Source organism: Panulirus ornatus, chromosome 1 (genome assembly GCF_036320965.1).
Source record: "Panulirus ornatus isolate Po-2019 chromosome 1, ASM3632096v1, whole genome shotgun sequence".
Classification (NCBI taxonomy): domain Eukaryota; kingdom Metazoa; phylum Arthropoda; class Malacostraca; order Decapoda; family Palinuridae; genus Panulirus; species Panulirus ornatus.
Window position 1 is genome coordinate 68,032,785 of NC_092224.1, and position 129,342 is coordinate 68,162,126.

Consider the following 129,342-nt stretch of genomic DNA (forward strand, 5'->3'; position numbering starts at 1 on the left):
ACCCTTGAACACGACGATATGACCCTTGGGTATCGTTAGGGGGTCTAGCTTATTAAAGACCTGACCCCATGTCAATGGTCACACCATCATAACCAAAGGTCGCACTGTCGTGCTCCAGGGTCATTCTGTCGTGCTCAAGCATCGTAATTCTTTGTTCAAGGGTCGTACTGTCGTGCTTAGGGGTCGTGTCGTCACAATCAAAAGGTTAGGTTGCCAGTATATTAACGAGTCGTGTTACTGACATATTGCGAAGGAAGTAACATGTTATCTATATGTCTTACCACTTCACTTGTTATCTTATATTCTTATGTATTGATACAGATAATTTTTTCCACATAAACGAGAGGTTAGGAGTGGCGTAGGAGCCTCTTCTATAGGGTATGGGGCGGAAGGCTCCGGCTGGCCTGTGTCTGGGTAGAGGCAGCTTGGCTTCCATCACTCGCCACCGCTCGCGGCTGACGCTGGCTGGCGTCGATCCGCGTAATGAACTGGTCACTTAATTGCTGATAATTGGCGCGTAGGTGCTGGCCAATCTGTAATTAGTGCTTGGCTGGCGTAAGACTGCGGCAGGACGGGAGGAGAGCGTGAAATGGGTAGCAGTTTGGCCTCTGAGGCGGCAGCGTTGGGTGAGTGCTACCCGCTCTGCTGACTACAATAATCAAGTATTGAGCCTTATCATTACGCCATAACCTCGTTGTCACGATACTTATTAACTCCTAGAGAAACTCAAACAAACACTTGGTTAATCACTCGAGTTATACAACTCGTTGTGGTGTATAACTTTTGAATTACGTTCACGTTATTGTATAAACAAGTCATGAATGACACATATATTATCTCTTTCAATGAGTATTATAAGCAGTTGTCCTTGTCATAGGTTTCCCTTGTAGAAGTTGTAAGTATTATGCTTTATCAACCCCACATTCGACTGTGTGTTTACAGGCAGTTGAAATAAACTGTAAATGTTTTAAAATACTAACAAAGGTAAATAACTGTAGAAATTTATGCTGCCTCTATGTTTTCCTAGACTAGCAGTCTGCCTTCGTCTTAGAGGCAGGCATTATTATCATCTGAGGGACTGGTGACGCTTGCCAAATTCGATCATAAAGTGGCCTTAAAAAAAGAAAAAAAAATGCTACAGAAATATATATCCATGATGATGTAATGAGATCGTTTTTGAAACGTATAAAAGAAAGTCTATGGGAGAAGTTGGCAGTCACTGACGCATGACTTCAACACTCACGAGGACACAAACGCCGTTGGTTCGAACACCATTTGTCTTTCATCTTGCGTCTGCATGAACCTGAGTCGTCACAGTGATGAAATGCGCACCTCAGTTCGACGTTGAACATACCATGATTCACATTGAGTGTGATCACTCTGTGATATGGGAAACATTGTAAGACCTGCAGGATGGTCTGTAGAAGATCACTACAAGTTAGACATTTGGTTGATGGATATAAAAAATTTGTAGAATAAAGTTCAGGTAGGAATTATGAGGATAATTCTTTTTTCGGGATTTAAGTAAAGGTTTAGTGGGATTGTTTGGGATATAAGTGAAGGTTTGGTTTGACTCTTACTGAAGGTTCTATTTGATATAGGTGAAGGTTCAGTGGGACAATATGTGAAAGTCCTCTGGGATGTAAGTGGTCTGGTGGGAAGGTTCTGTGGGATATAAGTGAAGGATCGGTGGTGCGTTATACAGTGGTTTCAGTGAAACACTGAATGAAGGGTCTCACATTAACTGGATATCAGAGAGAAACTCTGACTCTCTGAAGCTTTGATAAGTTCTTGATGAATCTTTGAAAAGTTGATCTAACGGACGATGCTAAGCCTCTGGCAGGTTGGTGAGAAATCCTTTAGACTAGTTGTACAAAGCCACTGGAAATGAATTTTGAAAGCGAATGTCATAAGTGACAATAAAAGAACGAAACAAATAAAAAGAACTTGAAGCACAGTTGAAAACAGTTCCCGGAGGTCGATAACGTGTGGTCAACGGACATTCTTATACAATTATGATAAAAATACCGTAAGAGCGTATGATATAGCTATCCAGATTGTTTTCATATATGTTTGTGATTGACCATACAACAAGATATCTCCACACAGTACGTGTACCCTCACCATGGCTGTGGTTGCATGGTGAATGCATGAAGACGATGATGACATTCACTCCAGCGTTTGTTTCTGTAACAACTGTATAGATGATATCAACACATGTAAGGGTTCTGAAGAGACAAGTGACTGTGATCTCAACACTTGTTAGAGTTCTGGATAGTGCATACATGATATCAACACCTATAGAAGTTCTGGAGAGTACAGATATGGTGCTTGCTTTTTCTTCCAGTAATATCAGGAAACATTGTCCGTTGTAAGTACAACGAACTATCGCCCTCCTAACTTACCTTGCGTTACAAGAACACAAACAACTGACCAACTGACCCACGCATTACCCGTCAGAGCAACATAGTCACACACTACAACATTTCCCGAGTTACACAGCACAGTACAGAGTTCATCACGTGAAGACGGACTCTGTACTGGAGGAGACGCACTCCACCCAGCCCACCAGAAGGACGTGGTACAGCGTCCTCGTGCTGGGCCTGGTTCCTGCCTGCTGGGGACGAGCACGAGATCCCACTTTCCCATATGCGATTTTGATAGACTCTGAACAATAGACATTCAGACGAAACAATCGACCCAGGTTCTCGCTCTCCTCATATCCTCCTTCCTATCTTTGTACTCATCTCATACTTCTTCTTTCGTTTAACTGAAGCAGATATAAGGAAGATACGAGCTTGGGACAGAAGTAAGCTTTTGGAATTAATGCAGGGGATCTATAGGCATAAGAAAACGGGAACAGTCCACCGAAGAAAGAAAATGAGCAAGCCGGTGACCAAGGCCGCTCTTCTGCTCTGAATAGGTAGCCCACAGAACGCTTCGGGCCGACCACAAATGGTCGCTTAGTACTCCTTTTACTCGGTGAGAAAAGGCGCCCCCGGGACCATCCGCCGCCGCCTGGCCCCTCTTGTCTCTGAGGCCATTCTTCCCTCACCCATGACCAACTGTCTGGACTGTATGGTGGACTCCAGCTCTCAGAGATGTTTCGGAGTTGGAGATACAGAAAATAAGGGTAACACAAAGTCGGACAGGGTGAGAATGACAGGAGAAAGAGACGAGTGAGAGTGTTCAGGACCTGAGTATAGGCAAGTGGTTGGTGGTATGATCTCGGGCGGGAGAGTATATTTACCAGGACGAGATGAGGATAGTATGTAGTATGACGACGTGAAGATAGTGCACAGTAGGCCGTGCTGAGGATAGTGTGCGTGAAGATAGTACACACTAGGGCGTGCTGAGGGTAGTATGTATAAGGACGACGTGAAGATACGTAGTCTTTACTACAGCATACTGAGGATAGTATGTATTTGGAGGACGTGAAGATATGGATATGATACATAATACGTTGATATACTTGCCCATGTACACATACGTGGATACAGAATAGCTGAAATGAAACGCGCCCCAAGATCCATGTAATGTTACAACCAATTTCCTCTCACTATTAAGCCATGTTAGGATGATCTGTCTATGGGTACGTCATCCCTACTCTAGTCTGTATTATATATATATATATATATATATATATATATATATATATATATATATATATATATATATATATATATATATAGAATGTAAGTTCAAGTTAGATTATGCATAAAGCAATTTGCTTTTTGCTTTACGCTCCCCCAATGTGCACAAGCAATAATGAATGTATCAAGTCTGTCCTCACTGCTCACCTCATTTCCATTTGCAATGCTTCAGCGGCTTTATGTGACGTCAACTAAACCAACAGAGGTAAGAGATTATGAGGCACAGAGCACCTCATGTGTTGCATCTTCGTTGCACAGTTTTTTCCTATTTGCTTATAGTTCTAGTATTGTCCATTTAGACTGAAAACCTAGTGTTGAAGGGGATTCAATTAAAGGTATTGAGTGTCTAGCATGTTTATGTTGATACAAAATTGGCAGGGTATATAAATAACCCAATATCAAAAGGTTTGTGTTGAAGGTGGGTTGATATACCAGCCTCATCAGAGATGTATTTTTTGCTGATTTGGATGGGAAATACTTTTGAAAGCACACGTTTGACCTCGACGGCTATGATCACTGTTTAGTGTGTTTTACTCGTAACGTGATGGTAGTAGTAGAATCGTATTTGTAACCTCTTGCGTCATCAGATATCCGTAGTCATGCATTTGATCACAAGTCTTGATATTGTGAGAACAATGCTTAAATGTGCTTTCATGGGGCTGACCTTGATATGTTTGAAGGTACGTTGCTAACAAAGGATTGTCTTGCTATGTTTTTGTTTAAGAAAAAAAGATATGTGGACGATTACAAAAAGAAAATGAGTAATCCTATTGATTTCTGTAGGGTGTATAAATCTGATTTTGTGAGAGGAAAGGTAAAAGTTGACCATAATTACCAAAGATTGCTCGACAATTCAGTATTATCTCACATAGCTTCCGTTTTCCTCACATTTTCACAAGCAACAACTGCATTTATCCTCTTGTTTTCGGTGTATTATGCATAAAATGCCATTTTTCAACTTAAGAGAGAGATTAATGAACTCGTAACTGATAAACCACTGGTCTCGGTGCAAAAATCTCTTTGAAGCTGATGACATTGACATCTTTATGGAGACATGATAATCACACAGTTGCGTTTGTGGTAAGATATGCGAGCATGGTGTACAGTTTTGTTTCTGGAACTCCCAAGAGCAGCAGCCACTGCCAGTGTCCATCCCTCTGGTTACTGACCTACCTGACAACTGCTTACCCATTGCTCTCTCTCTCTCTCTCTCTCTCTCTCTCTCTCTCTCTCTCTCTCTCTCTCTCTCTCTCTTCTCTCTCTCTCTCTCTTGCTTCCCCCAGCTGTTCCTTCACGCACCCAACATCCCGGGAATTAATAAGTGTTTGGAGTGGCGCGGATGGCGTCATCCTTGTACTCCAGGTCAGCCAAGGCACCTCAGCCCCACTCTCACCTTGCCTCACTACCGCCACCAGTCACTTCTACAACCCCCAAGTACCCAATCCTCGCATCCTGTCTCAGCATCAGCGTTCCTTCATCCTCTCCATATCTGCCACCTGGCAACCAAGCCTTGCAGTGCACCCTCCTTCACTCCTCCATTGTAACCAGCTTCTAGCACCCAGGGTTTCCATCCTCTCTCAGCGCCCTGAGCTTTCCTCCTCAAGCCACCCAGCAGCCTCTACGCCTGATCTCAACGCTCAACCCCGCCCACCCGCACTCCACCCACTTCACCCTTGCCTTATCCTCCCTCCGGCCGTTGCCTACCCCTGCACCCTGCCTCATCAGTCCCCCCCCCCTCTCCCCTACACCAACTACCATTAGCTCCCTCCCTCGTATTCTCGCCCACTGGCCAGCGAGTGACCACCTGACCTCCGACACAAAGGTCCTTGAGGGGGCTTGACGTCAGGTTAGCCTTGTAACCACTTTTGAGGTGAAAAGAAGCCTAATTGTGGCTTCTATGGGCTCCTCCATGGCTGATTTTGTCATTTTTGTTGACTTCAAGTGGTCCTATTTTGGCCTACAAGGTAGATCTCAAAAGAGAGGAATTTTTCGATTAGCTCGGACAATGGAAATCCTGCTTAACTAAAGCAATGATAGACTCGCGAACTTTATATTAAGAAAAGCCAATATGAAAGGGATAAGGAGGGGGGGGGGGGGGGGCTATTCTCATAACCATAGCGACCACAACAGGTGAGTAGATTTACATGTTTGTAGGGGAATCACGAGCTATGTATTCTGAATGGTACCGTCATTCATAGAGAACATTCTGATTTTGTTTTTCAAGGCATTATTGAGGATTCTTTCTACGACTTTCCTCAGTGGGTTGAATTAGATTCATCGCGTATTTGCTAGCAGTCAGGTCGAACCTGAACGTAATAAGTAGGTTAGACCTGATGTGAGGAGTCTCCTGCAGCAGGCCACAGGTATGTCCCACACACTCCTTCCTTCTACCCAGTCCGCCACCCTCGCCAGAATATCCTATTATGACAAAACCAAAACATGACACACCTTGTCGAAATCCACCCTCAACCGTTCCCACTTCCCCCGCCTCCTCCTCCTCCTCCTCCTCCTCTTTCTCGCTCCCCTTCCCCCCGCCTCAACACCCACTCCCCCAAGAGACGGAAATTAGGTTACTTTTGTGCTCAAAAACCGTCACTCCTTAGCGGGCGTGAGTGAGGAGCAGGACGTACGGGGACGTGGACCCACACATTTGGGCCAGGTACCCACACATTGGGGTCGGATACTTATACACCAGGGATAGGTACCCACACTAGAGTCAGGTACCCACACACCAGAGCCAAGTACCCACACACCAGAGCCAAGTACCCACAGAACGGGGCTGGGTACCCATACATCGAGGCAGCCAGATACTCTTAGAGCAGAGCCAGGTACCCACGTATCGGGGCCAAGTACCTACACAACGGGGCCAGGTACCCATACAGCAGAGCCAGATACCCTCACGCCAGAACCAAATAACCCCCACAACAGGGCCAGTCCCACAGAACGGGGCCAAGTACCCACACACTGGAACCAACCAGGTACCTTTAAACGTTTCTTCTTCTTCTTCTTCTTCTTCTTCTTCTTCTTCTTCTTCTTCTTCTTCTTCTTCTCTTCTTCTGGTAGTGTTACCTCCTCTGATAAAACAGTTATCATATCATCCATAATCCAATCGCTCACCACATCTTTCCCTGCTGTTTTAACTTCGATTTTTTAATTCATTTGTCCAATTTTCATGTAATGATCATGTATTTCATTAGTTATCTCGTCTTTTCAGAATCGCGTATTCTGGAGGAATAACTGCTTAATAAAAACTATGCTCTCCTCATCATTGTTCCTCCCTTTATCATCCTGGCTACGTATTATAAAATTGTTAGTGACTGTATCATCTCTGGCTCTTGCAAATGTATATATCTGTAGGATTTCTAATCCTATATTTTCGTTGTTCTAATTCACATTTTCTGTTCTTTACGACTACACAGGTTGCCATAGCGTTTCCTCCTTGGTTCCAGGGTGTGGCTGCGTAACCTCTGCTCCACTAGATATAATCTATGCCATAGTTGTTGCTCTAGACGCTAGTACTGGCACAGATAACGCTATATAGGAATCTAGGTGGTATTGACCCTCACAGTTGTTACTCTAGGATACGTTCGTGTCCTACGTGTTGCTGCAGACGTTAGTACCGGCACAGATAATGCTATATGAATCTTGAGGGTATTTCTCCTCACACGTTACTTCTCCTAGATTACGTTCGTGTCCCAAGTGTTGCTCCTGATGTCTGTCGTCACACCTAATTTCCCTAGGGTGGTGTGCAAGTTGTCCGAGATGCGATGGTTGTTCTAGGTGATCTAGATCATGAGTTAAGGATCTAGATCCTGCCGTGTACCACACCTGATGCTCTCCATGTTGTATGTACGTGTCACAGCTATTCCTCTGTGTTTTGGTTTTGTTATTAGTAATGATCCATTTATGACACCGTAAAGAAGTCTTACATTTTATTTACTTACGGTAAACTCACAAGTTCACATGGGAATCATGCAATAGTCCTCCCTGTTATAGTATATTCACAAATGTATATGCTCTCCTCTTTCAGTGAACTGTAATTGTAAAATTGAAGTTTAACCCGAGAAACATTATTCAACATCTAGTGATTGTACATTACGTGTTTTGCATAACGGCACGACTTTTGTCATAACACTGAAAGGTCAGGTCAAAAGTAGGGCCATCATATCCAAGGCTCGTGCCGTCGTACTCAAGGGTCGTACCGTCGTATTCAAGGATCGTACCGTCGTACTCAAGGGTCGTACCGTCCGTGCTCAAGGGTCGTATTGTAGTGTTCAAGGGTAATACGCATTTCCCCTATGTACTCTGTCACGTATACATATAAAGTGTCTCCAATTCTCAATCAATCGCTGCCATACATCCATGTTTTCATTATGTTTTTGCAACCATAGATAATGTATGATTATTCAGAAAAAAATAGTGTAAAATTATAGGTATTTTCCTTTCAATAATTCCAGTGTACTTGATATATTGAATAACATCCTAGGAAACGCTTGATATCATCTTGGTGAACACCTGATATCCTGGCGAGGACATGATGTAACCCCAACAAACAGCTGATATCATCTTCAGTAAACACCCAGTCTTATCCTGACGAACACCTGATATCATCCCGACGGACACGTGATATCATCCTCATGAAGACTTGATATTATCCCAGCGAACAGCTGATATCTTCGGCAAAAATCCGGTATTATCCCGAAGAACATCTGATATCATCTCACTGAACACTTGGCATCATCGCGACGGACACTCGATATCATCCTGATGGACACGTGATATCATTTCATGAGCACTTGATATCATACCGACGAACACCGGATATCATCCTAATAAACGCTAGATATTTTCCCGGCAGACAACTGATATCATCCCAACAAACACCTGATATTATCCTGAAAACATCTGATATCATCCTGACGAACAGCTGATATCATTCTCAGCAAACAGCGAAGACCTGATATCACCCTAGCGAAGACCTGATATCCTACGAACCAGAGTGAACTTCCTCCGCAGAACACTGGTTAATTACATCCCATTTTCCTACAGTTTCGACATGTTTGGAAATTACTGAGCGAGCCATTGGTCCCATTATAATTTGTGCCAATTAACCCATTTCATCGAACAACAGAAGAGATCTTTTTAACCCGACCCTCTGATTGGCTAGATGGTATTTAGTCCCAGTCGCTAATTAGAGGTCATTACCTCCTCAAGCCAGTAATTTGTAACTTTGCAAAACTAACAGCCTTGTGGGCCTAGATCCAGCACTCCCAGGGACGGAGGTCATCTTGTGTGTGTGTGTGTGTGTGTGTGTGTGTATGTGTAATTAACTATTTGTACTGTGCGATGGGGAGGTGGGGGAGCTCGACGCCTGAGGGGCACCATCACGTGAACTTTCTCTGTGTCACACAGCCTTTTAAGCTTTTGTTTATTATCAGCTTTTAAAGCTTCATCACTCTCCTTATACCAGTCGTCCATTGTTGCATATTTTGTTGTTATGACTTTTGAGGACATTGTCATACTGGTTTACAAGAATGGAAGGTTATGATCAAGTCGACCCTTACTCTTCTTTCTTCCTTGATGGACGCAAACTCGGCTTCTAACCTCTCGCCATGACTCATATCTCTTATTTGTTTTACCATCTTTGCCTCCCTTCTCTGGACCTTCTCTGTCATTTACATTATGCTTCTTTTTCGCGCGGTGACCAAACATGAGAAGGATATTCTGGTTTTGGCTTACTATACACTGTGAGTAATCTGAACTCTTCTTTTCCTCGTATTTCTATTATAGTTCTTGTATTCGCCAGCAGATGATGTGTTTCTCTCGCAGTCTTCCGAAGGTGGAGTTCAAACGATAGGTTAGTTACACTGTCGACTCCCAACTCTTTCTCAGGCACCGATTCCTGCAACTCATTTTCTGTCCGATGATATTCGTACCGTCTTCATGCACTGTATCCCAGCCTGATGACTCCAAATTTACGTGAGTTCGAAGTCATTAACTATGTAAGAGGCTAACTTTGGAGTTTGTCGAGGTCCCCTTGTAAGTCGATGGAGTTTGTCGAGGCCCCCTTGTAAGTCGATGGAATCCCTGTCACTCTTTACTTTCAGCATGACTGTACATCACCCTTAAACATGTTTATGTATGAGTCCTGCCCTTCCAGCAAGTTGTTTACTTTACATAGATGTAGAAGAACAATGGTTCCTTTTGGCGCCCCAGCGGTGACTGTAAACTGTTTCGAGGTGGCTGCTCTGGCGTGCGTCCTGTGTTCCCTTCTATTGAGGCCGTTCAGGAGTCTTCAGGTGTTTTCTAGCTCCTGAATTCTTTCAATGCATTTAATTGTGGTTGACTAACTACCTATTTATAATCACCCATTTATGCAGTACGGGGAGGGAGGTCTATGCTCTTGGGGCTCCATCTCTTCAGTCCATTCCAATCATAAACTACTCTTACATTACAATGCAATTCTTTGCATCTTCACCACAAGCTTCTTACTTAATTTCATGTTTTGGCCTTTGGTTGTTGTTCGCTCATTGCATCCTTTTCAAGTCACTCCTTCCAACTTTATTGTATGAACGAGTGTTTGTGCCCAGGTGTTTTATGTGTGTGTATTTTTCTATAGGCGTGTATATGGGTGTATGTGTGTGTGTGTGTGTGTGTGTGTGTGTGTGTGTGTGTGTGTGTGTGTGTGTGTGTGTTCTTTTTCCCCTATCCTCAGAGATATATATATAAGCAGGAATAAGAGGTGCTGAGGCGTAGATGACTGCTGCATTACCAACAGGAGTCTTTCCTTAACAAAGTAGCAGTTAACAGAGAATTAGATGGGTTTGTATAGAGACATGTTGTCAGTTTGTTGATGGTCACTTCAGCCAAGGTTTTCTCCCGTGAGTTGTACGCTACGGAGAACTAGCGACCAGCCAGGCCAGCGCAAGCAGCCACGGTCACACCCACAGTCATCCTGCAGCATGTAAATAGTTGGATCCTAATCTCCTAGATGGATCGTCTACCCTCCCCCAACCCAACCTTCCCAGCCAAGCCCCTCCGCCCGTTACCCCAGGATCATCAACCTTCCACACCTCACTCCTCAAGTGCCCATCCCTCACCCTACCCCACACACACTCCTACCCTCCTCCCAAACTCCTTTTCTCTCTCACCCACAGCCTCCCAGACCCGTAGGTGTCCTAGTCTACTTTAAGGAAAAGTCTCAAAGAGTGACACGGGTGTTTCCAGCATTCTTTGATCGCTGGAAACTATCGCAAAATGAACTCTGGACGCCAGAGATGTTCAGCGATGAGGATTTCCTGTTTCGTCCGTATCTGTAACTTTGATGGATGGATTAATTTTTGTTCCTGAAGATTAATCATTCTCTCTCTCTCTCTCTCTCTCTCTCTCTCTCTCTCTCTCTCTCTCTCTCTCTCTCTCTCTCTCTCTCTCTCTCTCTCTCTCTCTCCTCACGTGCAGACACTGCCTAAAGCGCTAAATCTTACACGTACTCATAAGGTAGGCCTCTGTCACAACATACTTGTATGAGATAATTCTCCTGCACACCATCACTGTGCGACTGTGAGGTAAATTGAGCCAAGTGATGATCATGCTCCACCCCAGCAGCACAAAGGGACCGGCAGATTATGCCCCTCCCTCAAACCTCTAAGCCCCGCCCCTCGACCAATGGCCTCTCGCAGTCACACAGACGGGGTATAAATACCGGGAGGCTGGTTGATTTTTTTTCACATCCTCCTTAACTGGTCTAAGCAGTGCGCACGATCATACCACACAGCCTAAACGTTCGTGTACCTTATCAGGCATATCAGGGAGTATAACCATGGCAGTCATCTCTGGCCGTGACCCGCTGCCAGCCGTCCTCACGCCACCGTCAACGCCTACCGGTGCAACGAGCTTCTTCCACTCGCCGAGGAAGGCATCTTCCGCTACCGGTGTGTCCACCAGTAGTAGCAAAGGAGCGAATCCTCAGATGCCAGGGTTCGGTCCCCTGATGAGCCACATGCCCGGCAGTGTGCCTCTTCTCCCTCCCGTGCCCTTTGTGCCTGGTGTCGCTGATCTGGAGTCGCGCGTCTCAAGTGTTCTGGATACCTACGGAGTCTTCTCCTTCGGCGCCTTTCCCTGGGCAGCTGTGACCTCCAGTTGCGATCAGTTTAACCATCTTCTCCTGTCAACTGGTGGGAGATTAGTTCGTCCCAAGAAGCGCTACATATGTCAGTTCTGTCACCGAGAGTTCACCAAGAGCTACAATCTGATGATCCATGAACGGACCCACACGGACGAGCGGCCTTACCCCTGCGAAATCTGTGGCAAGGCCTTCAGGAGACAAGACCACCTCCGAGACCACAAGTACATCCACAGCAAAGAGAAGCCCTTCAAGTGTTCCATCTGCGACAAGGGCTTCTGCCAGGCTCGCACTTTGGCTGTGCACGAGAATGGCCACACCGAAGAGGAACGACGGAAAGCTGTGCCTCCGACGGCCGCCCCAGCAGCCACGGCAGACGTCACCAGGGGCTCACCTCTGACGACTACCACAGTCAACAAAAACGTCGAGGTGGAATCCCGGGAAGGAGTCATAGCTGCCCCGCCAGAGGCTTCTGCGCTTCAGGAAACCCCCGAGGAGAGTGCCAACGTTCACCAGCGGTCGTTCCGACGACGAAGAGGTTTTACAATCCTTGACCTGATTAGCTAGAGAAGAATAAGGTCTTCCTCCTGCCTCCAGAGACCCGGGTCGTCACCCAGCGCGATGGTATCATATCGATGCTGTCTTACAGGCTCACTGATCACTCTCAGCTTTAATACTATTGTATATAATTTGTACATACAGAGATGTATTTTCATATTTGCAGTAAAATGATACATTTCAGTCGTGTTGTTTCATTAAGTCCCTGTGAGAGTTTTGCCGGCTGTGTCACATTAAAAGATGAATATGATCATTATGGTTTGTTCAAAAAAGGACATCATGTCATTCACAAAAGAAAGATAAAATGTTGATCAAGAGAAAATAATGACGATAAAAGGAGTTCAACAAATACTTATGACCGCGTGAGATCTTAAGATATTTATACTTCATGTTTCATGCAAAAGAGAAGATAAGTATGATATGGAAACTCTCTCTCTCTCTCTCTCTCTCTCTCTCTCTCTCTCTCTCTCTCTCTCTCTCTCTCTCTCTTCGTGCTAAATACTATCCTCCTTGTTTTATATCAAAATCTCGTCTAAGTGGGCACTCGTAAGTTAGGAGGTACGTACTTCCAGTCGTCAGTATATATATATATATATATATATATATATATATATATATATATATATATATATTTATGAAACATTAGCCTTAATTGTTTCAGTGTTTCAGTAAGTTTCAAAATATCTTGTTAATACATTCGAACATTTTGACGCTACTAAATGCTCATTACATGACAACTTTAGATATATAAATGCTTTTGTCAGCAGCAAACACTATGTTTAATATAAACCAGAACGTATGATGTAACTGTTGAATGACAAGTCTCCATTTCATTCACTTTCTGTATGCTTCAACGATAGCATTCTTCAATTTTAGTCTTCCTCTAGAAAATATAAAACACGAAACTAAGTTTAGAAAGAAAAGTTTTTCGTACAGCTACGGGAAATTTCAATATTCCCTCAGGTACTGATCCTTAAAGTCTCTTGTGTGTGGGTAATGCACTCGTTTTCTTTGCCCGGTGTCCTCCGCACGGGCCACTGGTGGAGCATTGTACTGGAGCAGACTCAGGTGATTGTACCAGGGGAGACTGAGATGATTGTCTGACCTTTTGACCAAGAGATCGAACTGGAAATGGTCATTTACACCCACGCGCTCTGGATTTTTCCAATTGAACGCCTTCTGTGAGACCATAAATGCGGTTCTGTGTGACTACGAGATGAGGTCGCCGCCCCCTCAGTGCCTCATCTGCTTTGGCTCTTGAGTGTCGCTGTTTTATGAGTGAATGACTGAAAGACACGAGACTGTACCACGTATAACGTAACACATGTGATGTGTAATTAAGGAATCTTGTGTCACTCGTCCTTTGATGCATATAACAAAATGGAGAATTTATCTTTCAGGCCCTGAAGGGATAAGCAAAGATCAAGTAAGTTATTTATAAACCAGATCACCAAATAATTGAAGTGACGCTTCTCATTGAGCTCTGCTCTTGTCACATCAAAAAGTAAAGGGAACTACACTTCTTGAGAATCAAAATTTCCTTTGTATCGATCAACTAGAGGGTCATGATGATAACACATGAGGAAATATTTTTCTTTTTCATGAGCTGACACCAACGCGCCCAACGCCCCTGATACAACAAGAACATGTATTTCAGTCCTGAGGTTGGTTGGTTATCTGGACTTTTTAGGCCTGTCGAGTGTGAGAGGCATTCAGGCCGGTAACGTTAGACCACAAAACCACCAGTCGAATCATCTTCAACACCTTCTTCAAGGTGATTCTAAGACCATAAACACTCTGACGGCATAAGTGGTTCTTCTTTAAGTATAGAATTAGTGTTCTATGAGAGCATTCCAGTTAGTGCGAAATGATCTACCGTGTTGAAAAGGATCGTAATTATCCTATCGGGTTATAAAAAATGAGGCCTTGCTTTTCTGTCGCTTTTTTTAATTATTGCTCCTGGGTATCATCACATAGAACAGTTACCTGGTTACCCCATCCCTGTAGTTAGTTAACCCGTTTATCGACGGGCCTGTTGTTCTTATCTGGAGAATCAACTTGAAATCATGGAATTTATACTTTAACATTTAACCCGAATCAACTTTGGCTATTTTATTTTTTCAACGTTGGTCAGAAATCTTGTTTACAGATGGTCCTCTATGGGTCTGGGATATTCCGGGCCACGTCGCTGCTCTCCCGGTAAACAACACGGGCCTCAGATGTGATAGTTCAAGTGGAAACAGAAAAGAAAAGAAAGGCACAATAGGTAGCTCATCAGTGACCTCTGTTTGCTCCAGAAAGGGTCAAGAATGACCTTCTGGTGGGTCAAAAGGTGACCTCCGGATCCCCCCTTTGTGTTCTTTGTCATAAGATAGACTCCCCGCTTGACTGCAGGTTAATGATAACAGAAAACGTTGAAAGGGGTTACTGTGCTAGAAGACCGATGGCCGTACGTCCGCATTTTGATATTTGAGAGAGCCTCTTGTGGGAACTCGTCCGAGAAATGAAGGCTGGGGAGAGACCTAGACTCCACCAAACCAAACATATGTAGGTGTTTTGCTCATACTTCCACACCAGTAAGCAGCAAAATAATTGATGACTGTTCGAGCGATTCTCACAGTTTCCTCAATACTTAGCGATCAGATTGTGACAAATTTCCTCAAGCTTAGCACTGATATTTACTTTCATGATATATGTATGTCATCCATGAACATACTTATATCATAAAAGATGAATAACAAAAAATTAGTTATTCATGCAGCCAAATGCTGAAATTCCAAGGATTTTCTTGATTACATTTATTAATTATGATAAACATACGATATGGGAAGGATCGTGATATGACGGTAATGGTTGTACATGGGACAACAGAGCTTCATCTCCCGTAATGTGACACAGTATCAAACGTAATAGTTTACTCGGACTTACCTCTTACTCTAAGACTTTTACCGCTCACACTGGAGCCCTGCTGCACATACTGATGAACTGTTATTCATTCTGAGAGCCAACTGCTCCGAAAAGGATGTTGCTGTTCACACTGTGGTGACTACAGGAAAACCAGATACAGACACTAATGACATGTTAACTTTGTATCCCATTTGCATAACTGAGGATCTACTGTTGGCACAGGAGGCTGACTGCCCTCACTCACAGCGGAGGGGTCATAACTCTTTATCAGACTGCACACTCTGGATGTCTGCTGCTCGTAAACAATGAGGGAAGACCCTTCATGCTGCAGACTTGTGAAAATACTAAAAATATCCTGGTCAAACAAGAGACCTACTTTTAACACTGGAGACTTACTGATGGAGCTGAAGCTTGGATACTCAGGGCATAGCCTCCATCTTACGTAAAATGTTCTTGTCAAAGTCTTCGTGACGCAAGAACCAAGTTACTACCTTCAGCTTTGTTTTACACGAGTGGCTTATTGATAACACTATAGTCCTGCTGTTCACACTTAACGATTTCTGATACACTGGACCATACAGCCGATAAAGAAGGCCTCTTGTAAGTGAATGCTGGATTCTAATATCTTAAGACTGGTCTAGCTTGCTCACACTGGAACACTATAGTTAGGAATGGATATGAAAGGTTCTATCCAGACTAGTTAGTGCTTTAAGCTTTCTACTTGCACTTCTCCCATTGGTAACCTGTTGCTCACACTGAGTAACTAGTGTTCAAAGTGGAGATCTGCTACTTACAGTAAAGGGAAGGGAACAACGGACATACGTCAGAGGATCGCTGCGAAATGGGTTTGGGTTACTAAAGGACTTCAACAGGGCTGTGTTCTAGGACCATCGTTTCTTTCTGATTATGTGAATGATTTGTCAGGAAGGTTGGACTCTTTGCTGAATATGTTTGTGGATGATGCAAAGGTTATTAGGGAAGTAAAGATTGATGAGGACTGCATACACGTACAAGGGAACGTAGACAATTTCTACGGTTGTTGTAGTAAACAGTAAATTAGGATGGAACACATAAATGTATCTATCAGGAAATAATCTGTATATGAGAAGGGAAGTGGGTGGCGACATTGTCCCTAACCTCTCATCAGAACCCCACCTTAGGAGAAGTCTAAAGGACAAACTGTCAACTGGCAAATATTAGAGCTCCATTGAAGTACATGCGTGAGGAATATTCATCAACTGTTCACATCTCATATTAGTCCAAAACTAGAGTGTTTCTCAAGTTTTGTCAGAGCAGTTGAATAGACACAAAATACTGAACGGGAAAATCCAGAGTTGGGTAACGAAGATGATGGCGGGATTATGATGATTAGAGGTGAATTGCTGGAAAAGAGTAGACGCCTTGAACTTACTCGCCAGGGGTCACCTGATTAAAGCCATTAGGGTTTTAAACAAAAAAAAAGTCTGCATTTCCATGTCACTCTTCATATTCATCAGTTTAATGCAGCAGACCCTAACATACCATCATATTCCCATGACCAATACTGTGAATATATATATATATATATATATATATATATATATATATATATATATATATATATATATATATCTTTTTTTTCTTTCTTTTTCTTTTAAACTATTCGCCATTTCCCGCGTTAGCGAGGTAGCGTTAAGAACAGAGGACTGGGCCTTTGTGGAATATCCTCACCTGGCCCCCTTCTCTGATCCTCCTTTTGGAAAATTTAAAAAAAGAAAAAAAAAACGAGGGGAGGATTTCCAGCCCCCGCTCCCTCCCCTTTTAGTCGCCTTCTACGACACGCAGGGAATACGTGGGAAGTATTCTTAATCTCCTACCCCCAGGGATATATATATATATATATATATATATATATATATATATATATATATATATATATATATATATATATATATATATATTCGTGCGTGTGTAAACGTCTGAGTTGTGTGTTGCGCATCTTGTAGCTCAGGTCGTCCAAAGCCTTGACGAACTAATTCAGAGCACCAGCGGTGCTCCGAGGCTCCACTGGTAACACGAGAACTAGCAAACACATTATGTGGAAACTCTCCGTACTGTCTGAGAAGACCATCAGCTCATATTCATATGTTGAAACTGTCATTTTCTTTTTTGCAGTTTATGAGTCTCATATTCCATGTAAGGACTGGTACACCGCTCTTAGGAAATTCCTGAAACTTACAAAAGCAACCAAATTTTTCCTCATCCCCTCTATTTCATGACCTGCCTTGACCTGGGATGACCCTCTTAATTATGTGACCTCAGTCTGCACCCGTCGCCGCTCAGAGACAATGAAGTAGCCCATAAGTAACAATTAAGGGTCCCTGGTGGGTTAAGAACGAGCTTGTCTCTGGGGAAGAGAACCGCTCGACGCTTAGGAGGGATTCTGGCGCTAAAAGTCAAGATTTCTCAGATGATAATCGCGAGCCGAAGACGCGCGGCTTCCTCAGGTGATGACCGGCTGCTGCGTTGATTGATGGATACGCTGACGACCCCACCCCGCACTCCCTCTCAGGGAGTGACTGGAAGGGGGTGAAGAGAGGAGTGTCGGTTGTGCATTGTTCGGGTAGAGAGTGTTTGTATGTAAAGTGAGTGTGAGGGTTGTGATGGGGTTCAGAGAGGCTGAAGGCTGAAAGTGGATTGTGAGGGTTGGAAGTATTGTAGACTGTGGGTTATAGTATGACAGTGAAGACACACCGAGGAATATAGTGGTCATAGGAGTTGTAGTGGTTGTAGGTTGTTGGGTCGGAAGTAAGAAGGATGACAGTTGATAATTGGATTCGGGAAGATCATAGACTCGCGGTAGAATTTAGGAGTGAGGAGAGTTAAGGAGACTACGATGTTTAAGAAGGCTGTACATTACTTGTGGGTTGTGGGGTCGGGAGGGCTGTAGACTGACCGTAGGTTGTGAGATCCTGCGTGCTATAAACTGTTAGCTGATAAGGTCGAAAGGTTACAGGCAGAATAAAGTTTGTGTGAATATTGAGAGGGTTGTGGATACCATTAAGGATTATGTGAATCGGGAGAATGATAAAGTTGTGAGACTGACTGTGATAGAAGAGGTCGGAAGGGTTATAAACTCTGTGAGTTGCTAGTGATCGTAGAGGTTACAGAACAGACTCACTTTGGGACAGATGATTCAAAACGGTCGTACACTGAGTGTGGAATTTAGAGGTCATGTGGGTTGAGTGTAGGGCCAGAAAGGCTTCTATGCTGGCTATGAGTGGTAGGGATCAAGAGAACCATAGTCTGAATAATGATTGTATGGAAGTGGGAAGGTTGTATGCTGGCCACATGTGACAGGATTGCCCGTGAAGGTGAGAGAATTCTGCGCTGGTGTTTTGAGGGTTAAGGACGGCTCTAGACTGGAATTGAGCACCAAGTGATTGCAGACCAGGAGTGCATTGTGAGGACCGAGGGAACTGATGACTTACTGAAAGTCGTAGGAGATGGAAGGGTCGTCAGCTGGCTGTGAGGCTCGGAGGGCCTGTAGACTGTGGAGGGTTGTGAGGGATTTACGCCGATTATGAGGACTATAGGGAAATCTACTTTGCTCTGAGGGCCAGAGGGGTACTAGAATGGTTGTTAAGGTCGGAGATATTGCAGACTGGGTCGGGAGGATTGTGGGGTTGGCTTAGCCAATGTGGAGAGGTGTAGACTTGGTGTGTGGTTCGGAAGGGTTGTAGAGAGGCTGTGAGTTTCGAGAGATCTATCGACTTTGCGTAAAGATCAGGAATAGGCTACAGGTTGATGGGTTGTAGATTAGCCGAGAGGACTTAAAATGTTGTAGAATAATTATGAGAGTTGGGAGGTAAGGCTGAGAAGTGTTGTAGATCCGCTATGAGGAGTAGAGAATGTGGACCGATTGTGATATCGGGAAAGACTGCAGACTGGCTGTGAGGGTCAGGGTTTATGTGGACTGGCTCTGCTTGTCAAGACGGTGTGAGGAATGGAAGGATTGCAGACTGGCTGTGCGGGTTTACATAAGTGTACATTAGAAATACAGAGAAAAGGAGGCCTGATTGGCCCACGTCTGGGTTGTCTAGTAAAAAATAAAGATAAAACAGTATTTAAACTCGACAAGATAATGTAATTCCACTCAGCATTTTTTTTAAGGGTTCCTGGACTTAAAGTGGTGGTAGTTACGTGGGTCATAAACTAGTTACGAGAGCTGCTAATGTTGCAAAGTTATTGGCGAATTTAGAAAATTGTAGATTAGCTGTTGAGGTAAAGAAGATGTAGATTTGGCCGTGGTTTGTGAATCGATTATGAGGGCTGGAATGACCATAGGGTAACTGTGAAGGTCGGGCGCCTTGTAAACTGGCCACATGGGTCGCAGGAACTACAAACTGCCTACTACAAGAGGCTTGTAGTCTTACGGTGTGTTGTAAGGATCATTAGGAAGGTGTGAAGTATCCGTAGAATTATCATTATTATTATTATTATTATTATTATTATTATTATTATTATTATTATTATTATCATCATCATTATTGTTGTTGTTGTTATTACTATGATATATTTATCATTATTATTATTATTATTATTATTATTATTATTATTATTATTATTATTATTATCATTATTATTATAATTATTATTATTATTATTATTATTATTATTATTATTAGCTTTCCATGGTTTACCCCAGACGCTTCACATGCCTTGATTCAATCCACTGACAGCACGTCAACCCCTGTATACCACATCGCTCCAATTCACTCTATTCCTTGCCCTCCTTTCACCCTCCTGCATGTTCAGGCCCCGATCACACAAAATCTTTTTCACTCCATCTTTCCACCTCCAATTTGGTCTCCCTCTTCTCCTCGTTCCCTCCACCTCCGACACATATATCCTCTTGGTCAATCTTTCCTCACTCATTCTCTCCATGTGCCCAAACCATTTCAAAACACCCTCTTCTGCTCTCTCAACCACGCTCTTTTTATTTCCACACATCTCTCTTACCCTTACGTTACTTACTCGATCAAACCACCTCACACCACACATTGTCCTCAAACATCTCATTTCCAGCACATCCATCCTCCTGCGCACAACTCTATCCATAGCCCACGCCTCGCAACCATACAACATTGTTGGAACCACTATTCCTTCAAACATACCCATTTTTGCTTTCCGAGATAATGTTCTCGACTTCATTGATATTGTCATTATTATTATCATTGTTATTATTATTATCATCATTATCATTGTTATTATCATCATTATTTATTATTATTGTTTCTGTAGTTGTTGTTATTGGTGATTATCATTATTGTCGTTATTATTATTATTAATGATATTATTATTATCATTATCATTACTATCAATAGCATCAATATTTATCAGTGGGTAGTGAACTACGAAAATTTAGTTTTCTACATGATTATTCATCAAGAAGAGGTTGTGGAGGACATCATGAGGGGAAAAAATTCTTATTAACGTTAATTTAAATACAGTAGCAGCAAACACAACAGCGCTCCCACTCATCCCGCGGTTCCTCGCCGTTTTTCAAAACCAAGTTGTTCGTTGGGGAAATCTGGACAAATTTCGAGGGAAAGGAAAGAAAGTCTGGAGGAGGGTGAAGGGTTGTGACTGTCGGGTTGAAGACTTGTTCTCTTCACGTACAGCACAGAAGTGCTCGCACGCACGCACGCACACACAGGCACACGCGCTCATGCAAGCACGCGCACACACACGGAGACGCACTCACGCAGGCAACCGCACGCACATAAGCATATGTGCACAAAAACACTCGCATGCACACAAGCACACGTACGGCCGCATACATATGATCATACATACACGCAAGTGCACACACACACACACACACACAATGTGGTGTAGTAGTTAGCGTTAGTAACTATGAAAGTCAACATTGGCTCGACGAGGGCATGAGAATAATATAGACTGCTATAGACTGATACAGACTTGACACTGGCTAACATAAACTGCTGCAAACTGACATAGACTGCTTAAGACTGATACAGACTGCTATACACTGCCTAGACTGATATAGACTACCACAGACTTACATAGACTGCTATAAACTAATGCAGAGCAGATAAATACTTCAGTGACGCAAACTGAAACGTATGATGATATGTGACTGATACCACGCTCTGGTGGTGAATAAGACAATTTCAACCTATATATATATATATATATATATATATATATATATATTTTCCAAAACAAGGAGCAGAGAGGGGGACCAGGTGAGGATATTCCCTCAAAGGCCCACTCTGTTCTTAACGCTACCTCGCTAACACGGGAAATGGCGGATGGTATGGAAGAAAGATATATATATATATATATATATATATATATATATATATATATATATATATATATATATATATATATATATATATATATTGTTTAACGATCATTATGAATTATTTTTTTGCCACAGTATAGGGTGCGGTTCCCCTGAGCAAGGCCGCGCGGCCAGGCCACCACTTCACCATTCTCCCGTCTCACTACCCTACAGTTGTCCTCGACAGTCATATTTCAACTGTCCAGCAAATATGGTTAAATCACACCCTTTGGGCTCTCCGAGTCATTTGTAAATCTTAATGTATTTTTCAGTCGGAAATATGGCCGGGTGTGTTTTCAGTGTGTGAAATTAATTATATTATTATGGAAATTGAGGAGCCGTCATCCTGTTTGACTCTGCCTATAAACAAGAGGTCGCGTTTGTGGCCGGTGAAGTGATGTACGTGGCAAGACTCAGGTATATGCTTGGTAGTGTGTGTACAACGTAGATCACATACCTGTAGCATCCTAGTCAAGGGATTGCATCTGCGTCTTGACAATGTATATATTTAAATATATATATATATATATATATATATATATATATATATATATATATATATATATATATATATATATATATATATATTCTTTTGCTTTGTCGCTGTCTCCCGCGTTTGCGAGGTAGCGCAAGGAAACAGACGAAAGAAATGGTCCAACCCACCCCCATACACATGTATATACATACGTCCACACACGCAAATATACATACCTACACAGCTTTCCAGGGTTTACCCCAGACGCTTCACATGCCCTGATTCAATCCACTGACAGCACGTCAACCCCGGTATACCACATCGATCCAATTCACTCTATTCCTTGCCCTCCTTTCACCCTCCTGCATGTTCAGGCCCCGATCACACAAAATCTTTTTCACTCCATCTTTCCACCTCCAATTTGGTCTCCCACTTCTCGTTCCCTCCACCTCCGACACATATATCCTCTTGGTCAATCTTTCATATATATATATATATATATATATATATATATATATATATATATATATATATATATATATATATATTCGTACGAGTCCACGGGGAATTGAAACACGATAAGTTCCCAAGTGCACTTTCGTGTAATAATCATATTGATGTACACTCGCTACTTGTGATCTTTATATCTTTTTTTTCTTTTAAACTATTCGCCATTTCCCGCGTTAGCGAGGTAGCGCTAAGAACAGAGGACTGGGCCTTTTTTGGAATATCCTCAACTGGCCCCCTCTGTTCCTTCTTTTGGAAAATTAAAAAAAAAAAAAAAACGAGAGGGGAGGATTTCCAGCCCCCCGCTCCCTCCCCTTTTAGTCGCCTTCTACGACACGCAGGGAATACGTGGGAAGTATTCTTAATCCCCTATCCCCAGTGATATATATATATATATATATATATATATATATATATATATATATATATTCATAGTATTGTTAACCCGAACTTCAAGGCCATACCTAACAGCCCCACCAGACCTGAGCACCAGCAGTTATCATAAGCACAGGAACCTAACCCGTGGTCAATCGGTGGACGCTGCCAGCTACGGAACGAGGTTCAAATGACAGGGTTGTTGTCAATGGTTCCCCAGCCCGGGGTCATTATGGACCCGCCCTGACCACCAGGAGGGGTCATTTCCTGATATTTGTTTGACCTGGTGGACCATTAACAACTGTGCAAAACCAATAGGGGTCATGCGGGAGTGTGACGCGAAGGACACTACTCCCAACGTGTTGTCCCCACGCCAGGTCACCAGGGAGTGTGACGTGGGGACACTACTCCCAACGTGTTGTACCCACGCCAGGTCACCAGGGAGTGTGACGCGGGGACACTACTCCCAACGTGTTGTACCCACGCCAGGTCACCAGGGAGTGTGACGCGGGGACACTACTCCCAACGTGTTGTCCCCACGCCAGGTCACCAGGGAGTGTGACGTGGGGACACTACTCCCAACGTGTTGTACCCACGCCAGGTCACCAGGGAGGGTGACGTGGGGACACTACTCCCAACGTGTTGTACCCACGCCAGGTCACCAGGGAGTGTGACGCGGGGACACTACTCCCAACGTGTTGTACCCACGCCAGGTCACCAGGGAGTGTGACGCGGGGACACTACTCCCAACGTGTTGTCCCCACGCCAGGTCACCAGGGAGTGTGACGTGGGGACACTACTCCCAACGTGTTGTACCCACGCCAGGTCACCAGGGAGGGTGACGTGGGGACACTACTCCCAACGTGTTGTACCCACGCCAGGTCACCAGGGAGTGTGACGCGGGGACACTACTCCCAACGTGTTGTACCCACGCCAGGTCGTCCGTGTGACTTACGTATATAAAAGTATACATAGATGTATATCTTTATCCCTGGGGATAGGGGAGAAAGAATACTTCCCACGTATTCCCTGCGTGTCGTAGAAGGCGACTAGAAGGGGAGGGAGCGGGGGGGCTGGAAATCCTCACCTCTCGTTTTTAATTTTCCAAAAGAAGGAACAGAGAAGGGGACCAAGTGAGGATTTCCCTCAAAGACTCAGTCCTCTGTTCTTAACGCTACCTCGCTAATGCGGGAAATGGCGAATTGTATGAAATAAAGATGTATATCTGTACCTCACTGTGTTACTGTATGTATATCGTATTCTGTTCACTCTTCTCAGTTCATAATTTGTCGTCGGGTGTTCATCTTGTCAAATTGCTCTCTCGTCTTCGTCGTTCTTGTCATACAAACTTCTGTTTCACTCACATACACCACAGGCTGGCCAAACTGTCTTCAGTCATACCTCATCACACCTGCAAAAACTTACATCTTGACCCACCGAAAACTTTACTCAAAGTTTCAGGAACCTTTGAACTTTGCAACATCTCTGCCATCTGAAATGTTGACACTTGAAGCACCATGGCTAGCCAGTCCCTCACCATCTGAGTAAAACCAAGCACAGTTTCTCTCCCTTTTTTGTTAGCATCTGTCATCCACTTGTTATCTTTACACGTTCTTCTACCACTCTAAACATCGAGTTGCTCTTTCTGTGTCATCTTGACCACCGACACATCGTCACCTTCATAGAAAACATCTCTACTTTCTCTCTCTCCTCATCCCTGTCCACTCTTTACTCCTCTGCTTCTATGACCTGTCGAAATCTCCTTGAGATTTCCATTCACAAAGACCTTAAACCACCGCGGTCATATAGCGAACCCCTGAGTTAATCATTTACTTCTACATACGTCGTAATTGATAATTCCCGAAGTCACATGCATCACGGACAACGCCATCAGATAATCGAGTGTGAGGAATAACTCTGTGTAGTCTACGGCAGGTTAGTGGCAGTTGGGAGGAGGCTCATGTTGGTAGTGGCCCGGCGTGGGGACTGGTGGCAGCAGCTCCGCCCATCACCCAGGCTGGTCAGTAAGCATGAGATAAAGCCATTAACCGAGGGGCAGCAGCTCTCATTGCTTCACCGGTATAATGCCTTCTTGTTGTCTTCTCCTGTCTCAGCTGCTCCGTGCTCCTGCCTTCGGTACTTTTCTGGAAATGCACTTTTATACTCTCTCTCTCTCTCTCTCTCTCTCTCTCTCTCTCTCTCTCTCTCTCTCTCTCTCTCTCTCTCTCTCTCTCTCTCTCGATTCTTAAATTTGCCACTTTTCTGTCTTGAGTTCGTTTTGCATCATTACTAGGAACCTTTTCTTCTTCTTGCAACCCTCCCCATAACATCCATACATACAGTCAGGCTCTCTCCAGAATACACGTCATAGAGATTCCAGCCTCGGCGGAAACCATTTGCGTACGAAACCTTGACTTCGTTCGCTCAATCCCCGTGCTGGAGGCCATCATCCATCATGAGTCTGACCCGAGATCCCCAAACTCCCCCCTTGGTGAAGTGACGTTCCCGGTGATGGCTGTGGGGAGGGCTGGACCCGCTGACAGTCGGGAGCAACGCCCAGTGGGTTCCTCCAGCCTTCACCCACTGGTGATTGCTGGCATTCCTCCTCCTCCTCTACAACCTCCACCCCCTTCGAGTGCCTCCCATCCCCCGTCAAGTTATCGCCGACGTCCCGCCACGTTTATTTGATCAGTCTCAGGCAGAATTGCTCACTCGGTGATCTCACTCTGGGCGAGAGGTAGTCGACGCAGTAAAAAAGAAAAAAAAAAGAACTAAATCCAAATATACACCAGCGTCTGGTAGTGTGTTGACCCGAGGGCAAGATAGACGTGACCTCACTGACGACCCGACCCCACAGGATTACGCGGGGCGGGGTAGGACTGTGTGTAAATAAGTAAATAAATAGCAGGTTATTAGATTCAGGCAGCCATTCGACGGTGAATACATAGTTAAAGTGTTATAGATATTACAGAATTGGGAGGTCATGATAGTTGTTAGTTAGCTTATCGTAAAGGAACTCAAGATTCGAAATGAGGCTGTGGTATTACCAAGTTTTGGATAAGCACGTGAGTGAGGGACATCTAGATAAATGGTCGGGATGGCAGATATATAGGAATGTTTACAAATACAATGGTTTATATATTATGCACCGAGTTGAACATTGAATAGTGAATAGTTATAGTGTGTGTGTGTGTGTGTGGGTAGTTGTATTCACCTATAATCATACATACTACTGAGGATGCCTAAATAAAGTGACAGGTGTAATTTACTGACAATCATATATTGGCCACTATACTAATATAGTCCAGTGCAGATGCATACAAGACCATAAATAAAATCATAACCTGAGTTTCATTCAGGTTTTTGTGTTCACCAAGATATAAAACCATAAGTTCCTGTCATCTTGGCCTGAGGCGTGGTGGTGACGGGAAGACAGTAAGATGACAGCAAAGATAACAGCCACAATAAGAGCCATACGATGCAGACTGCTAACTTGAGGAAGAAAGATTACGTCAGATGCGAGTCTGTGGTACACTGATAATGTCAAAATTGGTTATGTGGCATAGCATTCACTCAGTCAGATAAGCAGGTCTGTAGACAGACATGATGACATTAAACAGACCAGATATATAACGATGATCATAAGGAAAAAAAATGAAAATTTCAGTGTGTGAGACAAAGATGTTGTTAACACAGGGAAACCCCACGTCACTTGCCTAAAGTCTCCTGAGTTATTCCGTCCATATTGATCTGTGGCGACGCCCTGACTTAGTGGCAGGTGTTACAGTTATCGCCCCTATTTACCAATAAATGTTATAGTTACCCATTATATCTTATTCAGTTTTCTTTGAAAAAATTGTATAGAAATTGGAGGATGGCCAAGGTCAAGCCTCTCTCTCTCTCAGGACTGGCCATAGAAGGAATATGTGATACAAAGCTGTTGGTAAATGTATAATGTAATCTGTACACATCTCAGTCATCTCAAACCCATATGTTATATAACTGAGGCCAGTGAACTTGCCAGAGTGATGTTAAGTAAAGTAATATAGAGAGAGATCTATGTATCAAGGATAAATGGTATTATTTATGTTACGAGAGAGAGCTATGTTTAGTTTGCTATCATGAATATGTTTTTATAGATTTTTATCTGTGTTTGGTATTTGACCAACTTGAGAAGAAGGGAATGATAAGTACAATTACGGCCGTCAGCTGTCAGGAGATGTCAGCCAGATTGTGAGGGAATCTGTGTCTAGCCCAAATCTCTCTGTTAACAGAAGCTGTTAAAGAGTTATCTGTTTTAATGGGCCTAAGGGCTGACTATACACCCATTAATGTGTAAGGGGTGGAGGCAGGACGTAACACAGGTCAGGGCAGGTGACCTCACCTGACCTAATATCCCCAGAGAAATGAGTTTTGCGGCCCAAGTGTAGCGACCCACTGTAGCTTCAGAACAGAAGAAATCCTCTCAGTCATCCTTGGTTCAGTGGCTCATTGTCACCTGATTACCATGCATTTTGAAGACCCAACATTCTCACCTTGAGTTTGTCATACTTTCGTAACACTTGAATAGTATAAATACTAATTTTAGCTGGTTCTTGTATGTATGTATGTATGTATGTATGTATGTATGTATAGTATGCATAATATGTATGCATACATAGTATGTATAGTATGTATGTATATGTAGTATGTTTATGTAGTTTGTATGTATGTATGTATAGTATGTATGTATGTATGTATGTATATATGTATGTATTCATAACTTATTTCTTGCAGCCTTGTCGTTCACAAATGATGTTAGAGACACTTTTTATTTCTTTTAAGTCAGTTTTTGTTATTCGTATCATTTCAAATCTAGAACATTTCTTTACTTCATTGTCACCTCAACTTCATGAAATTTATCGGAAAAATCTTGTTTTTCTTTCTTTTCCTCATCTTATTTTTTCACTTCTTTGCTTTCATTTCCTTTTTCATTCTTTCCTTTTCCTCTTTCTTTCTCTACTTCTTCCTCCTCCTCTTGTTCTGTTTTTTCTTCTTGCTTTTTCTCATCTTTATTTCTCCTTACTTTTTTTATTTCCTCTTCGTTTTCCCCCTCCCATTTTTCTAGGAATAGATAATATTCTTGGCAGTTTCCAGGGCTGGGGTTGAGGACCCCAGTTCTGCCACCCTCTGGGGTCGCGGCTATCTGGGGTCGCGGCTGGCAACCCCAGTTCTGCCACCCTCCGGAGCTTTGGCTGGAGACCCCTAGTCTTGTCATCCTCCGGGGATAAGGCTGGGGACCCAGTCCTGACTGTCTCTAGGGATGGAGCAGAAGACCCCACGTTTGCAGGATTAACGGGCATGGCTATATGCACGTGACCCCTCCCATGAAAATGGAATCAAGGCTGATGACAGGGAGATTATGATTGTAAACAACACCTTACTCTACGGTCTGGACACGCCATGTTTCTCTCCTGACCATTAAAGGTCAAGTCAAAGATTACGTCATCCTAACCAAGGGGCGTACCGTCTGGCTTAAGGGTCGCACTGTCGTACTTAAGGGTCGCACCGTTGTGCTCAAGGATCACACTGTCGTGCTCAAGGGTCGTATCATCATGCTCAAGTTTCGCTTCATCGTGTTGAAGGCTCGAGAGGTCACCTAGAAATTTAGGAAGCCACACAAATGAAAATATGAATGCCAAACACACCTGCAGGTCCATACAGGTGAGTATGACTCCATAAGTGAGTGGACTCGAGGAATCATACATTTTTACACGTAGGAAATCTTGAACAAACCACATTAGTATTTAGATGAAAGAAAACCAATAGGTAATGTGCGCTTGTTCTCAATGGTGTATTGGTTAGTGCTGCTGACCATGACTCATCGCGAGCTAACCTAGGCCCGGCCATACATGAGTTCGAAACTTGGACATGGTACTCGCCTTACGCCTAACCCAGGTGTTCATCTTCCCTTCGGGGCTGGTCGATAGATAGGCACCTGGCTTAGGCTGGAGTGTGTGTATTCATACATACATGGGAGTAAACACATTGTACATACACACAAGCTACGATACGGGGCAACACGAGTGTGAAACTCTCTACCCCTATACACGCACACATGATAACACAGGCGCACACACACACATACACACATCTCCATCTTAAAAGGTCTGTGAGGGAAACAAAGTGTCTGCACACAAATATTGGAATCACTTCACACGGATGAGGAAGTGTTCACCACACTACTCACAACTAATGTGGTCAAAACTAGAGTATTCACCTCAGTGTTGCTCGGCGCCCTGTAGAAATCACAGAGAACAAATAGAGATCTTAAGGTCAGTAATAAAGATGTTGCGGAGAACCGCGTTCTAGTGAGAGGTTTGATGCCTTACATATGCAGACCATGGAAGAGAAAGAAGAAAGGGATGACTTAATCACAACCCTCAGCCTTGAAGATGTAAACAATGAAAAGTACTCCGAAAAATGCGGAAATATAGCAACCAGAGGCCATGATATGACTGTTCATGTGCAGAGGCCATGAACATCGGGGTCTCTTCCTCACTCCCCGTCCAACACGCATTATCCAGGAGTCAGCAGTTACCCCGAACTGACTGTCGTCACACGTGGTGGTATATGAACACGAATGTTGTGCAATGGGCGCGCACTTTCGTAGAACACGTACGACCCTCCTGCATCAAGGAATCGAACCCCCAACCATTTACTTGTGAACTGGTGTGAACAGGGTACTGTAGTCATTTGTCTATTGTGGGCAGTTAAACCTAATTGTAGCGTAACCAGCTCTCAAGCAAATGGTGCATGGTTCGAATCCTTGCTGGTGGAGGGCGTTATGTGTTATATATATACACACACAAACAATGCATCCTCTCCATGCTAAACTTTGCCTCCCTCGCCTGGTCATCTCGAAATCAAACATGATGAAACTCGAAACCACACAAAACAGATAACTGAAAACAATCTCTGATGATAACTTACCAACCAAACTCTCATCATCTGCAGACCGACACAATACTACATCCAACACAATCCCACCTCACCATACTCGATATCCAGTTCTTTGCAGCAGCATTGGACCCCTGCATAATTAACTGCTAGGATCATGAAAAATTCAAAATCTCACTTCACCATCCTGTACTCTCATATCCCCTCGCCCAGTAAACAAAAGATGGATATGATTTTTTACTCGGTGATGGCTCTGCAAGCGTTAAAGGGGGGGAAAAAAAAGCCTTCATAACCCAATCTTAAATTCCATCCCATCTGAAGCTAAACTCCCCAGGTATACACACTCGTCTGCTTACTGGACACCAACCTATCTTTCCAACATCACAAGCGTGATGAATTGATGTTTGCTATGTCAGAGAGATTGCTGGCATCCAGCGCGTAGACGAACAAATGTCATATGTACCACCGTGTTTGGAGACGTAGCTTCACATGGGTATGTGTGTCCGGTGGAGTAGTGTTTGAGTTCAGAGTGCGGTTGGTTAGTGCTTGTCGAGTCATTACAGTGTGAATGTGTTCTGACAGTGTTGTCTTTGTTTTAGGAGGAGTGTAAGGTTACTGAAGGTGAAAGGCAAGACGAGAGCTTTCTTTCGTTCTGTGTAGAGGCTGGTGGTTGGTGATGATAGAGTGATTTAGATAAACTTTTAAACGTCAAACTTTTCTCCAGTCTCCCATTATTTTTATTCCTCGTGATCTTTCTCCTCTCTCCACTCTTCCTTCTATTGTACGCCTTCTTCCTCCCTGCTCCTCTCCTTAAATACTTGTTCTTCCTCCGCTGGATCTGTCCTCCCTTTTTCCTTACCCATCAGCTCATTTCCACCCTTATATTACGGTGGAAGTCTTTGTCGGCTCCTGAGCCGCCCTCCAATTTCCCATTGGTTACGGCTCTACTTGCTGGTTCTCTTGTTTCCCAGCGAAAACGGAGGTATTTTCTTGGTTTGTTCATGAGTCAGTAGTCCCATCTGGGGTACTGACAAGGAGGCAGCCAGACTCCGATGTGGGTTACTGACGTAGAGGTGGCCAGACGCTAATTAGGAATAAGGAGGAGATAAGGACGAAAGAGTAAGAGTAACCAGGCTGGTGGTGACAGGAGTGAAGGAGACGTAATGAGAGATACTGTAGAAAACGGAGTCAGAGAACAGAGTGGTTAGTGGATTCCATCTGTATAAACTGTACGTAATTATAAGTATACTTAATTACTTATTCGTACTGCACAGGGAGAAGGTTCTGCATTACGTATGTGTGTCATATCCTACTTGTTAATGCATGTTTTTGTACTGTTACTGGAAGGGAAGTTTCCACTGGTGGGGACCCATCTCTTCAACTTTCTCTACTACAAACACTACTTTGTAAACTCGATGATGACGGCCTTAATGCTTCCCACGTATTCCCTGCGTGTCGTAAAAGCCAAGTAAAAGGGGAGGGAGCCGAGTCTGGATATCCTTCCCTCTTGTTTTTAATTTTCCAAAAAAGGGAACAGAGGGGGGGGGGCCCAAGTGAGGATATTCCCTCTAAGGCTCAGTCCTCTGTTCTTAACGCTACCTCGTTAATGCGGGAAATGGCGAATATGTATGAAAAAAGAATATATAGGTATAAAGAATATATGATGTGGGAGGTAAGTTGCTAGAAGCAGTGAAAAGTTTTTATCGAGGATGTAAGGCATGTGTACGTGTAGGAAGAGAGGAAAGTGATTGTTTCCCAGGGAATGTCGGTTTGCGGCAGGGGTGCATGATGTCTCCATGGTTGTTTAATTTATTTATGGATGGGGTGGTTAGGGAGGTGAATGCAAGAGTTACAGGGGCAAGTATGCAGTCTGTTGTGGATGAGAGGGCTTGGAAAGTGTCAGTTGTTTGCTGATGATACAGCGCTGGTGGCTGATTCGGGCGAGAAACTGGAGAAGTTGGTGACTGAGTTTGGTAAAGTGTGTGAAAGAAGAAAGCTGGGAGTAAATGTGAATAAGAGCAAGGTTATTAGGGTCAGTAGGGTTGCGGGACAAGTCAATTGGGAGGTAAGTTTGAATGGAGAAAAACTGGAAGAAGTGAAGTGTTTTAGATGTCTGGTAGTGGATTTAGCAGCGAATGGAACCATAGAAGCGGAAGTGAGTCACAGGGTAGGGGAGGGGGCGAAGGTTCTGGGAGCGTTGAAGAATGTGTGGAAGGCGAGAACGTTATCTCGGAGAGCAAAAATGGGTATGTTTGATGGAATAGTGGTTCCAACAATGTTTTATGGTTGTGAGGCATGGGCTATAGATCGGGTTGTGTGGAGGAGGGTGGATGTGTTGGAAATGAGATGTTTGAGGACAATATCTCATGTGAGGTGGTTTGATCAAGTAAGTAATGAAAGGGTAAAAGAGATGTGTGGTAATAAAAAGAGTGTGGTTGAGAGAGCAGAAGAGGGTGTATTGAAATGGTTTGGTTACATGGAGAGAATGAGTAAGGAAAGATTGACAGAGAGGATATAGGTGTCAGAGGTGGAGGGAACGAGGTGAAGTGGGAGACCAAATTGTAGGATGATGGATAGAGTGAAAATGATTTTGAGACATCGGGTCCTAAACATAGAGGAGGGTGAAAGGCGTGCAAGGAATAGAGTGAATTGGAACGATTTGGTATGCCGGGGTCGACGTGCTGTCAATGGATTGAACCAGGGCACGTGAAGCATCTGGGGTAAACCATGGAATGTTTTGTGGGGCGTGGATGTGGAAAGGGAGCTGTGGTTTCGGTGCATTATACGTGACAGCTAGAGAATAAGTATGATCGAATGTGGCCTTCGTTTTCTTTTCCTATCGCTACCTCGCGCGCGGGGAAGAGGAGTGGGTGGGGTGCCATTTCATGTGTGGCGTAGTGGCGGCGGGAATGGATGAAGGCAGCATGTATGAATATGTACATGTGTATATATGTAAATGTCTGTGTAGGTATATGTATGTATACGTTGAAATGTCTATGTGCGTGTGTGGGCGTTTATATATATACATGTGTATGTGGATAAGTTGGGCCATTCTTTCGTCTGTTTACTTGCGCTACCTCGCTAACGCAGGAGACAGTGACAAAGTATGATAAATAAAAAAGATAGATAAAAAGTGCCATTGTACAAAGGCAAAGGGGATAAGAGTGAGTGCTCAAATTACAGAGGTATAAGTTTGTTGAGTATTCCTGGTAAATTATATGGGAGGGTATTGATTGAGAGGGTGAAGGCATGTACAGAGCATCAGATCGGGGAAGAGCAGTGTGGTTTCAGAAGTGGTAGAGGATGTGTGGATCAGGTGTTTGCTTTGAAGAATGTATGTGAGAAATACTTAGAAAAGCAAATGGATTTGTATGTAGCATTTATGGATCTGGAGAAGGCATATGATAGAGTTGATAGAGATGCCCTGTGGAAGGTGTTAAGAATATATGGTGTGGGAGGAAAGTTGTTAGAAGCAGTGAAAAGTTTTTATCGAGGATGTAAGGCATGTGTACGTGTAGGAAAAGAGGAAAGTGATTGGTTTTCAGTGAATGTAGGTTTGCGGCAGGGGTGTGTGATGTCTCCATGGTTGTTTAATTTGTTTATGGATGGGGTTGTTAGGGAGGTAAATGCAAGAGTTTTGGAAAGAGGGGCAAGTATGAAGTCTGTTGGGGATGAGAGAGCTTGGGAAGTGAGTCAGTTGTTGTTCGCTGATGATACAGCGCTGGTGGCTGATTCATGTGAGAAACTGCAGAAGCTGGTGACTGAGTTTGGTAAAGTGTGTGGAAGAAGAAAGTTAAGAGTAAATGTGAATAAGAGCAAGGTTATTAGGTACAGTAGGGTTGAGGGTCAAGTCAATTGGGAGGTGAGTTTGAATGGAGAAAAACTGGAGGAAGTGAAGTGTTTTAGATATCTGGGAGTGGATCTGGCAGCGGATGGAACCATGGAAGCGGAAGTGGATCATAGGGTGGGGGAGGGGGCGAAAATTCTGGGGGCCTTGAAGAATGTGTGGAAGTCGAGAACATTATCTCGGAAAGCAAAAATGGGTATGTTTGAAGGAATAGTGGTTCCAACAATGTTGTATGGTTGCGAGGCGTGGGCTATGGATAGAGTTGTGCGCAGGAGGATGGATGTGCTGGAATTGAGATGTTTGAGGACAATGTGTGGTGTGAGGTGGTTTGATCGAGTGAGTAACGTAAGGGTAAGAGAGATGTGTGGAAATAAAAAGAGCGTGGTTGAGAGAGCAGAAGAGGGTGTTTTGAAGTGGTTTGGGCACATGGAGAGAATGAGTGAGGAAAGATTGACCAAGAGGATATATGTGTCGGAGGTGGAGGGAACGAGGAGAAGAGGGAGACCAAATTGGAGGTGGAAAGATGGAGTGAAAAAGATTTTGTGTGATCGGGGCCTGAACATGCAGGAGGGTGAAAGGAGGGCAAGGAATAGAGTGAATTGGAGCGATGTGGTATACCGGGGTTGACGTGCTGTCAGTGGATTGAATCAAGGCATGTGAAGCGACTGGGGTAAACCATGGAAAGCTGTGTAGGTATGTATATTTGCGTGTGTGGACGTATGTATATACATGTGTATGGGGGGGTTGGGCCATTTCTTTCGTCTGTTTCCTTGCGCTACCTCGCAAACGCGGGAGACAGCGACAAAGTATAATAAATAAATAAAAATATATATATGTGTGTGTGTGTGTGTGTAATATCATGTTATATCAACAGGGTTAGAAAATAATTGGGACAGGAGTGTCACGAAAATACAGCCTCTCATCGCTAACCAGGGAAGGTCAAGTGTTAGGCGTCCTGCTCGGGGGCACTGATCACCCACCTCTCACCAGTTGACTGACCAAAGACATGAATAGAACATTCACGTAGCACACGATTACCGACGACTTTTTACCGTGACTATAGCACTGTCTCTGCCAGTTATTTCTTACTGCCTTACGTAAGTCTGTTGTGCATTTCTCGGCTCGAATGGATCTTTCCCATAGTTTATGAGTAGCATTACCCGTAATGGAAGACTTAAGAGAAACATTTTCTTCGTTGATAAGCCATCGGGGCGTTAGTTCGAGCTGGATACAGACGATTTACTCGCAAGGAAAGACAGAGAACAAATACTGTGGCTCCGTAAGGCCTTTACAAGTCAGGAATGTGTGGAGTGACGGCCGTAGCACGACACACTGGCACATGTAGGACAAAACCGGTGGGATGACAAAAAGGTGGAAGGTGACACAGGGCGTCTGAGGTCCGTGTTGTGGTCTGCGGCCGCGGACCGCGGCGAGGAACTCCAGCTGTGGGTGGTATGGTAATGGTGGGTCCTGAGGTAACACCAGCAGCGTGGTGGGTACTGGTGGGTCCTGAGGTAACACCATCACCTTGGTGGGTCCTGAGGTAACACCATCAGCGTGGTGGGTACTGGTGGGTCCGGAGGTAGCTACCAGCATCTTGGTGGGTACTGGTGGGTCCTGAGGTAGCACCAGCAGCGTGGTGGGTACTGGTGGGTCCTGAGGTAGCACCAGCAGCGTGGTGGGTACTGGTGGGTCCTGAGGTAGCACCAGCAGCGTGGTGGGTACTGGTGGGTCCTGAGGTAACACCAGCAGTGTGGTGGGTACTGGTGGGTCCTGAGGTAGCTCCAGCAGCGTGGTGGGTACTGGTGGGTCCTGAGGTAACACCAGCAGTGTGGTGGGTACTGGTGGGTCCTGAGGTAGCACCAGCAGCGTGGTGGGTACTGGTGGGTCCTGAGGTAACACCAGCAGTGTGGTGGGTCCTGAGGTAGCACCAACGGCGTGGTGGGGACTTCCAGAGGGAACATCAACAGCGTGGTGGGTACTGGTGGGTCTTGACGTAGCACCAGCAGCTTGTTGGGTGCTGGTGGATCCTGAAACAGCACCAGCATCTTGGTGGGTACTGGTGGGTCCTGACGTAGCACCTGCTGCGAGATGCGTACCGGTAGGTCCTGAGGTAGCGCCAGGAGTGACATTAATATGGACGGAAGGAAGATGGTCGTGTTATTCATATAGTAACCTTTACAGTGTTGTATGGATGCGGGGAGTGGAGTCTAGACAGGAAGATAAAGCACAGGGGAGGGTGAATGTGTTGGGTAATGGGGGTCAGAGGAAAGGATGTGGTGATAGAAAGGCCAGGCAGATAAGAAATAATAGGATGAGCGAGAGAGAGAAAGATAGATAGATAGATAGATAGATAGATAGATAGAGAGAGAGAGAGAGAGAGAGAGAGAGAGAGAGAGAGAGAGAGAGAGAGAGAGAGAGAGAGAGAGAGAGAGAGAGCGAGATGAGGTATTAAGACCATGTATGAAAGAGCTGAATAGGGTGTGTTGCGAGCGTTTGGACATATGGGTAGGATGAGAGACGAGAGGATGACTAAGAGGGTATTATATGACGAGTGTGAATGGAACAAGGAGTTAGAAGGATGGAGTTAAAGATGGTCTGAATGATCGGGTCGTGAACATGCAGGAGGGTGTGCGGCGTGTAAGGGATAGAGTTGAAGCACTGTCTATGGGCTACAAGATGAAATATGAAGCGGTTAGGAGAAACTGCAGAAAGGTCTGTGGGGGATTATGCTGGAGTTATGGAAGTTCTACCTTCGGTGCATTATACATGACAGCTAATAACTGTTTATGAGCTAGTGAGGTTATCCATCTTCTGTCCCTGGTGCTATCTCGGTGTGCGAGAAACCGCATACCTTACAACCCTATCCATAAACAAATTAAACAACCATGGGGACATCACACACCCCTGCCGCGGACCGACATTCTCTAGAAACCATTTACTCTCCTCTCTTTCTACTCGTACACATGCCTCATATCCTTGGTAAAAACTTTCCACTGTTTCTAGCAGCTTACCTCCCACACCATACACTCTTAAGACCTTTCACAAAGCATGTCTGTCAACCGTATCATATGCCTTCTCCAGATCCATGAATGCTACATAAAAAAACAGATGTTTTTCTAAGTATTTCTCACATGCATTCTTCAAAGCAAACACCTGATCAACACATCCTCTACCACTTTTGAAACCATAGTGCTCTTTCCCAATCTGATGCTCTGTACATGCCTTCACCCTTTCAATCAATAACCTCCCATTTGATTTCCCGGGAATACTCAACAAACTTATGCCTCTGTAGTTTAAACACTCACCTTGATCTCCTTTGCCTTTGTATAGTGGCACTTTGCACGCATTCCGCCAATCCTGAGGCACTTCACCGTGATCCATACATACACTGAATACCATTACCACCCAATCAACAACACAGTCACCCCCTTTCTTAATGAATTCAACTGCAATACCATCCACGCCCGCTGCCTTGCCGGATTTCATCTTCCGCAAAGCTTTCACTACCTCTTCGTTCTTAACCAAACCATTCTCTCTGACCCTCTCACTTCGCACACCACCCCGACAAAAACACCCTACTTCTGCCACTCTGTCATCAAACACATTCAATAAACTTTCAAAAGACTCACTCCTTCTCATTCTCACTTCCTCACTACCTGTTATTACTTCTGCCCTTGCCCCCTTCACCGATGTTCCCATTTGTTCTATTGTCTTACGCACGTTATTCACCTTCCAAAGCATCTTTTTATTCTCCCTAAAGTGTAATGATACTCTCTCACCCCAGCTCTCATTTGCCCTCTTTTTCAGCCCTTCCACCTTCCTCTTGACCTCCTGCCACTTTCTTTTATACATTTGCACTCCTTCCTTGTAAGTATCGTCCAAACGCCTCTTTTTTCTCTTTCACTAACAACTTTTCTTCATCCCACCACTCACTACCCTCTTTAATCTACCCACCTCCTACCTCTCTTATGCCACATGCATCTTTTGCGCAGGCTCTCACCGCTTCCCTAAATACATCCCATTCTCACCCACTCCCCTCACGTCATTTGTTCTCACCTTTTGCCATTCTACACTCAGTCTTTCCCGGTACTGGTTTTTACAGACCAACGCATATTCATCACCAACGAGCTTTCTATTGTTTTTTTCATTTTCTCTCACCTTTTGGCTTCATCAGATAAAGTGTGAATTAAATGTCCTTTACGCATTCACACTAAATTCTTGAAATACATGAGACGTTTCGGACAGATGAACACTTCCCGTCATATTTTCACTCAAAAATCTTACTCATCATAAGAAAAAAACATCTAGAATAAGATTTTCATGCATATCTAAAGAAATTGCAAATTTCGCTTCAATCCCGCAAAAACGTCAAGCAAAATGACTCAGTTTTTCATGATTTTTAGCATTTTGATTTTGTCCAAAAACTCGCCATAGATACTATTAAGCATGTTGAATGCGAATGTTTTCAAAAACATACCTTTTGGTTTATTAGTCAGCGTAATTAGCTAATAAAATTTAAGGTTAATTACCTTGATATTAATTCGCTGATTAATATGGAAATTATTAGGAAGTGGAATTTTTCACTTTGAACTCTTCTTAAGCATAAGGAATAACATCTACAATGAGATTTTCATGCAGATCTAGAAAAGAAAGTTTCAACAAAATCGCACCAAAATGTCAAGCAAAATGGCTCAATTTTTCATGATTTTTTTCTTTAATATCCTTATTTGCCTGCGTTAGTTTTTCCTTCTTAGCTGGGATGCAACGCCTTATACCGCAACTCATAAAGATGACGTCTCATTGTTTCGGGATTACACGGTGAACCCAGCTCCTGAGTTATGTCATCAGTTGATGTGAGTGGCCTCTCCATTACAGCTTGGACGATTGATCCTCAGGAGTTACCAATCGTGATCGACCGCCTCTTGGACGAGTGGTTACAGTTCCCTCCCCATCTAATCGTCGTATCCACTTGGTCACAGTGTTAACGTTGAGCCCTGTGGCTCGTGCGATCGCTGCCATTGTCGAACCAGCGTCCCCCTTCCCGGTGATGGCTACACGTTTGATAACCTTGGGAGGGTCTGCACGGTGCGTTGGCCTATGTACTCTGTTGGATCCGACGTCGACGAGCTAGGTCCATTCTGCAAGACACAGATAATACTATCACCCCTTGTGTTACAGAACAGGTTCCCAACATATTATAATCCTAGTCGACTGTTCACCTGGCCCTACTCATTAACTCACACGTCAACAATGTATTTTAAATTCGGATATGGTGACATTGCAACTCAGCACAGTATTGAATAATGAGCCAGAATTTATTTCTATATTTGCCTGTTTAAGTAATTACGTCTCTCATTATGTTAGATTAGATGGAAGATGTTACGTGTGTGAGGTTTCAACTCCTCACCAATACTTCATTACCGACGACTCTGGTGTGTATGAAGGCGATCATTAATTAAGTGGGAGGTGGTGGAGACAGGAGTAATGGCAGTTATGTGATCAAAACTTAGCCGTTTTATTATTACACATGTATTAAACACTGGAAATACGATTTAAAAGTGTTACAGAATATTTGAGTCATGATTATCCACTCCATTACAGTGTTATGGAGAATATTGCCAATTTTATGGTTTAGACACGACTGTTTCGGGGGACAAATGCACCACACAATACCTAAATTCTCCATATGTTATAACCGTTTCGTAGTAAATAATATTTTTCTCACACTTAGGTTACTAGAGATTATGTTGTCTGCAAGAGTAACTTAGCACAACTTAGAGCACAACATAGGTCTTGGGTGACGGCTAGGCTGTCTCTCCTGTGGTGGCGACCGTAGCGTAGTCTGGCGAGATCTCTCCAATTAGGGAAGTAAGGTTAGGTTTGCTTAGGTTGCTTTGTTTGTGTTCAAGAGCATAGATAAAGTGTCGTTTGCTACAAAAATGTTTAACATACAGGAACTTTTTTTTTTTATTGATGACTAGACTCTTTCTCCAGCAGTGGGTGTCTAAAGTTCACATTTCCCTAAGTGGGGTTAGGTTTATAATATATATTGATTAGACATGCAAAATTATATCACATAATTATGGCCCGCAATATTAATACTGTAAATTGATTCAGGCCCATAAATGTGCCTGGTTCACGTGAGCTCCCGATCGTGCGAGTATAATATTCATCACAGTTAACACAAAAATTACTTAAATATCAGGTCCCTTGTAGACTACATAACTCCCATAATATTTTCTTCGTAGTAAGTGAAAACGTAATTAACTCATGCGGTAGGCAGCTAAAGAGGGGAGGAAGGCGGAGTTGGGGTTTGCGAGCTGTCACTCGCCTCGCCTCGCTTTCACGCCTGCTGCCACCCATACAATCCACACACAAACACACACACACACACAGCCTTGTAACCCACCCCTCCACACAATATTCGACATTAGCAACTACATAAGTATATGAGAGTCCGACCCCCACCAGTATAACCTCGCACACACACACACAGCCTTCCCTACTGTTAGCCCACAGCTCCTCACCACTACATCAACACCAGGCACATCTATGGGCCTGAATTGATTTCTAGTATTTATATTGCGTCCCATAATTGTGTAATAAGCTGTATTTTCAATTACTGGAGGCATATGATATTATAAACGTACGGCGATCGGCTCTGGGCTGTTCCATTACGACTTTGGCCAACTCGGACTGCTTCACTGCTCATTTTCTTTCGAGTCTTGGTCTACTTAGAATGTTTGATTTCCTATTAGTCAGATTTGGTTTTCATTGAATATATGGAGAAATATATGACGAAGATATGCTAAACAACGTTAATGGTAGTTACAGTGTGTGTTTAGCTCTTGATGGTTTACAACATTGTTCTTGTGGATACGAAGCAAATTTTAGAATCTATTTGAATGCATCTATAATTGCACTAGCGTCGTCACTGATCACTTGCTTAATGAAGACTTAGACACCGAAGGGGCTCTAATTTTCATATCTTATACAATATTGAATATGTAACCAATTATGTCTACCGATAACGCATGATTGATAAACATTATCCTTTTTTACTTTATTACATCAACGTCACAGTTCTGTCGTGTGTATGTGAGTTGTCACCGTATAATGGACTCGCCGTCCAGAAAGGGATGAGGACTCCACAGGCCTACACAAAACATGGACCCCCACGAACCTTTATTGACTGTACATAGCCTGGGACACGTCAAACCTACTAAGGCTATGTCTACGTAACGTCTTAAGCCGGTGTTGATGATTTCTAACCGTTAATTTAGAATTCCCTGCAAATCATTGCATGAGGTTTCTCGATATTATTAGTCGATCTTTCTAGAAATTCTGTTGCAGTACTAACTAAATCTGAACTAGAGTGGTGGGGCTAGCTATAATCATCATTGAAATCGAGTCATCAAGTTACAATATGGAAATCACAGCTGAGGAGAGTTCTTATCCAAGACTTTCTCAGTATCGTTTCGAAACGAGTTCGAGTTGATTTTCTTTTATCAGTAATTAATATTCCACCATTTACTGTATGATTAATATATATTTTTTTCCAAACGGTAACTGTAAGCCCAGTTTTATACAGATTTATGCTGGAAGAAGTCACCTTTTGCGCATGCGTTTAGTAAGCTCCACCTCTTGCGCATGCTCAGAGTAAGTTTTACCTACAGCGCATGCTCGGCCTGAAGTGACGCATGCGCACATTTGGTTAAACATTGAATTGCTTTGATAATTGTATTAGTGGCGCGAAATAGCTCAGTGAGTGAGGAAGTCGTTTGTTCCGTCAGTGTTCGTGATTTAACGCATACCATTCTTGAAGATTGGAATTGGATACTTCTCGTATTGGAATGAATCATGGCGCAGTGCCGCACCGGTTCATCAAATGGCTGGTGAATAAATAACAGAATTTTGACAAAATGCCGAAGAAACATTTCTTTGATGGCAGACTTTCGGTGCTCGATGAACTTGAATTCTTGATTTTTTTTTTTTTTAACAAGGTGACATCTGAATGTCTTAAATCTTACATTCTTTTTGTGTTTGTACAATTGTTAAAGTTGCTTCAGTTGTTGAACTCTGCAAAGCTTGGTGGCTCAGTACCGTAAAATTAATGAAAGTGAAACTGGCAAGAGATTATATCATACTTGCCTAGTGATGGAGGTACGGTAAGAAAATTGTCTCCTTTCCCAGAGTGAAGTCAGTGAACAGATAAAATTAGTAAAACTGGATTCATCGGCTCCCATAGTCATCTTTGACTCTTCAAGAGGAAATTGCCCATCGCTGATCATCACGTCCACCGGAGTTCAGTACGTACCTCATTAAGGTAGGTGATTTCTTTATTTTGTTTTTTATATGGAGTCCGGGATTGTTAGGTCAGTTACTTGGGTTTACTAAAATAGATAGATTACTGGACTAAGGCTGACGCCTGTGTGCAGACCACTGCCTTCAGGTTGGCATCTCCACGGTTATTATTACTAAAGCCTCTTAACACTGGCTTATTGTTCCAAAACTTGCTTAGACTACGCTTAGTGGCATGGACAGAGGGGCGCTAGCAACATTTTCCTTCGTAGATCAGAGTCCTTCCACAATCTGATGGTTGTATCAGAAATGTTACTCGTGTTATATAAATTTCCAAATTTCCAAAATCTTCAGCGTCACCTGATTATACATCACATAGTCCTTTATTGCGATAGTCTTTAAATATTTCATAAAACTTCGCCATATCGATCACCTCTGTATTCTCTGTATTCCCAGGTGAACAGCTTTTGTCTTTAGCCTTTCCGGTTGAGGCAGATCGTTTAAAGCCAATCTGTTTAATTTTCCTTCTCTGTTCATTTTCACTAATCATTACTTTCTTCTACAAGTGCCATAACTTGAGGGGAGTACAAGATGGATTAACTGTGGAGTCTCCCAAGAGATTTGAAAAGTACCAAGATAATATCTTCGTAAGTACCAAGATAATATCTTCGTAGAAGTGTTATGTTCTCATGATTCCCTTTTCTTGTAAGCATTATTGAATTAGGTATAGAAGCACATCAGAAGACAGCTGAAACCTATATAGACACCAGTATCCTTGTAATAGCATTAGCCTGTAATGCTTTACCTTCAGTCTTAGTTAAGTTCTGGCTAATTAAGATGGCACTGAAAAAGTAAACATAATCCTTCGTAGATGAGAGTTCTTCCATAATCTGATGGTTGTATCAGAAATATTACTCGTGTTATATAAATTTCCAAATTCATCCACGTCTTGCTGTTTGCTTTCCTTGTCATCGTCTGACGTACTTTCTTCCACATCATAGATCGTCTTTTTTTTTTTTTTTTGTAATAAATGCTTCCCTGTCATGCCGTTCCTCTCTAGGCTCGAGATGATTTTAAGTTCATCTTTTGTCATCTGAAGGGGTCTCTAATTCACCTACTTGTCCTCTATTATGTGGTCCAACACCACCTTGCTGAGGTTACAATTTAACATTTTCTATCTTGCACAATCTCTCCACTATATTCTGCATGTATTTGTCAACCTTTTCCTTGGTGGGGCCCTATAAGTGAAAAGCTCCTTCTCATACCCTGAAGCAGGTAATTAGACACACACCCATACACTTACAAGCACAAATAATTGGTCGCTTGGAAAAACATACAGGCGGACGCTGCTCACGGAAACAGACGCGAGCAGAGAAACACACATGTGCGGACTCATACGCACATGAGCATACATGCACGTAGAATCATATACGTGCATACACTCGCATGAACACAAACTCTGCAAACATCACACTTACATCTACAAAAATACTTTGACAGTTGAAGAATATACGATTACCTGTTTGCCCACTTGGAAAGGAGTTTTAAACACATTGCTCCCATGGTATATGTTTAATTAGTCTTGCTACTATTCCCTATCTCTAAGGCTCAGGTCAGTTGTTGTTTGTTGATGATACAGCGCTGGTGGCTAATTCGAGTGAGAAACTGCAAAAGTTTGGTGACTGAGTTTAGTAAAGTGTGTGAAAGAAGAAAGCTGAGAGTAGATGTGAATAAGAGCAAGGTTATTAGGTTCAGTAGGGTTGAGGGACGAGTGAATTGGGAGGTAAATTTGAATGGAGAAAAACTGGAGGAAGTGAAGTGTTTTAGATATCTGGGAGTGGATTTAGCAGAGGTTGGAACTATGTAAGCAGAAGTGAGTCACAGGGTGGGAGAGAGGACGAAGGTTCTGGAAGAGTTGGAAAATGTGTGTAAGGCGAGAACGTTATTTCGGAGAGGAAAAATGGGTGTTTGAAGGAATAATGATCCAACAATATATATGTTTGTGAGGCATGGGCTATATATAGATAGGGTTGTGCGGAGGAGGGTGGGTGTTTGAAATGAGATGCTTGAGGACAATATGTGGTGTGAGGTGGTTTGATCGAGTAAGTAATGAAAGGGTATCCTTGTAATATTATTAGCCTGTAATGCTTTACCTTCAATCTTAGTTAAGTTTTGGCTAATGACGATGGCACTGAAAAAGGAAATATCGTCCTTCGTAGATTAGAGTTCTTTCATAATCTGATGGCAGTTTCCTTTCCTTGTCACATCGTCTGACTTACTTAAATTTGTCACATCGTCTGACGTACTTAAACTCAGATTTCAGTAGGCTATCCCTGGGGCAGTTATATTACAACCTTGGAACATTTTGTGCTTCTGATACCCAGTCTTTTATTTCTTCTGATATTCCTAACGCTATGTGTGGATGAGGTGTTTGCTCTGAAGAATATACGTGAGAAAGACTTAGAGAAACAGATGGATTTGTATGTATTATTTATGGATCTGGTATATGATAGTGTTGTTAGATATGCTCTGTGGAAGGTATTAAGAGTATATGGTGTGGGAGGTAAGTTGCTAGAAAAGATTTTATCGAGGATGTATGGCGTTTGTACGAGTAGGAAGAGAGGAAAGTGATTGGTTCACAGCGAATGTCGGTTTTCGGCAGGGGTGCGTGATGTCTCCATGGTTGTTTAATTTGGGCCATGGTTAGGTTGGACTGGAGGAATGCTGCAAGCTTGATGGTCGCTGTATGGAAGATTGATCAGTTAGGTGTGCCTTGGTGATGTCTGTTCTCTGGATAGTTCTGTAAGGTTCTCGCAGCATCAGGAATGGAAGACTGTTTAGAATATAAGTATAGAGGACCCCGTATTCTGGTATTTTGACTCTTAATGATTGGTTTATTTTCCTTAATATGAGAGACTTTGAGTACTGACGGTTTTTGTATGTTTTTACATTATTTTCAATTGCTTGTGTTTTCATTCATGATTTATATGGTGACAGTAAGTTATTGCGATTATGTGGTTCTTGGATCCCTCTTTTTGTAAGAGACTGGTGATGTGTCTCAAGTGTGATATATATTTCATGAATTCATTTTAAGATTTGATCACCTATTTCTGCATTCTTGAGGTAGTGCCAGGAACAGATAAAAAAAAAAGGTCACATTTCCTGATACCCATTCCCTAGCTTTCATATTCAATGTACTGAAACCCCAGCTTTCTATCCACAATCAGGCCCTACCGACCCTTCCGTTGTTTACCACAGCCGCTTCACGTGATTCTTATACCAATATAATTAATCTTCAGGTGAACTACAAGCTTTTTGACAGTATGTAAGATCAAAACAAGTGAATCTGTATCTTACAATGACATGCATTGATGGCAATGCCTTTGTTTTGCCAGGTTAAGAGGCTATGGTCAGGTCAGAGTGAAGGAACATGACAAGATTGTTGGCTGCTGTATGAGAGTCAGGTCAAATGATGTTTTGCTTGATGGTGTCTCTTCTCTTGGTTTATTCTGGTTGTCGAGATAATGGTTTTAATGTGTGCTGTATTTCGATGTTTTGAATATTGCTGTCTAGTTTGTATGTCATGACTGGTTTGATATCCTTATGTTTTCAGCCATGATTTCTCTCTTGAAAATAGAATTTTGATGATTCTTTGTGTTGTAGTTTGTGCATTTCAGTACACAGACATTTTCTGATGCAAATGCTTCAGTAAAGGGAAACACATAACAGGTTACAATAATGTTGGTATATTTTTTCTATAACATGGAAATTTAAGGTAAATCTTCGGTGAGACTCTTCCGATTTTAGGATAGTAAGGTAGCAAGTGTGCCCTTTTTGCTACTCAGCAGGGTTATGGCAACAGACCCCAGTTCTTTGAATGCACCACATAAAAGGTTGTTGCATTCTTAGATAAAAGTGAATTCCTGCAGGTACTCCCTGGAATAGAAGAAGGTTTTTGTGAAAGAGTGGACTGTGAGAGCAATAAGTGATAAGTGATGAATTTAAGTTGTAGATACTTTTCTTTTTTCATTCATTATTGTCTACTGGTTCATGTGTTATCATTGTAGCGCCAAGAATATACATAGAAAAGCCGCATTTGTTCACATACATTCTCTAGCTTTCATGTGCTATGCACCAAAACCACACCCTCCTATTGATGACCAAGCCCCCATAGACCTTTCCATGGTTTCCCCTATCCACTCACAGTGACATAATGTCACACCCGAGATACAAAATCGTTCCAAATCACTATGTCCCAGGAATGCCTTTTATTAAAGGAAATTCAGTCGTGATATGTTTGTGTGGAAGAGGGTAAAGGATAACGGGCTATTGAATAAAGGACTCCATACCCACCTATCACTCCCTCACCTACTTGGTCATTCTCTCTCTCTCTCTCTCTCTCTCTCTCTCTCTCTCTCTCTCTCTCTCTCTCTCTCTCTCTCTCTCTCTCAAAATCCATTGAAGTCACCCATCACTTAAAGTTTCTCTCATGGATCTACATGCGTTATTATTCTTTGAAGTTCTCCCCAGAGTGTCCTTGATTTCTCTTCTCTTTCATTACACACTCCATATGCAGTCATGACAGTTACACTTGATATTTTGCAACTATTAATTTTGCACTAATAAACTTGCACCCAAACATTTTTCGAACTAATGTAATTCATGAATCGATAACTGTATTCCACTCAAATGGCAATGTTGACAGAACACTGATTGTATGCAACAGTATGCATGTTGGAAATACATAATAGATAGAAAGATGTTCATAAGTACATGTGGTATCGACACAGGGTAGACAAGAACATGGCATTTGTTTCTTGTAATAAATGAACCGATGGATAGTTTGCTTGATGTGCAATCATTAAGGGGAAGGAGGGGTTGTTATATCAAATGGTGTCAAGATATAGGTTAGTGCTTTATTGAAGATGATACAATATTAAAAATACGAATGACAAAATATTAAAAATGTGGATATATTGAGGCATGAAAGATTCATGTGTATCCTCTAGGATTTAGCTGAGAGAATTTGAAGTTGTTTAGGATGGGAGTGGCAGTAGTTGAAGCCTGCTTCTCTGAAAGCTTTTCAGGAAGTGTGTAGTACATCTCGTATAGGGTGTGGGAAGGGAAACACAGTATGGTAACATGATTTGAGGAAGCTTGTGGAGGAAGAAAAGAAAGACTCAAGTTTACAAGGATTAGATAAATTTTCTAGAAAAGAGTGATGAACAGAGGACAAAGGGTGTAGAACTGTAGCACTGAGTAGTGATAAGGATGGTATAATGAAGACTTAGACACCGAAGGGGCTCTAGTTTTCATATCTTATCATATGATATATAATATGTAACTAATTATGTCTACCGATAACGCATAATTGATAAACATCATCCTTTCATACTTTATTACATCACCGTCACCGTTCTGCCGTGTGTATGTGTCTTATCACGTTTTAATAGACTCGCTGTCCAGAAAGGGGTGAGGTATCGACAGGCCTACACAAAACATGGACCCCCACGAACTTTTATTGACTGTACATAGCCTGGGACACGTCAAACCTACCAAGGCTGTCTACCTAACGTCTTTAGCCGTTGTTCATTTCTAACCGTTAATCAGAAATTCTCCGCAAATCATTGTATAAGGTTTCTCGTTATTGTTATTGTTAGTCGGTTGCAGTACTAACTAAATCTGAACTAGAGTGGCGGGGGTAGCTATAATCATCATTGAAATCGAGTCATCAAGTTACAATATGGAAATCACAGCTGAGGAGAGTTCTTATCCAAGACTTTCTCAGTATAGTTTCGAAACGAGTTCGAGTTGATTTATTTATATCAGTAATTAATATTCCACCATTTACTGTGTTTTACACTATTCTTTTGCGATTTTTTTTGGGGGGCGTCTTATGATTAATATTTTTTTTCCAAACGTTATCTGGTAGCCCGATTTTATACGGATTTATGCTGAAAGAAATTACTTTTTGCGCATGCGCAGAGCAAGCTCCACCTCATGTGCATGTTCAGAGTAAGGTTTACGTACAGCGCATACTCGGCCTGAAGTGACACATGCGTACATTTGTGTAAACATTAAATTGCTTCGATAATTGAATTAGTGGCGCGAAATAGCTCAGTGAGTGAGGAAGTCGTTTGTTCCGTCAGTGTTCATGATTTAACGCATACCATTCTTGAAGATTGGAATTGGATACTTCTCGTATTGGAATGAATCATGGCGCAGTGCCGCACCGGTTCATCAAATGGCTGGTGAATAAATAACAGAATTTTGACAAAATGCCGATGAAACAAGATGGTTAAGTGTCCCAAGAGATTTGAAAAGTACCAAGATAATATCTTCGTCCAAATGTTAAGTTCTTATGATTCCCATTTCTTGTAAGCATTGTTGAATTTGGTATAGAAGCACATCAGAAGACAGCTGAAACCTATATAAACACCAGTATCCTTGTAACATGATTAGCCTGTAATGCTTTACTTTCAATCTTAGTTGAGTTCTGGCTAATGACGATGGCACTGAAAAAGGAAACATTATCCTTCGTAGATCAGAGTCCTTCCTGAATCTGATGGTTGTATCAGGTCTGTTACTCGTGTTATATAAATTTCCAAATTCATCCACGTCTTGCTGTTTCCTTTCCGTGTCATCGTCTGACATAGATTCCTCCACATCATAGATCGTCTTTTTTTTTTTTTTTTTGCAATTATATACTTCCCTGTCATGCCGTTTCTCTGTGTCAAGGCTCGAGATGGTTTTAAGTTCATCTTTTCTCATCTTAAGGCGCCTCTAATTCTCCTGCTTGTCTCCTCTATTGTGTGGTCCACCGCCTCCTTGCTGAGTTTACAATTTAACTTATTTTCTGTCTTGCACAACCTCTCTACTATATTCTGCATGTATTTGTCAACCCTTTCCTTGGTGGGGTCTTCTTAAAAGTGAAAAGCTCCTTCCCATGCCCTGAAATAGGTAATTAGACACACACCCATACACTTACAAGCACAAATGATTGGTCGCTTGGAAAAACATACAGGCGGACGCCTGCTCACGGAAACAGACGCGAGCAGAGAAACACACATGTGCGGACTCATACGCACATGAGAATACATGCACGTAGAATCACATACGTGCATACACTCGCATGAACACAAACTCTGCAAACATCACACTTACATCTACAAAAATACTTTGATCCTTGAAAAATGCATGATTACCTGTTTGCCCACTTGGAAAGGAGTTTTAAATACATTGCTCCCACGTTATATATATTTAATCAGTCTTGCTACTATTCCCTCTCTCTAAGGCTCAATGAGTTCACTGCTTCTTGGTCTACTCCTCCAGCCCTCTAAATGTGAAGAGAAATTTGTTTGCATCTTTACAGAATCTTCTCTCGCTAAATTTCATGTTATCCTCTACCTCATCGCGTAGATGTCTGAACTCGAGGCTCCTATGTTTGGATTTCCTTTCCTCGGTCACTCTAGTTGGCCAGTTTTTGAGATCATTTTTGTCCTCAGAAATGTCCATTAAGGTTTATTTTATTTTCCATCAATCATTTGTTGATCATTAGTCATTACTCGCAACTAACCTTATTCATTCGTACGCAAATAACTTAAACTCAGATTTCAGTAGGCTATCCTTATGGCAATCGTATTACAACCTTGGAAAATTTTGTGCTTCTGATACCCAGTCTTTTATTTCTTCTGATATATTCCTAACGGTTTTCCGCTTCCTATGATACCTCTATAGAAAATATAGCATATATGAAATCTTGTTAGCTGTGACAGCTTGGCACCACGAGTGAGAGCGTGAACACCGTGCAGGCACGTGAGGCATTCCAGACCCCTCCAGCCATCCCAGATTAATGAGCCGTTGAAGTGTGAGTTGACTCCATCCCGACTTTTCGAGGAGGTCTCTGCTGACCTGTTCTCCCACACATGGAAGGAATTTCTACTCTATGCCGATCGTTTATCTGGAAAAGACGTCACATCAAGCAGCACCATCAATCTTTACCGCAGCTTCATCGTTAATGAAGGTGTACCTGTCCGATTCCGCACACACGGTGGACCTCAGAGTTCTCCAGCTCCGACTTTCGTGTTTCCTTAATCGTTGGGACGTGACTCACCACATCACATCACCGCATTACCCGTTAACTGTTGTCTTTTGCTAGCGCTACCTCTCGGGCACGCGGGGAAGGGGGTTCCGTTTAATGTGGCGGGGAGGCGGAGGGAATGGATGAAGGCGGCATATATGAATCTGTACGGATGGTTGGAAATCCTCCCCTCTCTCTTTTCTTTTTTTTAATTTCCCAAGAGAAGGAACAGATAAGGGGCCAGCTGAGGATACTCCCTGTGTTCTTATCGCTACCTCGCCAACGCGGGAAATGGCGAATAGTATGGATACAATTCACTCTATTCCTTGCCCGCCTTTCACCCTCCTGCATGTTCAGGCCCCGATCACACAAAATCTTTTTCACTCCATCTTTCCACCTCCAATTTGGTCTCCCACTTCTCGTTCCCTCCACCTCCGACACATATATGCTCTTGGTCAATCTTTCCTCACTCATTCTCTCCATGTGCCCAAACCATTTCAAAACACCTGCTCTCTCAACCACGCTCTTTTTATTTCCACACATCTCTCTTACCCTTACATTACTTACTCGATCAAACCACCTCACACCACACATTGTCCTCAAACATCTCATTTCCAGCACATCCACCCTCCTGCGCACAACTCTATCCATAGCCCACGCCTCGCAACCATACAACATTGTTGGAACCACTATTCCTTCAAACATACCCATTTTTGCTTTCCGAGATATGTTCTCGACTTCCACACATTCTTCAAGGCTTCCAGGATTTTCGCCCCCTCCCCCACCCTATGATTCACTTCCGCTTCCATGGTTCCATCCGCTGCCAGATCCACTCCCAGATATCTAAAACACACACACACACACACACACACACACACACACATATATATATATATATATATATATATATATATATATATATATATATATATATATATATGTATATGTTAAAATGTATACTTACGTATATGTGCATGTGTGGGAGTTTATCTACATACATGTGGGTGAGTTGGGGCGTTCTTTCATGTTTCCTTGCGCTACCTCTTTAACGCTGGAGACAGCGACAAAGTATAAAATATATAGTAAAAGAAAAAAAAAAAAAAAATATATATATATATATATATATATATATATATATATATATATATATATATATATATATATGTGTGTGTGTGTGTGTGTGTGTGTATTGGAAAGGATCACAATTTTGTGCGTGATCAAGATATTCCTATAAGTCCCCGTGGACTCATAGGAATATGATTGACTTTTCTCGCGACGAGAAGACAAATAATATCCACGTACCTCGTCTTTTGAAGAAGAGGTGTGGCTAGCTGAATATAAGGGAATGGGGAATGTTCATAATAAGCCTTGAAATGTGTTATGAGAAATATTGAGTTGTTCTTAATGATTTGAGGAACTTGTTAAGAAAGATTTTATTTTTAGAGGCCAAATGTGAATATACGATTACACACACGGACACAGTCCTCGTGAATTACAATGCATTTAATATGCAGTGGTCTCATTTCGTGTGGATAAAAAGGCCAGATCGGTCTTTTCAGCCATTGTCATCATAGACGATGAAGTTGTTGAAATGAACAATATATCCAGTATGCCTGAGAATCACAGACGTAGCAAATACTTATACGTACTCTCATTGAGAAATCTCAAGGAAGAAGAGTCGTCAATGTAAAATCAAGATTTGTTTATATAGATTTATAAGTGTACATATACTTTTTGTATGATTTTCATGGTTTGTTTCTGTTAAGAAGATCCTGTTAGGTAGTGAAGAGCTCGTATCCTCTAGCCATTTCGTATGGTTAATCGTAAAAGGGTTGATATTGTAAATGTATGTGTGCTCTTAATGTCAGATATATGAGTAGATGAGGAATTAATGCATCATATCGTCGTAAGTGTTGTTAAGCTGGTTACAATGAAAAATGATGAAAAAACGGTGCTGAGAAAAATTTATTATCATTTACTTAACTATTATGACGAAGTAGGCATACCTAAGGGTTTTCTCTTGGGTCCCCCGGCTAAAGTACCATTTAACATAAACGTGCTTCCTAAGGCATTTTAGTTAGGTATTTCTTTTTTAAGTTCCTTACTTCAGCAAATTATATAATCCACAAGCCTCCTTACTTTAATACCAGTACTCCTATCCAGTAATTTTATATGTTGATAGCTTGTTCCTGTATAGGCGGATGTTTTGCAAGAATTATATTCTGGAGTTTAAGAGACACTTTTATTTATGAAAAAAAAAATGTATAGAGAATAGATATGTGATGAGGATTGTGATTTTGGTCAGTTTTCCCCATGAATTCGAAAAGAAAAAGTTGAGAATGGGGAGGGTTATGAAGATCAGGGAAGATGTCAGGTTGATTAATGCAAAAGTATGCAAAACATTTGTATAGGGTATCAGAACCAATAAAGATCTCTCCAAACTTCCACTAGCGTCAAATGTGTATCTTTTTTATGTATTTTTAAAAATATGTGGCTTATAATCTGAACTTTACATGCTTTTGCTGGCACTATGCAAGCACTCCGCCAATCCTCAGGCACCTCACCATGAATCATACATACATTAAATAATCTTACCAACCAGCCAACAATGCAGTCACCCCCTTTTTTAATAAATTCCACTGCAATACCATCCAAACCCGTTGCCTTGCTGGCTTTCATCTTCCACAATGCTTTTAAGTATACGTATATAAGTAGGAGAGATGGCCAGAGAGTGTTATTGGATTATTTGTTAATTGATAGGCGCGCGAAAGAGACTTTTAGATGTTAATGTGCTGAGAGATGCAACTGGAGGGATGTCTGATCATTATCTTGTGGAGGCGAAGGTGAAGATTTGTAGAGGTTTTCAGAAAAGAAGAGAGAATGTTGGGGTGAAGAGAATGGTGAGAGTATGTGAGCTTAGGAAGGAGACTTGTGTGAGGAAGTACCAGGAGAGACTGAGTACAGAATGGAAAAAGGTGAGAACAAAGGAGGTAAGGGGAGTGGGGGAGGAATGGGATGTATTTAGGGAAGCAGTGATGGCTTGCGCAAAAGATGCTTGTGGCATGAGAAGCGTGGGAGGTAGGCAGATTAGAAAGGGTAGTGAGTGGTGGGATGAAGAAGTAAGATTATTAGTGAAAGAGAAGAGAGAGGCATTTGGACGATTTTTGCAGGGAAAAAATGCAATTGAGTGGGAGATGTATAAAAGAAAGAGACAGGAGGTCAAGAGAAAGGTGCAAGAGGTGAAAAAGAGGGCAAATGAGAGATGGGGTGAGAGAGAGTATCATTAAATTTTAGGGAGAATAAAAAGATGTTTTGGAAGGAGGTAAATAAAATGCATAAGACAAGGGAACAAATGGGAACTTCAGTGAAAGGGGTTAATGGGGAGGTGATAACAAGTAGTGGTGATGTGAGAAGGAGATGGAGTGAGTATTTTGAAGGTTTGTTGAATGTGTTTGATGATAGAGTGGCAGATATAGGGTGTTTTGGTCGAGGTAAGGTGCAAAGTGAGAGGGTTAGGAAAAATGATTTGGTAAACAGAGAGGAGGTAGTAAAAGCAATATATATATATATATATATATATATATATATATATATATATATATATATATATATATATATATATATTATTTTCTTTATTATCATTTTGCTTTGTCGCTGTCTCCCATGTTCGCGAGGTAGCACAAGGAAACAGACAAAAGAAATGGCCCAACCCACCCCCATACACATGTATACACATACACGTCCACACATGCAAATATACATACCTATACATCTCAATGTACACATATATATACACACACAGACATATACATATATACACATGTACATAATTCATACTGTCTGCCTTTATTTATTCCCATCGCCACCTCGCCACACATGGAATAACACCCCCCTCCCCCTCATGTGTGCGAGGTAGCGCTAGGAAAAGACAACAAAGGCCCAATTCGTTCACACTCAGTCTCTAGCTGTCATGTAATAATGCCCGAAACCACAGCTCCCTTTCCACACCCAGGCCCCACACAACTTTCCATGGTTTACCCCAGACGCTTCACATGCCCTGATTCAATCCATTGACAGCACGTCAACCCCGGTATACCACATCGATCCAATTCACTCTATTCCTTGCCCGCATTTCACCCTCCTACATGTACAAGCCCCGATCACTCAAAATCTTTTTCACTCCATCTTTCCATCTCCAATTTGGTCTCCCACTTCTCCTCGTTCCCTCCACCTCCGACACATATATCCTCTTGGTCAATCTTTCCTCACTCATTCTCTCCATGTGCCCAAACCATTTCAAAACACCCTCTTCTGCTCTCTCAACCACGCTCTTTTTATTTCCACACATCTCTCTTACCCTTACATTACTTACTCAATCAAACCACCTCACACCACATATTGTCCTCAAACATCTCATTTTCAGCACATCCACCCTCCTGTGCACAACTCTATCCATAGCCCACGCCTCGCAACCATACAACATTGTTGGAACCACTATTCCTTCAAACATACCCATTTTTGCTTTCCGAGATAATGTTCTCGACTTCCACACATTCTTCAAGGCTCCCAGGATTTTCGCCCCCTCCCCCACCCTATGATTCCCTTCCGCTTCCATGGTTCCATCCGCTGCCAGATCCACTCCCAGATATCTAAAACACTTTACTTCCTCCAGTTTTTCTCAATTCAAACTTACCTCCCAATTGACTTGACCCTCAACCCTCCTGTAGCTAATAACCTTACTGTTATTCACATTTACTCTTAACTTTCTTCTTTCACACACTTTACCAAACTCAGTCACCAGCTTCTGCAGTTTCTCACATGAATCAGCCACCAGCGCTGTATCATCAGCGAACAACAACTGACTCACTTCCCAAGCTCTCTCATCCCCAACAGACTGCATACTTGCCCCTCTTTCCAAAATATATATATATATATATATATATATATATATATATATATATATATATATATATATATATATATATATATATGGATGGATTGATAAGAGATATGAAAGCAAACATACGGTAAAGGAGTGCAGAGATGGAGTGTGGCAGTGAAATATGGTGGCTAGTGGCTAACCTCTTTGAGGATGATACTGTGCTGTTTGTGGTGTTGCAGAAGGTTGTAAGTATGTATGATGATGTAAGTGTAGGAGCTTGAAGATAAATGCAAGGAAAAGCAAATTAATGGTGTTTGAAAGGAAAGAGAGGGAAAGTATAGATTTTGTAAAACCATGTAGAGTGAAAGAATAAAGCGTAAAAAATTGTGCTGTGGATATTGGGGGGAAAAAGACTGGAAGAAGTAAGGGAATTTAAGTATCTGGGAGCTGTCTTGGGTAAATGTGGTGATATGGAAAGAGAGATAAGGGAGAGAGCAGTACAGGGTAAAAGAGTCATCGAGTCCATTAATAGAATAATGAAGGGTAGGTAGAGGTGTAAGTATGGAAGTGAAAAGAGGATATAGGACAGCATAGTCTTCCCAACCCTGACCTATGCAGCCGAAACATGGACGTGGAATGAGGCACAGAGGTCAAGAATCCAGGCTTTGGAAATGAGATATTTGAGAAGAGCATGTGGTGTGACTAGATGGAATGAAGAGAGTAATGAAAGGGTGTATGAGAGATGTGATATGGCAAGTAATGCAAAGGTAGTGAATTATGGAGTGTAAGAATGGGTGAAACAATACTTTGAGGTGGTTTTGGCATGTGGAAAGAATGCAAGACTGGGAGCTTACAAGGAGAGTGTATGATAGTACAATTAAAAGGGTTGGCATTAATGGAAGACCACCTGTTGCATGGGCAAATAGGGTGGAGGAATACTGGAGGGAGAGAAACAGGGAGAATGCGTGGAATGTTGAATGTTAGAGGGGTAAGTAAGGACGGATAAGTGGAGACTCTTTTGCTGTGGCCAACCCAAGATGGTAGTTCCTTGAGGGAAGGGGCATCAGAGATATAGAGAGACTTTTTGTCATCATAACGTGTCTACCGGACTAGTCCTGCCTTCTTCACCTTACAAGCACCATACACCCACTTATTTTCTTCACACAAGTTTCCCTGCCACTTCCTGTCAGCACATTCATTTTTTAATATAATGATGTTTTTTAATGTTATGAGTCCAATATATCTATGGCCTCTAGTCCTCAGTATCAAGGGGTACAAAGAATCTCTGGGTTTCTGCCTGAATCTACAGTCAGTGAGAGGGAAGGGTCAGACAGTAGCAGCACTAGTCCCTCCCATGGCCAATCCCTCTCTAATAGACCTTTCTCTGCTTCATTTCACTATACAAACATTCATGGTCTCTCAGGTAATCTCTTTTGTTGAATACCATTTGTCAAGTACCTCTCCTAATATCTTACTTCTCTTTGAGACCCAGTTGCTTAATGATGTTTTCATGAGCCCCTTTTTTATTTTTTCATACTTGATTGCCATTTCTGGCATTAGTGAGGTAGCTCCAGGAAACAGGTGAAAAATGACTTTCACTCACATATGCATTTCATAATTTTTTTCATACATGTTCACCATTTCCCACATTACCGAGTTAGCATTAAGAACAGAGGACTGAGCCTAAGAGGGAAAATCCTCACTTGGCCTCCTTCTCTGTTCCTTCATTTGGAATAGTAAAGACTGGAGGGGAGGATTTCCAGACCTCCACTTCCCCTCCTCTTTTAGTTACCTTTTATGACACACAGGACACGCAGAGAATACGTGGGAAGTATTCTTTCTCCCCATCCCCAGGGAGAATTACATATACATTCATGTACACATACCTATGTATATATACATGTACATACACATATATACACGTACATATCCATACTTGATTGCCCTCATCCATTCCTAATGCCACCCCTCCTCACAGGAAGCAGCACAAATGCATGAAGGAAAAGAAAAAAGATGACATATACATTCCCATCTTTTCCTCCATAACTGATCTCTGCCCCATGTCAGCGAGGTAGCACCAGGATACAGGTAAAGAAAGGCCACATCCGCTCACATCCATACATGAGCTGTCATGTAGTACACCAAAACTACAACTCCCTATCCGCATCCAGGCCCCACTGGCCTTTCCATGGTTTACCATGGACATTTTACATGGCTTAGTTCAGTTCATTGACAGCAAGTTGATCCCATTATATCACATTATTCCAAGTAACTTGCATCCCTGTGCACCTTTCTTCCTCCTGCATAAGTTTCAATTTTGAAATAAAATGTTTTTTGAGCTGAAAAATACCATTGAATATTAACTGCAATTTTTTTGTCCTTATCTCAGAAGAAATGATTTTGAAACCACATCATAAGAACTATTTTTCTAGCTGAATACAAATCTGGGGTTGAAATATAGTGTGATCATCATTATGACCTTTAATTAAGCTGTTGAATATTTTTAAAGAATTATCTAACCATTTCCCTTGTATTTACTGAGTATATATTGGTAACTGAGATCATTTTGATATGTTTTTCATGCTTTTTTCAAGTATAGAAGTGTTTCAGTATTCTAACTTAATTTTGAAATAAGTTTATTGAGCTGAAAAATACCCTCTACTATTATCTGCAATTTTTCTTTTGTATCTTAGAAAAATAGATTTCCTTGAAAACTTCATCATAAGGACTATTTATGGTGAATACAAATCTGGGGTTAAAGTATAGTTTGGTTGGCTTTATGAACTTTGATTTAAGCTGTTTAATGGAGATATTTGTAAAGTATTATCTGATCATTTGCATTGTATTTTCTGGGTATCTGTTGGGAACAGAGCATTAGGATGTATTTTCCATGATTATTTCAAGTATAGAAATGTTTTAATATGCTAAGTTTATGTTTTGAAATAAATTTTTTTCAGCTGAAAAATACTCTGAACTAGTATATGCAATTTTTGTTGTATCTCAGAAAAATTACTTTACTCTAAAACCTCATTATATGGAGTATTTTAATGCTCAAGACAATTCTGGGTTAAGATATAGTTTCGTTTTCTTTATGAACTTTAATTAAGTTGTTAAATGAAGGTTTCTATTGCATTTACTGCATATCTGAGGGCATTATGATATATTTTCCATGATTATTTCAAATATAGAAATGTTTGAATTTGCTAAGTTTCAATTTTGAAATTAAAAGTTTTTTGAGCTGAAAAATACCCAGAACTGCAAATTTTCATCTGTATCTCAGAAAAATAGATTTCTTTTAAAACCTCATTGTAAGGTATATTTTTTCATGCTGAATACAAATCTGGGGTTAAAATATAGTTTGGTTGTCCTTGTGACCTTTAATCAAGCTGTTAAATGAGAAATTTTTACAGAATTATATGATCATTTGCCTTGTATTTACTGGGCATCTACCGGTAACTTGAAGGCATTATGATATATTTTCCATGATTATTTGAAGTATAGAAGTGACTGAATGTGCTAAATTTGAATTTTGAAATAAAAAGTATTTTAAGCTGAAAGATAATCTGCTACATTTCATCTTTATCTCAGAAAGATAGATTACATTGAGAACCTCATTATAAGGACTATTTTTCATGCTGAATAAAAATCTATGGTTAAAGTATTGTTTGGTCGACTTTACCAACCTTTAATTATGCTGTTAAATGATGATATTTTTAAAGTATTATATGATCATTTACCTTGTATTAACTGAGTATCTATTGGTAACAAATCTAGGTTAGAATATTGTTTGGTCTTCTAAATGAACTTTAATTATGTTGTTAAATGAAGGTTTTAAAAATTATTATCTGATCATTTGCATTGTATTTACTGCATATGTCTTGGTAACTGAGGACATTGATATATTTTCCATGGTTATTTCAAGTATAGAAGTGTTTGAATATGCTATATAGAAGTGTTTGAATATGTTAAGTTTCAGTATTGAAATAGAAAGGTTTTTTAACTGAAAAATACCCTGAACTCATACCTACAATTTTTTGTCTTTAAGAAAAATAGAATTCCTTTAAAACCTCATTATAAGGACAATTTTTCATTAAGAATAGCAATCTGGGGTTAAGATATAATTTGGTTGTCTTTATGACAAATGAAGATGTTTTTAAAGCATTGTCTGAGCATTTGCATTGTATTTACTGGGTACCTATCAGTAGGTAAGAGTATTTTGATATATTTTCCATTATTATTTCAAGTATAGAAGTGTTTGAATATACTAACTTTCAATTTTGAAGTAAAAAATTTTTGAGCTCTAAAATACCCTTAAGTATTACCAATAATTTTTTGTCTATATCTTCGAAACAAATTTCCATACAAACCCCATCATAAGGGCTGTTTTTCACGTTGAATACAAATCTCTGGCTGAAATTTAGTTTGCTTGTCTTTATGACCTTTGAGTATGCTATTAAATGAAGATATTTTTAAAGAATTATCTAATCATTTGCATTGTATTTACTAGGTATCAGTCGGTAACTGAGAGCATTATGATATATTTTCCATTATTATTTTAAGTATAGAAGTGTTTAGATATCGTAACTTTCAATTTTTAGATAGAAATTTTTGAGCTGAAAAATACCCAGCAATTTTTGCCTTTATCTCAAAAAAATAGACTTCCCTTAAAACCTCATTATAAGGGTATATTTTATTCTGAATACAAATCTGGGGTTGATATATAGTTTGGTCATCTTTATGAGCCCTAATTAAGCTGTTAAATGAAGATATTTCTAAAGATGCATGTATGGCTCATGGTTAGGTGCCTGAGGATTGGCAGAATGCATGCATGCATAGTACCATTGTACAAAGGCAAAGGGGATGATTACAGAGGTATAAGTTTGTTGAGTATTCCTGGGAAATTATATGGGAGGGTATTGATTGAGAGGGTGAAGGCATGTACAAAGTATCAGATTGGAGAAGAGCAGTGTGGTTTCAGAAGTGATAGAGGATGGGTGGATTAGGTGTTTGCTTTGAAGAATGTATGTGAGAAATACTTAGAAAAGCAAATGGATTTGTATTTAGCATTTATGGATCTGAAGAAGGCATATGATAGAGTTGATAGAGATGCTCTGTGGAAGGTATTAGGAATATATGGTGTGCGAGGCAACTTGCTAGAAGCAGTGAAAAGTTTATATCGAGGATGTAAGGCATGTGTATGAGTAGGAAGAGAGGAAAGTAATTGGTTCCCAGTGAATGTAGGTTTGCGGCAGGGGTGAGTGATGTCTCCATGGGGTTCTTAGGGAGATGAATGCAAGAGTTTGGGAGAGAAGGGGCAAGGATGCAGTCTGTTGTGGATGAGAGGGCTTGGGAAGCGAGTCAGTTGTTGTTCGCTGATAATGCAGTGCTGATGGTTTATTTGGGTGAGAAACTGCAGAAGCTGGTGACTGAGTATGGTAAAGTGTGTGAAAGAAGAAAGTTAAGAGTAAACGTAAACAAGAGCAAGGTTATTAGGTACAGTAGGGTTAAGGGTCAAGTCAATTTGGAGGTAAGTTTGAATGGAGAAAAACTGGAGGAAGTAAAGTGTTTTAGATATCTGGGAGTGGATCTGGCAGCTGATAGAAACATGGAAGCGGAAGTGAATCATAGGGTGGGGGAGGGGGCGAAAATTCTGGGAGCCTTGAAGAATGTTTGGAAGTCGAGAACATTATCTCGGAAAGCAAAAATGGGTATGTTTGAAGGAATAGTGGTTCCAACAATATTGTATGGTTGTGAGGCGTGGGCTATGGATAGAGTTGTGCGCAGAAGAGTGGATGTGCTGGAAATGAGATGTTTGAGGACAATATGTGGTGTGAGGTGGTTTGATCGAGTAAGTAATGTAAGGGTGAGAGAGGTGTGGAAATAAAAAGAGTATGGTTGAGAGAGCAGAAGAGGGTGCTTTGAAATGGTTTGGTCACATGGAGAGAATAAGTGAGGAAAGATTGACCAAGAGGATATATGTGTCAGGGGTGGAGGGAACGAGGAGAAGTGGGAGACCAAATTGGAGGTGGAAAGATGGAGTGAAAAAGATTTTAGAGTGATTGGGGCCTGAACATGCAGGAAGGTGAAAGGCGGGCAAAGAATAGAGTGAATTGGAACAATGTGGTATATCGGGGTCGACGTGCTGTCAATGGATTGAACCAGGGCATGTGAAGCGTCTGGGGTAAACCATGGAATGTTCTGTGGGGCCTGGATGTGGAAGGGGAGCTGTGGTTTCGGTGCATTATTACATGACAGCTAGAGACTGAGTGTGAACGAATTGGGCCTTTGTTGTCTTTTCCTAGCGCTACCCCACACACATGAGGGGGGAGGGGGTTGTTATTCCATGTGTGGCGAAGTGGCGATGGGAATAAATAAAGGCAGACAGTATGAATTATGTACATGTGTATATATGTATATGTCTGTGTGTGTATATATATGTGTGCATTGAGATGTATAGGTATGTATATTTGCGTGTGTGGACGTGTATGTATATACATGTGTATGTGGATGGGTTGGCCAATTCTTTCATCTGTTTCCTTGCGCTACCTCGCTAACACGGGAGACAGCGACAAAGCACAATAAATAAATAAATAATATATATATCCCTGGGGATAGGGGAGAAAGAATACTTCCCACGCATTCCTCGCATGTTGTAAAAGGCGACTAAAGGGGAAGGCTCAGATTGGGGTGTCTAAATGTGTGTAGATGTAACCAAGATGAGAAAAAAAGGAGAGATAGGTAGTATGTTTGAGGAAAGGAACCTGGATGTTTTGGCTCTGAGTGAAACAAAGCTCAAGGGTAAAGGGGAAGAGTGGATTGGGAATGTCTTGGGAGTAAAGTCAGGGGTTAGTGAGAGGACAAGAGCAAGGGAAGGAGTAGCACTACTCCTGAAACATGCTTGTGGGAGTATGTGATAGAGTGTAAGAAAGTAAATTCTAGATTGATATGGGTAAAACTGAAAGTTGATGGAGAGAGATGGGTGATTATTGGTGCATATGCACCTGGGCATGAGAAGAAAGATCATGAGAGGCAAGTGTTTTGGGAGCAGCTGAATGAGTGTGTTAGTGGTTTTGATGCACAACACCGGGTTATAGTAATGGGTGATTTGAATGCAAAGGTGAGTAATGTGGCAGTTTAGGGAATAAATGGTATTCATGGGGTGTTCAGTGTTGTAAATGGAAATGGTGAAGAGCTTGTAGATTTTTGTGCTGAAAAAGGACTGGTGATTTGGAATACCTGGTTTAAAATGCAAGATATACATAAGTATACATATGTAAGTAGGAGAGATGGCCAGAGAGTGTTAATGGATTACGTGTTAATTGATAGGCGCGCGAAAGAGAGACTTTTGGATGTTAATGTGCTGAGAGGTGCAACTGGAGGGATGTCTGATCATTATCTTGTGGAGGCAAAGGTGAAGATTTGTAGAGGTTTTCAGAAAAGAAGAGAGAATGTTGGGGTGAAGAGAGTGGTGAGAGTAAGTGAGCTTGGGAAGGAGACTTGTGTGAGGAAGTACCAGGAGAGACTGAGTACGGAATGGAAAAAGGTGAGAACAAAGGAGGTAAGGGGAGTGGGGGAGGAATGGGATGTATTTAGGGAAGCAGTGATGGCTTGTGCAAAAGATGCTTGTGGCATGAGAAGCGTGGGAAGTGGGCAGATTAGAAAGGGTAGTGAGTGGTGGGATGAAGAAGTAAGATTATTAGTGAAAGAGAAGAGAGAGGCATTTGGATGATTTTTGCAGGGAAAAAATGCAAATGAGTGGGAGATGTATAAAAGAAAGAGGCAGGAGGTCAAGAGAAAGGTGCAAGAGGTGAAAAAGAAGGCAAATGAGAGTTGGGGTGAGAGAGTATCATTAAATTTTAGGGAGAATAAAAAGATGTTTTGGAAGGAGGTAAATAAAGTGCGTAAGACAGGGGAGCAAATGGGAACTTCAGTGAAGGGGGCTAATGGGGAGGTGATAACAAGTAGTGGTGATGTGAGGAGATGGAGTGGGTATTTTGAAGGTTTGTTGAACGTGTTTCATGATAGAGTGGCAGATATAGGGTGTTTTGGTTGAGGTGGTGTGCAAAGTGAGAGGGTTAGGGAAAATCATTTGGTAAACAGAGAAGAGGTAGTAAAAGCTTTGCAGAAGATGAAAGCCGGCAAGGCAGCAGGTTTGGATGGTATTGCAGTGGAATTTATTAAAAAAGGGGGTGACTGTATTGTTGACTGGTTGGTAAGGTTATTTAATGTATGTATGATTCATGGTGAGGTGCCTGAGGATTGGCGGAATGCTTGCATAGTGCTATTGTACAAAGGCAAAGGGGATAAGAGTGAGTGCTCAAATTACAGAGGTATAAGTTTGTTGAGTATTCCTGGTAAACTATATTGGAGGGTATTGATTGAGAGGGTGAAGGCATGTACAGAGCATCAGATTGGGGAAGAGCTGTGTGGTTTCAGAAGTGGTAGAGGATGTGTGGGTCACGTGTTTGCTTTGAAGAATGTATCAAATATCATTATGATCAAATATCATAATGATGACAAAACCCCAGATTTTTATTCAGCATGAAAAATCCTTATAATGAGGCTTTGAAGGAAATCAAATTATATGAGATAAAGATGAAAAATGCAAGCTCAGGTCATTTTTCAGCTTTAAATTTAGACTTTTTATTCAAAGGAAATCAAATTATATGAGATAAAGATGAAAAATGCAAGCTCAGGGCATTTTTCAGCTTTAAATTTAGACTTTTTATTTCAAAATTGAAACTTAGCATATTTAAACACTTCTATATTTGAAGTTATTATTATTATTATTTTGCTTTGTCGCTGTCTCCCGCGTTTGCGAGGTAGCGCAAGGAAACAAACAAAAGAAATGGCCCAACCCACCCCCATACACAATGTATATACATACACGTCCACACACGCAAATATACACACCTATACATCTCAATGTACACATACATATACACACACAGACACATACATATATACCCATGCACACAGTTCACACTGTCTGACCTTATTCATTCCCATCGCCACCTCGCCACACATGGAATACCATCCCCCTCCCATCTCATGTGCGAGGTAGCACTAGGAAAAGACAACAAAGGCCCCATTCGTTCACACTCAGTCTCTAGCTGTCATGCAATAATGCCCGAAACCACAGCTCCCTTTCCACATCCAGGCCCCACACAACTTTCCATGGTTTACGCCAGACGCTTCACATGCCCTGATTCAATCCACTGACAGCACGTCAACCCCGGTATACCACAGCGATCCAGTTCACTCTATTCCTTGCCCTCCTTTCATCCTCCTGCATGTTCAGGCCCCGATCACACAAAATCTTTTTCACTCCATCTTTCCACCTCCAATTTGGTCTCCCTCTTCTCCTCGTTCCCTCCACCTCCGACACATATATCCTCTTGGTCAATCTTTCCTCACTCATTCTCTCCATGTGCCCAAACCATTTCAAAACACCCTCTTCTGCTCTCTCAACCACGCTCTTTTTATTTCCACACATCTCTCTTACCCTTACGTTACTTACTCGATCAAACCACCTCACACCACACATTGTCCTCAAACATCTCATTTCCAGCACATCCATCCTCCTGCGCACAACTCTATCCATAGCCCACGCCTCGCAGCCATACAACATTGTTGGAACCACTATTCCTTCAAACATACCCATTTTTGCTTTCCGAGATAATGTTCTCGACTTCCACACATTTTTCAAGGCTCCCAGAATTTTCGCCCCCTCCCCCACCCTATGATCCACTTCCGCTTCCATGGTTCCATCCGCTGCCAGATCCACTCCCAGATATCTAAAACACTTCACTTCCTCCAGTTTTTCTCTATTCAAACTCACCTCCCAATTGACTTGACCCTCAACCCTACTGTACCTAATAACCTTGCTCTTATTCACATTTACTCTTAACTTTCTTCTTTCACACACTTTACCAAACTCAGTCACCAGCTTCTGCAGTTTCTCACATGAATCAGCCACCAGCGCTGTATCATTTTTTTTTTTTCCCGGTCTCCCGCGTTTGTGAGGTAGCGCAAGGAAACAGACGAAAGAAATGGCCCAACCCATTCCCATACACATGTATATACATACACGTACACACACGCAAATATACATACCTACACAGCTTTCCATGGTTTACCCCAGACGCTTCACATGCCCTGATTCAATCCACTGACAGCACGTCAACCCCGTTATACCACATTGATCCAATTCACTCTATTCCTTGCCCTCCTTTCACCCTCCTGCATGTTCAGGCCCCGATCACACAAAAGTATCATGGAAAATATATTTTGATGCTCTCTGTTAATGATTGTAAAGGTTATGAAATGAACAAACGTTGTTTTAACCCTAGATTTGTATTCAGCTTGAACAATACTCCATATAATGAGGTTATAAAGGAACTGTCTTTTTCTGAGTTATGCTTCTGCTTTTTTTAATTTGGGCAGAGGATGAGAAAAGAAGTACATGTTCTTTCTTTCTGCCTCATCCACATGTGGACTGCTGGCATTTTTCAGCTCAAACAATTTTTATTTCAAAATTGAAAGTTAGCATATTCAAATACTTCTATATTTGAAATAATCATGGAAAATATATCAAAATTCTCTCAGTTACCGATAGATAATCAGTAGATGCAATGCAAATGATTAGATAACACTTCAAAAAAAATATCTTCATTTAACAGCTTAAATGAAGTCATAATGACTGCCAAACTATATTTTAACCCCAGATTTGTATTCAGCATGAATAACACTCCATACAATGAGGTTTCAAAGGAAATCTTTTTTTCTGAGATAAATATGAAAAAATTTCAGGGTATTCAGCCCAAAAAACATTTTATTTCAAAATTGAAACTTAGCATATTCCAACACTTCTATTCTTGAAATAATCATGGAATATATATCATAATGCTCCCAGTTACCAATAGATATCCAGTAAATATAATGCAAATGATCAGATAATTCTTTGAATTTTTATTTTTTTTATTTTGCTTTGTCGCTGTCTCCTGCGTTTGCGAGGTAGCGCAAGGAAGCAGACGAAAGAAATGGCCCAACCCACCCCCATACACATGTATATACACACACGTCCACACACGCAAATATACATACCTATACATCTCAATGTACACATACATATACACTCACAGACACATACATATATATATACCCATGCACACAATTCACACTGTCTGCCCCTACTCATTCCCATCGCAACCCCACCACACATGGAATACCATCCCCCTCCCCCCTCATGTGTGTGGGGTAGCGCTAGGAAAAGACAACAAAGGCCTCATTCGTTCACACTCAGTCTCTAGCTGTCATGCAATAATGCCCGAAACCACAGCTCCCTTTCCACATCCAGGCCCCACACAACTTTCCATGGTTTACCCCAGACGCTTCACATGCCCTGATTCAATCCACTGGCAGCACGTCAACCCCGGTATACCACATCAATCCAATTCACTCTATTCCTTGCCCGCCTTTCACCCTCCTGCATGTTCAGGCCCCGATCACTCAAAATCTTTTTCACTCCATCTTTCCACCTCCAATTTGGTCTCCCACTTCTCCTCGTTCCCTCCACCTCCGACACATATATCCTCTTGGTCAATCTTTCCTCACTCATTCTCTCCATGTGCCCAAACCATTTCAAAACACCCTCTTCTGCTCTCTCAACCACGCCCTTTTTATTTCCACACATCTCTCTTACCCTTACATTACTTACGCAATCAAACCACCTCACACCACACATTGTCCTCAAACATCTCATTTCCAGCACGTCCACCCTCCTGCGCACAACTCTATCCATAGCCCACGCCTCGCAACCATACAACATTGTTGGAACCACTATTCCTTCAAACATACCCATTTTTGCTTTCTGAGATAATGTTCTCGACTTCCACACATTCTTCAAGGCTTCCAGGATTTTCACCCCCTCCCCCACCCTATGATTCACTTCTGCTTCCATGGTTCCATCCGCTGCCAGATCCACTCCCAGATATCTAAAACACTTTACTTCCTCCAGTTTTTCTCCATTCAAACTTACCTCCCAATTGACTTGACCCTCAACCCTACTGTACCTAATAACCTTGCTCTTATTCACATTTACTCTTAACTTTCTTCTTTCTCACGCTTTACCATACTCAGTCACCAGCTTCTGCAGTTTCTCACATGAATCAGCCACCAGCGCTGTATCATCAGCGAACAACAACTGACTCACTTCCCAAGCTCTCTCATCCGCAACAGACTTCATTCTTGCCCCTCTTTCCAAAACTCTTGCATTCACCTTCCTAACAACCCCATCCATAAATAAATTAAACAACCATGGAGACATCACACACCCCTGCCGCAAACCTACATTCACTGAGAACCAATCACTTTCCTCTCTTCCTACACGTACACATGCCTTACATCCTCGATAAAAACTTTTCACTGCTTCTGACAACTTGCCACCCACACCATATATTCTTAATACCTTCCACAGAGCATCTCTATCAACTCTATCATATGCCTTCTCCAGATCCATAAATGCTACATACAAATCCATTTGCTTTTCTAAGTATTTCTCACATACATTCTTCAAAGCAAACACCTGGTCCACACATCCTCTACCGCTTCTGAAACCACATTGCTCTTCCCCAATCTGATGCTCTGTACATGCCTTCACCCTCTCAATCAATACCCTCCCATGTAATTTACCAGGAATACTCAACAAACTTATACCTCTGTAATTTGAGCACTCACTCTTATCCCCTTTGCCTTTGTACAATGGCACTATGCACGCATTCCGCCAATCCTCAGGCACCTCACCATGAGTCATACATACATTAAATAACCTTACCAACCAGTCAACAATACAGTCACCCCCTTTTTTAATAAATTCCACTGCAATACCATCCAAACCATCCATCCAAAAATATCTTCAGTAAATTAAATGCAAATGATAAGATAATACTATGAAAATATCTTCATTTAGCAGCATAATTAATGGTTAAGAAGGCTGAACAATTTTGTAAATGCAGATTTGTATTCAGCTTGCAAAACACTCCTTATAATCAGGTTTTAAGATTGCAGGGTATTTTTCAGCTCAAAAAACTATTCATTTCAGAATTGAAATTTAGCTTACTCAAACACTGCTATACTTGAAATAATCATGGAAAATATATCAAATTGCTCTCAGCTAACAATATATACCCTGTAAATACAATGCAAATCAGATAATACTTTGAAAATATCTTCATTTAACAGCTTAATTAAAAGTCATAATCACAGGCAAGCTATATTTTGACCCCAAGTTTGTATTCAGCTTGAGAAATACTCTTTATGATAAGGTTTTTAAGAAAATCTATTTTTCTGAGATAAGGACGAAAAATTGCAGGGTATTTTTTAGCCCAAAAAACTTTTTATTTCAAAATTGAAAGTTAGCATATTCAAACACTTCTATACTTGAAATAATAATGGAAAATGAATCATAATGATCTCAGTTACCAAGGGATACCAAGTAAATACAAACCAAATGATCAGATAATAATTTTAAAAAATCTTCATGTAACAGCTTAGTTAAAGATCATAGTGACAATCAAACGATATTTTAAACCCAGATTTGTTTTCAGCATGAAATATACTCCTTGTAATGAGGTTTTAAAGGAAATCAATTTCAAAATATAAACTTAGCAAGTTCAAATGATTCCATACTTGAAATAATCATGGAAAATATATCATGATGTTTTCATTTACAGATAGATACATACAGATAGATACCTAATGCAAGTGATTGATGATTCTTTTAGAAAATATTTATTTAACAGCTTAATTAAAGGTAATAAAGATGACCAAACTATACTTCAACCTCATATTTGTATTCAGCATGAAAAATCCTCCTTTTAATGAGGTTTAAAAGGAAATCTATTTTTCTGGGATGAATATTATTCAGCTGAAAAATTTTAATTTCACAATTGAAACTTAGCATATTCAAAAGCTTCTATACTTGAAATAATCATGGAAAATATATCATAATACTCTCAATTACTGATAGATACTCAATGAATACAATGGAAATGATCAGATAATTCTTTAGAAATATCTTCATTTAACAGCTTAATTAAAGGTCATAAAGATGACCAATCTATATTTTAACCCTAGATATGTATTCAGCATGAAAAATACTCCTTATAATGAGGTTTTAAAGGAAATATTTTTCGTGGGTAAATAAGAAGTGAGTCAGTCGTTCGCTGATGATACAGCGCTGGTGGCTGATACGTGTGAGAAACTGCAGAAGCTGGTGACTGAGTTTGGTAAAGTGTGTGAAAGAAGAAAGCTGAGAGTAAATGTGAATAAGAGCAAAGTTATTAGGTACAGTAGGGTTGAGGGACAAGTCAATTGGGAGATAAGTTTAAATGGAGAAAAACTGGATGAAGTGAAGTGTTTTAGATATCTGGGAGTGGATTTCGCCACGGATGGAACTATGGAAGCAGAAGTGAATCATAAGGTGGGGGAGGGAGCAAAAGTTCTGGGAGCATTGAAAAATGTGTGGAAGTCGAGAACTTTATCTCGGAAAGCAAAAATGGGTATGTTTGAAGGAATAGTGGTTCCAACAATGTTATATGGTTGCGAGGTGTGGGCTATGGATAGAGTTGTGTGGAGGAGGGGGGATGTGCTGGAAATGAGACATTTAAGGACAATATGTGGTGTGAGATAGTTTGATCGAATAAGTAATAAAAGGGTAAAAGAGATGTGGTAATAAAAAGTGTGGTTGAGAGAGCAGAAGAGGGTGTTTTGAAATGGTTTGGTCACATGGAGAGGATGAGTGTGGAAAGATTGACCAAGAGGATATATGTGTCAGAGGTGGAGGGAACGAGGAGAAGTGGGAGACCAAATTGGAGGTGGAAAGATGGAGTGAAAAAGATTTTGAGTGATTGGGGCCTGAACATGCATGAGGGTGAAAGGCGTGCAAGGAATAGAGTGAATTGGAACAATGTCGTATACCGGGGTCGACGTACTGTCAATGGATTGAACCAGGGCATGTGAAGCGTCTGTGGTAAACCATGGAAAGTTCTGTGGGGCCTGGATGTGGAAAGGGAGCTGTGGTTTCGGTGCATTATTACGTGACAGCTAGAGACTGAGTGTGAACAAATGTGGCCTTTGTTGTTCATTCCTAGCGCTACCTCGCGCACATGAGGGGGAGGGGGTTGTTATTTCATGTGTGGCGGGGAGATGGGAATGAATAAAGGCAGACAGTATGAATGATGTACATGTGTATATATATGTATACGTTGAGATGAATAGGTATGTATATGTGCGTGTGTGGACGTGTATGTATATACATGTGTATGTGGGTGGGTTGGGCAATTTCTTTTGTCTGTTTCCATGTGCTTCATTGCTAACGCGGGAGACAGCGACAAAGCAAAATAAATAAATAAATAGATAAAGGTAAATAAGAAAAAAAAGCAGGGTATTTTTCACCTCAAAATCTTTTTATTTCAAAATTGAAATTTAGCACATTCAAATACTTCTGTACTTGAAATATTCATGGAAAATATATCAAAATCCTATCAGTTACCAATAGATACCCAGTAAATACAGTGCAAATAATCAGTTATTACTTTAAAAATGTCTTCATTTAACAGCCTAATTAAAGTTCATAATGATGACCAAACTATATTTCAACCCCAGATTTGTATTCAGCATGAAAAATAGTCCTTATAATAAGGTTTTAAAGGAAATCTATTTTTCTGATATAAAGATGAAATATTGCAGAATATAGTTTTCAGGGTATTTTTCAGCTCAAAAACCTTTCCTTTTTCAAATTATAAACTTGTCATATTAAACACTTTTACTATTGAAGTAATCTTCGAAAATAATGCTCTCAATTCCGATAGATATCCAGTAAATTTCAAAATATAAACTTAGCATATTTTATCCCTGGGGACAGGGAAGAAAGAATACTTCCCACGCATTCCTCATGTGTTGTAGAAGGCGATTAAAGGGGACGGGAGTGGGGGGCTGGAAACCCTTCCCTCCTTATATTTTAACTTTCTAAAAGGGGAAACAGAAGAAGGAGTCACGTGGGGAGCGCTCATCCTCCTTGAAGGCTCAGACTGGGGTGGCTGAATGTGTGTGGATGTAACCAAGATGAGAAAAAAATGAGAGATAGGTAGGATGTTTGAGGAAAGGAACCTGGATGTTTTGGCTCTGAGTGAAACGAAGCTCAAGGGTAAAGGGGAAGAGTGGTTTGGGAATGTCTTGGGAGTAAAGTCAGGGGTTAGTGAGAGGACAAGAGCAAGGAAAAGAATAGCACTACCCCTGAAACGAGTGGTGGGAGTATATGATAGAGTGTAAGAAAGTAAACTCTAGATTGATATGGGTAAAACTGAAAGAGGATGGAGAGAGATGGGTGATTATTGGTGCATATGCACCTGGGCATGAGAAGAAAGATCATGAGAGGCAAGTGTTTTGGGAGCAGCCGAGTGAGTGTGTTAGTAGTTTTGTTGCACAAGACCGGGTTATAGTGATGGATGATTTGAATGCAAAGATGAGTAATCCAAAACTTGCAAGTTGCAATCCACGGGCGCTAAGGCATGACAGTTATCTGGCCTCTTGGCTGCAGCATCCTCCAAAATCTCCTTATACTCCTCCTCTCGCAAGCCGTGAGCAAATACATGGTTAACCATATCGGCAACATGCTGGTCAATGCCATCAGACACCTCATCCACAGGACCGTAAGCCCTGGCGCGCTGCAGAACACTGTCAGGTCGCCCGTCATTCTGAGAAACACAATCATCACTGGAAAGGTAATGCTCAGCTGGAGTAAAGCCCGAAAAACCTGTGGGCGAGCGCGAGGGAGGCACCACCTGGCTAGAAAGGCCAATGTTTACATCGGCGGCCGCCGCGGCGTCATCAGCCCCCCTACTGGGGCCTAAGTTCCTTTTCTCCTTCAATTTCTCCACATCAACACGTAAAGCAGCCAAAGCGTCCATCACCATGTTCCAGGGCGGCGCAGATGCCTCACCCCGTGAGGTAGAAGGCAAGGAACGTGTGTGCTGGGAAGCAAAGTCACCGCCATCACCAGTTACGTGACCATGGGGCCTATTGGTACCGCCCTGAAGAGCCTCCCGCTGAGAAGGGCTGCTCCTGGAGCTAGTCCTATGCGAGGAGCCTTTCCTCACATGCATGGCATGTTCAGAATCGCCCTCCTTACTCGACCTCCGTATGCCCGGGACATCCGACATGGCGGCGGCGATAGCAAGGCGGCGGTGCAGGTCAGTGTGAGAGTCGTCAACTCCACGAGTGCATCAACAACGCACTTCTCTCCCCGCTCCTTAACGGATCACGGGTGGTGTTGCAGCCAGCCCCAAACTGGGTGACAGGCTGTAGCAAAGCCTTTCCGCTCCAGAGGGATCACGGGAAGAAGGCTGCCAAGCTCGCAGCTGCAGGAAACCGTTTGGACGGCGCGAAGGAAGCACAGCAACTGGTGACGTATAGAGGCAAAGCGTATCGATGGGAAAGCGACCTCTAGCAGAGGTGTGATTTGCTGACGTAAAATCATGATCTGTGCTTGAAAACTTTGAGCTACTGAAAAAATTAGATAAAAGAACTTCTGTGAGGACTATGAGATCAGAAACCTTTTAAAAGAAGCAGATTTTGTAATTTTTTGCTGGAAATGAAAACCAGAAAAATATAAAGTTTCAGATAACTTTGAAAGGTGCCAGGAGTACAGGATTAGAGTGTGCATTTTTATAAAGTGGTTTAAGTTCCGACATAATGAAGGTGTAAACATTTCTGGGGAGATGCTTAGTGAGCAGGCCAAAGTTTTTCATAGAGAACTAAAGCTAGACCATGACTGTGAATATTTGCACGGATGGCTACACAAGTTTAAGTGGAGACATGGAATTTCAGTACATACGTGTGTGGTGAAAAGCGTAGTGCTGACACAGAAGCTGTGACAAAGTTTGTAGATGAATTTGCAGTCAGTGGCAGCAGAGAACTTGGCCCTAGAACACCCTGTATTGGCGTCATATGCCTCTAAAAATCCTTGCTCAAGATATTAGGGGAGTCTATCTGGGGAAAGGATGCTAAAGATAGGGTAACAATGCTTGGCTGCAGGAATACATGAAACCAAACTTATGGTGATTGGTAAGTGTTCACCCAAGGGCCTTTAAAGGGGTGAAAATTCTTCCACATATCTATCGTAGTACTTAAAAAAAAGGTGAATAACAAGTGAACTTTTTCTTGAATGGTTTGAAAATTACTTCGTGCACAATGCTAGAGGACACTGTAACTGCTGGCTTCAATCCAAAGTGTAGAGATATTTTTGATTTTAGATAATTGTTCAGCACACCCCAAAGCAGAACTTTTAATGAAATACAATGCTTTTGGTTTATACCTCCCTCCTAACTGCATCTCTCTGATTCATCCCGGTGACTAGGGCATATTCCGTTAATTGAAATCTAAATACAGATTGTAGCTCACGCACCATTTCCTTGTCACTTTGAATAATGGGAAGCTACCTGCAGATTTCGTGAGGGAATTTAACTTAAAAGATATGGTATGGTCCTTAGCTTCTACCTGGAATAAAGTTGAGAAAAGTACACTTCAAGATTGTTGGCACAAAGTGTGGCCAAGCTTAATGTATCTGGACAAGGAAAGGAATGAACTTGACTTCTCTGGATTTAGAGTTTCTAGTGATAAGATATTGATCCAAGAATTGGTTGAGTATGCTAGGAGTATGACTAACCCAAAGTGTTTTGCAGTAACCTAAGAGATTGCAGAGGAAAACCTAGAGGAATGAATGAACATTGATCATGATGAGCCTGTTGTTTATCAATCAACTGATCAAGAAATCAAGGAGATGGTTCAGCAAGGTGAGAAGAAACAAGATCTTGAAGAAAGTGCAGAGGAAAACAGGGAAGTGGAAGAAGGAATTCCTATTGATAAATGTAACCAGATAATGAGAGATTTAATTGCAGGACTGGAGCAAAGGCCAGAATATGAAATTATGTCTGTTTATTTGATTTAGAAGATTAACTAAGGAAAAGCCAAAGTACGAGAAGCAAACTGCATTGCAACAGTGGTTGAAGAAGATTGTTAATAACACTGCCAAAGCTCATTCCAACCTAGAAAATCCGCTTCCCTGAACTTCCTCTGCCCCAAATTTGCAACTATCTGCTGACCATGCTGATCTTGATGTACTTCTGATGTAATCTGATGTAACATTTTTTGTGGTCTGGCAATGGCCAGTCCAAAGGTTGGCAGATTACAGAGATACAGCCGGTACAAAAAAAAAAGAAAAAAGTCATATTCTTGTACTGTGGTACTCCCAAAAGAAACAAATGGTTATGTTGACAGTGAATACAAACTTATAATCACCTTATTCCCTGCATGTTTTAGAAGGCAACTAAAGGGAACAGGGGTGGTATGCTTCTCATATTTCATTTTCTAAAAGATGGAACAGAAGTAGCAGCCAAGTGGGTAGTGCTCATCATCCTTGAAGTCTCAGGCTGGGTTGTCTAAATGTAACCAAGATGGGAAGAGAAGAGAGATAAGTGGTATGATTGAGGAAAGAAACCTGGATATTCTGCCACGTGAGTGAAACAAAGTTCAACATTAAAGGGGAAGAATAGTTTAGAAATGTCTTAGGGGTAAAGTCATAGGCTGGAAGGAATAGCTCTACTTAAGAAGCAGAAATTGTATGAGGGTTTGAAAGAATGTAAGGAAGTGAACTTTAGCCTGATATTGGTAAAACTGAAAGTGAGTGGCAGGAGATGAATGATTGTAGTGCTTATGCACTTGGGCATGAGAAGAAAAGTCACAAGAACAAATATTTTGAGAGCAGCTGAGTGAGTGTTTCAGCAGTTTTGATGTAAGAGACTAGATATTAATGATGGGTGATTTGAATGTGGTGAATAGTGTGGCACTTAAGGGTATACATATGGGGTGTTCAGTTTTATGAATGGAAAAGGTGAACTGCTTGTAGAGTGGTGTGATGCAAAAAGACTGGTTATTGTATTATATATTATATTATATTATACCTAGTTTAAAAAGTTTTGCACTTACATTAAGTTTCAATGTGTGTGTGTGTGTGTGTGTAAACTACAAATGCTGTTGTATGTGAATATTGAGAAATATGTAGCAGAGAGATAATGGAGCTGAAGTGTTTGTGATTGATAATTTAGGATATAGAAACTCTTGTTATGAAAATCATGTTAGCACCATAATAATGTTGATTAAAAAATAAGAGAAAACTTCAAATGTTTTGGTTCACTTAAAGAAAAATTTCTCCAGTGCTATTCATGGTCTGTAATGCAATTTCTTTGAATAAGTATAATCCTATAATTATTCTATCTATTTCTTTTGTTCTTAACCCTTTCATATGCCACATACATGTAGGTTTCCTCTTATGGTTTAGTTCCCTTCATTTTCCTTACTTCCTCTTTTAATGTTAGCAGAATGTAACTGCATCTTACCTTTTGAGGCAAAACCAACTTGCATAGTTCCTTTGCTTATGTTTTAAGCATTAGTGCAGGCTGGATATACAGAACAACAGAAGTGTTTGAGGAAAATTTTGCATGAACTGTTATGTTTTACATTTTGGAATAAAGTTGATTTGATAAGTACAATTAGATAAAAGTATTGTTAGTATTGTTCATCGATAAGAGGGTTTAAGTCATAGTTGTAGGAGAGATGTGAAAATATAAATCTATTGAGTTTTCACCACCAGCTATAGCTTTTTGTAGATATTAACACTAAGTATTACATGTATTTTTCATCGAATATGCTTTTGAGTTACCTTAGATATATATTTCTCTTATTTGCTTTTGAATCTTGTGTATAAACCTTCTTAAATCTTTATATCATCAGAGTATACGTGGGTCGATGAAGACTATTTACATGAACTGTGTGACCCTGGTGGAAGCGACTTTGATTCAAACTCCTCTGCCCTCGTTCCTCAACAGGTAAAGTCTATCAGTATGCATTAAAGTTGATTTTAACATAGGTATGTTACTACAGCATTGGAAAGGAGCTCAACATCATAAGTATACAATTGAACTATTTTTTGTAGTAAGTAACATGTAGATAGCCCATTTCACATCCAATATCATGTAACTGATCTTGTTTCAAGCCAAAACCACATGGCTGGAAATGTTTTAGGGCTCTTTCAGTAGTTAGTGGGGACATTTGGCTCTATGAAAAGTGCAATAACACTTATAATGTCAATCAGTGGGAGGAAATTAGAAGTGTTTAAGGTTAGGCTAGAAAAACTTACCAAGTCTAACCTTGGAGGGAGGCAGACAGTTTTGATAGAAGCTGCCATTAGGATGCTTGATAAGTCAAATTTAGATTTTTATTTTGACTTTGAAGGATTTTTGTTGTTAAGAAGGGAGGCTTTAGAGAAGGGCTGAGGGATGAAACAGTTGGGATCTCTCCCATGGTGTAGCGGTTGGCATTCATGATTGTGATGCATTCGTAGGCCACCCAGGGTCAAGCGCATAGGTTCGAATCCTGGTTGCAGCAGTCATCCCAGATGTTCATCCACCCCTTGGGGTTGGTTAATAAGATGGGTACCTGGCTCAGGCTAGTGTATAGAATCCCTCCCCTGCTGTGTTGACTTCAGGTTCAGAAAAGCACTTTGACTAATTCTAATATTTTATCTTAACCACTTTGCTCAACTCCCAGAACACTCTCAAGCATCACGCATCGACCTGTGTCGATTTTAGGTTCAGAAAAGCACTCCAACCTAATTGAGTATTTTATCTCAACAACTTTTTTCTACTCCCAGGATGGCCTCAAGCACCACAGGTCCGTACCTGTGTTGATTTTGGGTTCAGAAAAGCCTTTCGACTCATTCGAATATTGTATCTCATCAACTTCGTTTGACTCCCAGAACGCCCTAAAGCATCACAGGTCCGTATCCGTGTCGATTTTAGGTTCAGAAAATCACTCCAACTCATTCGAGTATTTTATCTAAAAAAGTTCATACGACTCCCAGAACACCCTCCAGCACCACAGGTCCATACCTGTGTCGATTTTAGGTTCAGAAAAGCACTCCAACCTAATTGAGTATTTTATCTCAACAACTTTTTTCTACTCCCAGGATGGCCTCAAGCACCACAGGTCCGTACCTGTGTTGATTTTGGGTTCAGAAAAGCGCTCCGACTCATTCAAATATTGTATCTCATCAACTACGTTTCACTCCCAGAACGCCATGAAGCACCACAGGTCCATACCTGTGTCGATTTTAGGTTCAGAAAATCACTCCAACTCATTCGAGTATTTTATCTAAAAAAGTTCGTACCACTCCCAGAACACCCTCCAGCACCACAGGTCCATACCTGTGTCGATTTTAGGTTCAGAAAAGCACTCCAACCTAATTTAGTATTTTATCTCAACTTTTTTCTACTCCCAGGATGGCCTCAAGCACCACAGGTCCGTACCTGTGTTGATTTTGGGTTCAAAATAGCACACCGACTCATTCGAATATCATTTGTCATCAACTTCCTTTGACTCCCAAAATGCCCCAAAGCACCACAGGTCTTTACCTGTGTCAATTTTAGGTTCAGAAAATCACTCCAACTCATTGGAGTATTTTATCTAAAAAGCTTCGTTTGATTCCCAGAACACCCTCCAGCACCACAGGTCCGTACCTGTTTCTATTTTAGATTCAGAAAAGCACTCCGACCTAATCGAATATTTTATCTCAACAACTTCTTTCTACTCTCAGGATGGCCTCAAGCACCACAGGTCCGTACCTGTGTCGATTTTAGTCTCAGAAAAGTGCCCTGAATCATTTTGGTATTTTATCTCAACTACTTTATTTGACTGCCTGGATGCCATAAAAGACCACAGGTCCATACCTGTGTTGATTTTAGTCTTAGAAAAGCACCCTAAATCAACCTGATATTTTATCAAAGCATTTTTGTTTTACCACCTGAATGCCAAAAAGCACCAAAGGTCTGTACCTATCTCAATTTTAGGCTTAGAAAAGCACCCTGAATCACTTTTGTATTTTATCTCAACAACTTCATTTTACCACTTTGATGCCAAAAAACACCACTGGTCCATACCTGTGTGTATTTTCGTCTTAGAAAAGCACCCTAAATCAATCTGATATTTTATGTCAACAACTTCATTTGACTGCCAGGATGCCAAAAAACACCACAGGTCCGTACCTGTATTGGTTTTAGTTTGAGAAAAGGACCCTTACTAACTCCATTGTTATATCTGAAATCGTTCATTTCACTGCCTGGGTGGCAAAAAACACCACAGGTCCGTACCTGTGTCGATTTTAATCTCAGAAAAGCGTCCTGAATCATTTTGGTATTTTATCTCAACTGCTTTTTTTGACTCCCTGGATGCCAAAAAACACCACAGGTCTGTACCTGTGTTGATTTTAGTCTTAGAAAAGTACCCTAAATCAATCTGATATTTTATCTAAGCATTTTTGTTTTACCGCCTGAATGCCAAAAAGCACCAAAGGTCCGTACCTGTGTCAATTTTTGGCTAAGAAAAGCACCCTGAATCATTTTTGTATTTTATCTCAACTTCATTTTACCGCTTTGATGCCAAAAAACACCACAGCTCCGTATCTGTGTGGATTTTGAGCTTAGAAAAGGCCCCTGAATCACTTTGGTATTTTATCTCAACAACTACATTTTACCACTTTGATGCCAGAAAACACCACAGGTGTGTCGATTTTAGTCTCAGAAGAGCGCCCTGAATCATTTTGGTATTTTACCTCAACTACTTTATTTGCCTGCCTGGATGCCAGAAAACACCACAGGTCCGTACCTGTGTCGATTTTAGTCTTAGAAAAGCACCCTAAATCTGATATTTTATGTCAACTACTTCATTTCACCGCCTGGATGCCAAAAAACACCACAGGTCCGTACCTGTGTCGATTTTAGTGTGAGAAAAGGACCCTTAATAACTCTAGTGTTATATCTGAAATCCTTTATTTCACTGCTTGGTTGGCAAAAAACATCACAGGTCCATACCTGTGTCGATTTTAGTGTCAGAAAAGTGCCCTGAATCATTTTGGTATTTTATCTCAACTACTTTATTTGACTGCCTGGATGCCATAAAAGACCATGGGTCCATACCTGTGTTGATTGTAGTCTTAGAAAAGCACCCTAAATCAATCTGATATTTTATCGAAGCATTTTTGTTTTACCACCTAAATGCCAAAAAGCACCAAGGGTCCGTACCTGTGTCAATTTTAGGCTTAGAAAAGCACCCTGAATCACTTTTGTATTTTATCTCAACTTCATTTTACCACTTTGATGCCAAAAAACACCACTGGTCCATACCTGTGTGTATTTTCGTCTTAGAAAAGCACCCTTAATCAATCTGATATTTTATGTGAACAACTTCGTTTGAATGCCAGGATGCCAAAAAACACCGCAGGTCCATACCTGTGTCGGTTTTAGTTTGAGAAAAGGACCCTTACTAACTCTAGTGTTATATCTGAAATTGTTCATTTCACTGCCTGGGTGGCAAAAAACACCACAGGTCCATACCTGTGTCGATTTTAGTCTCAGAAAAGCGCCCTGAATCGTTTTCGTATTTTATCTCAACTACTTTATTTGACTGCCTGGATGCCATAAAACACCACAGGTCTGTACCTGTGTCGATTTTAGTTTTAGAAAAGCACCCTAAATCAATCTGATATTTTATCTAAACATTTTTGTTTTACCGCCTGAATGCCAAAAAGCACCAAAGGTCCGTAACAGTGTCAATTTTAGGCTTAGAAAAAGCACCCTGAATCACTTTTGTATTTTATCTCAACAACTTCATTTTACAGCTTTGATGCCAAAAAACTCCAGAGGTCCGTACCTGTGTGGATTTTAGGCTTAGAAAAGACCCCTGAATCACTTTGGTATTTTATCTCAACAACTTCATTTTACCACTTTGATGCCAAAAAACACCACACGTTCGTACCTGTGTCGATTTTGGTCTCAGAAAAGCGCCCTGAATCATTTTGGTATTTTATCTCAACTACTTTATTTGACTGCCTGGATGCCAAAATACACCACAGGTCCGTACCTGTGTCAATTTTAGGCTTAGAAAAGCACCCTGAATCACTTTTGTATTATATCTCAACAACTTCATTTTACCGCTTTGGTGCCAAAAAACACCACAGGTGTGTGTATTTTCATCTTAGAAAAGCAACCTAAATCAATCTGATATTTTATGTCATCAACTTCATTTGACCGCCTGGATGCCAAAAAACACCATAGGTATTTTATGTCAACTTCATTTGACCGCCTGGATGCCAAAAAACACCATAGGTGCGTACCTGTATCCATTTTAGTGTGAGAAAAGGACCCTTAATAACTCTAGTGTTATATCTGAAATCCTTCATTTCACTGCTTGGGTGGCAAAAAGCATCACAGGTCCGTACCTGTGTTGATTTTAGTCTCAGAAAAGCGCCTTGAATCATTTTGGTATTTTATCTCAACTACTTTATTTGACTGCCTGGATGCCAGAAAAGACCACAGGTCCGTACCTGTGTTGATTTTAGTCTTAGAAAAGCACCCTAAATCAATCTGATATTTTATCTAAGCATTTTTGTTTTACCGCCTGAATGCCAAAAAGCACCAAAGGTCCTTACCTGTGTCAATTTTAGGCTTAGAAAAGCTCCCTGAATCACTTTGGTATTTTATCTCAACAACTTCATTTTACCGCTTTGATGACAGAAAACACCACAGGTCCGTACCTGTGTGGATTTTAAGCTTAGAAAAGACCCCTGAATCACTTTTGTATTTTATCTCAACAACTTCATTTTACCGCTTTGATGCCTAAAAACACCACAGGTCCGTACCTGTCTGGATTTTAGGCTTAGAAAAGACCCCTGAATCACTTTGGTATTTTATCTCAACAACTTCATTTTACCACTTTGATGCCAAAAAACACCGCAGGTCCGTACCTGTGTCGATTTTAGTCTCAGAAAAGCGCTCTGAATCATTTTGGTATTTTATCTCAACTACTTTATTTGACTGCCTGGATGCCAGAAAACACCACAGGTCTATACCTGTGTCGGTTTTAGTGTGAGAAAAGGACTCTTACTAACTCTAGTGTGATATCTTAAATCGTTCATTTCACTGCCTAGGTGTCAAAAAACACCATAGGTCCTTACCTGTGTCAATTTTAGTCTCAGAAAAGCGCCTTGACTCATTTTGGTAATTTATCTCAACTACTTGATTTGACTACCTGGATGCCATAAAACACCACAAGTCCGTACCTGTCTGGATTTTAGGCTTTGAAAAGCACCCTGAATGACTTTTGTATTTCATCTCACCAACTTCATTTTACCGCTTTGATGACAAAAAACACCACAGGTCCATACCTGTGTTGATTTTAGGCTTAGAAAAGCACCCTGAATCACTTTTGTATTTTATCTCAGCAACTTCATTTTACCGCTTTGATGCCAAAAAACACCACAGGTCCGTACCTGTGTTAATTTTAGGCTTAGAAAAGCACCCTGAATCACTTTGGTATTTTATCTCAACAACTTCATTTTACCGCTTTGATGCCAAAAAACACCACAGGTCCATACCTGTGTGTATTTTAGTCTTAGAAGAGCACCCTAAATCTGATATTTTATGTCAACTACTTCATTTGACCGCCTGGATGCCAAAAAACACCACAGGTCCGTACCTGTGTCGATTTTAGTGTGAGAAAAGGACCCTTAATAACTCTAGTGTTATATCTGAAATCCTTTATTTCACTGCTTGGTTGGCAAAAGACATCACAGGTCCGTACCTGTGTCGATTTAAGTCTCAGAAAAGTGCCCTAAATCATTTTGGTATTTTATCTCAACTACTTTATTTGACTGCCTGGATGCCATAAAAGACCACAGGTCCATACCTGTGTTGATTGTAGTCTTAGAAAAGCACCCTAGATCAATCTGATATTTTATCGAAGCATTTTTGTTTTACCACCTAAATGCCAGAAAGCACCAAGGGTCCGTACCTGTGTCAATTTTAGGCTTAGAAAAGCACCCTGAATCACTTTTGTATTTTATCTCAACTTCATTTTACCACTTTGATGCCAAAAAAACACCACTGGTCCATACCTGTGTGTATTTTCGTCTTAGAAAAGCACCCTTAATCAATCTGATATTTTATGTCAACAACTTCATTTGAATGCCAGGATGCCAAAAAACACCGCAGGTCCGTACCTGTGTCGGTTTTAGTTTGAGAAAAGGACCCTTACTAACTCTAGTGTTATATCTGAAATTGTTCATTTCAATGCCTGGGTGGCAAAAAACACCACAGGTCCGTATCTGTGTCGCTTTTAGTCTCAGAAAAGCGCCCTGAATCATTTTGGTATTTTATCTCAACTACTTTATTTGACTGCCTGGATGCCATAAAACACCACAGGTCTGTACCTGTGTCGATTTTAGTTTTAGAAAAGCACCCTAAATCAATCTGATATTTTATCTAAGCATTTTTGTTTTACCGCCTGAATGCCAAAAAGCACCAAAGGTCCGTTACAGTGTCAATTTTAGGCTTAGAAAAAGCACCCTGAATCACTTTTGTATTTTATCTCAACAACTTCATTTTACAGCTTTGATGCCAAAAAACACCACAGGTCCGTACCTGTGTGGATTTTAGGCTTAGAAAAGACCCCTGAATCACTTTGGTATTTTATCTCAACAACTTCATTTTACCACTTTGATGCCAAAAAACACAACACGTTCGTACCTGTGTCGATTTTGGTCTCAGAAAAGCGCCCTGAATCATTTTGGTATTTTATCTCAACTACTTTATTTGACTGCCTGGATGCCAAAAACACCACAGGTCCGTACCTGTGTCAATTTTAGGCTTAGAAAAGCACCCTGAATCACTTTTGTATTTTATCTCAACAACTTCATTTTACCGCTTTGGTGCCAAAAAACACCACACGTCCGTACCTATGTGTATTTTAGTCTTAGAAAAGCAACCTAAATCAATCTGATATTTTATGTCAACAACTTCATTTGACCGCTTGGATACCAAAAAATACCATAGGTATTTTATGTCAACAACTTCATTTGACCGCCTGGATGCCAAAAAACACAATAGGTGCATACCTGTGTCAATTTTAGTGTGAGGAAAGGACCCTTACTAACTCTAGTGTTATATCTGAAATCCTTCATTTCACTGCTTAGGTGGCAAAAAGCATCACAGGTCCGTACCTGTGTCGATTTTAGTCTCAGAAAAGCGCCCTGAATCATTTTGGTATTTTATCTCAACTACTTTATTTGATTGCCTGGATGCCAAAAAAGACCACAGGTCTGTACATGTGTTGATTTTAGTCTTAGAAAAGCACCCTAAATCAATCTGATATTTTAACTAAGCATTTTTGTTTTACCGCCTGAATGCCAAAAAGCACCAAAGGTCCATACCTGTGTCAATTTTAGGCTTAGAAAAGCACCCTGAATCATTTTTGTATTTTATCTCAACAACTTCATTTTACCGCTTTGATGCCAAAAAACACCACAGGTCCATATCTGTATGGATTTTAGGCTTAGAAAAGACCCCTGAATCACTTTGGTATTTTATCTCAACAACTACATTTTACCACTTGGATGCCAAAAAACACCACAGGTCCGTACCTGTGTCGATTTTAGTCTCAGAAAAGCGCCCTGAATCATTTTGATATTTTATCTCAACTACTTTATTTGACTGCCTGGATGCCAGAAAACACCACAGGTGTGTACCTGTGTCGATTTTAGTCTTAGAAAAGCACCCTAAATCAATCTGATATTTTATCTAAGCATTTTTGTTTTCCCGCCTGAATGCCAAAAAGCACCAAAGGTCCGTACCTGTGTGGATTTTAGGTTTAGAAAAGACCCCTGAATCACTTTTGTATTTTATCTCAACAACTACATTTTACCACTTTGATGCCAAAAAACACCACAGGTCCGTACCTGTGTCAATTTTAGTCTCAGAAAAGCGCCCTGAATCATTTTGGTATTTTATCTCAACTACTTTGTTTGACTGCCTGGATGACATAAAAGACCATAGGTCTGTACCTGTGTTGATTTTAGTCTTAGAAAAGCACCCTAAACCAATCTGGTATTTTATCTAAGCATTTTTGTTTTACCGCCTGAATGCCAAAAAGCACCAAAGGTCCGTACCTGTGTCAATTTTAGGCTTAGAAAAGCACCCTGAATCATTTTTGTATTTTATCTCAACTTCATTTTACCGCTTTCATGCCAAACAACACCACAGGTCCGTATCTGTATGGATTTTAGGCTTAGAAAAGACTCCTGAATCACTTTGGTATTGTATCTCAACTACATTTTAGCACTTGGATGCCAAGAAACACCACAGGTCCATACGTGTCGATTTTAGTCTCAGAAAAGCGCCCTGAATCATTTTGGTATTTTATCTCAACTACTTTATTTGACTGCCTGGATGCCAGAAAACACCACAGCTCCGTACCTGTGTCGATTTTAGTCTTAGAAAAGCACCCTAAATCAATCTGATATTTTATCTAAGCATTTTTGTTTTACTGCCTGAATGCCAAAAAGCACCAAAGGTCCTTACCTGTGTCAATTTTAGGCTTAGAAAAGCACCCTGAATCACTTTGGTATTTTATCTCAACAACTTCATTTTACCGCTTTGATGCCAGAAAACACCACAGGTCCGTACCTGTGTGGATTTTAAGCTTAGAAAAGACCCCTGAATCACTTTTGTATTTTATCTCAACAACTTCATTTTACCACTTTGATGCCAAAAAACACCACAGGTCCGTACCTGTGTCGATTTTAGTCTCAGAAAAGCGCTCTGAATCATTTTGGTATTTTATCTCAACTACTTTATTTGACTGCCTGGATGCCAGAAAATACCACAGGTCTATACCTGTGTCGGTTTTATTGGGAGAAAAGGACTCTTACTAACTCTAGTGTGATATCTGAAATAATTCATTTCACTGCCTAGGTAGCAAAAAACACCATAGGTCCTTCCCTGTGTCGATTTTAGTCTCAGAAAAGCGCCCTGAGTCATTTTTGGAATTTATCTCAACTACTTGATTTGACTACTTGGATGCCATAAAACACCACAAGTCTGTACCTGTGTGGATCTTAGGCTTTGAAAAGCACCCTGAATGACTTTTGTATTTCATCTCAACAACTTCATTTTACCGCCTTGATGCCAAAAAACACCACAGGTCCGTACCTGTGTTAATTTAAGGCTTAGAAAAGCACCCTAAATCACTTTGGTATTTTATCTCAACAACTTCATTTTACCGCTTTGATGCCAAAAACACCACAGGTCCGTACCTCTGTGTATTTTAGTCTTAGAAAAGCACCCTAAATCTGATATTTTATGTCAACTACTGTGTTGGTTTTAGTGTGAGAAAAGGACCCTTACTAAGTCTAGTGTTATATCTGAAATCCTTCATTTCACTGCCTGGGTGGCAAAAAACACCACAGGTCGTTACCTGTGTCGATTTTAGTCTCAGAAAAGCGTCCTGAATCATTTTGGTATTTTATCTCAACTACTTTATTTGACTGCCTGGATGCCAAAAAACACCACAGGTCCGTACCTGTGTGGATTTTAGGCTTAGAAAAAAACCCTGAATCACTTAAACATTTTATCTCAACAACTTCATTTTACCACTTTGATGCCAGAAAACACCACAGGTCCGTACCTGTGTCGATTTTAGTCTCAGAAAAGGGCCCTGAATCATTTGGGTATTTTATCTCAACAACTTTATTTGACTTCCTGGATGCCATAAAACACCACAGGTCTGTACCTGTGTTGAGTTTAGTCTCAGAAAAGCGCCCTGAATAATTTTGGTATTTTATCTCAACTACTTTATCTGACTGCCTGGATGCCAAAAAACACCACAGTTCCGTACCTGTGTTGGTTTTAGTGTGAGAAATGGACCCTTACTAACTCTAGTGTTATATCTGAAATCCTTCATTTCACTGCCTGGGTGGCAAAAAACACCACAGGTCCGTACCTGTGTCGATTTTAGTCTTAGAAAAGCGCCCTGAATCATTTTGGTATTTTATCTCAACTACTTTATTTGACTGCCTGGATGCCAAAAAACACCACAGGTCCGTACCTGTGTGGATTTTAGGCTTAGAAAAAACCCTTGAATCACTTTAACATTTTATCACAACAACTTCATTTTACCACTTTGATGCCAAAAAACACCACAGGTCCGTACCTGTGTCGATTTTAGTCTCAGAAAAGCGCCCTGAATCATTTTGGTATTTTATCTCAACTACTTTATTTGACTGCCTGGATGCCATAAAACACCACAGGTCCGTACCTATGTCGATTTTAGTCTCAGAAAAGCGCCCTGAATCATTTTGGTATTTTATCTCAACTACTTTATTTGACTGCCTGGATGCCATAAAACACCACAGGTCCGTACCTATGTCGATTTTAGTCTCAGAAAAGCGCCCTGAATCATTTTGATATTTTATCTCAACTACTTTATCTGACTACCTGGATGCCAAAAAACACCACAGGTCCGTACCTGTGTTGGTTTTAGTGTGAGAAAAGGACCTTTACTAACTCTAGTGTTATATCTGAAATCCTTCATTTCACTGCCTGGTTGGCAAAAAACACCACCGGTCCGTACCTATGTCGATTTTAGTCTTAGAAAAGCACCCTAAATCAATCTGATATTCTATCTAAGCATTTTTGTTTTACCGCTTGAATGCCAAAAAGCACCAAAGGTCTGTACCTGTGTCAATTTTAGGCTTAGAAAAGCACCCTGAATCACTTTTGTATTCTATCTCAACAACTTCATTTTACCGCTTTGATGCCAAAAAACACTTCAGGTCCGTACCTGTGTGTATTTTACTCTTAAAAAAGGACCCTAAATCAATCTCATATTTTATGTCAACAACTTCATTTTACCGCCTGGATTCCAAAAAACACCACAGGTCCGTACCTGTGTCGGTTTTAGTGTGAGAAAAGGACCCTTAATAACTCTAGTGTTATATCTGAAATCCCTCATTTCACTGCCTGGGTATCGATTTTAGTCTCAGAAAAGCACCCTGAATCATTTTGGTATTTTATATCAACTACTTCATCTGACTGCCTGGATGCCAAAAAACACCACAGGTCCGTACCTGTGTTGGTTTTAGTGTGAGAAAAGGACCCTTACTAACTCTAGTGTTATATCTGAAATCCTTCATTTCACTGCCTGGGTAGAAAAAAACACCACAGGTCCGTACATCTGTCGATTTTAGTCTCAGAAAAGCGCCCTGAATCATTTTGGTATTTTATCTCAACTACTTTATTTGACTGCCTGGATGCCATAAAACACCACAGGTCCGTACCTGTGTGGATTTTAGGCTTAGAAAAAACCCATGAATCACTTTAACATTTTATCTCAACAACTTCATTTTACCACTTTGATGCCAAAAAACACCACAGGTCCGTACCTGTGTCGATTTTAGTCTCAGAAAAGTGCTCTGAATCATTTTGGTATTTTATCTCAACTACTTTATCTGACTGCCTGGATGCCAAAAAACACCACAGATCCGTACCTGTGTGGATTTTAGGCTTAGAAAAAAGAAAAAACGCCTGAATTACTTTAACATTTTATCTCAACAACTTCATTTTACCACTTTGATGCCGAAAAACACCACAGGTCCGTACCTGTGTCAATTTTAGTCTCAGAAAAGCATCCTAAATCAATATGATATTTTATCTAAGCATTTTTGTTTTACCGCCTGAATGCCAAAAAGCACCAAAGGTCCATACCTGTGTCAATTTTAGGCTTAGAAAAGCACCCTGAATCTCTTTGGTATTTTATCTCAACAACTTCATTTTACCGAAAAACACCACAGGTCCGTACCTGTGTCGATTTTAGTCTCAGAAAAGCGCCCTGAATCATTTTGGTATTTTATATCAACTACTTCATCTGACTGCCTGGATGCCAAAAAACACCACAGGTCCGTACCTGTGTTGGTTTTAGTGTGAGAAAAGCACCCTTACTAACTCTAGTGTTATATCTGAAATCCTTCATTTCACTGCCTGGGTGGCAAAAAGCACCACAGGTCCGTACCTGTGTCGATTTTAGTCTCAGAAAAGCGCCCTGAATAATTTTGGTATTTTTATCTCAACTACTTTATCTGACTGCCTGGATGCCAAAAAACACCACAGGTCCGTACCTGTGTTGGTTTTAGTGTGAGAAAAGGACCCTTACTAACTCTAGTGTTATATCTGAAATCCTTCATTTCACTGCCTGGGTAGAAAAAAACACCACAGGTCCGTACATCTGTCGATTTTAGTCTCAGAAAAGCGCCCTGAATCATTTTGGTATTTTATCTCAACTACTTTATTTGACTGCCTGGATGCCATAAAACACCACAGGTCCTGTACCTGTGTGGATTTTAGGCTTAGAAAAAACCCATGAATCACTTTAACATTTTATCTCAAGAACTTCATTTTACCACTTTGATGCCAAAAAACACCACAGGTCCGTACCTGTGTCGATTTTAGTCTCAGAAAAGCGCTCTGAATCATTTTGGTATTTTATCTCAACTACTTTATCTGACTGCCTGGATGCCAAAAAACACCACAGATCCGTACCTGTGTGGATTTTAGGCTTAGAAAAAAGAAAAAACGCCTGAATTACTTTAACATTTTATCTCAACAACTTCATTTTACCACTTTGATGCCAAAAAACACCACATGTCCGTACCTGTGTCGATTTTAGTCTCAGAAAAGCGCCCTGAATCATTTTGATATTTTATCTCTACTACTTTATCTGACTACCTGGATGCACAAAAACACCATAGGTCCGTACCTGTGTTGGTTTTAGTGTGTGAAAAGTACCCTTACTAACTCTAGTGTTATATCTGAAAGCCTTCATTCCAGTGCATGGGTGGCAAAAAACACCACAGGTCCGTACCTGTGTCGATTTTAGTCTTAGAAAAGCTCCCTGAATCATTTTGGTATTTTATCTCAACTACTTTATTTGACTGGCTGGATGCCATAAAACACCACAGGTCCGTACCTGTGTTGTTTTTAGGGTGAGAAAAGGACCCTTACTAACTCTAGTGTTATATCTAAAATCCTTCATATCTCTGCCTGGGTGGCAAAAAACACCACAGGTCCGTACCTGTGTCAATTTTAGTCTCAGAAAAGCGCCCTGAATCATTTTGGTATTTTATCGCAACTACTTTATTTGACTGCCTGGATGCCGAAAAAACCACAGGTCCGTACCTGTGTGGATTTTAGGCTTAGAAAAAAACCCTGAATTACTTTAACATTTTATCTCAACTTCATTTTACCACTTTGATGCCAAAAAACACCACAGGTCCGTACCTGCATCGATTTTAGTCTCAGAAAAGCGCTCTAAATCATTTTGGTATTTTATCTCAACTACTTTATTTGACTGCCTCGATGCCATAAAACACCACAGATCCGTACCTGTGTAGGTTTTAGGGTGAGAAAAGGACCCTTACTAACTCTAGTGTTATATCTGAAATCCTTCATTTCACTGCCTGGGTGGCAAAAAACACCACAGGTCCGTACCTGTGTCGATTTTCGTCTCAGAAAAGCGCCCTGAATCATTTTGGTATTTTATCTCAACTACTTTATTTGACTGCCTGTATGCCATAAAACACCACAGGTCCATACCTGTGTCGATTTTAGTCTTAGAAAAGCACCCTGAATCATTTTGGTATTTTATCTCAACTATTTTTTCTGACTGCCTGGATGCCAAAAAACACCACAGGTCCATACCTGTGTGGATTTTAGGCTTAGAAAAAACCCTGAAATACTTTAACATTTTATCTCAACAACTTCATTTTACCACTTTGATGTCAAAAAACTCCACAGGTCCGTACCTGTGTCAATTTTAGTCTCAGAAAAGTGCCCTGAATCATTTTGGTATTTTATCTCAACTACTTTATTTGACTGCCTCGATGCCATAAAACACCACAGATCCGTACCTGTGTAGGTTTTAGGGTGAGAAAAGGACCCTTACTAACTCTAGTGTTATATCTGAAATCCTTCATTTCACTGCCTGGGTGGCAAAAAACACCACAGGTCCGTACCTGTGTCGATTTTAGTACCAGAAAAGCGCCCTGAATCATTTTGGTATTTTATCTCAACTACTTTATTTGACTGCCTGATTGCCAAAAAACACCACACGTCCGTACCTGTGTGGATTTTAGGCTTAGAAAAAAACCCATGAATTGAGAGGGTGAAGGCATGTACAGAGCATCAGATTGGGGAAGAGCAGTGCGGTTTCAGAAGTGGTAGAGGATGTGTGGATCAGGTGTTTGCTTTGAAGAATGTATGTGAGAAATACTTAGAAAAGCAAATGGATTTGTATGTAGCATTTATGGATCTGGAGAAGGCATATGATAGAGTTGATAGAGATGCTCTGTGGAAGGTATTAAGAATATATGGTGTGGGAGGCAAGTTGTTAGAAGCAGTGAAAAGTTTTTATCGAGGATGTAAGGCATGTGTACGTGTAGGAAGAGAGGAAAGTGATTGGTTCTCAGTGAATGTAGGTTTGCGGCAGGGGTGTGTGATGTCTCCATGGTTGTTTAATTTGTTTATGGATGGGGTTGTTAGGGAGGTAAATGCAAGAGTCCTGGAAAGAGGGGCAAGTATGAAGTCTGTTGGGGATGAGAGAGCTTGGGAAGTGAGTCAGTTGTTGTTCGCTGATGATACAGCGCTGGTGGCTGATTCATGTGAGAAACTGCAGAAGCTGGTGACTGAGTTTGGTAAAGTGTGTGGAAGAAGAAAGTTAAGAGTAAATGTGAATAAGAGCAAGGTTATTAGGTACAGTGGGGTTGAGGGTCAAGTCAATTGGGAGGTGAGTTTGAATGGAGAAAAACTGGAGGAAGTGAAGTGTTTTAGATATCTGGGAGTGGATCTGTCAGCGGATGGAACCATGGAAGCAGAAGTGGATCATAGGGTGGGGGAGGGGGCGAAAATTTTGGGAGCCTTGAAAAATGTGTGGAAGTCGAGAACATTATCTCGGAAAGCAAAAATGGGTATGTTTGAAGGAATAGTGGTTCCAACAATGTTGTATGGTTGCGAGGCGTGGGCTATGGATAGAGTTGTGCGCAGGAGGATGGACGTGCTGGAAATGAGATGTTTGAGGAAAATGTGTGGTGTGAGGTGGTTTGATCGAGTAAGTAACGTAAGGGTAAGAGAGATGTGTGGAAATAAAAAGAGCGTGGTTGAGAGAGCAGAAGAGGGTGTTTTGAAATGGTTTGGGCACATGGAGAGAATGAGTGAGGAAAGATTGACCAAGAGGATATATGTGTCGGAGGTGGAGGGAACGAGGAGAAGAGGGAGACCAAATTGGAGGTGGAAAGATGGAGTGAAAAAGATTTTGTGTGATCGGGGCCTGAACATGCAGGAGGGTGAAAGGAGGGCAAGGAATAGAGTGAATTGGAGCGATGTGGTATACAGGGGTTGACGTGCTGTCAGTGGATTGAGTCGGGGCATGTGAAGCGTCTGGGGTAAACCATGGAAAGCTGTGTAGGTATGTATATTTGCGTGTGTGGACGTGTGTATGTACATGTGTATGGGGGGGGGGGTTGGGCCATTTCTTTCGTCTGTTTCCTTGCGCTACCTCGCAAACGCGGGAGACAGCGACAAAGTATAAAAAAAAAAAAAAAAAAACTTCATTTTACCACTTTGATGCCAAAAAGCACCACAGGTCCGTACATGTGTCGATTTTAGTCTCAGAAAAGCGCCCTGCATCATTTTGGTATTTTATCTCAACTACTTTATCTGACTGCCTGGATGCCAAAAAACACCACAGGTCCGTACCTGTGTCGATTTTAGTCTTAGAAAAGCACCCTGAATCATTTTGGTATTTTATCTCAACTACTTTATTTGACTGCCTGGATGCCATAAAACACCACAGGTCCGTACCTGTGTTGGTTTTAGGGTGAGAAAAGGACCCTTACTAACTCTAGTGTCATATCTGAAATCCTTCATATCACTGCCTGGGTGGCAAAAAACACCACAGGTCCGTTCCTGTGTCGATTTTAGTCTCAGAAAAGGGCCCTCAATCATTTTGGTATTTTATCTCAACTACTTTATTTGACTTCCTGGATGCCAAAAAACACCACAGGTCCATACCTGTGTGGATTTTAGGCTTAGAAAAAAACCCTGAATCACTTTGACATTTTATCTCAACAACTTCATTTTACCACTTTGATGCCAAAAAACACCACAGGTCCGTACCTGTGTCAATTTTTGTCTCAGAAAAGCCCCCAGAATCATTTTGGTATTTTATCTCAACTAATTTATTTGACTGACTGGATGCCAAAAAACATCACAGGTGTACCTGTGTCGATTTTAGTCTCAGAAAAGCGCCCTGAATCATTTTGGTATTTTATCTCAACTAATTTATTTGACTGCCTGCATGCCATAAAACACCACAGGTCCGTACCTGTGTCGATTTTAGTCTCAGAAAAGCGCCGTGAATCATTTTGGTATTTTATCTCAACTACTTTACCTGACTGCCTGGATGCCATAAAACACCACAGGTCCATACCTGTGTTGGTTTTAGGGTGAGGAAAGGACCCTTACTAACTCTAGTGTTATATCTGAAATCCTTCATAACACTGCCTGGGTGGTAAAAAACACCACAGGTCCGTACCTGTGTCGATTTTAGTCTCAGAAAAGCGCCCTGAATCATTTTGGTATTTTATCTCAACAGCTTTATTTGACTGCCTGTATGCCATAAAACACCACAGGTCCATACATGTGTCGATTTTAGCCTCAGAAAAGCGCCCTGAATCATTTTGGTATTGTATCTCAACTACTTTATTTGACTGCCTGGATGCCATAAAACACCACAGGTCCGTACCTGTGTTGGTTTTAGTTTGAGAAAAGGACCCTTACTAACTCTAGTGTTATATCTGAAATCCTTCATATCACTGCCTGGGTGGCAAAAAACACCACAGATCCGTATGTGTGTCGATTTTATTCTCAGAAAAGCGCCCTGAATCATTTTGGTATTTTATCTCAACTATTTTATTTGACTGCCTGGATGCCAAAAAACACCACAGGTTCCTACCTGTGTGGATTTTAGGCTTAGAAAAAAACCCTGAATCACTTTAACATTTCATCTCAACAACTTCATTTTACCACTTTGATGCCAAAAAACACCACAGGTCCGTACCTGTGTCGATTTTAGTCTCAGAAATGCGCCCTGAATCATTTTGGTATTTTATCTCAACTACTTTATTTGACTGCCTGGATGCCAAAAAACACCACAGGTCCGTACCTGTGTGGATTTTAGGCTTAGAAAAAACCCCTGAATCACTTTACATTTTATGTCAACAACTTCATTTTACCACTTTGATGCCAAAAAACACCACAGGTCCGTACCTGTGTCGATTTTAGTCTCAGAAAAGCGCCCTGAATCATTTTGGCATTTTATCTCAACTAATTTATTTGACTGCCTGGATGCCATAAAACACCACAGGTCCGTACCTGTGTGGATTTTAGGCTTAGAAAAAAAACCCTGAATTACTTTAACATTTTATCCCAACAACTTCATTTTACCACTCTGATGCCAAAAAACACCACAGGTCCGTACCTTTGTCAATTTTAGTCTCAGAAAAGGGCCCTGAATCATTTTGGTATTCTATCTCAACTACTTTATTTGACTGCCTGGATGCCATAAAACACCACAGGTCCATACCTGTGTTGGTTTTAGGGTGAGAAAAGGACCCTTAATAACTCTAGTGTTATATCTGAAATCCTTTATTTCACTGCCTGGGTGGCAAAAAACACCACAGGTCCGTACCTGTGTTGATTTTAGTCTCAGAAAAGCGCCCTGAATCATTTTGGTATTTTATCTCAACTACTTTATTTGACTTCCTGGATGCCATAAAACACCACAGGTCCATACCTGTGTTGGTTTTAGGGTGGGAAAAGGACCCTTTCTAACTCTAATGTTATATCTGAAATCCTTCATTTCACTGCCTGGGTACCAAAAAACACCACAAGTCCGTACCTGTGTCGATTTTAGTCTCAGAAAAGCGCCCTGAATCATTTTAGTATTTTATCTCAACAACTTCATTTTACCACTTTGATGCCAAAAAACATCACAGGTCTGTACCCGTGTCGATTTTAGTCTCAGAAAAGCGCCCTGAATCATTTTGGTATTTTATCGCAACTACTTTATTTGACTGCCTGTATGCCAAAAAAACCACAGGTCTGTACCTCTGTGGATTTTAGGCTTAGAAAAAAACCCTGAATTACTTTAACATTTTATCTCAACAACTTCATTTTACCACTTTGATGCCAAAAAACACCAGAGGTCTGTACCTGTGTCGATTTTTGTCTGAGAAAAGCGCCCGGAATCATTTTGCTATTTTATCTTAACTAATTTATTTGACTGCCTGGATGCCATAAAACACCATAGGTCCGTACCTGTGTCGATTTTAGTCTCAGAAAAGCGCCGTGAATCATTTTGGTATTTTATCTCAACTACTTTATCTGACTGCCTGGATGCCATAAAACACCACAGGTCCATACCTGTGTTGGTTTTAGGGTGAGAAAAGGACCCTTACTAACTCTAGTGTTATATCTGAAATCCTTCATATCACTGCCTGGGTGGCAAAAAACACCACAGGTCCGTACCTGTGTCGATTTTAGTCTCAGAAAAGCGCCCTGAATCATTTTGGTATTTTATCGCAACTACTTTATTTGACTGCCTGTATGCCAAAAAAACCACAGGTCTGTACCTCTGTGGATTTTAGGCTTAGAAAAAAACCCTGAATTACTTTAACATTTTATCTCAACAACTTCATTTTACCACTTTGATGCCAAAAAACACCAGAGGTCTGTACCTGTGTCGATTTTTGTCTGAGAAAAGCGCCCGGAATCATTTTGCTATTTTATCTTAACTACTTTATTTGACTGCCTGGATGCCATAAAACACCACAGGTCCGTACCTGTGTTGGTTTTAGGGTGTGAAAAGGACCCTTACTAACTCTAGTGTTATATCTGAAATCCTTTATTTCACTGCCTGGGTGGCAAAAAACACCACAGGTCCGTACCTGTGTCGAGTTTAGTCTCAGAAAAGCGCCCTGAATCATTTTGGTATTTTATCTCAACTACTTTATTTGACAGTCAGGATGCCAAAAAACACCACAGGTCCGTACCTGTGTCGATTTTAGTCTCAGAAAAGCGCCCTGAATCATTTTGGTATTTTATCTGAACTACTTTATTTGACTGCCTGTATGCCATAAAACACCACAGGTCCATACCTGTGTCGATTTTAGTCTCAGAAAAGCGCCCTGAATCATTTTGTTATTTTATCTCAGCTACTTTATTTGACTGCGTGGATGCCATAAAACACCACAGGTCCGTACCTGTGTTGGTTTTAGGGTGAGAAAAGGACCCTTACTAACTCTAGTGTTATATCTGAAATCCTTCATATCACTGCCTGGGTACCAAAAAACACCACAGGTCCGTACCTGTGTCGATTTTAGTCTCAGAAAAGCGCCCCTGAATCATTTTGGTATTTTATTCTCAACTAATTTATTTGACTGACTGGATGCCAAAAAACACCACAAGCTCCATACCTCTGTTGGTTTTAGTGTGAGAAAAGGACCCTTACCAACTCTAGTGTTATATCTGAAATCCTTCATTTCACTGCCTGGGTGGCAAAAAACACCACAGGTCCGTACCTGTGTCGATTTTAGTCTTAGAAAAGCGCCCTGAATCATTTTGGTATTTTATCTCAACTACATTATTTGACTGCCTGAATGCCAAAAAACACCACAGGTCCGTATATGTGTCGATTTTTGTCTCAGAAAAGCGCCCTTTTATTGAACTACTTATTGATGCCTGTATGCCATAAAACTCTTAGTCCATACCTGATGCCATTTAGTACTCAAAAAGCCCTGAATCATTTTTTATTTTACTCAGCTACTTTATTTGACGCTGGATCATAACAACCTAAGTCAACACGTACTGTTTGGTTTTGGGTGAGAAAAGACCTTCAGCACTCTATGTTCATTTTATCTTCGAAATCGCCCTGGGGCAAATATGCACTTTAGTCCGTACACTTTGTTATCTGTCAGATAAAGCGCCGAATCATTGGTCATACTTCTCAATTTATTTGACTGCGGATGCCATAAAACCCACAGTCCGTTGCTTTTGATTTGGTGATAAAGGCCTTACTAACTCTAGGTTATATCTGAAATCCTTACATACTGCTGGTAAGCAAAAACCGTCATCCTTTGTTATTTTTACGCTAATATGCTGTCATTTTGCTTTTAATCTCACTACTGTTTTGACTGCCTTGGATCCTAAACAACAAGGCCCTACCTACTTGATTTTATCTATAAAGCGCCTGATCATTTGGTATTATCTCAAACACTTTAGTCGTACCTTGGATTACCAAAAAACAGCCGATACCTTGTGTCGATTTTAGTCTTAGAAAGCGCCTGAATTATTTTGGTATTTTATCTAAAACACTTTATTTGATTGCCTGGATGCCATAAAAACACAGGTCCTTAGTTTAGTTTATGATGAAATTATACTGACTGTGTCAAACTGCCTGGTGCAGAAACACCACAGGTTCCGTCCTGTCGATTTTAGTTCAAAAAGGCTTAACTTTGTATTTTATCTAACTACTTTATTTGACTCCTGATGCAAACAACACCACAGGTCCATTACCTGTAGTAGGATCTTTAGATTAGAAAAAAGACTCTGAATCACTTTTACTTTTATCTCAACAACTTCATTTTACCACTTTGATGCCAAAACAGCCACAGTCCGTACCTGTGTCGATTTTAGTCTGAAAAGCGCCTGATCATTTTGGTATTTTATCTCAACTAATTTATTTGACTGCCTGGATGCATAAAACACCACAGGTCCGTACATGTGTCGATTTTGTCTCAGAAATGCCCTGAATCATTTTGGCATTTTATCTCAACTACTTTATTTGACTGCCTGGATGCCATAAAACACACAGGTCCGTACCTGTGTCGATTTTAGTCTCAGAAAAGCGCCTAATCATTTTGGTATTTTATCTCAACTTCTTTATTGACTACCTGTATGCCATAAAAACACCACAGGTCCGTACCTGTGTGGATTTTAGGCTTAGAAAAAAACCCTAAATCACTTTAACATTTTATCTCAACAACTTCATTTTACCACTTTGATGCCAAAAAACACCACAGGTCCGTACCTGTGTCGATTTTAGTCTCAAAAGCGCCCTGAATCATTTTGGCTATTTTATCTCAACTACTTTATTTGACTGCCTGGATGCCATAAAACACCACAGGTCCGTACCTGTGTCGATTTTACTCTCAGAAAAGCGCCCTGAATCATTTTGGTATTTTATCTCAACTACTTTATCTGACTGCCTGTATGCCAAAAAACACCACAGGTCCGTACCTGTGTTGGTTTTAGTGTGAGAATAGGACCCTTACTAACTCTAGTGTTATATCTGAAATCCTTCATTTCACTGCCTGGGTAGCAAAAAACACCACAGGTCCGTACCTGTGTCGATTTTAGTCTCAGAAAAGCGCCCTGAATCATTTTGGTATTTTATCTCAACTACTTTATTTGACTGCCTGGATGCCAAAAAACACCACAGATCCGTACCTGTGTGGGTTTTAGGCTTAGAAAAAACCCATGAATCACTTTAACATTTTATCTCAAGATCTTCATTTTTCCACTTGATGCCAAAAAACACCACAGGTTCGTACCTGTGTTGATTTTAGTCTCAAGAAAAGCTCCTGAATCATTTTGGTATTTTATCTCAACTACTTTATTTGACTGCCTGGATGCCAAAAAAACACCACAGATCCGACCTGTGTGGAGTTTAGGCTTAGAAAAAACGCCTGAATACTTTAACGTTTTATCTCAACAATTTCATTTTACCACTGTGATGCCAAAAAACACCACAGGTCCGTACCTGTGGGTCGATTTTAATCTCAGAAAACGCCCTGAATCATTTTGGTATTTTATCTCTACTACTTTATTGACTGCCTGATGCCAAAAAACACCACAGGTCCGTACCTGTGTGGTTTTAGTGTGAGAAAAGTACCTTACTAACTCGTAGTGTTATATCTAAAATCCTTCATATCACTGCCTGGGTGGCAAAAAACACCACAGGTTCCGTACCTGTGTCGATTTTAGTCTCAGAAAAGCGCCCTGAATCATTTTGGTATTTTATCGCAACTACTTATTTGACTGCCTGGGATGCCAAAAAACACCACAGGTCCGTACCTGTGTGGATTTTACGCTTAGAAAAAACCCTTAATCACTTTAACATTTTATCTCAACAACTTCATTTTACCACTTTGATGCCAAAAAACACCACAGGTCCGTACCTGTGTCGATTTTAGTCTCAGAAAAGCGCCCTGAATCATTTTGGTATTTTATCTCAACTACTTTATTTGACTGCCTGGATGCCAGAAAAACACCACAGGTCCGTACCTGTGTTGATTTTTGCCTTAGAAAAAAACCCTGTATTACTTTAACTTTTTATCTCAACAACTTCATTTTACCACTCTGATGCCAAAAAACACCACAGGTCCATACCTGTGTCAATTTTAGTCTCAGAAAAGCGCCCTGAATCATTTTGGTATTGTATCTCAACTACTTTCTTTGACTACCTGGATGCCATAAAACACCACAGGTCCGTACCTGTGTTGGATTTAGGGTGAAAAAGGACCCTTACTAACTCTAGTGTTATATCTGAAATCCTTCATATCACTGCCTGGGTGGCAAAAAACACCACAGGTCCGTACCTGTGTCGATTTTAGTCTCAGAAAAGCGCCCTGAATCATTTTGGTATTTTATCGCAACTACTTTATTTGACTGCCTGGATGCCAAAAAACACCACAGGTCCGTACCTGTGTGGATTTTAGGCTTAAAAAAACCCTGAATTACTTTAACATTTTATCTCAACAACTTTATTTTACCACTTTGATGCCAAAAAACAACACATGTCCGTAGCTGCGTCGATTTTAGTCTCAGAAAAGCGCCCTGAATCATTTTTGGTATTTTATCTCAACTACTTTATTTGACTGCCTGTATGCCATAAAACACCACAGGTCCATACCTGTGTCGATTTTAGTCTTAGAAAAGCGCCCTGAATCATTTTGGTATTTTATCTCAACTATTTTTTCTGACTGCCTGGATGCCAAAAAACACCACAGGTCCGTACCTGTGTGGATTTCAGGCTTAGAAAAAAAACCTGAATTACTTTAACCTTTTATCTCAACATCTTCATTTACCACTGCCTGAGTGCCAAAAAACACCACAGGTCCGTACCTGTGTCGATTTTAGTCTCAGAAAAGCGCCCTGAATCATTTTGGTATTTTATCTCAACTACTTTATTTGACTGCCTGGATGCCATAAAACACCACAGGTCCATACCTGTGTTGGTTTTAGGGTGAGAAAAGGACCCTTACTAACTCTAGTGTTATATCTGAAATCCTTCATTTCACTGCCTGGGTGGCAAAAAACACCACAGGTCCGTACCTGTGTCGATTTTAGTCTCAGAAAAGCGCCCTGAATCATTTTGGTATTTTATCTCAACTACTTTATTTGACTGCCTGTATGCCAAAAAACACCACAGGTCCGTACCTGTGTGGATTTTAGGCTTAGAAAAAAACCCCTGAATCATTTTAACATTTTATCTCAACTTCATTTTAACACTTTGATGCCAAAAAACACCACAGGTCTGTACATGTGTCGATTTTAGTCTCAGAAAAGCGACCTGAATCATTTTGGCATTTTATCTCAACTAATTTATTTGACTGCCTGGATGCCATAAAATACCACAGGTCTGTACCTGTGTGGATTTTAGGCTTAGAAAAAACCCTGAATTACTTTAACATTTTATCTCAACAACTTCATTTTACCACTTTGATGCCAAAAAACACCACTGGTCCGTACGTGTGTCAATTTTAGTCTCAGAAAAGCGCCCTGAATCATTTTGGTATTTTATCTCAACTACTTTATTTGACTGCCTGGATGCCAAAAAACACCACAGGTCCGTACCTGTGTGGATTTTAGATTTAGAAAAAAACCCTGAATCACTTTAACATTTTATCTCAAGAACTTCATTTTACCACTTTGATGCCAAAAAACACCACAGGTCTGTACCTGTGTCGATTTTAGTCTGAGAAAAGCGCCGTGAATTATTTTGCTATTTCATCTCAACTAATTTATTTCACTGCCTGGATGCCATAAAACACCACAGGTCCGTACCTGTGTCGATTTTATTCTCAGAAAAGCGCTGTTAATCATTTTGGTATTTTATCTCAATTACTTTATCTGACTGCCTGGATGCCAAAAAACACCACAGGTCCGTACCTGTGTTGGTTTTAGTGTGAGAAAAGGACCCTTACTAACTCTAGTGTTATATGTGATATCCTTCATATCACTGCCTGGGTGGCAAAAAACACCACAGGTCCGTACCTGTGTCAATTTTAGTCTCAGAAAAGCGCCCTGAATCATTTTGGTATTTTATCTCAACTACTTTATTTGACTGCCTGGATGCCAAAAAACACCACAGGTCCGTACCTGTGTGGATTTTAGGCTTAGAAAAAAAACCCTGAATTACTTTAACATTTTGTCTCAACTTCATTTTACCACTTTGATGCCAAAAAACACCACAGATCCGTACCTGTGTCAATTTTAGTCTCAGAAAAGCGCCCTTAATCATTTTGGTATTTTATCACAACTACTTTATTTGACTGCCTGGATACCATAAAACACCACAGATCCGTACCTGTGTTGGTTTTAGGGTGAGAAAAGGACCCTTACTAACTCTAGTGTTATATCTGAAATCCTTCATATCACTACCTAGGTGGCAAAAAACACCACAGGTCCGTACCTGTGTAGATTTTAGTCTCAGAAAAATGCCCTGAATCATTTTGGTATTTTATCTCAACTACTTTATTTGACTGCCTGGATGCCAAAAAACTCCACAGGTCCGTACTTGTGTGGATTTTAGGCTTAGAAAAAAAATCCTGAATTACTTTAACATTTTATCTCAACAACTTCATTTTACCACTTTGATGCCAAAAAACACCACAGGTCCGTACCTGTGTCAATTTTCGCCTCAGAAAAGCGCCCTGAATCATTTTGGTATTTTATTTCAACTACTTTATTTGACTGCCTGGATACCATAAAACACCACAGGTCCGTACCTCTGTTGGTTTTAGGGTGAGAAAAGGACCCTTACTAACTCTAGTGTTATAACTGAAATCCTTCATTTCACTGCCTGGGTGGCATAAAACACCACAGGTCCGTACCTGTGTCGATTTTAGTCTCAGAAAAGCGCCCAGAATCATTTTGGTATTTTATCTCAACTACTTTATTTGACTGCCTGGATGCCAAATAACACCACAGGTCCGTACCTGTGTGGATTTTAGGCTTAGAAAAAACCCATGAATCACTTTAACATTTTATCTCAACAACTTCAATTTACCACTTTGATGCCAAAAAACACCACAGGTCCGTACCTGTGTCGATTTTAGTCTCAGAAAAGCGCCCTGAATCATTTTGGTATTTTATCTCAACTACTTTATTTGACTGCCTGGATGCCAAAAAACACCACAGGTCCGTACCTGTGTGTATTTTAGAATTAGAAAGAAACCCTGAATCACTTTAACATTTTATCTCAACAACTTCAATTTACCACTTTGATGCCAAAAAACACCACAGGTCCGTACCTGTGTCGATTTTAGTCTCAGAAAAGCGCCCTGAATCTTTTTGGTATTTTATCTCAACTACTTTATCTGACTGCCTGGATGCCAAAAAACACCACAGGTCAGTACCTGTGTGGATTTTAGGCTTAGAAAAAAACCCTGAATTAATTTAACATTTTATCTCAACAACTTCATTTTACCACTTTGATGCCAAAAAACACCACAGGTCCGTACCTGTGTCGATTTTAGTCTTAGAAAAGTGCCCTGAATCATTTTGGTATTATATCTCAACTACTTTATTTGACTGCCTGGATGCCATAAAACACCACAAGTCCGTACCTGTATTGGTTTTAGAGTGACAAAAGGACCCTTACTAACTCTAGTGTTATATCTGAAATCCTTCATATCACTGCCTGGGTGTCAAAAAACACCACAGGTCCGTACCTGTGTCGATTTTAGTCTCAGAAAAGCGCCCTGAATCATTTTGGTATTTTATCTCAACTACTTTATTTGACTGCCTGGATGCCAAAAAACACCACAGGTCCGTACCTGTGTGGATTTTAGAATTAGAAAAAACCCCTGAATCACTTTAACATTTTATCTCAACAACTTCATTTTACCACTTTGATGCCAAAAAACACCACAGGTCTGTCCCTGTGTCGATTTTAGTCTGAGAAAAGCGCCCTGAATCATTTTGCTATTTCATCTCAAGTAATTTATTTGACTGCCTGGATGCCATAAAACACCACAGGTCCGTACCTGTGTCGATTTTATTCTCAGAAAAGCGCCGTTAATCATTTTGGTATTTTATCTCAATTACTTTATCTGACTGCCTGGATGCCAAAAAACACCACAGGTCCGTACCTGTGTTGGTTTTAGTGTGAGAAAAGGACCCTTACTAACTCTAGTGTTATATCTGATATCCTTCATATCACTGCCTGGGTGGCAAAAAACACCACAGGTCCGTACCTGTGTCGATTTTAGTCTCAGAAAAGCGCCCTGAATATTTTGGTATTTTATCTCAACTACTTTATTTGACTGCCTGGATGCCAAAAAACACCACAGGTCCGTACCTGTGTGGATTTTAGGCTTAGAAAAAACCCTGAATCACTTTAACATTTTATCTCAACAACTTCATTTTACCCCCCCCCCCCCCCCCCCCCCCCCCCCCCCCCCCCCCCCCCCCCCCTTTTTTTTTTTTTTTTTTTTTTTTTTTTTTTTTTTTTTTTTTTTTTTTTTTTTTTTTTTTTTTTTTTTTTTTTTTTTTTTTTTTTTTTTTTTTTTTTTTTTTTTTTTTTTTTTTTTTTTTTTTTTTTTTTTTTTTTTTTGTGTGTTTTAGTGAGAAAAACCTAATCTTGTTTTATCTAAACTTCTATATCTGTGCAAAAACACCACAGGTCCTACTGTGTGATTTTAGCTCAGAAAAGGCCCTGAATCTTTTGGTATTTATTCAACTACTTTATTACGCTGGAGCAAAAACCACAGGTCCGTACCTGTGGATTTTAGCTTAGAAAAAACCCTAATATTTACATTTTACTCAAAACTTCATTTACACTTTGATGCAAAAAACACCACAGGTCCGTACCTGTGTCATTTGCTCAGAAAAGCCCTGAATCATTTTGGTATTTTATTCAACTACTTTATTTGACTGCCTGATCCAAAAACACCACAGGTCCGTACCTTTGTTTAGGGTGAGAAAAGGACCCTTAATCTAGGTTTACTGAAACCTTCATTTCACTGCCTGGGTGCAAAAAACACCACAGGTCCGTACCTGTGTGATTTAGTCTCAGAAAAGCCCGAATATTTGGATTTTATCTCAACTACTTATTTGACTGCCGGATGCCAAAAACACCACAGGTCCGTACTGTGTGGATTTAGGCTTAGAAAAACCCTGAATCATTTAACATTTTATCTCAACAACTTATTTACATTTGATGCCAAAAAACACCACAGGTCGTACCTGTGTCGATTTTAGTCTAGAAAAGCCCTGAATCATTTTGTATTTTATCTCAACTACTTTATTTACTGCCTGATGCAAAAAACACCACAGGTCCGTACCTGTGTATTTTAGATTGAAAAACGCCTTAACATTTTATCTCACACTTCATTTCACTTGATGCCAAAAAACACACAGGTCCGTACCTGTGTCGATTTTAGTCTCAGAAAGCCCTGAATCATTTTGGTATTTTATCTCAACTACTTATTGCTGCCTGGATGCCAAAAACACACAGGTCCGTACCTGTGTGGTTTTAGTTAGAAAAACCCTGTATTAACTTTTTCTCAACACTTCATTTTACCTGATGCCAAAAACACCACAGGTCCGTACCTTGTCGATTTAGTTAGAAAAGGCCCTGAATCATTTTGGTATTTATCTCAATACTTTATTTGACTGCCTGGATCCAAAAAACACCACAGTCCGTACCTGTTGTTTTAGGTAGAAAAGACCTACTAATCATTTTATCTAAACTTATATCACTCCTGGTGCAAAAAACCACAGTCCGTACCTGTGTCGATTTTAGTCTCAGAAAGCGCCCTGAATCATTTTGGTATTTATCTCAACTACTTTATTGACTGCCTGGATGCCAAAAAACACCACAGTCCGTACCTGTGTGGTTTTAGTTAGAAAAAACCCTAATCTTTAAATTATATCTCCATCATTTCCTGATGCCAAAAACACCACAGGTCCGTACCGTGTCGATTTTATCTCAGAAAAGGCCCTGAATCATTTTGGTATTTACTCAATATTTATTTGACTGCCTGATGCCAAAAAACACCACAGGTCGTACGTGGTTTAGCTAGAAAAACTTTTAACTTACTCAAATAAAGGATCGTTATATCTCGAATCTTTTGGTATTTTATTCACATCTTTATCTGACTGCCTGGATGCCAAAAAACTGGATGCCAAAAAAACCCAGGTCCGTACCTGTGTCGATTTTAGTCTCAGAAAAGCGCCCTGAATCATTTGGTATTTTATCTCAATACTTTATTGACTGCCTGGATGCCAAAAAACACCACAGGTCCGTACCTGTGTGGATTTTAGTTGAAAAAACCCTATACTTTAACTTTTATCTCAACAACTTCATTTTCCACTTTGTGCCAAAAAACACACAGGTCCGTACCTGTGTCATTTTAGTCTCAGAAAAGCGCCCTGAATCATTTTGGTATTTTATCTCAACTACTTTATTTGACTGCCTGGATGCCAAAAAACACCACAGGTCCGTACCTGTGTTGGTTTTAGGTTAGAAAAACCCTGTACTTAACATTTATTCCAAACTTCATTTACCTTGTGCAAAAACACCACAGGTCCGTACCTGTGTCGATTTTAGTCTCAGAAAAGCGCCCTGAATCATTTTGGTATTTTATCTCAACTACTTTATTTGACTGCCTGGATGCCAAAAACACCAAGGTCCGTACTTGTTGTTTAGGTAGAAAAACCTATACTTTATTTATTAAACTTCATTTACCCTTGGCAAAAAACCACAGGTCCGTACCTGTGTCATTTTATCTCAGAAAGGCCCTGAATCATTTTGGTATTTTATCTCACTACTTTATTGACTGCCTGGATGCCAAAAACACCACAGGTCGTATGTGTTGGTTTAGTAGAAAAACCCTTACTAACATTTATCTAAATCCTTCATTTCACTCTGGTGCAAAAACACACAGGTCTACCTGTGTCGATTTTGTCTAGAAAGCGCCCTGAATCATTTTGGTATTTTATCTCAACTATTTATTTGACTGCCTGGATGCCAAAAAACACCACAGGTCCGACCTGTGTGGATTTTAGTTAGAAAAACCCTAGAACTCATTTATTTATCTCAACATTCATTTACCTTGATGCCAAAAAACACCACAGGTCCGTACCTGTGTCGATTTTAGTCTCAGAAAAGGCCCTGAATCATTTTGGTATTTTATCCAACAACTTATTGACTCCTGGATGCCTAAAACACCACAGGTCCGTACCTGTTTGGTTTTAGATGTGAGAAAAGACCCTACTAACTTAGTTTTATTCTAAATCCTTCATTTACTGCCTGGTGCAAAAAACACCACAGGTCCTACCTGTGTCGATTTTAGTCTAGAAAAGCGCCCTGAATCATTTTGTATTATCTAACTACTTTATTTACTGCCTGATCCAAAAAACACCACAGGTCCTACCTGTGTGGTTTTAGTTGAAAAAGCCTATACTTAATTTATATCTACAACCTTCATTTACCCTGGTGCAAAAAACACACAGGTCCGTACCTGTGTCGATTTTAGTCTCAGAAAAGCCCTGAATCATTTTGTATTTTATCTCAACTACTTTATTTGACTGCCGGATGCCAAAACACCACAGGTCCGTACCTGTGTGGATTTTAGGTTAAAAAACCCTGAATACTTTAACTTTTATCTCACACTTCATTACACCCTTGATGCCAAAAAACACCAGGTCGTACTGTGCGTTTAGCCAGAAAATGCCTGAATCATTTTAGTTTTATCTACAACTTATTTACGCCTGTGCAGAAATACACAAGTCCGACCTGTCATTTTAGTCTTAAAAAGCCCTATATTTTGTATTTTATCTCAATACTATACTGCTGATCCAAAAAAACCAAGGTCCTACCTTGTGGATTTTGCTAGAAAAAACCCTTATTTTAACTTTTAATCCAACACTTCATTTTACCATTTTGAGCAAAAAACACCAAGGTCCTACCTGTGTGATTTTATCTCAGAAAAGCCCTGAATCATTTGATTTTATCTCAACTACTTTATTTGATGCTGATGCCAAAAAAACCACAGGTCCTACCTGTGTGGATTTTAGGCTTAGAAAAAAACCCTGAATCACTTTAACATTTTATCTCACAACTTCATTTTACCCTTTGATGCCAAAAAACACACAGTCCGTACCTGTGTCGATTTTAACTAGAAAAGCCCTGAATCATTTGGTATTTTATCTAAACTAATTTATTTTACTGCTGGATCTGTTATAAAACACCACAAGTCCGTATACCTGATGTCGATTAGTCTAGAAAAGGCCTGAATCTTTTGGTATTTTATCTCAACTACTTTATTTGACTGCCTGGATGCCATAAAACACCACAGGTCCGTACCTGTGTTGGATTTTAGGTGAGAAAAGGACCCTTACTAACTCTAGTGATATTATTATCTGAAATCCTTCATTTTCACTGCCTGGGTGCAAAAAACACCACAGGTCCGTACCTGTGTCGATTTTAGTCTCAGAAAAGCACCCTGAATCATTTTGGTATTTTATTCTCAACTACTTTATTAAACACCACAGGTCCGTACCTGTGTCGGATTTTAGTCTCAGAAAAGCCCTGAATCATTTGTATTTTATCTCAACACTTCTATTTGACTCTGATGCCAAAAAACACCACAGGTCCGTACCTGTGTGATTTTAGCTAGAAAAAGACCCTGAATTATTTATGATTTATCTCAACATACTTTATTTACTGCCTGGATGCCAAAAAACACCACAGGTCCGTACCTGTGTGGATTTTAGCTCTCAGAAAAGCGCCTGAATCATTTGTATTTTATCTCAACACTTTATTTACTCCTGATGCCAAAAAACACCACAGGTCCGTACCTGTGTGGATTTTAGGCTAGAAAAGCCCCTGAATCTATTTAGACTATTTTATCTCAATCAACTTCATTTACTCCTTGATGCCAAAAACACCACAGGTCCGTACCTGTGTGATTTTAGGTGTAGAAAAGCGACCCTGAATACTTTTGGTATTTATATCTCAACTCTTTATTTACTACCTGGATGCCAAAAAACACCACAGGTCCGTACCTGTGTCGATTTTTAGTTAGAAAAGACCCTGAATCTTTGTATTTTATCTCAACACTTCATTTGACTGCCTGAGTGCGAAAAAACACCACAGGTCCGTACCTGTGTCGATTTTAGTCTTAGAAAACCCCTGAATCATTTGTATTTTATCTCAACTACTTTATTTACTCACTGATTGCCAAAAAACACCACAGGTCCGTACCTGTGTCGATTTTAGCTCAGAAAAGACGCCCTGAATCATTTTGTATTTTATCTCAACTCTTTATTTGACTGCCTGGATGCCAAAAAACACCACAGGTCCGTACCTGTGTGATTTTAGGCTAGAAAAGCACCTGAACATTACTTAATTTTATCTCAACACTTCATTTACTGCCTTGATGCCAAAAAACACCACAGGTCCGTACCTGTGTCGATTTTAGTTCAGAAAAAGCCCTGAATCACTTTACTTTTATCTCAACTATTTATTCCACTTCTGATGCCAAAAAACACCACAGGTCCGTACCTGTGTCGATTTAGTCTCAGAAAGCGCCTGATCATTTCGTATTATCTCAACTACTTTATTGACTCCTGATGCCAAAACACCAATCGTACCTTGTGATTTTAGCTAGAAAAACCATAATATTAACATTTATCTCAACAACTTCATTTTACCACTTTGATGCCAAAAAACACCACAGGTCTGTACTTTTGTCGATTTTAGTCTCAGAAAAAAGCCCTGAATCATTTTGGTATTTTATCTCAACTACTTCATCTGACTGCCTGGATGCCAAAAAACACACAGGTCCGTACCTGTGTGGATTTTAGGATTAGAAAAAACCCTGAATTACTTTAACATTTAATCTCAACAACTTCATTTTACACTTGATGCCAAAAAACACCACAGGTCCGTACCTGTGTCGATTTTAGTCTCAGAAAAGCGCCCTGAATCATTTTGGTATTTTATCTCAACTACTTTATTTGACTGCCTGGATGCCAAAAAACACCACAGGTCTGTACCTGTGTGACTTTAGGCTTAGAAAAAAACCCTGATTACTTTAACATTTATCTCAACAACTTCATTTTACCACTTTGAAGCCAAAAAAACCAAGGTCCGTAATGTTTCGATTTTAGTCTCAGAAAAGCACCCTGAATCATTTTGGTATTTTATCTCAACTACTTTATTTGACTGCCTGGATGCCAAAAACACCACAGGTCCGTACCTGTGTTTGTTTTAGGGTGAGAAAAGGACCCTTACTAACTCTAGTGTTATATCTGAAATCCTTCATTTCACTGCCTGGGTGGCAAAAAACACCACAGGTCCGTTCCTGTGTCGATTTTAGTCTCAGAAAAGCGCCCTGAATAATTTTGGTATTTTATCTCAACTACTTTATTTGACTTCCTGGATGCCAAAAAACACCACAGGTCCATTCCTGTGTGGATTTTAGGCTTAGAAAAAACCCCTGAATCACTTTAACATTTTATCTCAACAACTTCATTTTACCACTTTGATGCCAAAAAACACCACAGATCTGTACCTGTGTCGATTTTAGTCTTAGAAAAGCGCCCTGAATCATTTTGCTATTTTATCTCAACTACTTTATCTTACTGCCTGGATGCCATAAAACACCATAGGTCCGTACCTGTGTCGGTTTTAGTCTCAGAAATGCGCCGTGAATCATTTGTAATTATTACCACTTGATTAAACCTATATAATCTTATCGAAAACATTTATATAAATATTCACACCCCTATCAACTGTTTTCAACTATTTTATATAATCCTCAAAAGCTTGTTTATAAATTACTAAATAATCAGATATCTCAACACTTTTATTTGCTCAAAAACCAAAAACACTAGATCGTACCTGTATTTTTAGTCTAGAAAAGACCCTAACACTAAAGTTTTTTCTAACTTATTTAACCTGTATGCAAAAAACACACAGGTCCGTACCTGATGTCATTTTGTCCAAGAAAAGGACCTGAGTCTATTGGTTTATTATTATCTTATAATTGCCCTGAACATGAAAAACACCCACAGGTCCGTACCTTTGTGATTTTAGGCTAGAAAAAAACCCTACATTAACTTTATTTATTCAAAACTTCTTTACCACTTTGAATGCAAAAAACACACAGGTTCCGTACCGTGTCATTTTACTCAGAAAGGCCCTGAATCATTTTGTACTTTATCTACAACTACTTATTTGACTTCCTGGATGCCAAAAAACACACAGGCCTTACCTGTGTAGATTTAGGCTGAAAAAAACCCTGAATTACTTTAACATTTTACCTCAACAACTTCATTTTACCACTTTGATGCCAAAAAACACACAGGTCCCTGGTCGATTTTAGTTAGAAAAAGCGCCTGAATCATTTTGGTATTTTATCTCAACTACTTTTCTGACTCATGGATGCCATAAAAACACCACAGGTCTACCTGTTTGGTTTAGGTAGAAAAAAACCCTTAACTTATTTATCAAAACCTTCATTTCAGCTTGATGCCAAAAAACACCACAGGTCCCCTGTGTCGATTTTAGTCTCAAAAAGCCCTGAATCATTTTGGTATTTTATCCTCAACTTAATTTTATCCTAATGCCAAAATACACCACGGTCCTAAAACTGTCTTGGTTTTAGTTAAGCCAAAAACCTTCTAATCATTTTATTTATACAACTTCTTTTTCCTGGATGCCAAAAAACACCACAGGTCCGTACCTGTGTCGATTTTAGTCTAGAAAAGACCCTGAATCATTTCTGATTTTATCTCAACTATTTAATCCTTGACACACTCGGATGGCAAAAAAAACACCCTAAGTCTCGTAACCTCTGTGATTTTAGGTTATAAAACTCCTTGAATTAACTTTACACTTATTCCAAAACTTCATTTTTCCACTTTGATGCCAAAAAAACCACAGGTCCGTCACCTGTTATTTTATCTCAGAAAAGCGCTCTGAATCATTTCGATTTTTATCTCAACTACTTTATCTGTACTCCTGGTGCCAAAAAACACCACATCGTACTCTTTTTTATAAGCTTAGAAAAACCATGAATACTTCAACATTTTATCTCAACAACTTATTTTACATTTGATGCAAAAAACACCAAGGTCTCTTGTCGATTTTATCTCAGAAAAAAGCCCTGAATCATTTTGGTATTTTATCTCAACTACTTCATCTGACTGCCTGGATGCCAAAAAACACCACAGGTCCGTACCTGTGTGATTTTAGGATTAGAAAAAACCCCTGAATACTTTAACATTTAATCTCAACAACTTCATTTTACCACTTGATGCCAAAAAACACACAGGTCCGTACCTGTGTCGATTTTAGTCTCAGAAAAGGGCCCTGAATCATTTTGGTATTTTATCTCAACTACTTTATTTGACTTCCTGGATGCCAAAAAACACCACAGGTCCGTACCTGTGTGGATTTTAGGCTTAGAAAAAACCCCTGAATTACTTTAACATTTAATCTCAACAACTTCATTTTACCACTTTGATGCCAAAAAACACCACAGGTCCGTACCTGTGTCGATTTTAGTCTCAGAAAAGCGCCCTGAATCATTTTGGTATTTTATCTCAACTACTTTATTTGACTGCCTGGATGCCAAAAAACACCACAGGTCTGTACCTGTGTGGACTTTAGGCTTAGAAAAAAACCCTGAATTACTTTAACATTTTATCTCAACAACTTCATTTTACCACTTTGATGCCAAAAAACACCACAGGTCCGTACCTGTGTCGATTTTAGTCTCAGAAAAGCGCCCTGAATCATTTTGGTATTTTATCTCAACTACTTTATTTGACTGCCTGGATTGCCAAAAAACACCACAGGTCCTTACCTGTGTGGATTTTAGGCTTAGAAAAAACCCATGAATAACTTTAACATTTTATCTCAACAACTTCATTTTACCACTTTGATGCCAAAAAACACCACAGGTCCGTACCTGTGTCGATTTTAGTCTCAGAAAAGCGCCCTGAATCATTTTGGTATTTTATCTCAACTACTTTATCTGACTGCCTGGATGCCAAAAAACACCACAGGTCCGTACCTGTGTGGATTTTAGGCTTAGAAAACACCCTGAATTACTTTAACATTTAATCTCAACAACTTCATTTTACCACTTTGATGCCAAAAAACACCACAGGTCCGTACCTGTGTCGATTTTAGTCTCAGAAAAGCGCCCTGAATCATTTTGGTATTTTATCTCAACTACTTTATCTGACTGCCTGGATGCCAAAAAACACCACAGGTCGTACCTGTGTGGATTTTAGGCTTAGAAAAAACCCTGAATACTTAACATTTTATCTCAACAACTTCATTTTACCACTTTGAATGCCAAAAAACCACCACAGGTCCGTACCTGTGTCGATTTTAGTCTCAGAAAAAGCGCCTGAATCATTTTGGTATTTTATCTCAACTACTTAATCTGACTGCCTGGATGCCATAAAACACCACAGGTCCGTACCTGTGTTGGTTTTAGGAGTGAGAAAAGGACCCTTACTAACTCTAGTGTTATATCTCGAAATACTTCATTTTCACTGCCTGGGAGGCAAAAAACACCACAGGTCCTTACCTGTGTCGATTTTAGTCTCAGAAAAGCGCCCTGAATCATTTTGGTATTTTATCTCAACTACTTTATTTGACTGCCTGGATGCCAAAAAACACCACAGGTCCGTACCTGTGTGGATTTTAGGCTTAGAAAAAAACCCTGAATTACTTTAACATTTTATCTCAACAACTTCATTTTACCACTTTGATGCCAAAAAACACCACAGGTCCGTACCTGTGTCGATTTTAGTCTTCGAAAAGCGCCCTGAATCATTTTGGTATTTTATCTCAACTACTTTATTTGACTGCCTGGATGCCATAAAACACCACAGGTCCGTACCTGTGTTGGTTTTAGGGTGAGAAAAGGACCCTTACTAACTCTAGTGTTATATCTGAAATCCTTCATTTCACTGCCTGGGTGGCAAAAAACACCACAGGTCCGTACCTGTGTCGATTTTAGTCTCAGAAAAGCGCCCTGAATCATTTTGGTATTTTATCTCAACTACTTTATTTGACTGCCTGGATGCCAAAAAACACCACAGGTCCATACCTGTGTGGATTTTAGGCTTAGAAAAAACCCCTGAATCACTTTAACATTTTATCTCAACAACTTCATTTTACCACTTTGATGCCAAAAAACACCACAGGTCTGTACCTGTGTCGATTTTAGTCTTAGAAAAGCGCCCTGAATCATTTTGCTATTTTATCTCAACTAATTTATTTGACTGCCTGGATGCCATAAAACACCACAGGTCCGTACCTGTGTCGATTTTAGATCAGAAAGCGCCGTGAATCATTTTGGTATTTTATCTCAACTACTTTATTTGACTGCCTGGATACCATAAAACACCACAGGTCCGTACCTGTGTTGGTTTTAGAGTGAGAAAAGGACCCTTACTAACTCTAGTGTTATATCTGAAATCCTTCATTTCACTGCCTGGGTGGCCAAAAACACCACAGGTCCGTACCTGTGTCGATTTTAGTCTCAGAAAAGCGCCCTGAATCATTTTGGTATTTTATCTCAACTACTTTAATTTGACTGCCTGATTGCCAAAAAAACACCACAGGTCCGTACCTGTGTGGATTTTAGGCTTAGAATAAACCCATGAATCACTTTAACATTTTATCTCAACAACTTCATTTTACCACTTTGATGCCAAAAAACACCACAGGTCCGTACTGTGTCGATTTTAGTCTCAGAAAAACGCCCCTGAATCATTTTGGTATTTTATCTCACCTACTTTATTCTGACTGCCTGGATGCCAAAAAACACCACAGGTCCGTACCTGTGTGGATTTTAGGCTTAGAAAAAACCCTGAATCACTTTAACATTTTATCTCAACAACTTCATTTTACCACTTTGATGCCAAAAAACATCACAGGTCTGTACCTGTGTCGATTTTAGTCTGAGAAAAGCACCCTGAATCATTTTGCTATTTTATCTCAAATAATTTATTTGACTGCCTGGATGCCATAAAACACCACAGGTCCGTACCTGTGTCGATTTTAGACTCAGAAAAGTGCCGTGAATCATTTTGGTATTTTATCTCAACTACTTTATTTGACTGTCTGGATACCATAAAACACCACAGGTCCGTACCTGTGTTGGTTTTAGAGTGAGAAAAGGACCCTTACTAACTCTAGTGTTATATCTGAAATCCTTCATTTCACTGCCTGGGTGGCAAAAAACACCAGTGGTCCGTACCTGTGTCGATTTTAGTCTCAGAAAAGCGCCCTGAATCATTTTGGTATTTTATCTCAACTACTTTATCTGACTGCCTGGATGCCAAAAAACAGCACAGGTCCGGACCTGTGTGGATTTTAGGCTTAGAAAAAAACCCTGAATTACTTTAACATTTTATCTCAACAACTTCATTTCACCACTTTGATGCCAAAAAACACCACAGGTCCTTACCTGTGTCGATTTTAGTCTCAGAAAATCGCCCTGAATCATTTTGGTATTATATCTCAACTACTTTATTTGACTGCCTGGATGCCATAAAACACCACAGGTCCGTACCTGTGTTGGTTTTAGGGTGAGAAAAGGACCCTTACTAACTCTAGTGTTATATCTGAAATCCTTCATATCACTGCCTGGGTGGCAAAAAACACCACAGGTCCGTGCCTGTGTCGATTTTAGTCTCAGAAAAGGGCCCTGAATCATTTTGGTAGTTTATCTCAACTACTTTATTTGACTTTCTGGATGCCAAAAAACACCACAGGTCCATACCTGTGTGGATTTTAGGCTTAGAAAAAACCCCTGAATCACTTTAACATTTTATCTCAATAACTTCATTTTACCACTTTGATGCCAAAAAACACCACATATCTGTACCTGTGTCGATTTTAGTCTTAGAAAAGCGCCCTGAATCATTTTGCTATTTTATCTCAACTAATTTATTTGACTGCCTGGATGCCATAAAACACCAGAAGTCCGTACCTGTGTCGATTTTAGTCTCAGAAAAGAGCCGTGAATCATTTTGGTATTTTATCTCAACTACTTTATTTGACTGCCTGGATACCATAAAACACCACAGGTCCGTACTTGTGTTTGTTTTAGGGTGAGAAAAGGACCCTTACTAACTCTAGTGTTATATCTGAAATCCTTCATTTCACTGCCTGGGTGGCAAAAAACACCACAGGTCCGTACCTGTGTCGATTTTAGTCTCAGAAAAGCGCCCTGAATCATTTTGGTATTTTATCTCAACTACTTTATTTGACTGCCTGGATGCCAAAAAACACCACAGGTCCCTACCTGTGTGGATTTTAGGCTTAGAAAAAACCCCTGAATCACTTTAACATTTTATCTCAACAACTTCATTTTACCACTTTGATGCCAAAAAACATCACAGGTCTGTACCTGTGTCGATTTTAGTCTGAGAAAAGCGCCCTGAATCATTTTGCTATTTTATCTCAACTAATTTATTTGACTGCCTGGATGCCATAAAACACCACAGGTCCGTACCTGTGTCGATTTTAGACTCAGAAAAGCGCCGTGAATCATTTTGGTATTTTATCTCAACTACTTTATTTGACTGCCTGGATACCATAAAACACCACAGGTCCGTACCTGTGTTGGTTTTAGAGTGAGAAAAGGACCCTTACTAACTCTAGTGTTATATCTGAAATCCTTCATTTCACTGCCTGGGTGGCAAAAAACACCAGAGGTCCGTACCTGTGTCGATTTTAGTCTCAGAAAAGCGCCCTGAATCATTTTGGTATTTTATCTCAACTACTTTATTTGACTGCCTGATTGCCAAAAAACACCACAGGTCCGTACCTGTGTGGATTTTAGGCTTAGAAAAAACCCATGAATCACTTTAACATTTTATCTCAACAACTTCATTTTACCACTTTGATGCCAAAAAACACCGCAGGTCCGTACCTGTGTCGATTTTAGTCTCAGAAAAAAAGCCCTGAATCATTTTGGTATTTTATCTCAACTACTTTATCTGACTGCCTGGATGCCAAAAAACACCACAGGTCCGTACCTGTGTGGATTTTAGGCTTAGAAAAAAACCCTGAATTAATTTAACATTTTATCTCAACAACTTCATTTTACCACTTTGATGCCAAAAAACACCACAGGTCCGTACCTGTGTCGATTTTAGTCTCAGAAAAGCGACCTGAATCATTTTGGTATCTTATCTCAACTACTTTATATGACTGCCTGGATGCCAAAAAACTTCACAGGTCCGTACCTGTGTGGAGTTTAGGCTTAGAAAAAAAACCCTGAATTACTTTAACATTTTATCTCAACAACTTCATTTTACCACTTTGATGCCAAAAAACACCACAGGTCCGTACCTGTGTCGATTTTAGTCTCAGAAAAGCGCCCTGAATCATTTTGGTGTTTTATCTCAACTACTTTATTTGACTGCCTGGATGCCATAAAACACCACAGGTCCATACCTGTGTTGGTTTTAGGGTGAGAAACGGACCCTTACTAACTCTAGTGTTATATCTGAAATCCTTCATTTCACTGCCTGGGTGGCAAAAAACACCACAGGTCCGTACCTGTGTCGATTTTAGTCTCAGAAAAGCGCTCTGAATCATTTTGGTATTTTATCTCAACTACTTTATCTGACTGCCTGGATGCCATAAAACACCACAGGTCCGTACCTGTGTTGGTTTTTTGGGTGAGAAAAGGCCCCTTACTAACTCTAGTGTTATATCTGAAATCCTTCATTTCACTGCCTGGGTGGCAAAAAACACCACAGGTCCGTATCTGTGTCGATTTTAGTGTCAGAAAAGCACCCTGAATCATTTTGGTATTTTATCTCAACTACTTTATTTTACTGCCTGATTGCCAAAAAAACACCACAGGTCCGTACCTGTGTGTATTTTAGGCTTAGAAAAACCCCATGAATCACTTTAACATTTTATCTCAACAACTTCATTTCACCACTTTGATGCCAAAAACACCACAGGTCCGTACCTGTGTCGATTTTAGTCTGAGAAAAGCGCCCTGAATCATTTTGGTATTTTATCTCAACTAATTTATTTGACTGCCTGGATGCCATAAAACACCACAGGTCCGTACCTGTGTCGATTTTAGTCTCAGAAAAGCGCCCTGAATCATTTTGGTATTTTATCTCAACTACTTTATTTGACTGCCTGGATGCCATAAAACACCACAGGTCCGTACCTGTGTTGGTTTTAGGGTGAGAAAAGGACCCTTACTAACTCTAGTGTTATATCTGAAATCCTTCATTTCACTGCCTGGGTGGCAAAAAACACCACAGGTCCGTACCTGTGTCGATTTTAGTCTCAGAAAAGCGCCCTGAATCATTTTGGTATTTTATCTCAACTACTTTATTTGACTTCCTGGATGCCAAAAAACACCACAGGTCCGTACCTGTGTGGATTTTAGGCTTAGAAAAAAACCCTGAATCACTTTAACATTTTATCTCAACAACTTCATTTTACCACTTTGATGCCAAAAAACACCACAGGTCCGTACCTGTGTCGATTTTAGTCTCAGAAAAGCGCCCTGAATCATTTTGGTATTTTATCTCAACTACTTTATTTGACTGCCTGGATGCCATAAAACACCACAGGTCCGTACATGTGTCGATTTTAGTCTCAGAAAAGCGCCCTGAATCATTTTGGTATTTTATCTCAACTACTTTATCTGACTGCCTGGATGCCAAAAAACACCACAGGTCCGTACCTGTGTTGGTTTTAGTGTGAGAAAAGGACCCTTACTAACTCTAGTGTTATATCTGAAATCCTTCATTTCACTGCCTGGGTGGCAAAAAACACCACAGGTCCGTACCTGTGTCGATTTTAGTCTCAGAAAAGCGCCCTGAATCATTTTGGTATTTTATCTCAACTACTTTATTTGACTGCCTGGATGCCAAAAAACACCACAGGTCCGTACCTGTGTGGATTTTAGGCTTAGAAAACCCCTGAATCACTTTAACATTTTATCTCAACAACTTCATTTTACCACTTTGATGCCAAAAAACATCACAGGTCTGTACCTGTGTCGATTTTATTCTGAGAAAAGCGCCCTGAATCATTTTGCTATTTTATCTCAACTAATTTATTTGACTGCCTGGATGCCATAAAACACCACAGGTCCGTACCTGTGTCGATTTTAGTCTCAGAAAAGCGCCGTGAATCATTTTGGTATTTTATCTCAACTACTTTATCTGACTTTCTGGATGCCATAAAACACCACAGGTCCGTACCTGTGTTGGTTTTAGGGTGAGAAAAGGACCCTTACTAACTCTAGTGTTATATCTGAAATCCTTCATATCACTGCCTGGGTGGCAAAAAACACCACAGGTCCGTACCTCTGTCGAATTTAGTCTCAGAAAAGCGCCCTGAATCATTTTGGTATTTTATCTCAACTACTTTATTTGACTGCCTGGATGCCAAAAAACACCACAGGTCCGTACTTGTGTGGATTTTAGGCTTAGAAAAAAACCCTGAATCACTCTATATTCTATCTCAACAACTTCATTTTACCACTTTGATGCCAAAAAACACCACAGGTCCGTACCTGTGTCGATTTTAGTCTCAGAAAAGCCCCCTGAATCATTTTGGTATTATATCTCAACTACTTTATTTGACTGCCTGGATGCCATAAAACACCACAGGTCCGTACATGTGTCGATTTTAGTCTCAGAAAAGCGCCCTGAATCATTTTGGTATTTTATCTCAACTACTTTATCTGACTGCCTGGATGCCAAAAAACACCACAGGTCCGTACCTGTGTTGGTTTTAGTGTGAGAAAAGGACCCTTACTAACTCTAGTGTTATATCTGAAATCCTTCATTTCACTGCCTGGGTGGCAAAAAACACCACAGGTCCATACCTGTGTCGATTTTAGTCTCAGAAAAGCACCCTGAATCATTTTGGTATTTTATCTCAACTAATTTATTTGACTGCCTGGATGCCATAAAACACCACAAGTCCGTACCTGTGTCGATTTTAGTCTTAGAAAAGCGCCCTGAATCATTTTGGTATTTTATCTCAACTACTTTATCTGACTGCCTGGATGCCAAAAAACACCACAGGTCCGTACCTGTGTTGGTTTTAGTGTGAGAAAAGGACCCTTCCTAATTCTAGTGTTATATCTGAAATCCTTCATTTCACTGCCTGGGTGGCAAAAAACACCACAGGTCCGTACCTGTGTCGATTTTAGTCTCAGAAAAGCGCCCTGAATCATTTTGGTATTTTATCTGAACTACTTTATTTGACTGCCTGGATGCCAAAAAACACCACAGGTCCGTACCTGTGTGGATTTCAGGCTTAGAAAAAAACCCTGAATCACTCTAACATTTTATCTCAACAACTTCATTTTACCACTTTGATGCCAAAAAACATCACAGGTCTGTACTTGTGTCGATTTTATTCTGAGAAAAGCGCCCTGAATCATTTTGCTCTTTTATCTCAACTAATTTATTTGACTGCCTGGATGCCAAAAAACACCACAGGTCCGTACCTGTGTGGATTTTAGGCTTAGAAAAAACCCTGAATTACTTTAACATTTTATTTCAACAACTTCATTTTACCGCTTTGATGTCAAAAAACACCACAGGTCCGTACCTGTGTCGATTTTAGTCTCAGAAAAGCGCCCTGAATCATTTTGGTATTTTATCGCAACTACTTTATTTGACTGCCTGGATGCCAAAAAAAACCACAGGTCTGTACCTCTGTGGATTTTAGGCTTAGAAAAAAACCCTGAATTACTTTAACATTTTATCTCAACAACTTCATTTTACCACTTTGATGCCAAAAAACACCAGAGGTCTGTACCTGTGTCGATTTTTGTCTGAGAAAAGCGCCCGGAATCATTTTGCTATTTTATCTTAACTAATTTATTTGACTGCCTGGATGCCATAAAACACCATAGGTCCGTACCTGTGTCGATTTTAGTCTCAGAAAAGCGCCGTGAATCATTTTGGTATTTTATCTCAACTACTTTATCTGACTGCCTGGATGCCATAAAACACCACAGGTCCATACCTGTGTTGGTTTTAGGGTGAGAAAAGGACCCTTACTAACTCTAGTGTTATATCTGAAATCCTTCATATTGTTACGAATACATGTGTTTGTGTCCACATGGTTCGTATATGTGTCTTGGTGTATCTCTGTGTATGACGTGTCCTGGGTGTAGGGAGCGGCTTCTATCGGCCCGGATCTCACCCTCCCTGACCGTGTTGATTGCCTTAGTAATCATGTCTTGACCCAGACCTTGACCAGCCCTGTAACACCCAAACGTCAGGTCGACGGCGTCAGCTCAACGGCGTCAGGTCCAACCATGGGAACTGCTACGGTATGTCGTCACGTGCGCTCGCTGCCGGTGTGGACAAAGGAACAGAGGAGGCTGGATGCACGCCACATGTGTAGGCCGGACCTTAGGCCTCCTTCAGCCAATCAAGTCGAGGAGAGGGCGTGACAACCAGTCTCTTGACCTATCAAGGGCAATTGTGTCATTGTGACCTATAGTAGAACTAGGTGGCGGGTCGAGGCGTGGCCAGCTGTTCCTGCCTTGTTGGTCATTCAGATAAAAGCTCAGACGATCGTCTGAGACCTTGATTCCTTCACCTGTGTCGAGCCCAACTAAAGGTAATGTAGGCTTTCCCTGTCTCGAACCCCGTAGCCACCGCTGCCCTAGGTTGTAAGATGTTACTGTGTCCCGTCAAGTATGACTAGGTTGTAAGATGTTTACTGTGTCATGCCAAGCTTAACTAAGTGTAATGATATGTTACTGTGTCAAGTCAAGCTTAACTAAGTATAACAATGATGTTACTGTGTTGCGTCAGGTTAGCTAAGTGCAACGATTGTTACTGTGTCACGTCAGAATCTAACTAAATGTAATGCTATCGAGCAAAGTGTCAACGGAAAGAGATCTCCTGGTTTGAAATCTTATCTGGAATTGTTAACATATGTTCAATGTTAAACTCATGTTCAGTGTTAACGTAAATGATTCGTGCCTGATTTATGTGTTCACCTTGTACATTTGAATTCTTTTCATTATAAGTAATTCTAACCTTGATGTTTGTTTAACCCTATAACGTTAAGATAGCGTTATCCTGAGTTGTGCTATATTACAAATCTACCGTCCTTGCAAAGACGAGGACCAGTAGAGTATTTGTAACATATATATGTTGCTGGCGACCTTGCTATAATAAGTGCTGAGTTCGTAACAATATAAATTGGCGACCCTGCCAGGATATATTATATTTGAATTCGTAACAATATCACTGACTGGGTGGCAAAAAACACCACAGGTCCGTACCTGTGTCGATTTTAGTCTCAGAAAAGCGCCCTGAAACATTTTGGTATTTTATTTCAACTACTTTATTTGACTGCCTGGATGCCAAAAAACACCACAGGTCCGTACCTGTGTGGATTTTAGGCTTAGAAAAAAACCCTGAATCACTTTACATTTTATCTCAACAACTTCATTTTACCACTTTGATGCCAAAAAACACCACAGGTCCGTACCTGTGTCGATTTTAGTCTCAGAAAAGCGCCCTGAATCATTTTGGCATTTTATCTCAACTACTTTATTTGACTGCCTGGATGCCATAAAACACCACAGGTCCGTACCTGTGTCGATTTTAGTCTCAGAAAAGCGCCCTGAATCATTTTGGTATTTTATCTCAACTACTTTATCTGACTACCTGGATTCCAAAAAACACCACAAGTCCGTACCTGTGTGGATTTTAGGCTTAGAAAAAAACCCTGAATTACTTTAACATTTTATCTCAACAACTTCATTTTACCACTTTGATGCCAAAAAACACCACAGATCCGTACCTGTGTCGATTTTAGTCTCAGAAAAGCGCCCTGAATCATTTTGGTATTTTATCTCAACTACTTTATTTGACTGCCTGTATGCCATAAAACACCACAGGTCCGTACCTGTGTGGATTTTAGGCTTAGAAAAAAACCCTAAATCACTTTACATTTTATCTCAACAACTTCATTTTACCACTTTGATGCCAAAAAACACCACAGGTCCGTACCTGTGTCGATTTTAGTCTCAAAAGCGCCCTGAATCATTTTGGCATTTTATCTCAACTACTTTATTTGACTGCCTGGATGCCATAAAACACCACAGGTCCGTACCTGTGTCGATTTTACTCTCAGAAAAGCGCCCTGAATCATTTTGGTATTTTATCGCAACTACTTTATCTGACTGCCTGTATGCCAAAAAACACCACAGGTCCGTACCTGTGTTGGTTTTAGTGTGAGAATAGGACCCTTACTAACTCTAGTGTTATATCTGAAATCCTTCATTTCACTGCCTGGGTAGAAAAAAACACCACAGGTCCGTACGTCTGTCGATTTTAGTCTCAGAAAAGCGCCCTGAATCATTTTGGTATTTTATCTCAACTACTTTATCTGACTGCCTGGATGCCAAAAAACACCACAGGTCCGTACCTGTGTGGATTTTAGGCTTCGAAAAAACCCTTGAATCACTTTAACATTTTATCTCAGCAACTTCATTTTACCACTTTGATGCCAAAAAACACCACAGGTCCGTACCTGTGTCGATTTTAGTCTCAGAAAAGCGCCCTGAATCATTTTGGTATTTTATCTCAACTACTTTAATTGACTGCCTGGATGCCATAAAACACCACAGGTCCGTACCTGTGTTGGTTTTAGGGTGAGAAAAGGACCCTTACTAACTCTAGTGTTATATCTGAAATCCTTCATTTCACTGCCTGGGTGGCAAAAAACACCACAGGTCCGTACCTGTGTCGATTTTAGTCTCAGAAAAGCGCCCTGAATCATTTTGGTATTGTATCTCAACTACTTTATTTCACTGCCTGGATGCCAAAAAACACCACAGGTCCGTACCTGTGTGGATTTTAGGCTTAGAAAAAAACCCTGAATTACTTTAACATTTTATCTCAACAACTTCATTTTACCACTTTGATGCCAAAAAACACCACAGGTCCGTACCTGTGTCGATTTTAGTCTCAGAAAAGCGCCCTGAATCATTTTGGTATTTTATCTCAACTACTTTATTTGACTGCCTGGATGCCAAAAAACACCACAGGTCCGTACCTGTGTGGATTTTAGGCTTAGAAAAAACCCTGAATCACTTTAACATTTTATCTCAACAACTTCATTTTACCACTTTGATGCCAAAAAACACCACAGGTCCGTACCTGTGTCGATTTTAGTCTCAGAAAAGCGCCCTGAATCATTTTGGTATTTTATCTCAACTACTTTATCTGACTGCCTGGATGCCATAAAACACCACAGGTCCGTACCTGTGTTGGTTTTAGTGTGAGAAAAGGACCCTTACTAACTCTAGTGTTATATCTAAAATCCTTCATTTCACTGCCTGGGTGGCAAAAAACACCACAGGTCCGTACCTGTGTCGATTTTAGTCTCAGAAAAGCGCCCTGAATCATTTTGGTATTTTATCTCAACTACTTTATTTGACTGCCTGGATGCCAAAAAACACCACAGGTCCGTACCTGTGTGGATTTTACGCTTAGAAAAAAACCCTTAATCACTTTAACATTTTATCTCAACAACTTCATTTTACCACTTTGATGCCAAAAAACACCACAGGTCCGTACCTGTGTCGATTTTAGTCTCAGAAAAGCGCCCTGAATCATTTTGGTATTTTATCTCAACTACTTTATTTGACTGCCTGGATGCCAGAAAACACCACAGGTCCGTACCTGTGTAGATTTTTGCCTTAGAAAAAAACCCTGTATTACTTCAACTTTTTATCTCAACAACTTCATTTTACCACTCTGATGCCAAAAAACACCACAGGTCCATACCTGTGTCAATTTTAATCTCAGAAAAGCGCCCTGAATCATTTTGGTATTTTATCTCAACTACTTTATTTGACTGCCTGGATGCCATAAAACACCACAGGTCCGTACCTGTGTTGGATTTAGGGTGAAAAAAGGACCCTTACTAACTCTAGTGTTATATCTGAAATCCTTCATTTCACTGCCTGGGTACCAAAAAACACTACAGGTCCGTACCTGTGTTGATTTTAGTCTCAGAAAAGCGCCCTGAATCATTTTGGTATTTTATCTCAACTACTTTATTTGACTGCCTGGATGCCAAAAAACACCACAGGTCCGTACCTGTGTGGATTTTAGGCTTAGAAAAAACCCATGAATCACTTTAACATTTTATCTCAGCAACTTCATTTTACCACTTTGATGCCAAAAAACACCACAGGTCCGTACCTGTGTCGATTTTAGTCTCAGAAAAGCGCCCTGAATCATTTTGGTATTTTATCTCAACTACTTTAATTGACTGCCTGGATGCCATAAAACACCACAGGTCCGTACCTGTGTTGGTTTTAGTGTGAGAAAAGGACCCTTACTAACTCTAGTGTTATATCTGAAATCCTTCATTTCACTGCCTGGGTAGCAAAAAACACCACAGGTCCGTACCTGTGTCGATTTTAGTCTCAGAAAAGCGCCCTGAATCATTTTGGTATTGTATCTCAACTACTTTATTTCACTGCCTGGATGCCAAAAAACACCACAGGTCCGTACCTGTGTGGATTTTAGGCTTAGAAAAAAACCCTGAATTACTTTAACATTTTATCTCAACAACTTCATTTTACCACTTTGATGCCAAAAAACACCACAGGTCCGTACCTGTGTGATTTTAGTCTCAGAAAAGCTCCCTGAATTATTTTGGTATTTTATCTCAACTACTTTATCTGACTGCCTGGATGCAAAAAAACACCACAGATCCCGTACCTGTGTGGATTTAGGCTTAGAAAAAACGCCTGAATTACTTTAAAACATTGTATCTCAACATCTTCATTTTACCACTTTGATGCCAAGAAACACCACAGGTCCGTACCTGTGTCGATTTTAGTCTCAGAAAAGCGCCCTGAATCATTTTGGTATTTTATCTCAACTACTTTATCTGACTGCCTGGATGCCATAAAACACCACAGGTCCGTACCTGTGTTGGTTTTAGGGTGAGAAAAGGACCCTTACTAACTCTAGTGTTATATCTGAAATCCTTCATTTCACTGCCTGGGTACCAAAAAACACCACAGGTCCGTTCCTGTGTCAATTTTAGTCTCAGAAAAGCGCCCTGAATCATTTTGGTATTTTATCTCAACTACTTTATTTGACTGCCTGATTGCCAAAAAACACCACAGGTCCGTACCTGTGTTGATTTTAGTCTCAGAAAAGCACCCTGAATCATTTTGGTATTTTATCTCAACTACTTTATTTGACTGCCTGGATGCCAAAAAACACCACAGGTCCGTACCTGTGTGGATTTTAGGCTTAGAAAAAACCCATGAATCACTTTAACATTTTATCTCAGCAACTTCATTTTACCACTTTGATGCCAAAAAACACCACAGGTCCGTACCTGTGTCGATTTTAGTCTCAGAAAAGCGCCCTGAATCATTTTGGTATTTTATCTCAACTACTTTAATTGACTGCCTGGATGCCATAAAACACCATAGGTCCGTACCTATGTTGCTTTTAGGGTGAGAAAAGGACCCTTACTAACTCTAGTGTTATATCTGAAATCCTTCATTTCACTGCCTAGGTGGCAAAAAACACCAGAGGTCCGTACCTTTGTCGATTTTAGTCTCAGAAAAGCACCCTGAATCATTTTGGTATTGTATCTCAACTACTTTATTTCACTGCCTGGATGCCAAAAAACACCACAGGTCCGTACCTGTGTGGATTTTAGGCTTAGAAAAAAACCCTGAATTACTTTAACATTTTATCTCAACAACTTCATTTTACCACTTTGATGCCAAAAAACACCACAGGTCCGTACCTGTGTTGATTTTAGTCTCAGAAAAGCACCCTGAATCATTTTGGTATTTTATCTCAACTACTTTATTTGACTGCCTGGATGCCAAAAAACACCACAGGTCCGTACCTGTGTGGATTTTAGGCTTAGAAAAAACCCATGAATCACTTTAACATTTTATCTCAGCAACTTCATTTTACCACTTTGATGCCAAAAAACACCACAGGTCCGTACCTGTGTCGATTTTAGTCTCAGAAAAGCGCCCTGAATCATTTTGGTATTTTATCTCAACTACTTTAATTGACTGCCTGGATGCCATAAAACATCACAGGTCCGTACCTGTGTTGGTTTTAGTGTGAGAAAAGGACCCTTACTAACTCTAGTGTTATATCTCAAATCCTTCATTTCACTGCCTGGGTAGCAAAAAACACCACAGGTCCGTACCTGTGTCGATTTTAGTCTCAGAAAAGCGCCCTGAATCATTTTGGTATTGTATCTCAACTACTTTATATCACTGCCTGGATGCCAAAAAACACCACAGGTCCGTACCTGTGTGGATTTTAGGCTTAGAAAAAAATCCTGAATTGCTTTAACATTTTATCTCAACAACTTCATTTTACCACTTTGATGCCAAAAAACACCACAGGTCCGTACCTGTGTCGATTTTAGTCTCAGAAAAGCGCCCTGAATCATTTTGGTATTTTATCTCAACTACTTTATCTGACTGCCTGGATGCCAAAAAACACCACAGGTCCGTACCTGTGTTGGTTTTAGTGTGAGAAAAGGACCCTTACTAACTCTAGTGTTATATCTGAAATCCTTCATTTCACTGCCTAGGTGGCAAAAACACCACAGGTCCGTACCTGTGTCGATTTTAATCTCAGAAAAGGGCCCTGAATCATTTTGGTATTTTATCTCAACTACTTTATTTGACTGCCTGATTGCCAAAAAACACCACAGGTCTGTACGTCTGTGGATTTTAGGCTTAGAAAAAACCCATGAATCACTTTAACATTTTATCTCAACAACTTCAATTTACCACTTTGATGCCAAGAAACACCACAGGTCCGTACCTGTGTCGATTTTAGTCTCAGAAAAGCGCCCTGAATCATTTTGGTATTTTATCTCAACTAGTTTATCTGACTGCCTGGATGCCATAAAACACCACAGGTCCGTACCTGTGTTGGTTTTAGGGTGAGAAAAGGACCCTTACTAACTCTAGTGTTATATCTGAAATCCTTCATTTCACTGCCTGGGTACCAAAAAACACCACAGGTCCGTTCCTGTGTCAATTTTAGTCTCAGAAAAGCGCCCTGAATCATTTTGGTATTTTATCTCAACTACTTTATTTGACTGCCTGATTGCCAAAAAACACCACAGGTCCGTACCTGTGTTGATTTTAGTCTCAGAAAAGCACCCTGAATCATTTTGGTATTTTATCTCAACTACTTTATTTGACTGCCTGGATGCCAAAAAACACCACAGGTCCGTACCTGTGTGGATTTTAGGCTTAGAAAAAACCCATGAATCACCTTAACATTTTATCTCATTAACTTCATTTTACCACTTTGATGCCAAAAAACACCACAGGTCCGTACCTGTGTCGATTTTAGTCTCAGAAAAGCGCCCTGAATCATTTTGGTATTTTATCTCAACTACTTTAATTGACTGCCTGGATGCCATAAAACACCATAGGTCCGTACCTATGTTGCTTTTAGGGTGAGAAAAGGACCCTTACTAACTCTAGTGTTATATCTGAAATCCTTCATTTCACTGCCTAGGTGGCAAAAAACACCAGAGGTCCATACCTTTGTCGATTTTAGTCTCAGAAAAGCACCCTGAATCATTTTGGTATTGTATCTCAACTACTTTATTTCACTGCCTGGATGCCAAAAAACACCACAGGTCCGTACCTGTGTGGATTTTAGGCTTAGAAAAAACCCTGAATTACTTTAACATTTTATCTCAACAACTTCATTTTACCACTTTGATGCCAAAAAACACCACAGGTCCGTACCTGTGTTGATTTTAGTCTCAGAAAAGCACCCTGAATCATTTTGGTATTTTATCTCAACTACTTTATCTGACTGCCTGGATGCCAAAAAACACCACAGGTCTGTACCTGTGTTGGTTTTAGTGTGAGAAAAGGACCCTTACTAACTCTAGTGTTATATCTGAAATCCTTCATTTCACTGCCTAGGTGGCAAAAACACCACAGGTCCGTACCTGTGTCGATTTTAATCTCAGAAAAGGGCCCTGAATCATTTTGGTATTTTATCTCAACTACTTTATTTGACTGCCTGATTGCCAAAAAACACCACAGGTCTGTACGTGTGTGGATTTTAGGCTTAGAAAAAACCCATGAATCACTTTAACATTTTATCTCAACAACTTCAATTTACCACTTTGATGCCAAGAAACACCACAGGTCCGTACCTGTGTCGATTTTAGTCTCAGAAAAGCGCCCTGAATCATTTTGGTATTTTATCTCAACTAGTTTATCTGACTGCCTGGATGCCATAAAACACCACAGGTCCGTACCTGTGTTGGTTTTAGGGTGAGAAAAGGACCCTTACTAACTCTAGTGTTATATCTGAAATCCTTCATTTCACTGCCTGGGTACCAAAAAACACCACAGGTCCGTTCCTGTGTCAATTTTAGTCTCAGAAAAGCGCCCTGAATCATTTTGGTATTTTATCTCAACTACTTTATTTGACTGCCTGATTGCCAAAAAACACCACAGGTCCGTACCTGTGTTGATTTTAGTCTCAGAAAAGCACCCTGAATCATTTTGGTATTTTATCTCAACTACTTTATTTGACTGCCTGGATGCCAAAAAACACCACAGGTCCGTACCTGTGTGGATTTTAGGCTTAGAAAAAACCCATGAATCACCTTAACATTTTATCTCAGCAACTTCATTTTACCACTTTGATGCCAAAAAACACCACAGGTCCATACCTATGTCGATTTTAGTCTCAGAAAAGCGCCCTGAATCATTTTGGTATTTTATCTCAACTACTTTAATTGACTGCCTGGATGCCATAAAACACCATAGGTCCGTACCTATGTTGCTTTTAGGGTGAGAAAAGGACCCTTACTAACTCTAGTGTTATATCTGAAATCCTTCATTTCACTGCCTAGGTGGCAAAAAAACACCAGAGGTCCGTACTTTGTGATTTTAGTCTCGAAAAGCCCTGAATCATTTTGGTATTTATCTCAACTACTTTATTTATCTGCCTGGATGCCAAAAAACACCACAGGTCCGTACTGTGTGGATTTTAGGCTTAGAAAAAACCTGATTCACTTTAACATTTTATCTCAAACTTCATTTTACCACTTTGATGCAAAAACACCACAGGTCCGTCCTGTGTCGATTAGCTCAGAAAAGCGCCTGGAATCATTTTGGTATTTTATCTCAATTACTTTAATTGACTGCCTGGATGCCAATAAACCATAGGTCCGTACTCTTGGTTTTAGTGTGAGAAAGGACCTTATAACTCTGTGTTATATCTGAAATCCTTCATTTCACTGCCTAGGTGGCAAAAAACACCAAGGTCCGTACCTGTGTCGATTTTAGTCTCAGATAAGGCCCTGAATCATTTTGGTATTTTATCTCAACTACTTTATTTGACTGCCTGGATGCCATAAAAACACCACAGGTCCGTACTGTGTTGGTTTTAGGTAGAAAAAAACCTATACTTTAACTTTTATCTCAACAATTCATTTACCTTATGCAAAAAACACCACGGTCCGTACTGGTGATTTTAGTCTCAAAATTCATTCATTTGGTATTTATCAACTAGTTTTGATCCTGAGAATTTAAAAGTTCCCTAATTTAATTTTATTCCAAAAAACCCTATTGATTTTATCAAAACAAACCATGCCTTTGATTTCCAAAAAACAAACCTACTTTGGATTTTATTGAACAAACCCTATCACTCTGGTATTTATCACAGTTTTTTGCTGATGCCAAAATAACTTACATCTACTGTGTTTTTCCCCGGAAACCCTTGACTACTGGGATTTTACTAAATACCTTATTTTTATTTTGATCCAAAACCCAAATTTTTTACCATTACTTTTTAGATGCCAAAAAAACACGCTGACCTGTGTGATTTTACTCAAAAAAACCTGAATCTTTAACTTTAATTAACACTGGTCATCCCTG

General features: G+C 40.6%; 2 protein-coding genes across 3 annotated transcripts; both read left to right on the plus strand.

The window, feature by feature from the left end:
* The first annotated feature begins 11,405 nt into the window (after nucleotides 1–11,405).
* Nucleotides 11,406–12,509, plus strand: LOC139752078 (uncharacterized). The gene has a single exon (XM_071667974.1). The coding sequence runs from the start codon at nucleotides 11,473–11,475 to the stop codon at nucleotides 12,340–12,342; it is 870 nt and encodes a 289-aa protein (XP_071524075.1). The 5' UTR covers nucleotides 11,406–11,472; the 3' UTR covers nucleotides 12,343–12,509.
* A 59,955-nt stretch (nucleotides 12,510–72,464) lies between these two features.
* On the plus strand, nucleotides 72,465–120,436 carry LOC139749370 (uncharacterized). Of its 2 annotated transcripts, none has more exons than XM_071663148.1 (3): nucleotides 72,465–74,575; nucleotides 75,852–75,946; nucleotides 119,668–120,436. In XM_071663148.1, the coding sequence occupies exons 1-3, from the start codon at nucleotides 74,542–74,544 to the stop codon at nucleotides 119,839–119,841; spliced, it is 303 nt and encodes a 100-aa protein (XP_071519249.1). In that variant the 5' UTR covers nucleotides 72,465–74,541; the 3' UTR covers nucleotides 119,842–120,436. The 2 variants fall into 2 exon arrangements, with proteins under 2 accessions (XP_071519249.1, XP_071519258.1); XM_071663157.1 differs by having other exon boundaries at nucleotides 72,465–73,127.
* Nucleotides 120,437–129,342: the final 8,906 nt, after the last annotated feature.

Bases quoted from the DNA above. Each gene is read 5' to 3' on its own strand.
- LOC139752078 (XM_071667974.1), top strand. From the start codon at position 11,473: ATGGCAGTCATCTCTGGCCGTGACCCGCTGCCAGCCGTCCTCACGCCA.
- LOC139749370 (XM_071663148.1), top strand. From the start codon at position 74,542: ATGATTGAGGAAAGAAACCTGGATATTCTGCCAC. The intron at 74,576-75,851 runs GTGAGTGAAACA...TTATATCATCAG, and splicing joins AAACCTGGATATTCTGCCAC to AGTATACGTGGGTCGATGAA. The intron at 75,947-119,667 runs GTAAAGTCTATC...CCCAAACGTCAG, and splicing joins CTGCCCTCGTTCCTCAACAG to GTCGACGGCGTCAGCTCAAC.